At 41.3% G+C, this 144,179-nt stretch overlaps 4 protein-coding genes across 5 annotated transcripts in view; 2 read left to right on the top strand and 2 right to left on the bottom strand.

The window, feature by feature from the left end:
* Positions 1-28,250: 28,250 nt before the first annotated feature.
* On the bottom strand, positions 28,251-45,207 carry FRZB (frizzled related protein). The gene is made up of 6 exons (XM_084288804.1): positions 44,747-45,207; positions 38,905-38,952; positions 34,379-34,444; positions 31,309-31,513; positions 31,025-31,088; positions 28,251-29,385 (listed from the first exon to the last, which is right to left on the bottom strand). The coding sequence occupies exons 1-6, from the start codon at positions 45,198-45,200 to the stop codon at positions 29,275-29,277; spliced, it is 948 nt and encodes a 315-aa protein (XP_084144930.1). The 5' UTR covers positions 45,201-45,207; the 3' UTR covers positions 28,251-29,274.
* A 9,792-nt stretch (positions 45,208-54,999) lies between these two features.
* On the bottom strand, positions 55,000-114,376 carry NCKAP1 (NCK associated protein 1). The gene is made up of 31 exons (XM_084289135.1): positions 114,151-114,376; positions 103,108-103,218; positions 93,306-93,398; positions 93,047-93,103; positions 91,957-92,099; positions 91,780-91,870; positions 89,750-89,887; positions 88,931-88,979; positions 88,275-88,431; positions 87,577-87,633; positions 86,973-87,069; positions 86,644-86,750; positions 84,864-84,996; positions 81,993-82,074; positions 81,529-81,587; positions 80,576-80,721; positions 79,004-79,136; positions 77,546-77,665; positions 77,113-77,252; positions 75,828-75,959; positions 74,986-75,204; positions 74,498-74,628; positions 73,990-74,087; positions 70,248-70,341; positions 69,419-69,501; positions 68,886-68,966; positions 65,349-65,442; positions 63,623-63,739; positions 59,462-59,571; positions 56,674-56,763; positions 55,000-56,062 (listed from the first exon to the last, which is right to left on the bottom strand). The coding sequence occupies exons 1-31, from the start codon at positions 114,256-114,258 to the stop codon at positions 55,946-55,948; spliced, it is 3,387 nt and encodes a 1,128-aa protein (XP_084145261.1). The 5' UTR covers positions 114,259-114,376; the 3' UTR covers positions 55,000-55,945.
* A 16,894-nt stretch (positions 114,377-131,270) lies between these two features.
* Positions 131,271-137,563, top strand: DUSP19 (dual specificity phosphatase 19). Its single transcript, XM_084288796.1, has 4 exons — positions 131,271-131,561; positions 131,641-131,687; positions 132,859-133,011; positions 136,319-137,563. Exons 1-4 carry the CDS (start codon positions 131,342-131,344, stop codon positions 136,538-136,540), a joined length of 642 nt encoding a protein of 213 aa, XP_084144922.1. The 5' UTR covers positions 131,271-131,341; the 3' UTR covers positions 136,541-137,563.
* Positions 137,564-137,634: 71 nt separating this feature from the next.
* The window catches only part of NUP35 (nucleoporin 35), a 10,609-nt gene continuing 4,064 nt past the window's right edge, over positions 137,635-144,179 (top strand). Inside the window, exons 1-7 of one of the 2 annotated variants that reach the window (XM_084288637.1) lie at positions 137,635-137,733; positions 138,159-138,332; positions 140,082-140,209; positions 141,800-141,860; positions 142,459-142,600; positions 142,985-143,054; positions 143,144-143,272. In XM_084288637.1, the coding sequence (XP_084144763.1) occupies positions 137,715-137,733; positions 138,159-138,332; positions 140,082-140,209; positions 141,800-141,860; positions 142,459-142,600; positions 142,985-143,054; positions 143,144-143,272 (723 nt within the window). In that variant the 5' untranslated portion in view covers positions 137,635-137,714. The remainder of the gene's footprint in view (positions 137,734-138,158; positions 138,333-140,081; positions 140,210-141,799; positions 141,861-142,458; positions 142,601-142,984; positions 143,055-143,143; positions 143,273-144,179) is intronic. The other variant, XM_084288638.1, reaches the window with a different exon arrangement.

Genomic DNA, 144,179 nt, shown 5'->3' with positions numbered 1-144,179 from the left:
GGCACTCGTTTTCGTGACGCTGCAAGAACGCAGCCATGGTATTCTGTCTCAGAGCTCTACTAACCAAAGCAAACTGGCAGGGAAAAGCTGAAGGGCGTCAGCACTGCAGACAGAGATCAATACGCACACAACACGTAAGGGCAGCTCTGCAGCTTGCGTTGCCAGCACATGATGTAGCCTGGCTCCAGTAACGGGATTTAACTGGGAATCAGTCTTCCTACTGGGAGTTGTACGTCAGCAGCAAAGTAAATGGGGGGTGGCAGGGCAAATTTTCCTCCAAGTCTGCAAAATTTAAAAGGCATCCTGAAAAGAAACTTCACTTTTCATCCTAGAGACCTCTGCATTTGAGCCATGGGAACCTGCTTCCACTAATTAATGATTCATAAAAGAATTTATAGGAGGGGTGGGGAGGTGCCTGGTCAAGCCAAAGGCTGTACATCTCGCTATTTTTCCGACTAGGTTTGAACTGATTTCTGGAAAGCAGTGACAGAGCTGACTGTGTAAGCCAAGACAATTTCAGAAACACAAACAGGCTACAGCAGGTTGTTCTCTTCAGCAGACCTTATCCTTTCCCCCAAAAATTTTGTAGCCCTGTCAGAGGAGTAAGCAACTACTGACATTTCCACAGCACTGCAATAGGTGCCAGAAGCCAACTGCAGAGATCATTAGGGCTTTTGCTTGCAGAAGCCCCCAAGGAGTCCTTCTCTCATCTCATTTCCCCCTTTCAAGGACTTTTACTCCATAATTCCCCCCCCCAAACCCAGCCACAGCCTGCAGACACCCCAGCTACAGTGAAAGCAGAGCTGGTGGCAGCTCACTCCCCTGTAATCAGCACCGTGTAAGCTAGAAGCTAGCAGTCACGGGCACTAAAACCTCAGCATATGGGACTTGTAATGTTCCTGTGCGTCCTCTGATGAGCATCCTTTGGGTCTTGTCATATTTGAAGCGCTTCAGTGCCTGCTCTGCCGTGGCTTGGGATGTTTTTATAGAGCCTTGTAGCTAAGCAACAGTAACCTCGGCTGGGCAGCCTGAGCGATGTGGCGGGGTGATTTATCCTGCAGGAAACCCGTCCCCTCAACCAGGACCACTGCCCCAGCTAATCCTGACGACTGCCCGCATCTGAGCGTGCTGCTGGCTAAAGAAACTCAGGCTCTGAAAAGCCTCAGATGGGGAAAAAAAAAAAAAGGCAGTTAACAGGCAGTGCTGATGCTGGGGGTGCTGCTGAGGGGAGGACTGCTGCAACGGGAATAAAATGAGCTGTACCTCTGCACAACCAAGCACGTAGCAGCGACAGGTATTGAGTGCAGGAGGAAGGCAGTGCTTCCAAGCTGGGTTCATTAAGCACGCTGGGAAAACTTCTTCTGCCTTCAGCAGGCTTCAGATTAAGTCCTAAAGCTCAAAATCAGCAAGGGGGGCTGGGAGAGCAGGTCCACGCTCACCATGGCTGAGAAACAAACCCATGGAAGGGGCTCACCCCGAGGAATGATCTGCAGGGCTGGGAACCCCTGGCCTTCCATTTGCTGTGACAAGAGAAGTGGAAAAGCATCAGCAAGGCTAAAGAAATATGGATGGGAACGTTTTCTAAACACTCAAAATAGAGAGAAAAACCCTAATCTAACCACAGCTGGTCACAGCACTGCTGCACTGGACTTGGAGACTGAAAAGGCCTTCCTTTAGGAAGGGCAAACCAAAACCTCTGGTAACATAAACAAACATTTAACAGAAGGCTGTCTCTTCTGGGGGGTCAGCCTCTAATTCCCTCATTTAGTCCTGGGCACTAAAATCTCAGCCGGGGAAGCACCACCTTCACCACTGTCACAGCCACATGGTAAAGCCCCAGGCCTGAGCACAAACAATTTCAGCCCAAGCCGTGCTTCTTGCTCCAAGTCAGGCCGTAGTCAAGCTGTATAAAGACCTGCAAGCACTTTCTGGCCAAAAAAGCATGGAAATTAACTTTTTTTTCAGCTGAACAGAGCTCCAAGGTATGAATCAAGTGCCATTTGGCAGCATTCCTGTAGCAAAGTACATGCACCATCAAATATTACCACAGCCCTGATACATCCCAGCTGCTGCTGCCCAACCGACAGGCTAATGCACTTCTCTTCTAATGTCACCCTCTTTTTCTGAAGACATTTGCAAACATTCATGAATTAAGCCTCACAGCACTGTCACACCTTACAAAAGGGCTGGTCTTCAGGCACAGCAGCATGGTGGTTAAAAAACCAAGCTGCAACTGAGAGCATTGATTTCAAGGATGACCTTGGGTAAGTGGCTTTGTTTCCACCTGAGACAGGGTCACAGATCTTGTCCTCCAAATTAGTGAGGACAAATATGTTGATATGTGCCAAGTAGCCTGGCCCCATGTGCTGGGAGCTGCGTAAGTTTCAGGTTAAAAGTAATATTTCTGTCTCTTTTTCAGATGGAGGCAGGCAGACATTTTAGGGTTGGGCAGAAACTTGGTAGCAGATGCAGAACCACAGATTTCCAAACCAGTGCCATAAGATCCTGTACTTCACCACTCACTCGAATTCAGTTTTGCTCATCCTACCTCAGTTGAGAAATTCGTATTTTATTCTTGCTGTGGAATCACAAAAACTTCCCATTAGAGCTGCCTGAAGTTCAATTCTTGACTCCAAATTTAGGAACTAGCTTTATCATCAGTGACTCTGCAGCTCTCCCTGCTTTCCATCAGGATTTACACAGGATCTAACAGGGACATTAGCCTCAGGCTATTCTCTGCCTAGCGGGAAGCATCTTTATGAGGACACATGATTTGCAGAACTCACTGATAGAGGACTCTGTGAAGGTGAAGAGCCTAGATGGCTTCAAAGGAAGTACAGGGAAATTCAGGAGGGATGAAGGAGGGAGTTCAACATCTCACTCTCAGACATCTCTTAGCAGCCAATTGCTGTAAGGGGTGCTGAGAAGGACCTCTGCAAGCAACCTCTGCTTCTTAAACTCTTTCCCTAAGCATGCTGTGCTTTCCTTTTTACTGTCTGTCTGCTACAGAGCTGTTCAGTCTGAAACAGCTACAACAATTCTTTCGTTACCAGGGAGACCTTAAAAAAAAGTGATTTAAACAATGCATCAAATCGAGCTGTTTCTTAAAAAGTCTTTTCAACTAATAACCCCAGAGAAGAAATAAAGAGGCATTTTTGTTGTCAATGTGTAAAGCTCTTTCCTCATCTTGCAAAGCAAACTGACAGACATAAGGTATAGCATGATCTGATTTTAGAATTATCATATAAGACTCCAAATTTATTTTATTAAAGGGAGCTATAACTAAATTTTGATGCCATTAGATCATACAATTAAATGTTGGCTTGCTTGAAGGTCTTTGTATTTTGCCCCATATAAAAAGAACTATATTTACAAATGGAAGTCTTTTGAGATTTTCTCCTACTGGACGTTTAATAGCTACTGATAGATTTAGATGTTAAGGATCTATTTCATATTTATTTATTTATTTATTTATTTATTTAAATCTACAGAACTGAGTGGAAGAAAAGTTGCTGCTTGATATGGAGACCTACTAAATGTTTTCTACTCTGTGAGCTCCACAAGTTCTGAACTCCTCCAGGTAGGTGAAAAATAATTAACTTTATTGTCTCATGTAGAAAGGGAAAAAAAAATAAACAGAACTCTCCAGGTTTTCTTAGGAAATGAAAAGAACACAGAACATGAAACAGATTAACTATTATTGTCACATCATCATTAAAAAGCATTAATATTGCCTATCCAGCTAAAAAAAAAGTCTCAGTAGATCAATTATTTTTGGATCACAGAAGTTAGAGTTGAGCAGTACAACAACAGAGTTTTAGAGACAGAGGGCTTGGGACCCATCATAGGTTTGGAATTTGACAGTCACCATTTGAAAATTACTTTTTCCCTAACACCCAACGTACCAACCTAATATAACTTGATCCATCCAGCAGCAAGGAAAAACGCTCAACTCCAAAACTTTTGTAGAGAAGGTCTGGGCTGTTTTTTTTCTGTTCATTGCCAAAACACCTGTGGAAGCAAAGCACAGCATTATTAAAAAGCCGTTAGAGGTGATGTTTTACCCAGAATGGCTCAATATTTGAATATATATTAACATGTTTGTCAACACACTGACTCAATTATTCACCTTGGCTTTTAAAAATAAAAAAGCCCTATATACCTTGCTATTAATAGATATTGATAATAATACAGCAATAAGTCATAAGCTATTTAATTTGTAAGAGCTGGTTCACGCGTGGGATAGTTTCAGAGGGGACCATTAACCATTGTCATTACTTACGTATGAAAAGTTAAAGAGAAAAGCAAGAATATCCTGTAGCTTCCAGATATTAAAGATAAAAGCACCAGCTGCTGCCCTTTGTCTATGTCCTGGAGAAAGAGGGAAAAAAAGGTGAATATGAATATAAATTTACTCCAGGAAACAGTTATACATCTCCTTTATTACAGTTCATAGCAAGTCTTGAGTGACTTCTAATAATTGCAGGTAAGGAGGTGAATTTGATATTACAAAAAATCCTCATTATGCGTCCACGTTATCAATTCGCAGCTATCATGCAATTAGAACTTTTTTTTAAATGTTAGTCTATAAATGATATTACTGTAGCTCCAGACTCCAAGCGTGAACTGTTTGATATGTGCTGGGGAAGAAATGTAAGACTGAAAGCGTAACACAGGCATTAAGGGACCAGAATTTTTTAATAAAAACAGTAAAATAAGATCCATGCTAACGCTTGAATGGCAGATTCATTCTAGAAGGTACAGCTTCCACAGGGTTACAGTCTGGGCCAAATAAAGTGACCTATTCAACACAACTACTTGCTTGATCAGATTTATTTAGCCCTTCTGACTTTTCCATTAAATAGTATAACTGTCTCAGTGGTTGAGCTGTCTTAGAGAAGGCATAGCATATAGTTTAAGACTGCAGATTCAGGATATGAAAAATATCTGTGCAGCATAACTGTGTTGTAAACTGTTATGGTGCCTGAACTATTTCCCAAGCAGCTTGGACATCTGCACGAGGAAACAGCTGGAAGCCCTAATTTTACTGCCTGGTCAAAGCTAAGCCATCCCCAGTGTGCAAGCAGAGCCCCTCACTCCTTTAGACTGCCAGAGAGATTTCAGTTCTCATGGAAGTGCTGACAGACAGCACTCAGAGACAGTCTGACTCCTCAGAGAAGCTTTACCTTGAATTTTCCTTCATTAAATATATATGCACGCACAAATATTCTATACATATATACCAAAAAAAGGATCCTTCTCGAAAAGGTTATGCCAAGAAACTAGTGAAGTTGATGAAATGGCTCCTAGTGCCTTCCTCGGGCACTCATTCAAAATATTAATCTGATTACCACGATGGCTCGCGTTCAGCAAGGTTGTTCAGTACCTACCTAATGGAAAGCACATGAACAGCCCCATTATGATGATTCATGGATTCAAAAATAGAAATATGTTTAAATGCTCTGTTGAATGCTCAGGTTGAAATGAAATCAATACATGCCATGCTTCTTATTCATGAAATATTAAGGGAAGATCCATAATTTATTGCGCTCCATGTATGCAAATGTACTTAGCACTGATTATACTGTAATATACTGAGCTATGCATAATTTAAACTGTATAGCACATGGGGAAAAATCATTGTTAAACCCAGAACAGTGCACTTTTTGGTGAACCAGGGATTTATATTATTCTTAAATCTGTTCTCATGTGCTCAAAAGCCCTTTTCCAGAGGGAAAGAAAATCATAACTTCCTCTCAAACCCTGGGAGGGGACCAAAACCAGTGCGCAGCTCCTACAAGCTGTCAGCCAGCACAGAGGTCCTTTGCTGACCTCTGGTGACAGGCAGGGCCGCAGCCAGCACCCAAATCACTGCAAGAGCCTCCCAGACCATCCATGAGCAGCAAAGCTAAATATATATGTATATATTTCTAGCATTTAATGGTGCAGCTAGCTGGACAGGAAAAAAAATGAGCCCATCCTAGTAAAGCACATATTATTTATTGACTATTGCAGATAACCGTCGCTATTACTGGTTCTAAGCCCTTTTTCTGTTCTGCCAATGGCATCGTGGTAGCTGCGGGCCTTCCAGTAATATATTAAGGGACTTGCTGAGAGAAGCACTCAAGGGCAGACTTAGCTGTATTTATGGAAGGAAGCACACTTCTGCTCTGCAGCTCACGTCAGGGAGTGTGTAATTAACCTGCTTGGAGTCAGCGTGCATTTAAAAGCTTTGCTCAGCCAGGAGATGCAGGATGTAGTTAGCACCTGCCTCGTAGAGAGGACTTTGGAAGCTTTGCTTCATTTTATTGCAACGTGACCCTTCCCTGCCCACACCTGGACCAGACTCCTCCTCTGCTGGAGGAGGCTGCACTGCAATTCAGATGCCTCCGTGCCCTGCAAAGGGAATGAGCTCTAGGGATGATGTAAGTCAGTCAGCACAGCCAGATTTCCCAGCAGGGATGCTGCAATAAGACCAAAACCCCTGCTGCTTCTCACTCCCCTTCTGGATTGCTTTTGCTGAGAAGCAGCAAGTTCAGCAACACAACAGCTACTGAGTAGCAGCGGCTGGAAATAGCCTGAAACCTTGCTGCTTTCCCAGCCTGTGGATAAGGGCTAAGGGTCTCAGCACACCTCATTTCATTTGCTTAGATTCATCTGTTTCTTTACCTCTAAGCATGAGGGGAAAAAAAGTAAATAAAATCACCAGATGTGTTTACATATATATGTATGTATATAATTACTTCTGTAGTCAGCCACATTGTAAGAAGTCACTAACACGTCATAGTTTGCATTGCTCACCTCCAGCTGGCTCTACCCTTCCCGTCCCCTGAGCAAGCCAATAGTTCTCCAGTTTCTTTGCTGACCCCCCAACCCATTGCCCATTTTCTCCACGTACGCACCCAGAAAGCCCCACCAAACCCACTGACTTGCTGTGCTTGCAGACACACACAGCATTACAAAACACCCTACAAAATAAAAGCTATGAATCATTTCCCTCCCCCTACAAAGAAATAGTTTGTAAGTGTTGCTGAAAAGGTTACATTACTTCTCTAAAAACTACAATGCAACTACAAATACTTAGTGATAGATGGCGCTACATGAACATGAATTTTCTATTGAAATACCTTTACTGTTAAACATTACTTATATTTACAGTGAAGCGTGCCTAAGCAGCGTCAGCAGTTTATTATTTCTTATGCATGCATAAACGTTATATTAGAAATAAAAGTGAGGAAAACCATTTATTGAGATGTCAGATTTCACCCATATGTTTGGCAAGGAGAGGGCTGGTGTCATATTTGCAGGCACAGGTCAGGCAGTGTCACATCAGTCCCCTCCTGGATGTGCTGAACATCCTGTAGACTAACCTGGCTTGCTGATGAAGGTGTCCCAAACTGTAATGTGTGTGTAGCCTGCCCAACCCCAGGTCTAAGCGACTGTACCAAAGTGGTTGTGGGCAACGCAGTGGAGTCAATCTGATAGACCTAACTACATTTCTGGTTTTCTGGGTCCCAAATTACGCTGGCAGAGTGCGCTGTTTCTACTGAAGCCAACAGAAGAAAGTGTTTAAACTGAACTGGCAAGTGAATGGAAGTTTACCTCTGCTGTTTTTGCAATCTAAACACTGGTCCTGGTTGTTGCCTGCTTGCTGGCAAGGCAACCTCCTGCAGGAGAAGACATCAACAAGTGACAGAAGGGGGAGAACTGCATGAACAGAGTGAAGCACAGAGTGAGAAGTACACTGTAGCAATAGTCACATTGGGGAGAAGGATTTGCAGCTACAAAAAGCTCCCACTTCTCTTTCTAGAAGTACCAGTCTTTACTCTCAGTACGTATAGGGGGGAAAACGTTTCTACCAACTCATGACAACATCCTCTCTGCATCTCACACACCTACATTCATAGACTAGATGCTGAAACAGCAAGCATGGCAAGCAAAGCACATTTACTTTTATTTTCCCATTTTACTGCTAGCAAGACCAAGATCAGCGATTGCTCAAAACCAGCCTGGACCAGCTTACATTTGAGACTGTTCTGTGAAAGGCATCGCAGTAATGGCTAAGTAGTAAAAAAGCCTGTTAAGGAACAAGGGGGAAAAAAAATAATAAAAAAAAATAATCAAGGAAATGCCATGGTTGAGAGAAGAACAGAAAAAGCTAAGTCACAAGGTTTTGTAAAAGGTAATCACCTCGTACTGTGAGCACAGGAGAGCTTGAGAAGTTTTACTTGCCCCTCCACATTCATGGATTAAACCAACGCAGGCTTCTTTTCTCCACTAGCAATTTAGAGAAACCATAGCACACTAAGACAGCGTGAAAAGTTGGGAAGATCATTACCTGAAGCTGAAATCCAGAGGATGCAGAGCTGCAATGCCAGGACACATTTGGAGCAGTCGTCTTGTCACCTCTGAAGCAGATCTTCCGGTTGGTCTCAGCTCCTGCACATTGATTCACATTGCAGGGCAGCCTCAGAGCACCTAAACCAGATTCTTGTAGGATGAAATTAAACTGACTGGCCTAGTCCTACCACCACGGTGAGCTCAGACCCCAGGAGCAGACTAGAGCTAGTCCGAGTAAAGCCTGGAAAACACGCACAGTGCGCAGGGCAGGTCCTCAGCACCCACCACTGCTCCCTGCAGGGGCTCTGCCCTTCTGCCACCTCCTCTGTTTGCCTAAATGCAGCCCTTGCAGCTGGCCAAGAGGCTCCAGTCAGCAACACAAGGTACACCAGCACTGCAGCTGCTCTGGGAGGACAGACTCATGCTCTGGCCAAAGAAAAAGACAGTCACCCTGTCCAGTCTGTCTCACCATACATGGGTACCCAGAGCTTCTCTCTTTGCTTTTCCTTGGGATCAGCATCACGTAGTGACAGCTGATGAAGCCCAACTCCTCCTCCTCCTCCTAAACCACCATCCCCACCTCCTCACAGCATTAAACATGAATTGAGATGGGTCCTAGAGAGTTTTTCTTGCAGAATTGAAACAGATCATATCATCTTTGATATTAGCTGCATTATTAAATCTGGAGGATGTGAACCATATTTAATAACATGCTTGCTCCAAGCAAAGACAGTTAATTTCCCTTTATCAGCTCTTAGCCATCAAAATATTTATACCCTAGCTCTCAGTTTTGTATAGGCTAAACAATAATTAGAAAATTTAAGTAGCATCCAGGAAAGCTTCCTGTACTGTTCTGCATTTGCTTATTGAAGTTTGCAGGTCAAATAAAGTTGTTGTGTCCTCTACGAGAAGCCTGCTGTTTCCTAAAACACACTTAGTCTGTGGAAAGACTGAAGTAGGTAGAAATGATAACTGTGGGAGGAAAAGCCAGCTTCTACAGCCACTTGAAGTGGCTGTGAGCATCAGGTAAGACTTCTGAGACAAAGGGAGGGAAGGAAGAGCACTGATGATTCCCTTTTGTGCAATTATGTAAATCTTGTCTGGTGAGTGGTCAAATACTGTGGGAGACACAGCCTACAGCCAGGCACCCTCCATGGGCTGATCCCCCACCCTTCACAGAGCAGGAATCAAGCCACGAGTTGTGTCAGGAAGAGATGCACATCAACCTGGCAGGGTATCTGGTGCAGCTGATGTGTAAGGATGCTTTGAACCAGCCCTTCCAGCCTTGATAGCAAGAGAGCAGGAAAAAAGCCAGGTCCAGCCCGTATTTGAGACTCCTCATCTGTGGGGCTGCCTGGCACAGGCAGCCAACTTCCAGTTTCCAAGGGAAAAAAAGATCATGAAGCGCTTGAAAAACATCCTTGTTCAGGGCAACACCTGAGCTAATTCTTCCATCCCGTGGAGACTGAGGCATTTTCTGTGGCCTCCAACAGCCTTTGTGCAGGTGAAGTGGAGCAGTTACACGGCTGAGTGAGCCCATGCTACAGAGGAGGTGGAAAACCTTTTACAGAGCAGTCCGTCCAGAGAGAGTGTGTATTACAGTGAGAGCCACGGCTGCCTGCTCAAGCAGGAGTCGCTCACACACCTGTGTTTGGCTGTGAACATCCCCTGCTGATAGACCCTGCCACGTCTCCCTGCCCCACCATCCAAACTCTGTACCCCTCCTACAGGCTGGCATCAGTGCCCTCCACCCAGAGCCAATGCCGGTGTCATTTCCCCTGTAATCACTGCTGTTCACTCTCCCTTTCCCCACCTCCATGGGAAAAAGGAAGCGAGATTTTTACAAGCGAGGAGCAGAGAAACGAAGGCAAAGGCATGCAACACGCTGCTGAACCACGTCCTCGGTGTCACTTGGCAAGCCTGCACAGCTTACTGCCAATCACAAACACCCCGAGCTTCACGGACTCATTACAAGATTTTTAGGATGACAAATTCTACCTAGCTGATCACACTGTGCTGTTAGATCTTACTACACGTATCTATCCTTTTCCTAGAAGTTCACCCTATAAACCCTGCAGCCTGAGAGCAGGTAGCCTGCTGCTCTCATTTTGGGTTGTGTATCCACTTCCATTGGCTGGAAAAGATGGTGAAAAAATATTGTTTGTGCAAAATAATCAATATTACCAAGTACTCAGATAAAAATAGGGTTTGAGTATCTAAAAAGAAGATATTTTTAATGCAACTTCTCAGAAACTTTACCAGACTAATTAGAGCTTTATGAATAAACAAAAACAAATGAGGAGAGAAGTATTCTTTCTCAATATTTCAATTGAAAATAGAAGGAGCATCTGCTATTTCAGATTAAATAAGCAATCTTGCATGAGAACTAACAAGGTGGTTACCATTTACACACACAAATTTAAGCATCTATTGGATATAGATAAAGGCCAGCAGGGTTAGATGGACATCATCTTGTTGGACAACAGGAAAACCTAAGCTTTCAGAGGAAAGCAGGGAGATTTCCCAGGTCGTGAGAATAACATCAGGTAAATGGATCCACAGCCTAATGCAGAGAGAAGGGGCAGCTCGAAGTGAAAGAAATGGCTGAAGTGCTCTGACTGTAACAGTAGGCAAGAACTGTGGATCCATTTTTCTACAGCCAGGAGAACCATAAGTAATACAGACTTTTGGCACATTAGCACACAAGTGCAGGCAAACTATTTGAGCCACAATCATGTCTGTAGGGATACAGGAAAGATTCAAACTTCAGGCTACTACAGCAAAATTAAATAACAAGCTCTTCACACCTTGTCTCTGCTCCTATATCTGTCACCTGAAATTGTAGCTCAAGCTACCAGTTGCCGACTAAAGGATGTTTGTAACATTAACACCAGATTTTTAAAGTAAGTAAACAAACTTTCGCACAGTCACTCCAAGCCCAAGCCCTCTCCTGAAAAGAGTAGGACGTTCAAAACCCTCTCCCAAAAACTTAGGACGTGCCAAAACCTAACCCAAAAACAGTAGGATGTTCAAAGCCCTAACATTGGGACGCTCCAAACCAAACCCAAAAACTTAGGGTGCTCAAACCCCAAAATTAAGATGTTCCAAACCCTATCCTGAAAACATTAGGACGCTCAAAACCCTAGCCCAGATCATTAAGACGCTCAAAACCCAAACCCAAAAACTTAGGACGCTCCCATCAAAAAGTGCCCCCAACAGAAGCCTTTGGGGACACCTGAGCTTCCCTGGGGAGCCTTTACGCAGCCCCACAGGACACAGGGCTCTGTGCCTGACCTCCTTCCAAACAACCCTAAAAAGAACGATAGCCCTAACCCTAACCCTAGTTCCCGAGAACTACATCTCCCGGCATGCTCGGAAAACTACACCTCCCAGCATTCCCCGGACAGCCGGCACGGCCAATCACAGGCCGAGTGCTCGAGAACTACATTTCCCAGCACTCACTGTAACCCTGGCCCTTACAAAAAAGCCTCAAGCCCTAACCCTAAAAATCCTCGAAACCCCTACAGACCTAACCCAAACTATTCACCACACTAAACCCATGAAGACCTATGCCTAAAACACCTAACCCAAAAACTTAGGATGCTCAAACCCCAAACCCAGAAATTAAGATACTCAAATCCCAAACCCAACCCAAAACGTTAGGATGCTCAATGCCCTAACACAAAAACATTAGGACACTCCAAACCCTATCCCAAAAACTTAGGACACTGAAAACCCTAATGCAAATAACATTAGGAGGCCCAAGGCCCTAACGCAAAAAACTTAGGATGCTCAAAGCCCAAACCCAAAACAATAAGATGCTCCAATCCCTATCCCAAAAACAGTAGGACGCTCAAAGCCCAAACCCAAAAACAGTAGGACTCTTTAAAATCAAACCACAAAACTTAGGACGCTCCAAATCCTAACCCAGAAACAGTAGGATGCTCAAAGCCCTAACCCGAAAAGAGTAGGACGCTGAAAACCCAAACCAAAAAAACTTACGATGCTCCAAACCCTAACCCAACAATTTAGGACGCTCAAAGCCCCAACCCAACAATTTAGGACGCTCAAAGCCCCAAACCAGAACATTAAGATGCTCCAAACCCTATCCCAAAAACTTGTTTTTGTTTTTTTTTTTTTTTCTCCATGTATCTGTATCCTGCTCCAAGAGTGAAGTTGTTTCAGCAGCCTGATACAGAATTCATCTGGGAAATTCTGGAGGGAAGTATAAGATTGCAAGTGCTTCCCCCCTCCACCTCCCTTCCTTTCTCTTCAGTTCCTGTTATTTGTCTGCACAATTGTGTCTTAATTTATCTTAAAGGTATTAATAAGCCCATTGTACCTCCTATCTCTATGCAAATAGCTGGAATTCCAGAGAGTGGTCGTATCAAAAAATGCCACTTTCTTGCCTGGATAAATACCTGCAGTCCTTCAGCAACAGTGCAGCATCAAACTCCTCCTGCAGCATGCTATTTTGCAGCACCAAGAGGAATGTACAATAAAGCTCTACTAACTGCTGCCACCCGAGCCATCATACCCTTATCTCGGTCTGTATTTCAGGATAAAGCAGGAGGAACATTTGTGCTGCTTGTATAGCTTCCCAGTGCACTGAAGGGAATTGCTTACATTGAATGATAGCAATGGGCTGCGTTGCCCCACTGCTTGGAAAGATCAGTCCAGTTTCGTGTTTGCTTTGCCTTTTGGGGTGGGGCATATTCAATATTGCATTCACTTATCCACAAACGTATTTTACATCCACTACATGCTACAGATCCTGTTAAACTGCAGCATTAAGACCAGATGTAGGCTTCAGCAGGCCGCAGAAGATCATAGATAATCGCATCCATGTTAGATAAAAAGAAAACTGTTTTCACCTTGAGGGTAGTCAAATACCAGAGCAGACTGCAGACCTCCAGCAGTGGAGACAGCAAAACTCCAGTGGACAGACTCCTGAGCAAACTCTAAGGAGACTTAGGTGACCTCAGGCAGTCCTTTCAGATCTGAATTATACGTTTCAGACATTGGTAGAAGCTCCCAAAAGTCATGAGAGAAATTTTTGCAAGAATTACCCCATCGTAAACTGCTGGCAAATTCTTAACCTACCCCCTGCCCGTCAGGATTTGAAGAAGTGAAGATGTCTACATGACATCGTTGCACCCAGCATGACATGGTGTGGTACATAGAATATTTCTGGATACTAAAAACACGCACTGGCAAACAAGTGACCTCTTTTTCCAGAAAATCATTTACAAAATCCCTACTGTCCTGGTCAGCCAAATGCTGGTTTCTTTGTTTGTTTTCATTAGAAGGGTAAATAGGAAGTTGGTGAAGTTCTTCACATTCACTTCAAGTGTAGCTCCAATAGAAAATGTTTTGTGAAAATTCACATCACAGAGGACAGAGAAACATGGGAAAATTCAAAAATTTGGGTCTTTGTTCCAAGCGTACAGTCCTATACAAGCTTGGCAGGCTTGTGTACACCACTGTTCTTGGGGATATTAGAACGATCTCTCCCTTTTCCTGTACTTCCACAGTCTGAAATTAACCTCCATATTTCTTCTATGCATACCTGTGCCTCCTCAGCTGGTCTCCACCTTGGGAACTGGGGACAGAGAGATACTGTAATTCTGTAATTCAGCTGTGGTAAGCCTTCTAGCTCATCCCAGGTAAACAAGCCAAAATCATCCTAGATCTTCTCACACCCCTATGAGGACTGTTCCTTCACCTCTGTTTGGAGACCATCACCCGAACACTCTAAGGGAACTCAGAGGCTAAGCAAGCAGAAAAATCACAACTGCTTTATTTAGGAAGGCCCATGAACTGACCCATGTTGGGAGACAAAAGATATGTCATGCAGCAAGATGTCTTCAAATTTCTAAAGTCATCCTATTTGGGAACTCAAAAATGGATTTTCTGCACACCTTATAAGCTGCCGGTGGGTGCATATCTGCATTGCTGTCAAAAGAATGAAGGGAGTTAAGAACAAGAACATTTTTCACTTTGGAATTGCCCAATTTCCTGGGTCTTCTGACAAGTCCTTGGCTTCCAGTCAATTCCCAATCTTGCAGTGAAACCAAGAAAGTAAAATCAAAGAAGTTAACTCATATCTAACAAAAATGTAAACTTAAAAAAAAAAAAGCTAACTACATTTTCTAAATTTTGCTCATCTGTCCTACTAGACGCATAATCCACTTCAGAAAGGATATTTTGTGGTTTCCTCTGTAATATCAGTAATGTCAAAACGCTACAGCTTAGTAAGAGGCACTGCTAGTAGCCAGTACATTTCTTCAAGACTACACATTTCCTCCTGCCTCTTCTTTTAGTGGCACACAGCAAAACCAGGGAAAATCTCACCGTGGCACTGCTCACAGCACAGAGCCAACAGGACCAACGGGGCAAAGAGCACTCAACTTCGGCCTTTCTTCTCCTTTCTCTGCCACTTCCAAACACTGCGAGCCTGTCTGCCCGCTGGAATGTTACCGCTTAGATGACTCAAGCAAGATGATCTGGCCATATTCCCATAGATTTGGGGAAATAGTACCGCTCTGACATCTTCTTCAGAGAATGAATCACACATGTAAAAACAGGCAGCCATTCAGATGCGTAAAATGAAACACAAAGCGAGTCATTCTTGAAAGTTCAGGGAGAAAGGAAATTTGACTCCAAACTAAGCCTTTAATTTGTAGTGTAACCTACAGCCCTCCCCTCTTACAGAAAGGGCAGAGCTTTTAATGAGGTCATCTGGGAATGCATATTTAGCATATTTTTAATCCGTATGCCTAAGAGTAGATTTGTTTTCTTAACATGTGCAAAGAAAAACACCTGACATACTACAGCCACAAAGACTGACCTGTTTGCAAAACCACTTTGAGCCAGGAAGAATCTTGACACACATTGCACCAAGGCCCCAGCAATCTTTCAAAATAAAATTAAAAGATGCAAGATAAAGAGCATCATGTCAGCCTTCGGAAATGGTCATGCATTTCTGGTTTACGTGCTTATTTCTCCTCTGAAGAGATTGCAACGCATAATAAAAAGTTGCTTTGCATTCTTAACCTAAAAGTTACTTCATTTGTTTAAAAAGGTGCATTGCTTTTATGTATGCTGCCAGTGACCTTTGAGTAGGTAGGATTCCTAAATGTTTCTGGGATTTACAAATGGAGAAGCCTATCTACTTGCTGTGCATTTAAGAGTTGGAGTATTTCCATTATGACCAACTTTAATTACTTAAAATGTGAAAGTGACAACATTTGTTTGTGCCATAATAACAGGAGAAACATGAAGAAAAGCCATGGGTACAGATCTTAATTTGCTCACTCTCAGGAAAGACACTGTAAAGCTGGACAGCACAGCCCATTTGTACCAGATAATGACTTCCCATTGCTTTCCTTATGTGCACCTTCTAAAGTGGTCTCAAATACTGCACCTGACTTGTGCAGGCAGAACAACAATACCTGGACTACTGCTTAACAACTCCAGGTACGTTAGCACCAAACAGGAGGGAAATCTCAGACTAACCGTGAATATTTGAGGAACAAATGGGAGTGCATATAATAGAGTGATCAAGGAGGGGGGAAAACACCCAAAAACTCAACCCCCCTATTCCAAGAATATTGACAAGTTGCGAACAGAAGCAAGAGATAGAGGAGGAACATAGCAGAAGGATCTTTTACTTAGTTCATATGAAACTTACCTTATAACTGATGGCCTAAAAATTTCCTGTATATATCCTGAGACTTTAGGCATCCCTTGCAAAAGTGTAGGTAAAGCAGCTTTTGAAAGAGCCAAAAGGAAACCACTCTTCAGTGCTCTGCAGTTGAGCACGGTCAGGGCTCTCTGCATCTCCTTGGAAACATCTTCTGCTCCACTCGCTGGAAGAGACGCAAGTTGAAGCCTGGCTTGCCAACCTGCAGACCCTTATCCCAAGAAGAAGTTTGGCCCTGATACATGAACATCTTTTCCACCATGAGGAGAGGCAGCAGGGGAGCTGGCTGCATCCTTGGAGCTTTTCAAGAACCAACCAGACGAAGCTGCAATGAACCTGATCTGATGTTGTAACCCAGCCTAAGTGCAGGAAGCAATTGGACTTGAGGCCTCGGAAAGTCCCTCCTGCTGTCAACCCTTTACAATTCTGTAATTTTATGGTTGGATAACAAATATTTGTTAAGGGAGAAGCTGCTAGCACTGCTTTCCAAATGCAGGACAGTACAGAAAAGAACAAGAACCCAAATGAAAAATCCCCTTCCATTAAATTCAGCATATTCACAGTTTCTTAGCAGCAGTCATAAAAATAAGCATCTTCATGAAATTAGAGCAAAATCTTAAATTCAGATTCCCTGGCTCTGTTGCATATGCACAGATCATTTAACACCAAATACAGCTCTTGCAACAGAAAGTAAGAAATACAGAAATAAAATCTAAAAAAATGAGCAATAAATAAATAAATAAATAAGTAAGTAAGTAAGTTACTTGACTGCCAGCCAAACCTGCCAGCTTTCTACAAGGCCTGGCATTTATTTCTGAATAACTTTCAGGAACAATATTTGCAAGCTTGATAAAATGTTTACAACTCCTCTCACAGGGGACTTGCATTTTTACAGACCTTTGTCACAGATCAGAGTCAGGGAAACGCACAGTCCAAACACGCCACCAAAAAGCAAACAAACAGCAACTAATCAGTGGATTGCATTACAAAGTAAGACAATACCTTATGTGTAACTGCAATAGGCAAAGGCCAGCCACACCATGCCAGCTACATTTGAGCAAACTGCTCTAATTACTCCTTTTCTGTCCTACTCAGAGGGCCAGTAATTGGCCAAAGCTGGTAGCACTTAACATCACCCTGCTCCCAGCAGCTGGAGCCCTGGCTTCACTTTGGGCACAACTTTAATTAGCTGTGGTATTTTGGGTGTAATTACAGCTTAAAGTTGATTTCTCTCTTTTGCCTTTTGTTTGTTGCTATTGCTTTCTATAATTATTGACAGGAGTATTCTTGGTCTCTCCCTGTGAAAAGGGTAGAAATGGTAAAGCTCCCATATTAAAAGGGAAGACAGGTAACCTAGAGCAAGCCTAAGCTGCACAAAGATTTTTTGTGAGAAGCTTTATGGCATGGGAGCTGATGTAGAGTTTGCAGGTTAATGATGAGCAAGCTCAAGTTTTGCTGCTCGTAATTGTACAGTGTAAATCAGGCAAGTGCCCCAAAAAGGTCACTGGAGCTTGTCCCTTCCTTGGGGGATGATGCAAACCATATGCTCTTGTAGGACAGAAGGCTTGAGGTCCGGAATATAAGCCCAGAGCAAGCTCACAAACTGGTGAAATGCACAGTATGGGCCATCTAAACCCACAGGAAAAACACTGGTTTTAAAAAAAATCAAGCTCATAATTGTTAAGACAGGCTGGAAATATTGACAAATACCATTACAATGGCTCTATCATCATTGCAGAGATATGGGAAGCATTTCCCACTTTGAGTAATCTTTACCATTTGAATGAAATTCTTCAACTTGCCTTTAAAATATGCCAAACAAATTATAGCCTAACTACTTCCTTTGGGAAAGAACTGACTGTACCTAGCATCCCTGAGGACTTCTCCATCTGTGACTAAATATATCAGCATACAGGAAAACATCCTGCCTTGTTATTGCTTCTGCGTTTGTGGATGGGGCAGAAAATACCACTGCCTAAAATGAAGTTAAATGTTCATGCCTAAAATGAAGCTAAATGTTCATCCCATGCGTGGAACGAACAGATGAAGCCTTTTTGAATGAGTTACCTCTTCTGTGCCTTGTGGACAGCTGCGAGGAGTCCCGAGCTAACAGCACAAAGTTGGCACAAGTTAGCATTCCTCCTAAAGCCAAATTACTGCTACAATCAAAAACCTGGTTTAATTAACATAAATATTTTAGCAAAGTGCTGTCTTTCTATTTTAAATACGTTTAAACTAAATAAGCAAACTTTTTTCTTTGTAAAGCAAGCTGTCAAGTCAGAAATAGCACTGAGCATTGACAGTCCTAAATGGGCACCATCTGAAATCTGTAATTCCAGGAGAACATCAGTTGTTTGTCAAAAAGATAATCTCCAGTGAGAAAAGGTATCCAACTTACTGGCTTTTCAATATCATTCTCTCTTGTTACCCAATTTTACTTTATTCTGAGGCAATTTTCCCTGACAATGGTTTGTCACAGCCTTGTGAAAAGCTCGCTGCTTGAATATGCTACCATTTTGTTCCAAATTTTTCCCTAAAACTGGATGTAACTATCATAAAAACATAATAATGATTTTAAAAAATGTATTTTCTTTATGAAGAAATAAGTTAGCATACAACTTCCTCGTATACACGTAGTTCAGTTGCTGGTTAACTGGAGGTAACATCATACATGTATTGTCAGCTTCAGCTTCTATTTTTCACTTTGGGAGCCCGTTGCAATGACATTACTGCCTTTTGAGTCTGCACTGCCTCTTTTTGAGACTAGCAGCTTTATTGTGACAGCTCCTTCTTGTCATATACATCACGGTGAATTGAAAAAAATCACATTTTTGATGTGGTACATCTACTGCATGTAACATGCTCTTTGTCAGGATTCATCTGCTCTGCACTTCAAAATACCACCTTTAGATTTCCTTGCAGCTCCCTTCTTTATTTAAAGTGGCATTGAGCTAATATTTACGAACTTTTCCACTGAAAACAGAAACTCTTCCCTTGCAAACACTGCAAACTTTATATACCCACATATGTCTGAAAAAACCCGCGTGTGTATAGCTTAGAGCTTAGTCCACATTACTCCAATTTTATATTTGCTTTCATTCCGCTTAGCATCCAAAAAACCTCAAAGGAGGCCAACAAAAACCAGCAGCACTTGTATCAAGAGATTATGTTAGACCTTGAATTTATTCAGCCTTTCTGCAATGAAATGAGCCATTGTTGTCGCGGGCGATGCACAAGGCAAAGCAGCTTCACCAGTCCCCGCCACGGCACGTGGCAATGGAAGCCCTGTTTCCACTCACCGAGTGATAGCACAAAGCCACGTGTATTCACCCAGTATATATCCTTACCTTGGCTAAACAAGGAGTCAGAGATGGGATGCCCGAGGTGGGACATCAGCTTGGGCGGCAGAAGGCTGGCAAACCCTTAGCAAGTGATTTTCCAGTAGCGGTGCCAGTCATTGTCACAAGAATAACTGCGTGGTTTCTTCCCAGAAAATCTTGGGAAGATTGTCTTCTTGTCTTTTGTTGGCTCACAAGCTTGGCTTTCCCTGGATTCTGCTGCCTGCGGGGTTATGAAGTGATTTTCCTAGCTGCTTCTCTGGCAGCCCTGGCAGAAGCAGCAGGTAGCTTCCCAGCAAGTTTCTGTAGCTGAAAAGGGCAGTGTGAGGTGCCTGCTTTCCTTGGTTTGTTCCTCACTGCTCAGTGACCGTGCACAGGAAGCCTGCGAGGCTGAAATGGCTTGGCAGTAAGGGTCAGTAGTGACCTATAGATAGGGCTAACTAAAGGAAAATTAGAAAACGAGGTGTCTTTTTATCATTTATTGCGTTTATTGAAAAGTAAATAGTGGGAGAGAAAGGGACCTGGAACAGGAATTATAGGCTTCAGCTGCACTTTGAAAGCAGTTGGAAATGGGGCTGTTTCCCCCATATGGGTCACTTTTTGAAATTTCTGTTTGCTTTTAAGACTAGCACTGCCTCTCCTAATACACAAGTGTTGTCCTTAAATAATTGCAGAGTGAACAAGTCTCCATGCTCAGCCCCCTGCCGTGTTCCTGGGATGCCCTGGTCCTCCTGGTACTGTTCTCACCTGGTCCCCAGCTGCACGTGTTATGCAGCTCCACATATGAGCAGCCCTCATCTCAGCGCTGTCTTATCTGAGCTGAACGTAGCTGGGCTCAATATGGAGGAAGCAGCGATATGGGAGAAATTCCTCCGGGGTTTATTCAGTGTAACCGCCCTTCTGCCAAAAGCTGTTGCAAATCCTAAGCAAAGTCTGAGGCCGTGAGGCTTGGCCGTGCTGCTGGTGCTGATTATGTTGACTTACTGTTTGTCTCCCTGGAAAGGAGCAAGATATATTGAGACACTGGTGTAACAAATCCCTGCTTTATTAGGCTGCAACCCTGAGCTTTTATCCCACCCAGAGCTGGCTGCCGTTTATCTCAAAGTTGCCTGCACAGTGCATAACTCACCATAAATGATTTTGCCTTCTGAGCTACACGGTCACCTCCTCCCCAACCTTACTTCCTCAGCCCTAAAGTCCAGCAGCAGAGCTCTGCTAGTTGTTAACCCATGCCTTTCCCCAAAACAACCTTAAAACCCAATGCCTACCACACTCAGTATCATACGCACAATGATGCTGTGGCTGGTTTCAGGCATGCTGAAACGCCCTTTTTGTTACAGATAGTGAAGAAGAAACAACTTGAGGTTTTTAGTTTTTTGTCTCTCAAGCATCCCTGGAATAACTCATCGCCATATAATTCCTTCTTCAGTTTCTGACCAGACTGCATTGTTTCAAGTCATGTTTTTCTCCTATCTCCAAAAAAGTATAGACACCAGGAGTAAAGGACCCCTGATCTGACACATACACACTCGTCAGGGAGTTCCATGCCCACCTCTCTCACATCCTTGGCTCTGGTACTTTGAAGATCACCCACATTTCTCTCACTGAGAAATATTCACATCATACTCCTTAACTTACTGCAGAAGATGAGTCTTTCGATGCTTTACTTTTTTTTTTTTTTTTCTTTGTCAAAAGCTGAAGTCTATCATCGGGAGTGTGGAATGTGAGGGGAGATTAATCCAAACCACATAATTCACAACAGCATGAAACCCACCTACATCATTTTCGTTTATAGGTAGAAGTAGGTCCGTAGGTCACACAACCACCTTCCACATACCACCGAAGCGTATCATGTAACAAGACTCCTGATATGAAACAGTTTTGGAATCAGTCACAGTCCAAACAAACACTCTTAGAATATGATCAGATTAAGTTGTTTAAAGTAGGGGGCATGTGGAAGTCATCACAAGCTGACATCAGATGTAAATCAGGCCTCTGCTCTGAAGGGGCTGAACACAGGGTAGGTTGTAGTGTAAGCTCAGCAACTTTCCTGGACTATTTCCTGTTCTCAAATGTTTTAGCAAAATGCTTTTAAAAATGCGATAGAGATCCAGAAGGGTTTTACAAAGTGCTGTTAAATGATACCTATCATTTTACTAGCTGCTGGGGTGGCTACTTCAGAAAGCAGAATGCAAGTAGGGAAAAAAAACCTGCAGTGTTCTCTGTTGAGCAGGAATCAGACCTCAAACATACTTCAGATTCGACAAAGTATGTCCGAATGGAAAGCCTACCCGAAGCATGTCAGGAGACCCAAGAGGACCTTCAACATTTTGCAGAATCAGTTTTCCAGGGAAGCATGCCCTGGACAAGGAGGCATGTTTAGCTTCCTACAGACAGTCCAGGAGATCCATTACAGAAGATATCTGTGGATAACGGTACTAGAAGCAGCAGTTACCTTCTACAGGCATGCCCTGTGTGTCTGAGATGCCATAAGAGACATTCAGAAACATCTCAGAGGTAAAAATATAACTATAATAAACTAGTTTAAGGCGATTGGGAAAATAACAGCGATGACCTCGCCTACCATGTCTGATGCACCAGCAGACAATTCCTTTGACGCACCTTTGCAAAGTTTGCAGTGTGATGATCAGAAGAGTGAAAGCAGTGCACACAGACACTCAGCACACCGAAGGGAAGGCATTACTCACTGTTGCTGTCTGCTGGACAGGAGAGGAAGCTGCTGGACTCTTCCTCAGAGCCCCTGCTGACTTCCCCAGCCTGCAGAAGGGCCTGCTGCTGCCTCCCCACCCCGTTTGCTCCCCGCTCTGCACAGCACCACAGCTGCTGTCACCGGGCTGAGCAGCCCCACAAAGACTGGACCTGGTGGCCTTTGGTCAGGGCAGGGAGCATGAACTGAGAGCAGTGAAGGGGAAAGCTGGTTGTTAAATAGATTTTCCATGAACATGTTGGCAAAGGAACAAATACCCTGACATTTACCTTTTCCTCACAACCTTCCAGGAACAAAACACGCTAAAATGCAGCTGAATGCAAAGACAAGTCTCCTGGCTCTTTTGGAAACTCTCCTTGGCAAGTTTGTCAGCAACTGCCTGTACCATTCTGCTAGTGCGTGGAGGGTATGAATTAATTCCCCATGGCTGATCCAACCCTCTAACCCCGCACAAATGTCTGCACCGAAACCAAGAATTTCCTTGCTCCCAGGCAGGAAAGGTTAACTCCTTCCTTGCTGAAACTGCAGCCTTCAGACACACGCTGAATTTCAGAGCCATTCAGCCAGCAGGAGCACAAAGAAACTTCAAACAGTCTTCAGGGTCCGCATCCAGTTTGGTTTTTGGAATGAGGGAGTTCTTCAAACAAAATGCCACAGGTCTGGTAGCACTTGTAAAGCACTGTACAGCACTGGGGGAAGAGCAGGATTTCCTCTGTAATTTGAGGCAAGAGGGTGATTTACAGGCATGCCCAAGTGGTGTTTGGGATGAGCAATGAAGTCCAGCCTTCATTTATTGTCACTAAAAGGCCTGAAAGCACATGGCATCCCCATCAGCCTCATGCAGCTGATGCTCAGAGACTTCCCGTTATTTCTATTCATCTCATTCAAGGACCACTGGAGAAACACCACCCCAAACAAGCAGTGTCTGAGGAAGACAAACAAGCTCTCGTGGAGCTGAACATCTGGCCGACTGCAGAGGGATGGGGAGGCAGAGAACCCTACCTCCAAGCACATGGGCAGGCACAGAGTCGGGGCACAATCCTGCAAAACCTATTTCCCATTGGCTCCATCACGCATAGTCCACGGGAGCAAACCAGCAGGACTCACAAAGCATTATTTGCAAATGTAAATCAAGCTCCAGAGGCATCTAAATACTTAAAAAGACAAAGATTCAAATCGTTAGGAAGGACATCAAAAGCTAAAAAGAGTTTTAGCTGAAGGCAGTCAATCAGTGCTCTGGGAATTAGCAGAGTCTTTACAGTGGCTAAGAGAGGGTAACCAGGGGTTCGGCATGGAAATTCAAGGATTAAAGACCTTTGAGCTAACCTGTTCTCAGGATAATGACGACAGGAATGTGGGCATCAGCATTTGCTTACGCTTTGCTGTGTGGTTTTAAGCAGGGGCAGGCCAAAAAGCCCGACTGATCTTCAGGGCCATTTAAGGTAAAACGCACATCTTGGCTTTCCCAGTTGCTCCCAGAAATATCTGGAATGCACGAGAACATTTTGGGATCCAGCTGATAATGAGTGGTTTTCACAGCAGCCACGTGCTGCTGGATTGATGGGAATTTCTCTGCAGTAGGGCTGTCAGCCCAAGGAGCCTCCCTAGCGCTGCTCAGAGCTGGCCCTCCTTCCAGCTGCACACACATGCCGACATTGAGCAAGAATAAATGTGCTAAAGCCCACTGAAATTCAACTGGCAACCTCTTTAACATCTTTTTTCCTCCTGAAGTAGCGCGTTAGAGACAGCCATGCCGGATTTTTGCGCTCAGGAGGCTGGGCAATGTGGTGCTCAGGGTTTAGGAGTTTTAGGATTTTGGGGGGCTCTGCACACCACAGTGCTGATGGGTGCCCAACAGTCCTCCAGCTTTCCTCCTGAGCTGAAATATTCAGCACCGCATATTGCACAGCCTGAAATATTAAATAGCAGCTGGCTGGGGGCTGGGGTTTTGTCGTTGTTTGTTTGTTTGCTTTGCTCTGGTTTTCAACTTCAGTCATTTCCAGGGGCAAAGCTAGGGAAGAAAGCTTCACCCACCCACACAGGCAAGGAGAAGCCAGTCCTTCCACGCAGCAGCTCCAGCACATTCATCTCTGGGCGATTTGGGAGGGGAGGAATTTGACATTAAATCGTGAGTGTCAACAACGTACCAAGAGCTCTTTGACATTTCAATTCCATTCCCCAGATGGGTCTGGTTGTTAAATTCCCAGAAGATGGAGCACATTCCCCTGTAAGCGATACCCGCAGACCACCTTGAAACTGGATGCAAGCTGCAGGGAGGGAGCGGACGTCCCCGGTGCCCAAAAGTCGGCGGTGGGAGGTTGGCCGCAGCTGCAGGAACGGGGCTGCAGCAGACAATGAGCGGAAGAAAGGCAGATAAGCAGCCAGGAAACAGGCAGGAGAAAAATGTGAGGCAGCAGAAAAGGGAGAGCTGCAAGGAGAAGAGCAAGACCAGCATCCAGCAGTGAACAGGAGGGAAGCTTGTATTGGAAAGAAAGCCCTCAGGAAACGTTGGATGGGGTGGCTGAGCAAGGGTGCTGGGGGAAAGGCTCCACAAGGAAGGAAAATGCCGGCAAGGGGGAGCAGAGGGACTGGCATTCTCTCTGTGAAGTCTGCTGGGGGATGGAGGAGCCTGGTCAGCCCGTGCCATGGTGACCAACATCCAGTTAGACTCAGTCTGCAGCAAAAAAAACGGTGGTTGACTTGTGATGGCGTGATGCTGCCCTTAGTTACACATGCTCTTTATTTTATCCATGGGATCCCAATTTTTCTCTCCTTAGCGCTCACTTTCCCTCCACCAGCAGCTCCTAAAGCTGCTGAGCAGCCACCAGTTGCACAGTTTCAGCAGTGGGTCTCACAGGAGTGAATGGATTTGTCTTCCCTGAGAAATGTTCATCCCGTCTCCTCCACCTCCAGCTCCCCACCTTGAGACCGGCCATCGGGGAGGCTGACACGCTGTGTCTCATCACATAACACCTCACGTGCCATCCTTGGTAGCCACAGAGAGGCTGCCCATTAAAAAATACTGCTGTTTTAACCTGGCTTTGGGCTCATTTCCGAAGAGTGAAGGGAACCAGTGGTAGCCAGCACCTCTCGCGCAGCTGGATGTAAGCCCTCCCCAGCTGTAGTACCTCCCCAGCACACAGTGTTCATTCATCCTTACTATCCCCTTGCCTTACCTGCCCAATCTGCACCGCAAACCCCTCAGGGTGTTGATTTTGGCAGCACTCTCTGCACATTGTGCTGTCTGGCAAGCTGCTAACCGCACTGGCAGCTCCCAGGCTGGGGTCCCTGCAGTCAGCTGCTCCCTAGCCAGCCCCACATTTGTTCAGGGTTTAACGTGGTGCAGACGTATTTATTCCCAGCACTGATATTCCACTCTGCTAATACTCGTTCTCAGGTTTGATGCATCAGAATCTTTAAAAAACAAAACAAACCCCACCCCGATCCTAGTTAAGCCATATTACACAGTATTGCTCTTCGATGCCTTCCCCTCCCTTTGAAGACACTGATGCTTTCCCTTCCGCTTGAGTCCCGACCCCCCAGCACACACCCCGAGGATCCTGATTTGGCATTTTTCTCAGAACAAAGACTCTGCGAACAAGAGGCCTTTATTCTTCCTACTTCTGGCACTCTCTCTCCGCAGAGCTGTTAAAATGCACAGCGCTCTCGTTCGCACTAATTTGAAGGTTGTTTTCACCATACAGACGCTGCTTACTCCAGGAGGAACTGCACGTCAAAACAACCGTGCGTGGACTGAAAGGAAGGCATGTTATTGCCATGCTATTTCGAACATGCCCAGCACCTTCTGTGCAGATGTATTAACACCACGAGTGAACCCCTGCCAAAAACTTGACATGGCTTGTGAATAGCGACTGTGGTGTTTATTCCTCCTGCCTTCTCAGCTGCCGAGCTGTGATAGGAAAGGGTGCCTTCTGATAAGCAACATGTCAGGCTAATTATCCACAGGGATTGTAGGCTGCATATTTGCTCTCTGGAATAATATAACCCAGATGTGGGAAAGGCATGGTTTCAATCAATCCTTCTATACATCCCATGACACTTGGTCACATGTGCGTGCATAGGTATGTGCGGCACCCACTGAAACAACCGCATTGTACACAGCTAATAAGCTGGCTGTCACACTTTCTGTTGTTGGTGTTATTTGCACTCCTTTTATACAATTTTAGTGCTGCCTCCAAAAAAAAGCAAACAAAAATCTCTAAACGAGAAAGATTTTGCATTTTCAACTAAAATAACTAAAAGCTCATGGTCATTACAGAGCACTTTCCACAGCAACAGAGATTTTCACAACAGATTGATGACGACCCTCAAGTGATTTCACTGCAGGTGAAGATGGAGAATGAAGAGATACACACTGCCTCACTGCTGTTAGAGGAGCTTGGGGAAAAGAGGGAAAACAGCTTTCTCTCCAGCATCTGGACGGCCATTTGAAGGGACTCATCAGCAAAGCCCCTGCTTGGTGCAGCCCATGATGTGGCTGCCGTAGCAGGTATGAACAAGCCCCCCTTACCTCTTCGGCTGCTCTCCTAGCTGAGCAGGAGCGAGAGGTGACCAGCTGTCCTCACGAGCGTGCTGCAGAGAAACCAACCTGCTAGCACCTCCGCTCACCTTCAGAGGATGTCACGGTGCCCCCCTGTCCTCGCTGGAAATGCACAACAGCAGAGATGAACAGCATTAAAAATATCTGCCCCAGTTTGTGGTCATCGTGTTGTCGACTGCACAAAGACTGGGCACGAGTTCAAGCCGAGCAAATAAAGAAAGCAGTAAGGACTTGAAGCTGACTGCAAACCAGCTCTTCTCAATAACTGAAGTGGAGCTACTGCTTTCCTTCTCTTTGTCCCCAGAAGGCATTACTGTCCCTTTGTCCCCAGCTAGTGTGAGTAAAAGATGAAGAGAGAGTATCTTAGCTCCAGAGAGAAATGGAGCAGATGCTAGATGGGGAGGAGGACCTTTACAAACAATTTCATTGAGTTACATACTACCTGTTAGCAGACGCTGACTTTTTTGAGTGAAGTACTGGGGTATTGACGAGGGAGTAGCACTAGGCAAAGCTCAATAGAATTTGGGGACAAAACAAAAAAAAATAAATCATACCACAGAATCTAAAATACACGAGACATTAATCTCTAGTTGAGACTTAATTAAGCAGGGTGCAATACTACAAACTTAGTAGTTTTCTTCAGACAGCTCTGAGGATGGGGTTATGAGCACAGCAGCAAGCAGGACCACTCAGAAGTTTGGTTATCTTGGCATCTTGTGCAACAACCCTTCCTTCTACTATGAACTGCCTACTATTCACTGCATTAAAAAAAAGCCCAAAGCTCAATAAGTAAATATGATTGATAACATTGGCAAGGGGCCTCACAGCACTTGCTGCTTACTCAACTCTTGGCTCCTCTTGCTGCTGCAGTGATGATGTTGGTCCTGATGTACCTGCTGGACCCCACCACAGGCAGAGAGACATGCATGCTGACAGCATGGCTGGAAAAAAAAACAACAGGAGCCAAGCAACAGAGTAGATGAAGAAGAACAACGTCCAAAATAGACCAGAGCAAAGTTTCCAGATGTTGTTTTTTTGTTTAAATTCAGCTTTTCCTTTGAAATCCCTTCCACAGCTTCTGATCCAGCCTGCGCAGTATCTGGAGCAAACACTGAACCAGCTGGAGACTTAATGTCACTTCAAACCTTCACAACCAATCTCCTCCCTACACTACCCCTTTATTTAAAAGCAAAAAAAAAAAAAAAAAAAAATCAAAACAAAACAAAGCAAAAAGAAAACTCAACAGATTGCAAATTTTGCAGGACACAGGTCTATGTTTCAACTTGCCTGATATCCACACGGAGGGAAGACTTGCCCTGAGACCTTTGGTTATTAACTGGAATCTTAAAATAACATAATATTATAAACGTTCCCAAATACTTCTGGGTTTACTTGTTATCAGCACATTTTCAACCTAACAACTGCAGCACTTCTGTGTTAACAAGAGGCAGCCCGAATGCATTTAAGCGTGCTAGGGTGACCACAGAAAATACAAGCTGAGAACCCAACAGCCATTTGCATCTCGAGTAGTTCCCCTCTGTAACTACACATGGAGAGGACTTATTTTATTTACATCACTTTAATTTCTTTTGAGCAAGAGAGAATAGAAAAACAGAAGAACAGAGTGATAATTTCAAATACGTTGTTACTATCTGCAAAGAATTTTATAAAAGTACAAAAACAAAGGGGTTTTGGTTTTTATATTTTGAACAGCAATATAAAAATATGATGTTGGTTCAAAAGTCAGATAAGGTCCATGCTGAGAACTACAAGATTTTTATTGGACGTATTTTACTGAGCATTGAACACTTGCTTATGTAGGCACAGATTGAAGAATAAAACCACAAAATCCAAATGATAAAGTGCAGACCTGTACTGAGGAGCAGGCCTGGTAAGTCAGTCTATTCCTACAACTCAGCAGAGAGAAAGAAGAAGAGGAAAAAAAAAAAAAAAAAAAGAAACTGCCATTATAAGAGAAAAAGTGTATGATAAATTAAGTCCTGCGGTGGCACGACTGTGAGGTTTCCTACAAAGTCCAGGGAGTATTCAAATTTTATCTTCTTTTCCATTATTCTTCCAGAAGTGCCATGTGACTTGAACTGTGTCTAAATTAATACATATATGGCTATTTTGTTTCAGAAATAAAAATTATGCACTTACATCAACAAATTCCCCTCCCCAGCAAGGGGTTTCTGCAAACAGTGGCCATGGCTGTGACGAGGACCGGCCCAAGGAAGCCAGTGGGGGTTGTGATTTAAAGAAGGGTTGTGCCAAATCTCCTGCTTGCACCGGTTCTCCCCCAAAGAAGATTTGGGAGATAAAATGGCAACTTCAGCACGTCCTGACCTCTCCCCGCCTCGTAAGGGCAGTTTTTTAGTAACAGAAATATATATTTATATTTCCAGAGCTTGCACGCATCCAAAACCAAACCAAACCAAAAAGGCAGAAAACAAGAGGAAGAATAAAAACTAATATAAGCTAAAACATTATTTTGTAGTAAACAATAGAATATAACGTGCAATAGTGCAATTTCTCCTTTGCTGCTCCAACAGTGAAGTCTTGACAGATAGTCCACTGAATTTCGGCGTAGGGCGTTTCACTTCTAGCTGCGAGCTTGCCGGGGGTTGCTGGCCTTGCCGGGCTTGGGCGCTGCATCACTTTGTCCTGGCTCTCCTTTCCCCTTGCCGAGGTGGCGGAGCTTTTGATCCCAGCGCTGCGCATCAAAATGCAGATGAATTGCAGAGAGTTAGCAGAAGAAGGAGCTAAGCTTTATAAATATTGTAAGTAGGACAACTACGTGCATTTGCAAGCAACACTGACAAAAAAAAACTGTCATTGTTGCCCCTGCGATACCCCATGTTGGGCCCAAGGGGAGGAATGTGATGTTGTAAGTATTATTATTTCGAACGGAGAGGAGCATCCATTCCCTGGCCTGATTTTCTTGTATATTCTGTGAATGAAAGGGCCAATGCAAGGTACAACAGCTTCAGCAGAAAAGTGTTTCACCTTCTCATCAGCTTGTGCACCTCACTAAACACAGTCTGAAGTTATGAAGCCATCAATGCCCTAAATTCCTAATCAGTAATTTCTTGCCCTTTATACTTCAAATTATACAACTAGTTTCCTGATGCAAGCACCACTACTGTACCAGAAATCATTTCACATAGTGACACAAAAACCTTCGTAAGCCTTATCCACAGCTAATTTCTATCAGGAGCTACCAGAACTGGAAGTGTGGCAAGAACAAACAAGATTAAGAAATCACAGGACTGGAAAAAAAAATAAAAATGGAGCTTAGTTATTGCTTTTTTATATCTGTGGGCCTCTTCACTGCTGAGGCTCTAGAGCCATCACAAAAATGCTCTGCATATTGAAACCCGTGGTGGGCAGAAAAACATCTGAATTGAACTGAAACCAATCCTCAATACAAGGCAATCCCAGCTGTGCAAAAAGTGAGAAAATAAGTGAGAAAATAAGTGAGCTTCCAAGAAAGAAACCATAAATCACCCTGCCACCCCCAGGCTGGGACTAAGCAGAGATCAGCCCACAGCAGCAACGCGGTGTTTGCTCTGCGGCACTGCATCTTGGAAAGTTCTGCCAAATCAAACAGCAACTTGGAATAAGATCCCCATATCTTTTCCCTCATGTAATCTCTGTGGATGTACCAAATCTTGTATTTGTAATGAGAACAGTATTTTCCTGCCAGCCACCATTAAAACAGTTGAAGAAAGATTTCAGTGGAAGAGGAGCCTGGTTTGCACAGGCACAACCACTGTGGTAAGACAAAAGTTAAGAAACCATTTGAAAATAAGAACAATCTGTGTAAAATGACACTCCTAGCAATGACAAAATCGCCGATACTCTGCTGTGCATCAAAGCACAAAGGCCATGCTTCCAGGGCTTGGAAGGCATTAGAGTACTTTACAATTAGAAAACATTATAGAGTATATTCTCATATATCATTTGCCTTTGTTACTTCCAATTGGATACTGTGCATAAAATGCAAGACTTTCTTATTATGCACCTCCATCATCTAAGCCAGAGAGACAAATTTACAATATCTGCTAACCCCCATAATTTGTGAACTAGATTGCAAGAGTATTAAAATCTGAAAAGTATAATTCTGACTTAGTTTGGAAGACACTTGTAAAGCCTTCTCTTTTTCACTAGCCGTACGATCCCAATGAAGTGCATAGCGTTGCAGAAGGCACAGTTTGCCTACAGAGTTAAAACACTCACTCCTATTAATTAACTGGGCTCAGCATAGGCATTTTCTTTCTTAATTTTGACAAGCTTTGGTAGCTGTTTCATGGTATCTACAACATTTGGCTTCTGGTGAGCCATTTTCTTACCTTGACTTTTTTACCCAGTCGATCCTTCCATTTCTCAGCGATGGAGCCTTCCACCAAGAGTAACCTGCAGAAGGAGACAGTCCAACATCAGCAGGTACGCACTACCTGTACAACCCCAGAGCTCTGTGACCCCTGGCAGTCCCCCTAGTAGAGAAGATGATTATTATATTGGAAGGTGATCCAAAGAGTGACACCAAGTTTCTCTTTGCAGGTGACTCTATGCAAGCTCCAGGGGCAGGGAAACAAACAATAGAAAACACCTCGAGGGTAACGCCGCAAGTTACCTGGAGCGCTCCTCGTCTTCGTAGCCCATGATGATGTACTCTTCGTTCGCACTGAGCGGGGGGCACAGGCAGCCGGAGTTTGTGTAAAGGTTTACAGTGTCCTTTGGGATGTTCACAAGGGAAGATTTGAGAATCTCCTTGACTTCCACTACCGCAGTGACGTCGTGACATTTAGTCTTCACCTCCTTCACTTTCGCCCGAATGACTGGGAAGAAATGAGTAAAAAAGTATAGTTAACGGCAGTGGATAATGCAGGTCACCCGGGGTGGTTCTCAGTGACCTCTGGGATTAGACTTTTGTATGGGCCATTATCAGGAGCTTAGCTGGACTCAAGCAACCCCCCTGCCCCCATCTGTCCACTGCTTCCCCCTCCACCCAGAGGCTGCAGGTAGCTGGGTATATCTCAAAACATTGTGGGTCACAAATAGGAATTATGTTGGATTTCTGTCCTATGCAATTTGGGCTTTACTTTTAGCATCCCCTCCTCTTTTCTCTTTCCACTTCATGCATTTAATTCATTCCTTGTGTGCCCTTCTTCTCCCTTGTGCCACAACCACTCCTTCTTTGACTGCTTGGAGTACATGTGACCGAACTTAATTTGTCACTCTTGGCCTTTCACGAAATGTGCATATGCATGAAAACTTATTGTATCGCTATCTCTGCTGGATGACAGGCCCTTACCTTTTTGATTCTCTCTCCAGTGACCCAGCACCAATCTGCTCTGTTCTTTATGAACTCCAAACGCTCCTGATCTTGACCTGGTGACCCGCTTAATTGTTTCTTCCCCTGCCCTTTCTTTTTGCCTTAAGTTGCACAGGAGGGAAAGTTGCCTTTCAAAGACAACAGATTTTTGGGCCTCTCATGGTGACCAGTGAACTGATGCCACATGTAAATGCAAAGCAAATCCAGAGGTCACACTCTAGAGAATATCACATCTTTAACAGCTTGCAAATGAAAACCATTACAGATCTGAAAACTGTGGACTAGTACAACTCATCTCTTCGCATATATTGTCCACGAAGACAATCAGCCAGCACGTACTGCAGCCACATTAAAAACAATCAATCAATAACTGGTATGCATTTAACACAATTTATCTAGTGATCCTCTTTCTTAAGACCTCTTAAGAGTTTAAAACAAAATCCTACTTCAGTTTGGTGTTCTTTCCAATGCATTCTGAAACCTCTTTACTTCCACAGGTGAGAAAAGAGGGATACAATATGACTGAGAATACGAAGTGCTGAGGGGTCATCTCCGCCAGCTCGCACACAGCCATCTGCAGCACGCTCAGTGACCACCAAGTGCAAGTGTGTAATCCCACTACAGACCAGTCAGTCTGGAGCAATTCCCCAAACAAACCCCAAACAATGCAAAACTAGTCACCTCAAATACATCAGCAACGTCTGACTGAATGCACAGAATCACAGAATTTTCTAGGTTGGAAGAGACCTCAAGGTCATCGAGTCCAACCTCCAACCTAACGCTAACAGCCCTCCACTAAACCATATCCCTAAGCTCTACATCTAAACGTCTTTTGAAGACTTCCAGGGATGGTGACTCCACCACTTCCCTGGGCAGCCTGTTCCAGTGCCTCACAACCCTTTCAGCGAAGAAGTTCTTCCTAACATCTAACCTAAAACTCCCCTGGCTCAACTTAAGCCCATTCCCCCTCGTCCTGTCACCAGGCACGTGGGAGAACAGGCCAACCCCCACCTCGCTACAGCCTCCCTTGAGGTACCTAAAAAGAGCGATAAGGTCACCCCTGAGCCTCCTCTTCTCCAGGCTGAACAAGCCCAGCTCCCTCAGCCGCTCCTCGTAGGACTTGTTCTCCAGGCCCCTCACCAGCTTCGTCGCCCTTCTCTGCACCCTCTCAAGCACCTCCATGTCCTTCTTGTAGTGAGGGGCCCAAAACTGAACACAGTACTCGAGGTGCGGCCTCACCAGAGCTGAGTACAGGGGGACGATCACCTCCCTAGCCCTGCTGGCCACACTGTTCCTGATACAAGCCAGGATGCCGTTGGCCTTCTTGGCCACCTGAGCGCACTGCTGGCTCATATTCAGCCGACTATCCACCATCACTCCCAGGTCCTTCTCTGCCTGGCAGCTCTCCAACCATTCCTCTCCCAGCCTGTAGCTCTGCTTGGGGTTATTGTGCCCCAGGTGCAGGACTCGGCACTTGGCCTTGTTGAACTTCATGCAGTTGAAGCAGCAGTTACAAGCTTTTAGCTTTCCATAGGATTTATTTTTGAAAGGAAGCTTATATGGCAACAGTTGGATAAATGCATAATCTTAATAAATATTAAGCAATCGCTACCACTGAAATGAAGTGTTTAAGTTCAGTGAACTTCAGGCAGTTCACATGAGTAATAGGAGCAAGAACAGACCTGACTGTTCAGTTCCCCTCAGTGATACGTATTCATCAACCTCCTTGGCTTAATTTGGTTGAAACAAGCAGCATGAATAGAAGTAGCAGAGTGGACCTGTGATAGAAAACCAGGGCAACCTGGGCAACAGAGGACATAATACAGACACCGTGCACTTTTACAGGTGTTACTGCCAGTGTAACACAGCTAGAAAGATGTTAATTGAAGGCTTCAATGCACAAGAAGGCAAAAGCCTAGTATGTCTGTAAGATGCCAGGGTGAGTTTGCAGGCCTAAGAATTACCAAAAACATCCCTTCCTGTGCAAGCAGAACGCATCGGAGCTGTAAATACAAGAGGAGGTTCAAGCGCAGCAGCCCACAATGTCACTTCTGCCAAATGACTCTTTGCACTAAAGAAGTGCATGAACCCCGAATGCCCATGCTGACGCTGAATTAACTACCACGCAGTGTCAACAGAGACACTCTTGTACTACCCTATTAAGCTAATCCCCTTCATCCCTCTGCAAACACTCTCAGTTTTGAATTTGGAAATGTTTCAGGCCACATCTGTAATAAGTACTACTGGATTAACCATCAGTAATTGGGTCCATGGGCTATTGCTGTGAAATTCTTCCCAGCCCCATTTAATTCTCTTACTGTAGCCTTCTCCTACAGGGCTTGGGAGCTGGCCACGCGGCTGTCCTTACCGTAGTTGTAATTGTTGCGCAGATAGGTCTTCTGGGTAGCTTTAATAGGCTTGCATTTGCAGCGCTCTACAAAACAGAAACTTTTGTTTAGAAAGAAAACAGCATTTGGTCACTGACAATCTCCCCCAAACCCCACGGTCACACCTGACAAGTATCTCCCTGAATTTACTTAGTTAGTACAGAGAAGTTAAATGTTAAAAAGCACAGGGTACTTCTGCTGGAAGATGTTCTGAAAGTGAGCAGCAGAGGTTTCCAGAAGAAAATTGACAAGATGAAATTAAAAAAAAAAAAAAGAATAAAAACAAACAAAACAACAACAAAACCCTAGCCTCCAAAAAAAACCAACAAAACCCTCAACCGTTTTTTTTTCATGTATGTCCTACAGACAGTGCTTCATCTAAAATACAGATCCAGCTGAGAAATTAAGGGCTACATCCAGCACGGGGCTTTGACACATCCCAGGGCATAACTTTCAGGTCTCGTGTCAGCAGCAGAGTCCCTGGCCAAGAGGGCGCACCCAGCAGTGGTCAGGCAGGTTACTCATTCAGGACTTGCAGGAAACCCACCTGGCACTGGCACTATATTTCATCCTAAAGGTATAAGCCACGTAGCAGCAAGGGATAAAGGCAAGAAACCAGGCTCCTTCACCTCAGGGATGCTGTTTCCTCAGTTCCCAACTCATTTCGCTCGAAACAACCTAAGGAGGGGCAGTGCTGAATTCTCCCTTAAGAAATTATGAGGACTGAAAATTCCTGGAGTAACAAATGTCTGCGTAGGTGTAACTAAAACAAGGAGCTACTCATGAGCCTGTGTTATGGAGTGTGGGACTGAAAACTGAGAGAGCCAGAGGAGGGAATGGAGGCATTGACCAGCAGGCAGCAGGGCCAGCAGCTAAAAACCTCCGATTCAGGGCAACAACCACCTCATTGAGCACAGAGCTCAGCAGATGCCTGCAGCTTGCGCTTTCCAAGGAGGAAAGATCAGCAGTTTCTTGGCAACATCCCCTAGAACCCACTGTGGTTCCACCAGCACACTCGCTGTCTAAATTGGAAGGAGTAATGTGGAGAGGCTGCCACCAGCCTAAAACCTACACCGTGGGTCATCGGCCCTGGGTATAATGGGAGCTTGTGCCGTACGTGTGGGATTTGGACATGCCTAACAACAAATCTGGGCCACCCTCCTGCTTGGGCTCGCTGTATAACATTGGGATCCTGTACCTCAGGTTTAATTAAAGCAGGGAAATTACTAGCCCACCTCGCAGGATGGATGACCTTCAGAACACAAACTAACTGCTAGCGTGCAGTTAGTTTGGTGGCCTCTCACACTCAGACCCAGCCAGAAACGTCACCCATTTCCAACCGCAGGTCCCAGTATTACCCATATGTGGTCATCCAATGTAATGCACCAGTGGAAACAAAATCTCCTTTGGGAAAGAACAGGTGAGCTGTGAGCAGGACTCTGGTGTCCTCAGTCGTACTCTGTGTCCTAAATAGCACCCCTGCCTCCTGGCTGCATTTCACCCAGCACCTAAGTGAAAGAAGACTCAATACAGCCTATTTCTGTACAACACTGTTCTAAAATAATGATGCCGGGGATTTAGTTAAATCCACCACGAAGAGTTTGGGGAAGAACTTTTATTTTCTTTTTAAGACTTCTGCATTAAATACAAAGATGGTATCTTGCGGTTATGGACTTCTCGAGTTATTATTTATTTTGGATTGCAAGGATTTTTGTAGTTGAAAGTACCAAAAATCCAGGAAAGAGAAGAACATCGCACAAGAAGAGGATATTGTTTCCTTGAATTTCAAATGTCCTCAGGAATCTATATATAGGATCCTACAGACTTCAGCTTTTGTATGACTGTGTTAAAATAATATAAGCTGAGAAGGGAAGTGATTTTTGGCTTCTCTTCTGCCTGTGGGAGCTCATACATATTTTAGACTGAATTATGGCCCATTTTATAAGCTGCCTCAAGACAGGCCATACAAGAGGCTCCTACGACCCACACTCGCGCAGGCATCTCGGCATTAGCATCCAACACATTTTATACTCTTCTGCTCAGCAACACTTTGGTCTGTGGCACAGGTAGAAAAACATAGTCTAAATTACAGGACAAGGACATATAGCCTCACATTTCCCTCATTTTAAGGTAATACTGGATTGCCTTTTAACTTGATTATTTGTTTTAAATTTGAGGAGTGCCTTTGATTATTCTTGGTGTAGAACTTAGTGGATAGACCTGGCTGTGCTCTTCACAAAGGGTACCTTCCCGCTGTCCTCGTCCTTTACAAGTTTGTATTTCCGAGAACTTTACAAAATGACGCACTGTTTCTACTACTTAGAAATGCAGAGACTGGCACAGGGACACTTGCCAAGGTCAGCCAGCCGCAGAGCAAGAAGCAGCTCATCTCTCCCAACGCCTGGTACAGCGGCTTTCAGCGGGAGCGCGATGCGAGGATTAGAAAACACTCTTTTGATTGATGCATATTTCTTGTAAATCTGAGCCTTCCCAGAGCAGGGAACATCCTCAGAGGGTGGCTGCAAAAGAATTGTGTTAAAAATGCACTGTGTCTCGTGGTGCTAAGGGCAAGTCCCATTTGACATGATTCTCTCCTCCAAAGCCACCAGAAGAGCTCTGAAACTGCAAACCCAAACTCATTATAAACCAAGACAGGGAGCAGAGGCTCACATCAAGTTGGGGCTGAGATCTCAGCTGGCTTTGCCATTAAATATTCTTTTTTAATACAAGTCAACACAATACTAATGAATGCTCAGCATCTATACCATGGGAAACAGCTCCCTGTAAATACCCAAACCAATGGATTACAGGGGAAAAGATTCTCTGTTGTAGCTGCTATCTTCAAACTGCCATCTTACATACACGTGTGCGCACAACATAAACACGTGCTCAAACCTGGCAAATGCTTCCCTGATAAGTTAATGGAGAAAAAAGCCTGGAAAAAATGTCTAAATGACTGAAAAGCATCTCAGGAAGCCGACAGAAATCTAGCTTACTTCCAAGAGGCAAAAAAGCCAGCTGAAATGGATATAGCACATTGGACCACAATCTGCATTCCGACAATAAAAGCTAGCAATAAGAACATTGTCCTTCTCCTTCATCAGCTCCATGCATCTTTACCCTCTGTTTTGGATGTGAGTTTTCAAGCCTGCATCCCTAAAGGCAGGCAGTTCTGAAGATATTTTTGATATAAGGTGGCAGGAGATGAGTGCTGAAGTTAGCAAACCTTGGTATCTAACTGTACATTCCACAACCATATTTAGGTGCTTACATTAATAAACTGGACCTCGGCATGTACTGTAGCTGGTCAGCACCTCTGGAGAAGAAAAATTCCATGGGAATGGTAATAAAATTCAAGAAAACCTATAGTCATTGGCTTGCTTGAGCAACAAATGCACCTTTCTATAATCTGCTAGCTACTGAACTGGGCTTTGCTTTGCTTTGCACTGCCTGTGAATAGTGGCAGCACTCAAGGGATTTTGCTCAGTTCCAGCAAAAACAAAATGAAACAACAACAACAAAAAAAGCAACGGGGGAGCTGTTGGAATAAAAACAGCCTCAGAAGGTCTCATTCTCCATCTCCTCAGGTTAACGGGAGTTTTGCCATTATCTACAGAGAGGTCAGAATTTAATTTGCAAGTCAGAATGAACCACAACCCTGTTTTTACCCTCAGTGACTGAGAGAGCTAGCCTACTCACCAGTGCGCCACAAAGGGAATTAACATTAAGGAAAATAGGGCAGAAAGCACTGCATTTTTCCTTTTCGACTGAATCTCAAACAGCCTGCTTGAATCTAGCCTCTTTTGGCTAAAATGAATAAATAACAAAAGGAACATTACATCTCTAACTTCTTTCACTTTACTTCTGCAGCACGTTACTGTGAGCATCTGCAACTTCACTGCTTCTTTCCTTACAACTCACAGCAATGGTATTTATAGGTGTAAGGACGTTTCTTTTGGTACGTACAATCCAAACGTCCTACTGCGTCGCTTTGTGGTTTAAACACTTGGGATTTTCATCACTGCAGTAAGCACTTCTCAGTTAAATAAAAACTCATACTGGTATGCTAGTTAAAGCCTGCCAACGGCTACAGCATTATTTTCCTCCCTGCATTTTCAGTTATGCATGGAAAAACAACTGGAAGAGCTGAAGAAATAATGACATTTTTGGTGGGAGGGAGGAAAATTCATGTAATGATCATTCTCACTGTTCGAGACAGAACTCGTCGTGAGACCAGCATGGCCACCTTGACTTCATGGCAATTTTGCCCTGGCAAAAGCAGAAGAAACAAGAGCTGGAGGGCTGATTTGGCCAGAAGTACACAGGTTTACCAGCCCCAGATCTCACCTTCCCGTGATGGATACAGGTACCAGTCAAAAGCACAATCTACAGGATCTCAAGACAAAGCCAGGTATTTATGCATCACTTAGTACTGCTCTTACTTCATCAAGCATTAAAGGGACGTGCTTACGCAGCTCATTATACAGCTCTATAAAACCGTACTCACCGATGCCGGAGCCTCTACAGTTGCCATTATTAGAATCCATCGGGAAATCTGGCACAGATTCGTAAAATACAGAAAGAAACATTAGGATGTTTAATAGTGGATTATTTCAACAACCCCCCCCCCTTCAACGCTTTCTCTTTCTCTCATATTTAGTATATTAAAACTCAATGAATAATCGGATTGCAATGTTCCAGAGGCCAGCCTGTTCCTGCTAGAGTTGACATCAGTTCTTATCTACGCTTCATCCAAACACGGCACACAGCATTACGGGCTGAAGCAGATTAAATAGCCCATTTCCAGAGGTGCACAGACTGGCAGGTTCAGGACAAGGAGGGAAATTTATGGCAGGAATTTGCAGCATCTACAAAAAGCACACGTAGTGTTTGCATTTCATTAGATGATGAAGGAGAAATTACTTTTGGTTTGTTTTTTTTGGTTACTGAGGAAATCAAACCAACCACAATCGTATCATTGAAGCAAATGCCAAAACAAATGTTTCAGACCTTCCCCTTCCCCTCAATTTAAAAACATGCTGATTATTTGAAGGAGAGATAAAGAACAGGAGGAAAAAAAACAGGCCCTGTGCCAGACTTCCAAAAAACTGCTTTTGGATGCTCTTGTACATAGAATGGGCCTCGCATTGGTAAAATGCGTAATTTCAAATCTATTATTAAATTGCACAGTTCAATGGACTTACACACATACTTGGTCTTGAGAAACGAGTATGTTAATGCACACAACCTTGTGTAAGTCAAGCAAAAAGACACAAGAGAAACAAGACTGGGGAGAGAGGTAGCATACTTTATTAGAAGGACAAATAAAATGGGAAACAAATGAGCTTTCAGATCAAGCCCCCTTCTGTAAGCCTGCACACCCAAAAGTTTCCACAGGTTTTTCAGCTGTCGAAGCTGGTATCATACCAACATCATCTTTCTTAGATGCTTACGGTATCTTGGATACAACAACCTTGTTACTGCAATACAGAACAAGCGAACACACAGCCACGGAACGGCAGCTCCTCTCGTGGCTGCAATACAGCCTGGAGTGACACTTGGCATAGGTGAAGGATTTAGACGGATAGACTGAATTTTAAGGGCAGGGGCTGTTATTTAATCATAGATTATGTAAATACATAATTAAAATACCGGTTTATCTAGTATTAGTTATTTGATGTTCCAATTTGGCCATGCATTTAAAAACAAAACAAAACAAAAAAAAAACATACCTTAATGCATATTTATCTTTGTACTTTTCATCGCAACATGGAACTTCCCTTACATTAACAGAGATAGGCTAAAGGACTAGCAAGATGCAAGGAAATCTGAAAAACACGTAAATCACTTGCCTACTTAATGATTAACTTCCCAAAATTGGGACTTCAGAAGTAAGTACTCCTACTTACTATGAAATTTTTGACTTTTTGCTCCTAATTAGCAAAAGATTTAGCAAACAGTATTGAATGATTGCATAGATGCTCCTTTACGTCCAATACCTGGTTGCTACCTCAAATCAAATTTTCTTCCAAAAAAGCACCAAACTGCCATGGTACATTAGCTTATGGAACAAAAACAAGGTTTTAATGGTGTCAATTTGGTCTTCGGTAACCTTGTACTTCCATGGTAGCTGTAAGGCTTTTCCATGCTGCCTTCTAACAAGTCAAGTCATACACACTAATCCTTGCTTATGTGTTTCATTTGGATTAATCACTTGAATTTTAAAAAATAAGTTCCTATCATCAGGTAGTGTTGGAAAATTCCTTCTGGCGTGGTAACAGCATGACGAGTGCTTGAGCCTCCAGCCTGGTACTTTGCTGGCTGCTCCCACGGCAGACACAAGTCTGCACGACCTCCCAGCAGCAGCCTCGTGTTGGGTTTCCTTGGCCAAATTCCCTGCTTGCTTTTAGGGCTGGCAGGCTTTGCAAATGCCCTAGACAACTCCTTCTGGTGCTTCACGCGGCCCAGCAAGCTCCAATCTTGACAAGATTTCATTAATAACCATTTGACATGAGAATAAATCTGTTTGTTAGGGTACACTGCCTGAATTGAAACCACAGCTTATTGAATTTGAAATCGAACCTACAGCTGGATCCCGTTTGGTACCACTCCAGCATCAGCTGAAGGTCCAGTTCCCTCTGGTATTACAGCTGAATACAAGCCAGAGCCACGCACACTTGCCGTGGCCGAGGAACTCTCCTCAGAAGTAATGCTGATGCAGCGAGGGTGGTGAACACTCAAGGTGCCTACTATAAGCCTGCCACCACAAACACACACCAAACTGAATCTGCTTTCCACAAGACGTTCTCTTCCACTCCTGGGTACACAACTTAATTGCATTATTATTATTTTTACAGAACCAAATTCCAGCACACCACGACCTCAGCCCACTTCCTAATTCTGCACACGTTTGTTTGCCAGGCCACGTGCCCTACCCCAGGCCAGTGGCTATGGGTCTGTGAGGAGACAGCTGGCTGCGCGGTGGGCGAGTACCTCCGAAGGTGTGTTCAGAGCAGAGTGGCTGTTTGGGGAAACGGCTGCAGTTTCTGTGCTGTGCTCAGGCTGTGGTGCACGGTGGATTGTGCTCTGCAATTGTGGTCAGCGCACCGTGTCTGCCCGTGAACGGCAGAGGAGTAAGCAGGCACCTTCGTGTCACTTCGTGACTCATCTCCTGACTTTGGAGGGCTGGGCACAGGCGAGTACCAGCCTTAAGGTGACGCTAATCGTCCTCAGGGCACTTGTGTGTGTTGAGGGATGAGCAGTTTCTACTGAGGGAGAGAAGCGCAGGCTTGTGCAGGCAGCTGGAGACCTTCCCCACTCCATGGCACGTCTGGGTAAAGGCTTCCCGCTCCCCCATCTTCTCCACGGCCACCAACAGGTCAGGCTCTCCTCACCTGGTCCCTTCCCACCCACCAGGGAAGGGAGGATGATGAAGGCCTGGGCCAGCCTGAGCAGCAGCCACAGCACCCCATCCGTCGGACAGGTGGGGGGGAACTTCTCCGTCAGGCTCGTCCACGTGCTGCTTGGACCTCCAGTCGTCAGGCAGACACGAGAAATTAAAAAAGCTATTTTTAAAAAATAAACAGCTGACTTCCTATTGTTCCTCTTCTCTTCAGCGTGGAGCTCTTTGCCAAGTTTTGTCTTTGCAAAACAATCTTTTGAAAGAAATATCTGTCGGCGATGATTAGCAGAACTGCCAACGAGGAAATATTCTCCAGAGCCCCGATTCAAAGGCTTCCCACTAAATCTTGGTTAAGAGTGGGGGATAAAATCCAAACCGATTTTTTCCAATAAGCTGTTTTAATTAATCATTTTTCAGAGGAAAGCCATTAAAACACTAACAAAGAGAGAAGATAAAAGCCACTTGCATAGTAAGTGCGCAAGATAACAATTCTTGGACCACAGGTTTGGGTGAGTGCCTTGCGAAAAAGGAGCAATTTGGCAAAACTTACTTTTGAGCATACAACTCAAGCATCTTATCTAATTGCAAGAAAAGAAAAAGCACAAACAGCAGAAGTAATGTGAAGATCAGTCCCAGCTGAAACTGAATGCAGACCATGCGAGCCCCCAGGCCACAGGGCAGCTCCGTAGGCACACGAGGCTGCTGAGCCCCTCATCGCCCACTCCCACCAACACTGAGCCGGCAGGTTCAGAGCCATCACCAGGGCAAGGAGCAGAAGGTTTCCTCTCACTTCCACACCTGAGTTTGTGTTTGGAAACCACTCCTTTGGAAATGAAGGTCACAATGTGTGAAAAGCGAGCATGGGAAAGGGTTCTTTCTTTCGCTTCTGTTTGAAGCACACAGTGACCAATTCAGATACTGGGTGACTGTGATTTTATCTCGGTGTACAGGCAGATGCAGAGGACTCGGACTACGTGGAGAAACCACGGCTTCATTAAAGATCTGGCAACACGTCTCCATCAATTAAATAATCTTTCCTTTTCACTAATGTTTAAGAGGTTGTATTTCTAAAGGGATTTGGGACTCTAATCCCCTGTTTATGATGATCACCCAAAATGGTTCTGACGCTTATTGTACACGTTTATGATGTTTCCCTTTTCTCCAATATCTCACTGACGGCCTGATGTGCCTTCACTTTTACGTCTACTTTTAATCCAGGCCGCTCTTCTTCCAGGTCAAAGGGATGAAGTATGTGCAGGGATGAGCAGATGGTTTGGAGCAGCAGCGAGGCCACTTTGACTGATACAGAAACCCACAAGCATGTAAACCAGACACAGATCTCCTTGTGACAGGAGCAGGAGGACTCCTAGGGCAGCCTCCTAGGGCAGCAGCACGTGTGAGCTTCTTAGAAGTACCAAAACATTTAAGAAAATAAGATACAGTGAAATACGACTGCCTTTACCAAGGCACCACTCGCAATTGCCTACAGGGAAACATCAAGGACTGCAAAGTCACTCCTGCACCTACTGGAGAAGCTGGACGTTTCCCTATTTTCCTCAAGTATGGCCCACTGATACCATGACTTTAACACTTGCAGAGCCAGAAATTCAACCGATGGACCTGTTCCCTAGTACAGGCAGCACCCAGCTCCCCCTTTAAAGCAGGGACAAACACATCACTGGAGACAAGCACAGCGCGAGAGGCAGCAGCAGACGAGCACGCAGGCTGAGGTGTGTGTGCATCTGCATCAGCAATGAACATTTTGGAGACCAGCACAAGCCCAGGGGTTCCCCCAGCCCCTCTTAACTCTAAGGCTCAGCTGGAGGAAAGCTGTGCAGGCAAACAAAGCAATTCCACTATCCTTAGCAGCCTTCTCCATCACGGACATAGCAGTGGCTACCTGATCCCCGCCAGGCACGGGGAGCACAACCGATGAGGAGTCTTTCATCCCTTACAGTGATACCAACCAAAAAAAAGGAACAAGTGAACTTCACCTGATCTTCAACTTGGCATCAGCAACAGCAGAGCCAAGACCAACTGCTTCAGTGGTGAGAGGGAGTGTTAGCAAGGTGTGTCCTCGGTCAGAGGAGCCTTTTCACATCATGTATCACAGACCCTGCTTTGCAAAAGCCTCTGCTCTGATCACGGTAACCATCTGACCGTGCTGTCCTTCAGGCTGCCACCTTACCAGAAGGACCAGGCAAACACGTTAAAGTCCTCCCCAGTACTAACTCGGAGACCTTGGGAGGACAGGACAGTCACCTACCCTTACTTTGCAGGCAGCATACTCCTTTATAAAAGTGAGAAATCAAGATTTCACTTCCAAGGAATAAGAACACCATCCTCCTCAAGAAAAGACTGTTAAAAGTGGGTTTATGTTTCTGCCTGCTCTCATAGATGGGGTCTACAAGCAGCCTGAGGTCTGGGAGTGCTGAGGAGACACAGCAAGAGCAGGCGCCCTGCGTGCCAGCCGCGCGGCAGCTCGCTCTCCCTGTCTGCTACTTGGCTGCGCTCCTCTGTTCGGAGAATGAAACTTGGAAGTGTTCACCTCGCCTCTTCCCCGGACAGGAATCCTTCCTCCTGCTCTCTCAAGGAGCATTTTCATTCCCTCAAGAAGGATTCTTTCAGCCCGGTGCATAATGCATCGGTTCAGCGTTTTCAGCCCCGCAATGGGAATGTCAGCAGGTTCCCATTCGCTGAAAGGCAGTTTTCACGGACCCGGCACTGGGATCCCTCAAAGGGGTCATTGTGCTGCCGAGCTCCTCAGCAATAGGTAACTCGGGGGCACTTTCAGCAAAAACCTTCCTCCCTCCGGCTCTCACCGCGATCGCTTTCGGAGCCCGGCCGGCTCCGGACCCGTTCGCGAGGCCCCTTCCCGGGGGCACCCCGAGGGGCTGCAGCCCCGGGAGGCGGCGGAGGGGGGCCCGGGGGCTCGTCGGGCACTCACCGGCACCCTCGGCGGTGACGATGGCCTCGGGGGAGATGCAGACGCCGCGGTCGTAGAGGGGCAGCTCGTCGCAGGCCAGGCTCTCGGGCCAGGCGTGGCGGTAGCGGAGCAGGACGGGCTCGCAGCCGGCCCGGGCTCGCTCGCAGACGGCCCGGCAGGGCTTGATGGGCTCCTGCTGGAAGTCGATGGTGCAGATGGGCGCGTACATGGCGCAGAGGAAGAAGAGCAGGTCCGGGCTGCAGTTGGTGCCCAGCAGCCCCTCGAACTGCTCCATGGCCAGCACGGCGTTGGCCTGCGTGCTGTGGTGCAGGTGGTTGGGCATCTTGGTCACGTTCCAGGGCAGCGGCCGGCACAGCGGGATGCGCACCGGCTCGCAGGCCGCCGCCCGCCCCGCCGCCGCCCGGCCCAGCAGCAGCAGCGCGGCCAGGGCCAGCGCCCGCAGCCCCCGCCGCATGCCGCCCGCAGCACCGCCCCGCAGCACCGCCCCGAGCCCCGAGCCCCCAGCCCCGAGCCCCGAGCTCCGACGGCTGCGGGCCACCAGCGGCACCAGCGGCTCAGGGGCCGGGCGCCGCCGCCGCCGCCGCTCCCCGCTCGGCCCCGGGCCCGGCCCCGGCCGCGGGCCCGCCCCCGGGGCAGGGAGCAAACAAAGGAGCGGGGCCGGGCCCGGCAGGGATCCCCGTCCCCTCCGTGAGGGTGGAGGAGGGAGAGCGATCCCGCTGCGGTGTGCAGTGTGAAACCCGTGGGGTGGCCGGTGACAACGCCCGGCCTCGTGTGGCGGAGATCCTGCCCCAAAAGGGACCGCTCTGACAGCGGCGACCACGCGAGCAGGGTGCCGGACTGATGGGTTAGCACAAACTCCGTGATAAAAGCAGGTCCCGGGGGTGCTGGGGGGCTGTGAGGGTTTGGTTAAGACCCATGAACCTAAATAACAGCAGTAAGGGAACGGTACCACACCAAGTCAGTTCCTAGAATAAAGCAGTGCTCAGCTGGGCTGACTCAAATTTGCCCCCAAAATACCTCATAGGAGAAATCAAGAACAAAGCTCGTTACCGTATTGCACAAGAGCCATGCTAATCCACACCAAGTTGTCCTCATTACGCTCATATAAATCCATTCAAATTTGTAAAAAAACAGAAAAACAGTGGGGCTGTGGTGCCAGGAGGGCGGATTTCAGGGAGCAGGGGCTCGCTAACAGGGATGTGGGGGTGCCTGGGGGTGCCGGCGTCTGCGTTCGGGTACACACACAGAAGGGCTGCAGAGGACAGGAACGGGCACTGACAGCTTTGTTCCTGCACCAGAAGGGAGCAGCTAGCCCAGACGGCTGGGATTGATTTATTCCCTTGTTGGTTTTTCTTCCTCCCTTTCACAGGGTCTGTACGCCCCCTCCCCAAGCTTGTTTCTCCCTCACCGGAGGCAGACAAACAGCAACTGTTTGTTTAAGAAGCCAGGGTCAGCTTCCTGAGAGAGGCTGATGGCCCCTGTGCTGCTGAGGAGGGGACACGAGCACGGCTGCCTGCCTTGCACTACCTAAGGGTCTGTATCTTAAGGTGAAAGGAATACATCGAGGACCGGGAAAAAACACAAGACAGGTGCACCTTTTTTAGTCTTTTTCCCTGGTGTGTAACAACTACCTGCAGGGAGAGGCCAAGTGCCCTCAGTGCTGGCTATGTTTGAGTTTCGGACACCACAAAACGCATCTGTAGGGCAGGGAATAGCTTGCATTAGGCTGTAAGCACTGCGCCTTCCTCCCTTCTGCTCACACACTCCCCAGACACGGTATCTGCTCAGAAACCCAGCTGAGATGAGACAATACTTATTCAGAACAGGTTTTCACTTTCCTAAGCCTTTCCATAGCGACCTCAGGATTACCCACATTTTAATTTCCTTACGTACACTGCCTTGGAAAATAAAAACACAAAAACCCACCAAAACCCCCAAACCTACAATACTTCTTTACATGGCAGTTACTAAAACCATAAAGCCATTGACTTACAGAGTCATAAAAATGGGATTTATTGTACATTTCCTGCTCCAGCCAGGGTCTTGTTACAACTCCCTCAGGTAGACAAAACACAGGGGACTATTAAGTTATTTTAATAATCTCTCAAGCTTCTACGTGGATGACTTGAAAACAGAAAGGAAGAAGAAAAGGTTCTTTCAATGCAGCCTCTTCCAGACTTGTAATTTTTCAGGCTGTTTTTATGAGACAGCTCGTTATTAACTATCCTGTGCCCTCGGGGTCCGCGTGCGTCCCAGAGACCAATTTTTCACCTTCGTATTTGCTCACATTACCTGTCGTCTTGAAATCTTAGCAAAGGGCTGTTTGCCTAGCACTTTGCATCCCGTTCTATTCTCTCATTTCTATTTAATTCTGTTGAAGAAACACAGCCTACAGAAACACGCGTGTTATGTTTAAACCAGTATACGTGTGTGTATCTACCACTGAAGTCTCACTTTGGAGGGCGGATGTGTTTGGTGCTTATGACTTTCCTGGCTTTCGTGGCCATGTAGAGGCTTACACCTCCTTGCTAATGAAGTTTCCTACCTGCAGCGCTCTCTTCCCATCTGGGCGCTGGAAATTGCACGAGTTTTGCTGCAGAAAACCTGCAAGAAGTGTGTGCCTGATGAAGTGTTCAGCCACGCACGCCAGAGACTTGCAGCAGAAGACAGAAAGCTGAGCCTCATGACACGTCTTTCGGACGATCCTCCCATCTTGTTTCAAGTGCAGCGGTCTTTCAGGAGATACACTCTGCAAATTTAGGCATGGTAGATCTCAGCTGAAAGAGAAATGTTCCTGTTGGTTGTTCAGCTGGAATTACGTCCACAACTTGCCCCATCGCGGGGTGTGGCATGCAGTAGGTGCACACTGGAGGAAAGCAGAGGCTGGGACTCCTATCTTTTCTCCTGGGAGAGCACAGCTTAAATTCAGAGCATTAAATGCTATCTTTAATCTGTAGCCTCTCAAACCTGTGACCATTACACAAAGTCAAAACTCATGCCAGAGAGCATTTCATTGCTCCAAATTTTATAAAGTGACTGAAATGCCACGTGCACTGTAACTCTCCTTGTAAATAAGCCACCTCCAGCTTGTGTTGGCACTCAGAACCAGCGTTTTCACAATACAGAAGTGCTTTTTCTGACATGTACAGATCTCTTCCCATTTAAGAACTCACACAAAGATAATGTTTTTGCAGTTGCACATGTTTATGACTAAAAGTGTAAGAAAATAAGCCAAAAGTGTCAGATAGGTGCTTAAAGCTAAGAAACATCAGAAGAGCTGACTTTTCAGAGGCATCAAACTGAAGTTAACAGAAACTTTGTCCCCAGTTCCACAAGTGTGCCCTTCAGATAACAACACTGCAAGTACTGTGGGCTACCTTGTTTGCCTAAATATTTACAGAATCCATCTACGCTGCAGAAAACATGTAGAAAACAGCACGAGGGAGCTGGGCTGAACTCACACCCAAAACACAGTCGGCGGGGCAGCACCCGGGCTTGCAGATTTAAGATTAACAAAGTTTTTTGTTTGTTTTTAAGACTGCTGCTCAAGTATTTATGCGTATGTGCATTTAGTTGTGTTATTCTCATGCCCCAAATGCTGTACACTGTTATAATGATCGTGCTGATAACAAAAAATACATCCTTCCCTCCCACTGCGGCCATACTAAAGACACAACAGACTCCACTTAACCCTCTCAGAGTTATAATCACCTCCAGATGGGGTATTTAAGGCAAAAATTGCAAATCTCTGTAAGATCACATACATTATGAAGCGTTTCTATTCTGGCCTCTACAGGAACAACTTGAGCTGCCTAGCTTCAACGCCATAACCACTCCAAATTTAATTTTGTTAAACCATAAATTTGCTGCCTGAGATTTATAACCTCTCCGGTTGCACTGCCGCAGTCTGCCTCTGCTCCTGCTTACAGAGATTTATTAGCAGCGTGCAGCAGCATTAAGTACCGAATCACACCCACACCTAAAAATAAAACCTGCAAAAACAGTCCGGTTTTACAGCACCGGCACCGCATCGCCAGGTGCTGAAATGCAGACTTACCACTGATTTCAGTGGGAGCTGACTGGGTTTGACATGTTCTAGGATCAGGCTTTTCCTATAAATAGGAGCCGTGTGTATTTTACTCCTGTTTTTAGCAACTGCTAGCGGGATGACAAAGGGTCTGTAGTGGAGCCTCAGAAATTTTGGGAACAGAAACAGTGCCTTTCCTGAGTGCTCTCCCTCACACACCTGCGAGACGCACAGACAGCAAATGATCTAGAAAACAGAAAACCAGGAAATCTAATCCTGTACAAGTAACTGCATTTCAAGTCAACCACACTCGCAGACATTTTTAACTCTCCCAAGCAAAGATTTCCAGGTTCCCTGATGCCGATCTGTCACGCTGAGCCTCGATAGCAGGCTTTCTCCACCAGCCCCCTTACAGAGGTTAGGGGTGTGCCCGGCAGAGGATGCTCCGCAGATGTAGCTGCTTGATGCTTCCCTTTAGCTTCACAACCAACATTTATCAGACATTTCAGGCTTGCAGAAAGTCTAAAAAATTGTGCAAGTTATCAAGGCTGCTGTCACTCTGTGAGGGCACCCCCGTTTTCCTGCTTTATTTCTATTAAACGAAGTACAAAGGTAGAAAATAGGTATAGGCTCGTAAGAATCAGGGAAGAGCTGGTGATCTATAGGGTGGGGCTGAATGCAAATGCTGGGACTTAAGCGAGGCCCATACACACACAGTAACTTCTGGGGTTATTTTGGGAACTCTGGGACTTTCAGATCATCATTCTTAATCCCACAACGACTTCGGTGGTGGCAGATTAAGAATCACACCCAGGGAGCTATTGAAATGTTTATCTCCTTGCTCCCTGGTGGTATTATTTAACCAAACATAAGGCAAGTGAAACAATGGGATGACAGTGTTGGTAACTAAAATGTTTTAAAGCTGCTTTACTTCTCCACTCAATGAACTTCCACAGCTCAAACACTGCCAAGGGAAAGAGTTAGTGGCACTCTTCCAGACAGTATTTATAGTTTTTAAACGCAGGCCATTTTGTTATCCTCACCTAGTATTACTTTCACGAGGTCCATAAAACAAACCTCCCAATGAGCTTTTTGTCAGCCTCGTTTTTCACACATTTCTAGACTGTTGCTACAAGAACGCTGTGCTTTTTCCCTCCCTGAAGCCACAGGCTTGTTTACTAAATTTGGAAACACAAATCCCTTTAGAGCAGTATAACTCACAACCAAAGATAGAAACATTTGGCTAATTTCAATGGATAGGAATAGATTGGATTAAGGCTTTGTGACTTAGGAAAGCTCACGCTCAACCTGCTCACTAATTACACCTACAGTGACCCAGTACCCTGTCTGTGGGGTGCTCTGCCTCTCCGCTGGAACCACTGCAATACGAATTTGGAGAAACGTATCTTCCACCACCACTGGATTTTTTTTATTGGCAGCTTTCCTTTGGGAGAAGACAGCAGCGCTTCTGTCTGCTTCGCAGACAACACTGCTGGGAGCTACCCAGCCCCTCACCGCCCCAGCCCACTTGTCTCAAAGAGCCTGCGGGTGGATTTACACTGCTCCCACATGGTTTTCCATGCCTTGGATTTCATCCCCCCTGCCTTCCAGGGGCTCACTGAACGCTCAACAGCTCATAGACCTAAAAGCTGCGCTGCAGGCACCTCGATGCTATGCCAGAGGCTAGATCCTTACTCACTCTTCCCTGTTCCCAACACCTGCCTGCAAAATAACAAGACTGACGTGCTACTTGTTTTTTTGCTGCTTGGATCTTCTGCAGTCACTGAGATTTTGAGAAACTCCAAGGTGATGTTGATTGGAAAAGATCCTTCCTGAAAGGCATCTGAGGCCTCGGGCAGCTGTGCCTGTGCCAAGGGTCAGCCGGGTCCCACAGTCCACGGGCCCATGTCCATCTCCACCAGCTGAAGAGATTTAACATCAAGAGAACCGACTCCATGCACTTCTCTGGAAATGACTGCCACCAGCTTCAACTGGCGTCAGTGTTATCATTTATTAGCCATGCTATTTTAATACTGTAAGTATTACTTTAAGTATTACTATAAGTATTAAAATATGCTATTCCAGGGTAATCATTACACTTTTCCTCTGAACTTTCATTAGGGAACAGCTTACTTAGCACTCAAACAAAAATCCCTATGAAAGCAGTAGTGCAATGATTTCCCTAGCTTAATTTAAAGCAAGTGTCACAGGCTCAGACAATGCTAAGAACTGCTCCTTAGCATCTCATCTCTAAGGACTTCGCTATCCAAGGCAATAAACCCCTGAGACAAACCCTTTTGCTTACCTGACCCCACTGTAGTGCTATCGCTAAGCATCACTCCTGCTGTGTTCCCCTTTAAACGCATGCATGGAACTAAATCCAAGCAGCAGTCTTTATGGTTTCACTGTAACAGAAACAGGAGAGATGTTCCGATCCGGTTTTGCTGGCTTGGGCTTTCCAAACACACGCTCACATCAAGATGCCTCACAGTTGTACACTTTGAGGCATCCTTTATTTACACGCGATCCTATGCTTGGACACATTTGCTGCTTTGTCTGTGTGGAGTGGCAAACAGATGCCATCCCTGTTGAGGCTTTTAATGCAATTGTGGAGTCTGCGAGATATGATCTGGATTTAAGCTTGAAGTGCCAGAATGAAGCCTTCACTTCGGAAACGGACTCGGAGTTCTTGAGCAGCACTGTCTCTGACCTTCAAGCACTCTGATCACTGCTTTCAGCTCCCCTCTTACCTCCCTTTTCTTTTTACTCCTCCTCTTTCATATATCCCAAGACACATTTACAGGGCATTCTAACTTTCATTCTTTCCTCCACGTGGCTCTGCAAGGAACGGATTTGGTTTTGTTACTGTTGTGTCCTTGCTATTAAAGAGATTACCATTTAGGTTTAGTTTAGAAATAATACTGCTTTTACTAAACATGAGACTTCTGCTCTCTGCACTGGCTGCCCATTTGGGTTTACTTCACATTTAGCCAAACTCCAAGCCCACGCAACAACTATAGAGGGAAGGGCAGGGAGGGGAAAGCAGAAAACTTGGCTGACACCCTGTGACAATGCCTTCCTCATCTCCTGGTGGCAATGTCAAGTGACCAGCAAAAAGATAGGAAATTACATTGTTAATGGACAAGGAACAAGACTTACTAGCATCGGGCTTTCAAGCACTCGGCTCTAATAGCTTTGCAACTCTCATCTGTACTCACATGTGTCAGTATTACTATTTTTATTTAAAAACCTTTATTATTTGTGAGAAAACACTTCTTTCAAGATAACTACAATCATCAGTGAGGTAAATATCCTGAACGTCAACAGGAGAAACTATTCCAATCCCCGTGCTGTAATGCTGGACAAAACATATGCTTTTGATTCAGAATTTAGTACATTTTCAATTAATGAATTGTGTAAGACACACTGACACTATACCCAGACAGCAGGGTCATTTTAACCTCCTAGCACTAGAAACAGCATGACTAATAGCTAATTAGACACGGTTTTGGACACAGGCCTGGGGGGTGGTGGTGGTACATTTTGTTATGCGTTAGTACGAATGTCTACAGACTTTATAACTCAAAAAAAAAAAAGCAAAAGCACACAAGAAGTGCTCGTTTTCTAGCAAAAAAAAAAACAACCAAACAAAAAAAAACATTTGTAATTTCAGTGGGAGAATTTAATTATCGTAAAAAATGATTCAAAATGTGTACTTTAAGAAAAAAATAGGCAGAACTTGAACATTTTTGAAAACTGGTTAATTGACAATCCTGAAAGCAGTGGCTCCCATTCACAAAACCAATCAAATGTGAGTAGCTGTCGTTTAAACTCCCCTGCTTTGCACAGCAAGCCGTGTCACTGTTTCAGGACTAGCCAGAAGTATTCAAGTGAAAGCAGCTTCCCTGTATTTATTCAATCCTTAATTTATCAGCCAATACAACTAAAGTAAATTTCTACAGTACCCAAAATGCACTATGGGATTAAAAGATGCTTGAATTTCTATGTTAAAACAATTTGAAGAAAAAAATAATTGATTCAACAGAATAACTTGCTACATCTATCAGCCTAGCTTTGAGCGTGGTTCAGCTGAGAGTGATTCACCTCAAAATGTTACAGCATTAGTGCAGACATAACTGTACTTACAGGATGTGGAAGTTACTGGTGAGTCACCCCGCACTCCCCCTTCAGTATGTGAATCCCTGCTGAATCCCTGGGACTGGGGAAACATTTGGCAAAAACACAGTTCATCAACAAGAGATGTTCATTGGCTTGTGGTTGAGAATTCTGGAATCTGGAATAAATAAGCTATGAAGTCCTACACCAAGCCTATGACGACCAGCTGAAGGCTCCTGTCTTTCCTCAAATCACCACCTGATTTCAACATTTTCTGGGGAGAATGCCACTCCAGTGCATCAGAAGTATAGCCTGAGTGTCAGTTGGACTACTGATTCCTTTTCCCCTCTAGAAAAGGGCCTGCTAAAAAGGTTTACCAGTAGCCATTATTTTTGGTGGTAATCTTTTACCCTGATGGACACTTCAACTGAAAAATAGTTTTCTGGGCAGAAACAGGACATTCTTCTTCCATGCTCTTTCCTGTGTGAGGCAGAGCCCTCCCCTACAAGTTACACACCTGATCCAAACCGGCTCCACGTGGGACCAGCTCAGCCACCGTGCTTCATGCTCCAGAACTACAAGCACTTGTGCTTATCAATTGCCATCTGAAGCGACTCAATATACAACACCAACAGACAAGCTTGTGAAGCTGTGGACATGGTGTTGCTGGCTCCAGAGGAAATACTCCTCCTCCAACTTCTTCTCCAACGATCTCGGTGCAGACTGACTACTGTTTACGGAGTGCATAGACACAGGCTGCCTCGAGGAAACCAGAATGATACCAGAAGTAAGAGCAATACGGTAAGAACAAAGCAAGAACAACCCTTGCCCCTGAAAGACAAAACAAAATCCAAACAAACAAACAAACAAACAAAAACCAACCAACAACACTCACCACTCCACAACCCAAACCTCTCATGGCTGAGTCCAAACCTTGGGTTTGGTTCTGAGCTTGCTTTTAGTCCTCTTAGGAAGGATAGTTAAAAAGACATCTGGCGTTTGTGTGCCGGACAGCACAGCACAAACATAGAAGGGCTCCTAGAGAAACTACCAAGTCCAAAAAGGTCAGGACAATCTCACTGGAGTGCTTTGGACGTAGCTTCCTGCAGAGATGCTGTACTTGTTATCTACTTGTTAGAGATCAGCTATGTTCTAGGATTAGTTCAGTAACACCTTGCGACAGTGGAAAGCTGATACGGATCAGAGGTAAACAACCAAAATACAATTCATTTGAACTTTAAAAGATAAAAGACAAAAAAGGTTACTTCTTAAACCACAAGTGACATGAGTTTTTCATTGGTCAGTCTTGCAAATAGGCATTACTTCTTCCACAAAAGGCTACTTACAATCAAATCTTAAATAAGACATCTGAATGTATTAGACCTTAAATATAGAACAAAACTATGAAGTCTCACATGTGACCTATCCTCTTTATGAACAAACTTATTTGTCACGTTACTAAACTATTAATTTTAAAAACAGCTCCATGGTTCTAAGACAAAAAGCATAATTAGGAAAAAAACAGATGTACTGCCTTGCTTCCTTAGGACAATTTTATTCCAGTACTTTTTTCCTCCGGACAGAGGAAGCTATTGTAACTGAGCTCACAACAGCTCTTTCATAATAGAAAAAGTTACCAGCGTGCACGTAAGTTGCATTGAGAAGAGGGGCTCTGTACAATGCCCAGAGCCCGTGCCACCGAGAGCCACGCAGCTCTCTCCCGCTGCGGCTTAGAGAGCCCAGCCAGCTGCCCAGCTTTCGGGCTACACGAGCCAATGCCGGCCCACACGCCAACTTGCACAATCGATTAAAAACAGGCCTTTTGTCCATCTGTCTAGGTGATGCTACAGTTTTAGCAACACTCTCCCGTTTTATGGTTATTTCGGGTTTTATACTTCAACAATTCACTCGTTTCTACGGGTATAACTGGCGTCGCTACGTACTGCATACATGCTTTTCTTCTTTTGTTACATACAAGTACGATTCAAAGGATAATGGCACTGAACTGACTCTTTTTACACTGGTTTTAATTCCTTCTTCCACTTTTTACAAGATTCAGCATCACAGAAGCCAAAAGGTGAAGGATTAAAAGAAATCTTCACATAAAAGCTCCAAGGATTGATATTTAATGAACTGTGAGATGTAAATCAATGCACAGCAGCACAGTTTAAGCTTAAAATACTAGGATAACATTTATATTAAAAATAATTCACCTACAGATAATACAGTCTAGTGTTTATTGTATGTTATGGAAGGTACACTTGAATTTCAAAAATTTAAAACATATAAAAAGTGGTTAGGGGCTAACATTTTATCAACATGTGATAAAGGTGTAAGAATGTTTATTATACAGCAGGGTACAATGGTAGTGTTAATGCCAACAGGGCACCACAGAAGTTAGTTTAAAAAAAATTTCCACTATGCTTTATACAAACAACATCACTTGCTGTTGTTTAAGAGTATCAGGAGAGGACTGCTGTCCTACGGATAAGCAGTCCTATAACATTTTATGTTAGATAGTGTCATAGTACATAGATTGGTGAATGTTTCAAAATAAAACTAGAAATGCTGTAATTACTTCACAGAAATGCACATCCAATATTTGTTTTCAATAAGAACAATAGGTACAAGATTATAACTCTCCCTATATGAAATAATTTACACACAGATGAAAGCTACACTATCTAAAATAATCACTAAATACATTTTTCTTCTGGGAAATAAACAAGCAATTTTTGTTTTGCATGATCAATATCAAAAACATATAGCAGAAGTAGTATTTCTTTAAACATAACTGATGCTCTAAAATAAAAAAGAAAAGGAAGAAATGAGAAAAAAAAAAGATTTTTCCATGAATGTGCAACCTAAAATCAACCAAGCTTATATTGTAGTACAACCATATTAAGAAACCACTGATCAGAAATACAACTTTATGGAAAAAGTTTATAATCCACAAAACTGTTCATCAGGCCATAAAGTAAAATAGCTCCACAGTTTACAGATAAAACTGAGGCCACATAGATGCGTGCTATGTCTTATCTCCAGTAAGTAGATACTTAGGCAGAGGATGTGACACTTTGTTTGTAGACAGCATGGTATGCGTTTCTCAGCAAGACATAAGGGAAACAAGACTCCAAGAGATCCATTGTCAGGAATGGAGACTCCTGCACAATCTGAAAAACACCAGAAACACAAGGTTTTGCAGAACACCTTCAACTGGTTGCTGCTGATAATCTCTTCAGCGTAAGGATTTCTGGTCTGCACCACACCACCACTGACATTTTTCACAGCAAAAAGAAATAATACAAAGTTTGGGGACAGACGGGAGAGAAACAGACCACTATAGATTCACTGCTCCTCAAAGCTAGTCGCATGTATACGTAAAACCATGCATCATTCTTTCTATTTTCACAATATACAGAGTATTAAAAGAAAAACCTCCCAGCAAAGAGGCTTCCACCCCCAATACTCTGAACAGCACTTCTTTAATGCGAAGTTTTATTTTAATATTGTATATACTAAATCAACAATGCAAATTACCTGAACAATGTGATACAATGCTCTAGGCAACAAAAGACAATGGTAAAACGTGTCAGTGCTGGGAGAACAAAAAAGATTAATTCCTGACACTAGAATGCCAACAAGAATGACATGAAGCGTTATCTCTGCTGGTTGATGAACTACAACAACAAACGCGACTACGTGACTGTTGAAGCCACTTGTTGAACAATGCGATGTGGAGACTATTTCTTAAGTTAATAACATAAAATAGACAAAAGCTTACCATGTCTAACAGTAGGTAAACAGACTCTCTGTTCCTTGTAGTAGTTTTGTCCGTCTCCTGGCCAATCTTCAGTAGACTAGACGATGCAAGCTACATACATTGAGTATTTCAAAGCAATAAGAAAAAAACAAAACCACAACACTGATCAGCTTCAGCTACTTTACTATACACACGCACACACACCCACACCCCTCTAAATACATAGATAACCTATCTGATAGCACTGCACCTTACTAGCAACTACAAAGGAAAATAAACCTGAGGGCACTAACCATCACTGGGTTTCACTCTCATGGAGACATTTCTGTTTACTTCTAGAGTGTTTAATAAGCAGTTTGTGCTATTTTAATACAATAAAAGCCCATTCGTTTATTGTGAAGAACTTGTATTCAAAGTAGATAAGCTGACTGTAATCAAGTTTACTGAAGTCAATTACACATCCCACGGAACAAGACCTCACTTGTTAAAAAAATTAATCACTTTCCCAATATGCTTATAGACTTGCTACATTAAAAAGGGCAGAGTTTTCACTATTTGAAGTTATACCATTTTGTAGCAGAATGAAAAGCTGTTTCACTTTCAAAGCTGAACGTTTAATTGAAGAAATGTCACCCTGACTGTAAATGAATCATGTTTTTTTTAAACCATAAGCACCTCACTTTACTAGTGTTTTTTTTTTTTTTTTTTTTTTTTTTTAAAAAAAAGATATCCTAGAAACTAGATATTCTAGAAACTTATACATAGACTTAGCTACAAACAAGCTCAGGATTACGCAATACTATAAAATAAGTGATCTCCAGATGATTTTGTAAACCATGTTTTCATGCCTTACAGAAACATGGAGGAAAAAAAAAAAACACACCTCTTTTCAACTTTCAGATGTACAATCTTTTATGCACTCATACCAAGCAACAGCAGTATTGCTGAACCACGTTTATCAGAAATGGTTTTAAATTCAAAATAGTAACTTGAACATCTAACTTAGCATTCCTCTTGAACCAAAATCTGTAGCATAAAGTGAATATGCTTGCTTCAAAAGAATCTTAGCACATACTCATCAGTACTAAATAACCTAGGAAGTTTTTTTTTCTCCATTTAACTAACTTTGACAGGAAAGCAGATCACCTCCAGCAGCACATTTTCTTCTAGAGAGATGTTTTCCTTTCGGACTAACAGCAAGTGGTACATAAAAGTTGTCATAAAAGATAGATTAACAAAATATCTGAACCATCAAGTCATGGTCTGTGCAGCAAAAGCAATGGTCTGAAACCAGTTCATGAACACTGAAAAACCTCATACCAGAAGTGTTTTTATCACATGAAACTATACTGGTTTCCTTCACTTGTCAAATGTAGGCAACTTGACACGACCATCTCTCTTTCATCTTTTACAGCCAACAGTTGCTTTACACAAGGTCAATGGCTAAAGGTTTTTTCAGTTTAACAAAATGCAATGAACTTCCAGGAGAGAAAGATCCTTTGAAGGAAAAAAAAATGAAAACTGCTTCTGTCATCTTGGTACAGGAAGCTACCATTACCCAAACCTTGTAACTCTGTAAGGCACCAAAAATAAGAGGTGGGGGAATATTTTGTCTCAGTCCGAGGACAAGCACCCAAAACCAAGAATCACTCAAAATCAGGCTTTTTAGAAAAATTGAAGTGAATCTGCCATTTCAGCCCTTAGTTTCAAGTAGCGGGCAATAAACTTTACAAATTCTATTTCTGGTTAAGAAGCACACCAAAATGAATTTAAAATACATCTCCAGCACCTCAGGGCTTCTGGCTCTTTTCTAAGCAGCACTAAAGATTTCAGAAGCTTTGATCTTCAACCTACACTAAAGCGTAACAAATTCCTCTCCCCAAATATCCTTGTAACGTGCAGCTACCAGACAGCTACTGTGTAAGGAGGGCTGACACGTCAAAAGGTTCAATGCGAAAAGCCACTCTGGAGTTACCTTCCATGAAAAGGTAAAATAAACTAAAAAGAGTCCAATACATCACGGGAAAAGCCTGCTAGACAGAATCCTGACTTTATCTCACTTTATCTTAGCTCATTTCTTTTGGCAGTCCCAGACTACTCAATGCAAAAGATCGTACGTGCTAAAATACTAATAAACAAAGGGTTATATTGAAAAAAAATTATGGCACTAGTAGTCATGTGCTACTGTTACTTTCTATCACCGAACACAACTGACTACTGCTACAGGACTATTCCTAGATTTAATTTATGTACACACTGCTATTAACAATGTGTTTTGTGGTATTTTTTTGTGCACCACAACCAACCTTTTATGAAATCAGTTGCATTACATCCCAAATTACAGTTTCAACTTCTACGTGAATTTGGAAATGCTTCCTGAAGTCAACAGGTATTTTTCTTGTTAAGATATGACTTTAAACTGATTTCTAGACTTGAAAAAATTAACAGACATCTGATTTCTTGCCAATCAAAATCAAGACTGCATTATACAACAATCTCGATTTCTCTGCAATCTGTAACTGCACAGAAACAGGTAACATTGCAGTATGAAATAGTATTGCTACTGGAAAAATCGTTGTTTATCCGTATCCATCCACGCTAGTCTAAATCTTTACAGTATGTCCTTGCGATTAAGATCACTCATGGCTGATTACTGCAGTCAAGGCAACACTTGGAATCACAAACACATCAACACTTTAATGACAGATCTATGAAAACTGAACTACGTATCAGACGGACTGGGGGGCAGTGGGGAGCCAGAGTTCCCTCTGTTTAAAGAAGCTATCTTTAGGAATTAAATCATACATACAGCCAAAAATTCTTTTAGACGGTCTTCAATGCTTCCCTTGTGGATGGTAAATAAAGCTGCAGCAATCTGGTTGATAGCTTTTGCCAAGCAATGAATGTTGTTGCAATGCCCTAAACAAAAACATATACAAATTACGTCAGCATTGTGTTTGAAAATGACAGTGTTTTGGAAAATGTTACCAAAGAGTAAACAGACTTGTCACAATGGAAGATCAACTGCTAGCGCCTTACACAACAGCAGCCAAGCACTCATTCACACTGAACTTGGGATTGGGAGAGCAACCATAAGTACGGATCTCCCCTCCAAATGCTGTAACAGTCAGAACAACCTGACAAAGATCCTCGTGGCTTTTAGAAGGAAAGAAAAATATATTGGGAGTTTATTTGGTTATTACAGAATTTGAGAGCGAACAAAGACTTGTTCTACAGGAACAAAACTGGTGAACAGAACAAGGAGCAATGGCTTTAAACTGAGAGAGGGTAGATTTAGATCAGAAATTATTTTCTCAGGGGGTGGTGAGGCACTGGCACAGGCTGTCCAGAGAAGCTGTGGATGCCCCATCCCTGGAGGTGTTCAGGGCCAGGCTGGTTGGGGCTTTGGGCAGCCTGGTCTGGTGGAAGTTGTCCCTGCTCATGGCAGAGGGGTGGAATGAGATGGACTTTAATGTCCCTTCCAACCCAAACCATTCTATGATTCTGTGAATTACTGACTCCTGTATATAACACCTTGCCAAAATTCACCTAAGCTTCAGAGAACTGGAAGGTGATTAGATGACACCAGCTTTCAAAGGGAGCTACAACTGAAAAGCAAGAAGAACTGCTCATCAGTCAGCCTGCTACCTCTTCGAGGCAACTTAGTCAAGTCTGCCACTTTAAAACAAAATTCATACATACCTAAACAAATACCTTGGGAAAGTGCTAGAGCCTGAAAAGGAAGAGGTCTTTGAAGGCGTTAAAAAGCATGGATGCGTGCAAATAATGCCGACAGGTTATTCTTACCAGCCCACTTTCTGACCATTGCTGAGGGCTAACCTCATTATTTTATTCAGTCATTTATCATAACTCCAAGATCGTGCTCAAATAGTGAGGTCAGCTAGACCCTGCGTGGTTCCCCCCTCCCTGCATATTACTGTACTCATTTACAAGGCGTTTAACTTGGTGTTTTATTATCCATTTTACTCAGTGTCAGGTTATCTATGTGCAGCTCCTCACTCCTCTAACATCCTTAAGAACTTCGCAGACACAAAAACTCTCACCTCACCCTTCACCACCCTTTCCAGGTGGACTATGAATAGGCTGACCTGTAGGTCCCAGCAAAGATCCCCATGGTTCTCCCCCTGGAGGCCCTCTTACCCGTCTGGGCAAGAGCCAATACTCCTACTCTGTCTCCTATTTTTTAATTAAATAGGCTGTGTAAATATGGTAATCAAGAAATGGATAATCACTTTGGATCAGTCAAGAACACATGCTCTGCTTAATAATGCTGATTTAAATTTATATTACTTTCTCAAGTGACTTGACTTCTGTGATGAAGAGACTACAAAAAGCATCAGGAAGGGGAATTGAACCAACAAACTGTGGTCTTGCAATCTGTGGCAGGTTTCAGGTATTCAGAAAAGGCTGTCTCTTGTAGACCAGTATTCTTGTCTAGCCTCTAGACAACAAACTAGCATTCTAGTCTGAATTTAGCATTTGACTAAATTCGGATATCTCACTGGGAACAAAAACAACGGTCTGTTAGAGCCTGAGCCTTTATCTGGAGCTAGTGGAAGAAACAGCCTTGATCTTGAAGAAGGCAGAGAGAACACAGACATTGCTAAAGCTGTCCAAGAACTGCCTGTAATTGGGAGGCATGTCTTGCCAGAGCAGAAAGCTGAAACTCCTTCAAATCTGTGGCTTCTTGATGGTAAAAAAAAAAAAAAAAAAAAAAAATATTCATGATTTGGCCAGAGAATTTACTTCATAAAAAGCTGCATTTATTAAGTTCCCATTTGGCAAATAGTATCTATATTTGAAGTGTATAAAGCCAGATGTTCTACAATACGGGGCAGAACAAGAAAATATTATTATGCAAGGAAGGCAGGACTGACAAGGTCTATTCTGTTTGCTCAGTTATTTTTGTAGAGTGAACATATTTATATAGTTCTTTTGCCAGACTATTTTTCTCTTAATAAAAAAGAGTCTACTCAGTAAAGAATTACATAATACAGGGACCACATCTCATAAAATCAGTGCCAACTCCTAATACAGGCTTATTTGAGTTCTAGATGTAATTTCTCTCCAGTCGCAGTTTTATGAGATCTTATTAACTTAAGAAACCACTTATGAAACAGGCTTTGCCTGACTTCGCAGTAAGAGTTACCAAATATAAATTAAATTATAGAAACTGGAATATTTAAGCTACATCATATAAAATAGATACAAGATAACTTTATCTACTGTTTAAGTCTGCTTGCAACCTACAGACTAAGATGGTCCTTAGTAGAGAGGGAAATTCAAACAAAACAAAACCACACAAGCTCCAACCTTCTGGGGAAAGCACACGGGCAGTCACATCTAGCTGGCCTGACCTGGTTCCCTAGAAATATGTTTTTAGAGGGCTGGGTGTTTCTCACAGACTTCTTTTACAAATAAATATTAAGAAAATATAATCATAATAAAAATTTTAATACTGTCCCTTTGGCAAATAGTATAAGCTTTGAGACTAATATGTAAGATACTCTTGGAGGAAAAACTGGTATCAAAAGGTGCTTCCAGCTGATTTCTTTTACAAAACTCCAAACAAGAAATATTTAAGAGATGTGGTCTTAAGCATGCATAAGTGAGTTCATTTGGATGAAGTTAAGAAAACTGCCCTAGCTGTGCTTTAACGAGCAAGTTTCTCCCTGTCCCTACTGACCATTTCATAGTCCTTCTTGCCTGTATTTTGAGTTTTTCCTTTAGCCATCATGACTTTGAAAACACACACAGAGCGGCAGAAATACTGAGTGGAAAGAACTTTGCAGGACACAAATTGTTCTCCCTGTTCATCAGAACAATCTGTTAACTTCAAAATTCTTGACCTATCAAATCACTATTCAGGTTCAACTCACAGCATCAGAAATTTATTCAACTTCTTCATAATGGGCAAAAGGCTACACTGCTTAAAATGAAACTTGAGTTAACAAAAACCTGATCTTCGAATTGAAAAAAATGTTCCCTATCAAGAAAGATAATTTACACATATAATTACAAAATCTTTAACCCCATTTAAAACCCCAACCTTGGGTGAGGAGTGGTCTCAAAAAAAAAAAAAAAAAAAAAAAAAAGCGATTTCCATACCACAAAATGATAGAAGGCTTTCAGAATTTTTGCTCTTTTTCTGTTATTCTATATTTTCAGAAGTCACTTTAGACACTGCGTGAGTTACACTTTGTCCTGATTTAAAGTAAAGTGACTTAAAAAAATAGGAAAAAAAAACACCTTCCCACTGTATCCGGTAAATGGGTGCAGAACAAATATGGTCTTTTATGCAAGCCATGCTACACACCACAACAGAACTAGTTCGAACAGCTAAAAGGTGACTTTTGTATGTACTGGAACAGATTTGTCAGTCATCCTTTTTCAACTTAGATTTGTCTGAAAGAGCCTTTTTTTTGGTGAATTACATGCAAAGAATTTCCTTGAGGCAAAGCTTTCTCTCTCTTTCCTTTCCAGTTGAACTATTCTGTGGGATACAATTCTGTCCATAGCTCATACCTCACAGATCCCGTCTTCAAAACGTTATGCTTAGTAATATGAACAGCACATTAAATACCTCATATGAGTATCACAAAGCCAATAAAACTATTGCTAAATCATCTGTACTGTTGCACTAATTAACAGAGAATTTATGCTCTACCAATTCCACATATTAGTCCAAGATTGCCCCCTACAGTATCTGAACTGCTCTCAAAATCTCAAGTAAGAGACTCACACTTCTTATAGAAAGTTCTCTCAAACAAGAGTTAAGTAAATGCTTTTCAAAGTACCTTTCAAAAGACCTTTTCTGGATTGGGGATAGCTGAGCTTTAAATTTTCTTCACTGCAAAATTTAAGTAAATATTTACAGCAAAAGCACTCAAGAAACTCCCAGGACTACTATGAAGAAAGCATTCATAGCAAACAGCGGACTCTACATTACCTTCAATGGCAGGGCTATACTGAGACATCACGTTGCTAGCCAAAGTTGGCAAGGACACTGCCACGAAGACCATGAGAAGGCAAGCGATTTTATATTCTTCTTCTGGACTAATGTTTTCTGAAAACAAAAATAATAAAAGCTCTTTAATTCAAAAATCATCTCAAAATATGTATTTTCAGCTGTAGGTTGTTTAGAGTATAAAGCGTTTGACCAAACTGAAATTTAAAACCAAAACCAACAAAATCAGTGGTAATATTGTGAAGGAAAGAATCCTATCGCAGTTCTGCCAGAAGACACGGGGTGGAGCTTCAAAATGTCCAGTTTGTTATCTACAAAGATGAAGACTGCTGCCAGCCTGTCACTTCTAACTATTTAGTTACGAAGATTTTAATATGTTGAGTAGTTCTCATGTAGTAGTTTTAATGCTGGTGTAAATCCAGTTACCACTCTTAGAAGAGAGCTCCTCCAGCACTCTTCCATTGGCAAATGCGCAGAAGGCGGTGAGGTGCACTCATCACTATTTGCACTAGAAGGATGTTCCTTTCAAAAACATCATTGCCACCCCACCTCAGCGTTCAGTTTAGCTTAAAAAAGTCAATGGTTGGTAAAATACAGAACCTAAATCTCTACACACTGATTTACTAGAAGTAGAACACAAACAACAAAGAAGGCAAGAACCGAAATACAAGATCCAAACCAATCATGAAAACACAAACATTCCCTGGCCTCTTCACACAGCTGAAATATTTCAAGGCAGAACAATGAAAACAATCTATTTAAAATGCCATTTCTGAAACTCGCTGTCTTCCAAAGATATACCTATGTATTTAACACATATGGTACATATAAACAAACACACATTTATATTTTAAGGTATATGACTATAGTGTGCTCGACACATTTAAGTTTTAATGCTAAATTACCCTTTGTGAGTTATTTCTTTTTTCTCCTCCCAAACAGCTTTTAAAGTAAAAAAAAAAAAATCAGGTTGACATTTAAAATAGTCACAATCTGATTAGAATGTTAACTATCCATTACACATGGGAACAAAAGCAGTAAAGTGCTCAGTAAGGAAGACAGGGAACAAAGCTGAAGACTGCCAGAAAGCACTTAAGGATCTTAATTCATGCCTTCCAAACTGCCAGTGTAAACAAAATTGAAAAGCTTCAACAGTGATGCTTTAAAGTGAGAGGAAGCACTCCACATGTGAGGACATCAGCATGCTTGTTTTACATGTTCCCCCCTTGTAAGCTGCATGTTAGCACTTGTATATTAAACCAGTAATAATGTTGTGAAATTCACAACTTCAGCTGGCATTTACCTTCTAGTGCCTACTTAACATGACACAGACTTGTTACAGGTCTATAAGAGGACACTGATTACATCTGTAGTGTTCACAATCAAGTCCTACTTTCATTGTCCCCAAATTACTGAAGTTCTTAACCATTAGCCATTAAACTCCTTCAGCATCTATCCATTACTCTTCTCTAGGTCAAGAAGATAATTCGTATGCGGTTGAAAAGATTCTCAGATAACATCTGTGCATTCTAGGCAGCAGGCACAAAATATTCATGCTATGTCATTTACCAAGTTCATCAAAGGAATAAAAAAGGACCCAAACATACAAGTCTCCTAGCTCTCTAAACACCTCAGTGCCTCAGAGCACTTCTTTTACTTCTCCTGTGATTTTTTCCCCACTTAGATCTTTTAAATTGTAATTTCTTACCTGACTTTTGGGAAGACAGTGCTACGACCAAGGCAGGATCAATCTCACAAGGCAATCCAGCAGCTGATGACAGTTCGTATACATTCATTGCCACCTGAGGACCAGAAGAAAGATAATTACAAAGAAGACAACACTGAATGGTTTTGTGTAAACATGATGAAGCAGTTATGCTGACGTGCTTAAGATGTTTATATTAGTTTGAAGCATTAAGGGACTTTCAGCTTAGCTAAATCAAGATAAAGAGCCTCGGCATTATTTTATTTTATTTTTTTTTGCCTCTAACCTACACTGAACAGCTCGGTCGGTACTTTGTGTGCTGGATTATCATTTCTTTTTGTCAAGCCAAACAAAGCTTGTATACTTTCCTACATCACCTCCAAAGCAAACATCCCGACTTCCAATTAGCTGTTTTCTGCCTTTCTTTCCTGCTCAAAAAACGAACAGATTTGCTCTACCAGATCTATCAACTAACATCTACAAACACAGCATTTTTAGACAGAAGCCAAAGCTCATAATTTGATGAAATACTAGAGTAAGGCAGAAAAGAAATCTTACAACATTCAAATTTGATACAGATTCTGTGTCCAGAGATTCCAAGTGCCAGGATCACTTACAGCCTAATTCTTAACAGTTGGAGGAACTAAAAACACCTTGAAATGTAGTCCATTTTCAAGCATGCCTCAGGCTGTACTTTATATTGTCGCTTACAACTCTGTATTTCTTCCTTCCCTAATTTAGGCTTTGAATAAAGTATCTGAAGCTGTAGCTCAGACCGAATCTCTCCAAAAGCAGGTCTCTACCAAGTACAAAGGACCATGAGAAATGCCGATGAAGTGCCTTACTGACATTAACAGCTGAGAAGTTTTACACCTCTCCCATAAATTCTCACAAAGAGTTGGTCAGCTGCAGGCAGGGGATATTGTGCAGACTGTATTTACTCATTTTGCCCAGCCTGGACACCTGAGGGCTAGTTCTGACATGAAAATACACTGCTTTGTTCACATGGTGCTCTGCTGCCAGCAGGACATAAGGTAACTTGAGTACAGAGCTGCATTAAAAGAGTTACCAACATCTGAATAGCAGCTAGCTCACAACAAAACCATTAAGGAATACAAAGTGGATCAAGAATAGGCCTGTCTCTAAAAGCCTATATAGACATCCCAACAGCTTAACACTAAGAATAACAAAATAAAGGGAGAACAAATCCTCATTTTACTAGCCATCCCAAATCATAAATTTCAGGGATACCAAAACAAGAATCACGTTTCATATCAAGTATGTATTTCATTAACAGATTTAGAGCTATTTATGCTTTATCACAAATTCATCATACAGGATATTATTGTGTTACTATACTCTAAAATATGTGATTGTTCTAATCCACTGTACAAAGACTTGTGAGATCCGTACACAACTAGACCAGGGAGAAAGTTCAAACAAGGAACTGCTGATTTTCTACAGGGCTTAATTGTTAGCAGGCTTGTAGCTCTGGCTGCACCAACAAGCTGTTTTCAACACAAAGCTCTGGCAGAGTTATGAGGTAGCACATGCCAGAGTTCCCAGTATTCCCAGTAGGCACTATGGATAAGACTACACAGGTTTGGCTCCTTCTCCACGCACAGTCCTCCAACATTATCCTTGCAAGCCTGTACTCTCAAACAAGGCTACATGGCATCATGCCACACCACAAGATGTGATACCTACGCTGATATCATACAAACACCATACTGGTGGACTGAACTATAGCTCTTGTATCATTTTAGACACTTTGAACTGGAAGAAATGCACACAAAATAGGTTTATCTAAGAATCATAGTGAAAACAGGCAGGGCCCAGAAAAGGCCAGCAGCCAACTATCATATAAAGCAGGGGTGACCAGGTGGTGCTGTGTGGCGTATGAGCCAGGGAGAAGTCCTCAAAATGGTTTCATTTAGCAGTAGGCATTCTTTTTGACATCTAATTGTTCCAATGACTGCAAGTCACACCAGTGACTTCCAGAACAGAAGCAGCAAGTACTATACGTATGCTTCAATGTATCTGCTGGCACAAATGAGTTCAGTGATGTCTTCAGAAATCCATTCAGATGTTCAACATGATCTAGAATCACCAACTTTAAAACGTCAATAATAAAAAGATTATCTTCAAGTATTTATTACTGTTGCAGCCTTTATCCTATACTATTTTTCAGTACTTCTTTGATATCAGGGGTCATAAGATGCCTTTGTAAAAGATTAGGCACAAGAAAGCAGTGAACTTTCCTTCTCATCTCTTCCACATGCTTGATTCCCCAAGTTCAATAAACATAATACTGTTGCAAAGAAACTAACTGATAACTGATGTAGTGAGAATTTTTCTCTAAAAAAGGCTTTTCTTGAGAAGTGCAAAGGCAACTTGCATCATTTTCATATAATTACCATAAGCCAGCATCCTGGAAGTTCATTTTCCATAGCATTTCCACAGAATTTCTATTGTGGTATAAATTTCAGTCTTTTGTGGGACATAAAACATTTATGTCCAGTTTACCAGCATTAGAAGTTTCAGAAGGCACATGAAATTTTAGTAAGTTATATTCTTCACACAACCTCGACATTTTCAGACTGCGTAACTGTGCCTTGTCAAATGATGATGATCACTGCAGTGGACTATGAATTTTTTTTGTCATCAGTATATATATGCACACCTGTATTTTTTGTTTTGTTTAGAGGAGAAGGGTTTATTTATTTTATACATTCCAATAAACAACAAAACTTTTTCTTTTTTTTGCACAAAGAATAAATGGCAAAACATAACTTTCACGTTCAGGCATAACACATTCCAGCCCTTAAAAACCAAACTTGACTCAAGAGGAGTTTTCTAAAAATTGCTTCTGTCAAAATGAAGAGTTGCGCGAAGTATGGCTGCTACACACTTTCTGCATCACCACAATACCTTTAAGAAGGCTTGCAGCCCTTCATGGGCTCCAAGTGGGAAGGAGAAGGTGAAAACCAAGCTAAGCTGCAGCTACTGTGTATCCAAAATGAACAGTCATGTAATATACTAAGAAGGATTTTGGAATGGAAGCATACTACCATTCAGAATCAAGGCATGTAATCTGTGTTGCTAGCTTTTTTCAAACATGTCAGAGACTAGGTTCAGAAGAATTTTCAATTCAATGTGAAAATCCATGCCAAGACCTCCAAACACACAGAGTCCTTGGAAAGTTTAGTTTTACTAGTTGCACTGCTCATACTGTGAAGACACAGCATTCTTGTCCTTATTGCTTAGTCATATTTTAACAATTGATAAATTTTGTTCTTAATTCTTTCCATGAAATTTCTCAAATGTGATCACAGGCAAGTAGGGACTCGTGCTCATCCCATCAGATTTTTTCCCAGAACATCAGTAGGCTGCAGAAGCACAATTACTTAGCTCTTTGGAAAAAAACATGTTTTTTTCTTCAACGTTTATCATTTAAGTAAGGGGCATGAAAGTCTTGCCCCCTAGGTATTTTCAGTCACCTCCACAAATGACTCCACCACTCGTTGGGCCCAACATTACCTTCATGTCAGTCTCTCTTGGAATGTGATCTTTGAAGTCCTCGATGGAACTTACAAGGAAAGGAATGTGGTAGGATAAGACCTACAAGAGACAATTGCAGAAAATGAGAAAACAATACTTTCATGGTAAAGATCAGTTAGACACCACCGTTATTTTACTGCATTCATTTTTGATGAGCTATTTTATGCATATTATTTTATGGATTTAAGACATTAAAGTCCAGTAAACCCAAAAATCGAGCAGTTGGTGAACAAGCAGAAAGCAAGCTTTTAAAGCTTACTAAACGCTAAAAACACTGAGAGATGCTTGAACTAAAACCTGAATGGTTTAATGTAGTATTTCTCTAAGCAGTACTCAAGAAGTAGACCTTTTTTCTCCCACAACTTGCAATTCAATGTTCACTTATGACAGAGTATTTTACCCACGTGCCAACCTTTTACGTAGCATCATTTCTGAGCACTGAAGTTTCAAATACCTTATTATTAGATAAAATTTAATGAAAATTATTTGGAATATATTCAGTTATTTCTTACATCTCTAAGTGCTTCCTGTGCCAGCGACCGAAAAGACAAGATTACACCAATAATCGTCATTCTCTTCAAAACACTGTCAACAGCTGCAGGGAAACAAGAACAATAGTTATCAAGAACCTCTTTATGAGTACAAGCTGATTTTTTTTTTTTTAAAAGAAAAAAACACTTAACAAAATACTGAAAGACACATGGTACTGAAAAGCACAGGCATTCCTTAATACAGCCAAAATAAACATGTGCTTAAGCAGGTTTTTAAATCTGATCTGATGATGGGATTTCCAGTAGAAGACATTTCCTGTTAACCACTTCATGGAATGACCCCGTTACACACAGTTGACAGTATTCAATGCTATCACTAGTTCTGCATTTTCTTGAGGCCGAAATGTTCCACTCTAATAGTAATTTGTTAAAAAAATACTATTTATGTTAACTATATTGCAAAATTTCTTTCAATAAATGCAGTAATTAATTCACTGTGAAGGAATCAGAAGCATGCATCAAAAAGACCCATGCTTCCTATTTTATAGCTACATGTTCGTCTAGATAATTGTTGTTATGGCTATACATTATCAGCCTTGAAGGAAAAAACAATGCTAAAAGCTCCACACTGCTGTACTGTCTGCACTGAAACCTTGTTTTTGTCTGTACATGAGAAGACTGGAAAAGTTTTGAAAAGGTGCATCAGTTTATGAGTTCACATACAGTAACCAGCATACATTTTGCTGCTTCTGTAAGCTTTGTACAGCAACATTAATTTTTCTTGCATTCTTTACGAAGATAAGGATAAAAACAACTCTGTACCAATAGTAGCACCCTGCTAATTACCCACATGATAATCTTTTAAAGAGTGCTGCCATCTGGTCTGGTTTGTCAAAGCTGGTCCTCATTTGTGTTAGAACTTCAACATTCTCCACCACAAGTTTCTAAGGAGAAGCAATGATTCAGGTCAGTTACAGATTCAGACACGTTAGCAGGATAAATGCTTGATTTCAGTTTGGCAGAGAATGAACTGAGCTCATGGAATACAGACATACCCCCAGTGCATTCTAAATGGAACTACAGCATCAAAATTACCCTCAGGACCTGCTCTACACAAAAGCAAGCTCTGAATCAAAAAGCAGAAGATCAGATAACCCTTGAAACATTTTTATATTCAGAAAAATGTACTTAAAGGAATGACCCTCAGTAAAACTAAGCAGTAACTCCTCATGTTATTTCGCTTTTTATAAGAAAAATAAGCTTGCGTTAACAAAAAGGCAGATTCCAAAAGCAATTCCTTCTCGTGGGTTGCTCCTTTCACTGGATATAAATTTAAGACTGGCCTGACGTCAGGACTACAAATTTAACGATGGAAAAATTGAAAAATGGAATAAAGAATGCAAGAGTCAAATCATTTAATCTTGGTGAAGTTTACTTGGAATTTTCTTCCATTACAACACAAAATAAAAGCATAAATAAAATTTGTCACAACTCCCATGTATGCATATTATAGGATTTAGGTAAAAGTAATAACGTCCCTGTAACTGTTCTCCAAATATATAAAGATTCATATTTAAATTACTAAAATTGCATAATCAGATCTATAAAACGTTAAATCCAAAAAGCATTTCTTGCTAGCTGAGAAACTTATGCTTTGCCAAGTAGCATTTTTAAACTCTCTTCAGGCAAGAAATAGGTACTTTCTTCTTAAAAACAATGTTTTTGCAGTTTGACTACCAACTGCTCCATTTCGGAAATGGAAAATATGATTCTCTCTCTTTTTATGGAGGAAAACCAGCAGCTAAAGAAGTTTAGAAAACTTATGTGGTGTGTGCTTCTGAAGATTAAGTGAAGAAAACTTTTCCCTACTGTTGAAGAGAACATAATTCAGTGCTTTGTGTACTAAACAGTATCAAGGTAGGAAAAAAAAAAAAAAGGACAGAAACAGAAAACAGTATATTCTGGACTGGGGGCAGTCTTTCAAAGTGACTAATTTTATTTTTCAGGTGGATTCATCCTGACCCAGCTCAATTACTTAGCAGCAGAACCAAAAGAGTGACCAGGAAAGCTAAAATTCATCAGACGTGCAGGTCATTATAGGCCTGGAGCTTAACTGAAGATATACCATGTATAACCTAAAAAAAGAAACACACAGGAACTTACTGCTAGGGATCCGACAATAATTGACCTTTGACAGTTCTGCTACCTACTTTTATAGCTTTATCTTATTCAACCCATGCTGAAAACAGGGCAAAACAGCAACTGGCAAGCAGTGAAATTAAGTTTTAAATACTCCTGTGACCACAGGAAGAGAATAAACAAGATGACTTAAACCATAATGCTGCTATGAAATAAACTGTGGTCTCTGTTTACTCACACCCAGTCAAGTAGCCCATGCAAAAGCCCATGCAGAGACCTCTCAGATAACAGTACATTGTGTCATGGCTGTGCTATTTCCATAATCTCTAGTCTATCCATAATTCATCGAAGTCTGCCCATTTTCACTCTTATTTTAAATGAGAAGCAAAGAAAGAAAGATACTACAAAAGATCCAGCAAAACAAACACTTCCAAGAATTTGCACGTGTGTGCACATAGAAAAAAATGAATTTCTCTGCTGAAAGCCAAAGCCAACAGACAGATCGATCACTGGTCTGCACTGAAATCAAGATGGGCAATTTTGAACCAACTGATGTATCAGAACTTGGCAGATGTGTGACATTTGAATTTCAATCCTTTAACGCTCCAGAATGCAAGATTGAAGGCAATAGCCCACACACTGTTATTGAGTCAAGCTTTCAGCTTCACAAAAATAACCAGCATATTGGTTTAAGATTTAAAAGGGACAGGCTGGATTACAGTTCAAACGGTTAGTTATATGAGGCAATATCCAACATCCCCCTCCTTCAGATACAAAACCAACACCTGGTCCCACTGTGGGAAGCAAAGCAAGCATTTTGAACCTTACTCTCTTAATAAATTCCCCATTCTATCCTCTTGGTGTTTCCTTTCCCCCAAACACAGATGTTTCTCCATGCTCTCTGCAAAGCCAACTGCATCTGAGCCAAAGAGATGAACATTTTATTGCTTTATTGTTCTCCTCCAAATATGTGGTCATGTGCACGTGGATCTACCTTATGTTCTGCTTATCCTTAGCAGCATCAGAAAACAAGTGTCGGAGAATTTAAAGTTGGCTTTTTAAAAAGCATATACGGAGCTACAATAACAAACATGTTGGTTTTAAGGAAGTATGACAACCCAAGAGTAAGCTGAGAAAGCAGCTCCCAGAGAACATCTGTCCATTGGCTTTGTGTTTTACTTGAAACGTGACAGATGTCACTGTGCATAGCCAGGACCTATTTAATTTAACCTTCAAAATTACAGCATTCTTAACTAGCAAGCCTCATCCTAAAACTCAGCAACCGGAAGGGGCACAAAGAATCAACTGCCCTGTCCAGCTCTGTGTTGGTCACTTGGGTCAGGGTTGCACCTGGTGAAGAAGCACCCTCTCTCTTCAAGGTGTGCCAACAAAAGGCTTCAAATCTTTTAGGGCATCATATGTCCTAGCATCTCAGCAGCACTAGCATTCACAATGCTTACAGAGAACAAGATCTTAGAAAATATAACATGGGATGTATTAGAAAGACACAAGGCCAGGCTGGATGGGGCTTTGAGCAACCTGGTCTAGAGGGAGGTGTCCATGCCCACGGCAGGAGGGTTGGGACTAGAAGATCTTTAAGGTCCCTTCCAACCCAAACCATTCTATGGTTCTATGACACATGCTTCTAAAGGCCTGGTGTGCTAATAATAGTAATAAATAGTTGAAGAAACAGTGAAAGTTCCTTATATCCATAAGGACTGAATGTGCCTCTTTAAAAAAGCAACACACACAAATGGAAACAAAAAATATTTCCTGCAATTATTGGTTAAATAAATTCAAGATGAGATGTAGTAACTTGGAAATGACTCTAGAAGAGTAAGTCATGAAAAACAAATACATGCCTATTAGGGGCATTTTTATAGTATGACTATCATGGGCAAGTAGTATATGCTATTGAGTTTATTAAAGCATCTTTCCAGAAAGACTTAATTACACAGGCATCACATGCTTCCCTGTCAATCCACAGTAACATACATAATAAAGAAAGTAAGTCCTTGAAGATGCCTGCAGGTTTGTCTAAGACACAAGAGTTTTTCATACTGAGTTTTGGAAGTCAACAGAGATGGCGAGGCTCTCTGGAAGCATCAGGAGTTCTTAAAAAGCATTTCTCTTCCCACTTATGAGAGAGAAAGAGACTTGTCTCAACTCAAGGCATCTAGCAAAAATAAATAGACTGCATAAAATCCTGACCGTTCACCTATTGAAGAGTGTGGTATACACTTGTAATGTGTGGACAAGAGTACTACAAAGTAATGGTAAAATTCACAGCTTTATTAGTTTGTGTGATGCAGTCACTTCATAAGGATGACATGCAGAAACGTAGCTATTAAATATCCTAAAGGAAGCTGAAACAGAGAACTCCCTCTCCTTCTTCCCACCCAGCCTTGGTTACCTTAAAATCCCCTTCTTCCCACCCAAACTTCCTTGGTTACCTTAAGCTCAGCAACCTGCGATGAAATGTGCCACATCAGACTTTCACTTAGGAACTTCATGCCATATGGTCCCAGAAGTTCTGAAAGGGCTCTCATTTCTGAGAAATAAAACAAACTGTTCTACTTCAAACGTTCCTTATGCAGTTATGTGATGTTCATCATCTATCTAGCAATAGCGTTTTAATTACAAAACTATTTTATGTCTAAAAACAATTTTAGATAGTAGAACTTGTAACAAAACTGAAGCAACAGTCACCACACATCATACTCCCATTGCTGTAGCTCAAACACCCAGGTCTTTAACTTTTTTTTTTTAAACTAAAAAAATAGGAAAAACAAGCTCTCTCAAGGCACAGAGGCAATAGGAATAAAAAGAAACTGAAATACTACCGAAAATTAACAAGTGCTGTCTATAATATAACAGCTTAAGAGTTGCTCTAGTTCCAATTATTCAAGCAGATGATAACTATCTTTCAAACATTCAACAGAAACATTAAACGAAGTTTACCTGATATGTCGGAGTATTCTTCAGCATTAAATGTTAACTCATTTTCTGTAGGCAAATTCACAAAAGCCTTCATGGCTGGAAAATAGGCTATGTGACCATTGCTGACTTGTCTTAGCAGAGTTTCCAAATACCTTATCAGAAAGGGAATAAGTTTTAGATAAAGACATTCACAGATACCTCTATACAAATGAAATGCCCTTGTGTGATAAAGAGACAGCAAAGCCTGTAGACTTCAGTTTTACTTTCATAGTTCTAGTGAATACCTGTACCTTCTGCTACATCTCCCCTGAGAAAGACTGAATTTCACAACAGGCAAACTTCAAAATGCTTTTTTAGCAGGTACCGGGAGAAGTAAACTTGAGAAGTCTGGAACTTAAGAAAATTCTGAACACCTAAACCACATACAATTCCAGTTCCCCAATTCCAGCTTTTTATTTAAATAAAAGTAATATAAAGAGCTTGTAACAAGTATTCATATAATTACTTACCAATTTGTGTACAGACTGGTAATGGTTGGCTCACCATGACTATCTAAATGCTGGGTTTGCTGAAGCAGAACATTGTTAAATACTCGTGTGATGTCAATCTGTACATAGTTTTCTATTGACTGGAGGACTGTCATATAGGCTCTTACGCTGGTTAACAGCTCTGAAGGCTTTGCGATCTCTTGTGTTGCTTGATTATACATAGTCATTCCAACAATTGACCTTTTAAAACCAAAAAATAGGAGTTACATGCATTTCTCAGTGAAATTAAACAAGGATGCAGCTATTAAAATCATCAGTGATTATCAATTTCATATTTATGATTACGATATTATTCAAAGCTTTTAGAATTCTTCCTTAATCTGCAAGTATGAAGCTCTAAATCATGGCTACACTACATCAGCACTTTTAAAATAAGATTTTTTTGGAAAAAAAAAATCTAGACAAAAATCTTGGTTGCTGTCACAGTTCTAGTTTCAAATGAGTTCTAGACTCAAACACCTGAAACAAAGCCAGAAACTGTGCAAAAGACCTGTGGCAAGAGAGTCGCTATAAATGCCTAAAAAACAAAAGTATCACCAGTGCCTACAGAACACACAGGACTAAGAACACAGAATCAGGCTGTTAAGGAGGTGATACTAATTTCCATATATTTTAAACAACTTACACCTATTTATGTCTGCACATGTAAACTTCATTGTAACATCTGTAAGAATTTGACCTAAGAGTTTTGCCGTCTACCTTTAAAAATGGATCTTATATAGTAAGCACACAATACTCCTAATGTCAAACCAGCAAGGATTTATCTTGTTTATGAGTACAACTATCTTTACAATATTTCTTACTTGGTAAAGCGGATTTCCAGGTGAGATGTTAAATATTCTCTTGGGGTAAATGTGTGTTCCCAAACCACCATGTTTGGTACGTAATTGATTGAGAAACAGAGCTCAGAAAGTGCAGTGTGCAGTTTGTCCAGGCTTTATGAACAGTTAACAAAAAATAACAACAAAAAAATTAATTTAACATTAGAATATATTCTTGTGGAAAGCATACACTGAATGGAAGATACCTTGAGACCACCCACAGCTCTAACTTCCCGTTCATCAGCTTTATCTGCTTTCATCAGACACACAACTCTAGCTTATCACATCGAAAAATCAACATTTTGGCTAAGAACAGAAACCTACAAATGTATTGGTCTGCATTATGCACAGTGATGTGATGTATATGTTTTTATATATAGCTATACACAAACAATTTCCCTCTAAATGTCTGTTAAGGTGGTTCCTTCTTAACTGAATTTAGTAACAGAAGTAATGCTTGCTACTAACCAGCACTAAATATAGGGAAAACGAATCTTAACTTATTTTCCCTCAACTTCTCTAGTCAATTCTAGTTTTCTGATGTTTGACTGTTGCAACTCTAACAAAGAGACTTCCTTTTCAGCACTGTGCATTTAGTAGCTCCCAGCCACAACACCGAACATTTATTGTCTCATTTTCGCAGCTTCCTTCCTCCTCTTACTTCTGTTGCTCTACCAACTTGTCCTGTCATCCTTCCCAAGAATCATCTACCTTGCTGTTTTTCCTCTCCTGTTACCTCTTACACCTCAAACTGGACTTATTCATCTTTCCCTTTCTTTTTGAGGTTGGTCTTATTTTGTTTTGTTTCTGGTTTGCTCTGATGCAGGCACAAAAGCCTCATTTCTGCTCCAGGAGATGAAGGCAGCAAGCTATATTTCAGCAGCAACAACTTCCAGCCCACCCCATACGTTATCCTGATCACAATGTTAAGCAAAGCAGAATTAAGATGCCATCTACGCCTTCAACTCCCACTTCCTCAATTGATATGACTATGCAGGAAACCTAACAACAGCACGTGGACCCTTTCTGCTCAAAAAAAAGGAAAGAGCCTATGTGATTAATAAATGAGATGTACATTCCTATTGCTCTAAATACATTATTTCAGGCTCTGTTCAAGCTATAGAAGGACCATATGCTCACAAGCTAGAAACTTGCCATATTTACAGTCAACCTTACTGAAATAATACAAGCAAGAAGTATTTAACATGTAAAAAACACAAGTTTTGACTTGGGATTCATGGTGAAAGGTACAGAAGAGGCAGCTTACTTTGTCACAACCAATCTGTTTTTTCTCATGCTTTCTACTCCTGGTTTCTCCCTTTCAGGTTCTCCTTTCTTTCCGGTCTGTTTTTTTGACTTCTTGTTCACTGCTTGACTGATGGTTTTGGCACAATGCTTTGGCAGCAACTAGTAGAGGGAAAGAAATCCCACCCCCAAATTAAAATACAACTTCTTTGCAGCCGCAAGATACAAAATAAGCTTATATGTAGGTGGAGACTTCATCACACAAGTAACACCTCCTTTGACTACTAACTATACCATTTAATATAAAAGTCTTCCTCGAGCCACTTTCCACTTCATGAACAGAAAACAGTCTGAAGTCAGGGGCAAAAAGGGGAAGGGGAAACAAGCATAATTCCAAAGGTCAAACTACCTAGAAAATCTCAAATGAGAATTAAAACAGGCAGAACAACACTCACCTGATCACTCAGCGTACATTGTTCTGTGCAAATATCTGTGATAAGATTTCGAGCTTGCTTAGCCATTTCATCCAGGAACATGTTACATAAGGAAAGACTACGATCTCCAATATGATGTCGCTGTTAAAAACAGAAATAAGCAAGTCTGTTTTTCAGTTTCTTTAGTCCTATGCTATTCACAAAATGCATACACAGTTCTGTAGATAACAGTTCACTAAATCACAGACCCAGGGTAACAAAAAATATTAATTAGTCCTTAGTAACTTCAACGTCTTTCATTAACCGTGGGTTTTTGTTGGTGTTGTTGCAGGGAACCTGAACTGTGAAATCTTCAGTCACTGACACAGCATATTAAAAAAAACACACAACATCTTTGTTGCAAGAAAAATCCTCTAAAAGGAGGCAGAAAATTCTAAAAGGAGGTTTTCATCTTCCAATTTTGTAATAAATCTAAAGTGTCCAACACTCACGGTTTCTGTGAATCTCCTCTTAGATTCAGTACTGGTACAAATTAAGGAAGAGAAAGAGTATGCAACTCATGTTACAGCAAAAGCAGTGCCATTCATACCCCTGAAAGTCGATGAAGCCCTGCTTCATATGTTTCTGGACTCAGTTCCTTTGTTACTGTATCTGCACAAGTCCAGCATTCTGTCTTAATGAAATCCTTCTTTCACCACTTATGTGTACTTCGTAACAGCTACACTACCACATATTGTACACAGTGCAGTGAATATTATTTTTCCAAAATTACAGTAGCTACAAGTTGGAAGTCTTACATTGAATTCAAAGTTCTGTTGGCTGTGGCAAAATATGCTTGCTACAGCTGAATTCTCAGTAACTAGCACACAGTGGACTTTGGCTACAAGATTCCTTACTGTTACTAGAATGGTTCTGAAAGACATCTCTTGTCCTGAAGGTACGTTTTCCTGGAAACTTTTTAGTGGTTCTCTAATATAAATAAACTTTGCAGCTGTTTAAAGCAAAGCGTACGGGGAAAATAATGATATAGACGTATATGGAAATGACTCTTAGCAGAAGAGGATTTAATTTTTAACTACAAAAAACCCACACTGTGCGTAGTAGATATTTTTCATCCAATTATTTCAGATTAGCACTCAAGAATGAAAAGACACTTTCACAAGCACTAGAGAACATTGGCAAAGTCAACCTCTGGAGTAATTCCAAAGTCAATGGACATACAGGCAATGTACTAAAAGATCTATTTCATTACAACATCAAAATATAAAGAATTTACCAAAGTAACAAAAATGCCACAATTTGTTTGTGGCAGCATTTTGAGATCTATGGACAAAGAATCACGTAGTAAGGTGCTCACTTGTTTTACTTCCCTGAATCTTATACTGGTGTAACAAACACCTTCTTGCAGCATTCAGCACTAGTTCTCTTTATTTTAGATGAGAGCGGAAAATATCTAAAGATGATGTATTTAAAAATTACCTCTTCTGGGCATAGCTCATGGGTGCAGCTCATAAAATGAGTACAAAGCAGTGGGAATGCAATTGAGTATCTTGATTGAGAGGGAAGCTCCAAACACTGCTGAAACATCTTCTCAAAAGCACGACTATAAAAACTGACCAAAAATAGACAATTTAATGTAACACACGCATAACTTTGCTGCAAATGAAGTCTAGTTCATACAAATCAACTATGCTAAATTAATGCCAGATCTGTAATTATAGCTTATCTGATACCAAAAAAACACATCATGCTTTCAAGTAAACTTGTTTTCCACATGCAATACTAATGCATTCTGTTTACATCTCTTAATCATATCATCTTTGTTCTGATGTTTGACACACAGCCGTTGCAAAAAATGTACAGTTTTAGCAAGTATTATTACAGAATCTGCAGTTGACCCCAGATCAGTTAATTGACTGCTTGAAGAATCTGTCAGACCTTCAGAAACACCTTTATTAAATTCTGATGGTAACAACACTTAAACAACTCGTGTTCCATGGTTGCTTCAAATAGTCTTCAGAAAAAAAAAATATCTTAAAACACATGCAAAAGAAATAAATTACATCGAAGTCTCTTTTCAACATAAACTTGACCACCATATAAAGACTGGCCTTTCACCTTAAAATCTAGCCCCTATAAATCATTGTGTACGCTTCTCCACCGGAAACTGAAAAACAAGAACCTAAAATAGGACCGAGGAAATTTCTCAAAGAACAGTATTCTCACACTGGGACTTCCGATGATTTATTTCAACGACTGCTTATTTATCTGCTGATACTGCAAACACTTAATTATTTCAGCTTAAACAGCCGCAGAAAGATTCCTATCAACCTGCTTCCTGATCCTGTTTTCACAGACTTTTTCCAAGAGTTAAACGTTTTTGCTTTATTTTTTCCAAAGCAACTAATGCCAACAAACCAAACAAAAAATAAAGCCTACTATGAAAAATCGCTGTATGGAAGCGGCAATGCAAAGCTAGGTCTTCCTGTTTGGAAACAGGGGAAGAAAGAGAAGGGAATCAACTGTTTTTCTTTTCTGCTGCAGGAACTCTGTGGATCTTTTACAACTACACTAGAAGTAGTAGTAAAAAATTTCATTTCTTGCTTAAACAACGTAATTGTCTACGGCTTTAACTTCAGCTGGGGACATGAGCTGCAGAGACGTAAGAGAACTTTAACTGCTGGAAGAGAACTCTTATTTTAATTGTTGCTTTGAGGGATTTATACTTCATCGTGAAGCTCTGAAGAATCAGTAGTTAACAATGGGAGAAAAAAAAATTTAAATTCTTTACATTAGAAAAAATTATACACATATATTATACACATATTGATCGGTATACTTTGCAAGAAGACTAGTATGAAAGAAAGTAAATACATAAATAAAATAAAACCCCAAACCCTAGAACAGCAACTCTTTCAAAGAAAAATTGCTGTTAACCAGATTGTAATTGATTCTCCACTAGATCATTTTCCTACAATTTGGTATTTAAAAGCTACACGTGCAAGGACAAACAATAAACTAAAAGCTTCTACTGTCAGGTTAGTAACTTACCAAAATATAGAAAGATCTGATGTTTCAACCAACATCTCCACCAAAGAATCTACCATTTTTGTGTGGAAAATGATTGTGTTCATCATTTTTCCTAGCTCTCTGTGGTCTGCAAGACTAAGTGAGGCTTTAGAAACACTGGTGTAGGCCTGGAAAAAACAGAAGAAAAAAAAATCTACTGTTGTAGAGTATCTACTGTTGCTTTTTTGCAAATTCCATCAGTATTGCCAAACATAAAGGGTAAGTACTGCTTAAGCTGTGCACAGAACAATTGTTTTTAAAGACTCGGCAAAGACTTACGTTATCTTTCCACTATAACCTAAGAAAAGCCAACTGCCTTTCAATGAAGTCACCAAATGTCTTAAGTACAACAGCAATGCAGAAATAAACTGCAGAACAAATGCACTGACAAAACACGTACGCACACTAGTGGAATCAAGTTCACTGAAGCCACTCCCTGCTCCTTTTAATAATCAGGTTTGGGTATGCAAGAAGACAACTGCATATTTTAAAAATATATAAAGAACATGTCTAATATTGGGACAATTAGTTTACAGTCTAAACAGTACTCCCCCTTGTTAAGTTAACTGAAGGCACTATTACTGCAACACACCGCAGTGATCTCCATGAACATTATCTTCCCCTGGCTGGGAAGGCTGAATCATACTCTGTACAGTGCCAATAAACTGCTCATCCTCAACACATTCCACTTCCAAACTGTTATAAATCCTTCAAAGACTTTTTTGCAAAAAGCATGCAATGCAAAGGCAAAAACAAAGTTACATCAAATTATTTGCTTAAGTATTTGTTTGATTTTAAATGCCAAGAAGTTCTCCTTTTACAGCCTGTGATCCACTTGCAGTGTGAGAGTAATCTAGAAGAGCAGTAAGTTATTACCAGCTTTAAACCAAAATGTGCATTAACTTAAATGTCAAGCAGATATTCAGACATCTTACCTGCAATCTAAACCAATCTAATCTCATTCCTCTGAAGTCAAATACCTCTCCATCTTCAACTGTATCAGGGAAAAATACAGAACATAAAGCCTTTAGGGAAGCAACTACAATTCAGAAATACTAAATCAGATCTTCTAAAAAAAAAAAATAAATCAAAAACAAAACCCACCAAAGTACTTGAAAACTTAAAGCGCTTGCTTTTACCTAAGAATTTCAAACCAGCACAACCATGCTAATAGGAATTTAAATAGCTAGACAAAATATGTATAATATACTTTCTAAATTAAAAGGTATGAATTATTTCAAAATAGCATCCTTCAAAAACATTATCTGTACAGACCTGCCCAGGAAAAGGGACAGAGAACAAGAAGCAGATATCATAACAGAAGAGAAACAGGGGAATTAATACAGTTTATGCAAGTTATCTGCTGCCACTAATCCCAAGTTCATTTGAACAGACTTACCTTGCTTCACACTTAGTGAAGTCATAGTGTTTACAAAAGAGGACATGATGATTGATTCATCCTCTGGGCACACTGAAAGATTCTAAAATAAATATTGTTACTATTAGTATTTCAAACTTAATTTTTGAAAAAATGTCAAATCCCACAACCAGTTTATCAGCTGCAGTCTGAAAAATACTTTATATAGTTCACAAAAAGTAACTTTATCAATGGATTATCGCAAGTAGTACTATTTCACAACTTTTAGTTTTTAATTCATTGGTTGATGAAAAACACCTAAAAAAAGGCTGCTTCCAAACCAACATAGACTCAGAAGTGAAAAATCTGTCAGTAAACATGCCCACACATTTTCAGGCTGCAGTCATTTACAGAATGGTCACACAACATGTTTTTGTTATACAACAGACACCAAACATTTGTCTGACCTCTCCAGGCATCTGATCTGTCTGCACAGAAAATTTAGCCACGGCAAAATGTAACAGAGCCGACATCAGCATCACTTTGCTTCCCACAGAACCATCTAAAACCAGATTTCTACTAACACTGAATTAAATGATTTCTAACACCTGAGAGATAGCTCCCCCAAAAGTCCTACAAAAAAGCAATAGTTCACGAAGAAGCAGTTTCAGCAACTGCTAAGATCACATTTCTGTTGAATGGAAGATTCATGGAATTACAGATAAGATTGCCATTTTTAACCTAAAGGCTGAAAAAATCCTAATTATCATTTGCTTCTGTCTACTCTTGTATTTTATACTTTTTATGAGTTAACTAAAATGCAAGCCACTTTCTTTTTTCCCCTCATTTCAGTTTGACTTTGAGAATCATCCTACAAATAACACAATATTTGTGCCATTTGTATAAGTTTTAGAATTCTTTCACTAAATCTAGAAAACCATCTTAGGAATTGATGACAAATCTCAAAAATATTTCATTTTGTTATCAACAGAACTGCTAACATGTAAGTATATAGTTACGAGCAAAAAAAAGAAATACAGTTGTTTTGGCATTAAAAGTAAAATGAAGGATTCATTTATATTTAATAGTTTAAACAGCTGGGATAGAAACTGGTATTTAAACTGTTTCAATAGTTTGTTATGTAACAAACATGAACAGCAGAGTGAAAATAAACGAACAGCAGAGTATATAAGTTCTACCTTCTGGTCATCGATGTACTACTGTTTAATGCATCGGACTGATTTCTGAAAACAACATAAAAGCTTAAAATTCAATAGAAGCTCTTCCAGTTTGAGGAGCTCAAGATTTCACAAAATTTGGGCTCCACCTAGCGGCCACTAGGGAATCAAATCAAAACAGTGCAGAAGTCCTGTCATTTCCTTGTCAGTGTAGACAAGAAAAATTATTTCTGCACTGCTCCTTCAGCAGCAGTATCTATTTATCTGGATTACATCAAATCAGTCCTGAAAATTCAGTTAATGAACACAAATAATTTCTACTGCCTTTACATTAGGAACATTTTCTGCTTAGCAGTAGGTGCTACTCAGTAAGAGTAATAGACACTTGCAGCTCTGGCTGCAAACCTACACGGAACAAGAGAGGATGGTCTTCCATGAAAAACCCACCACTCTCTTCTCTGTAAGAACATCTCCCTGCTCTTACAGAGCCATACTCTGTGATGTTTTGAACAACCTGGGATGTCAAATCCGTTGAGTTTAAAACTGTTCTCTTCCACTTCTGTTTAACTTCTCTTTTTGCACAAGTTCATGACTTCCACATTCAACCTTACCTACTATATAAAAGACAACGTCCCTGTCACTCTCTAGAGTAGGAGGCTTTTTCTGACATGACACCCTGTCAAAGTTGATCAAGTCTGCCACTACCTTCATAGTGGTATTTCATGTCTGAACTCTCCTCGCAAATGTCTGTGTTTCTCATGGCCATATACAGGCCTAAGTTAACTGCAAGTATAATTCACTTCCAGAGAATTTAAATCAAAATAGTCACTGAAGACACCTACATCTACTTGACTTCCTATTTAGGCTTAAGAATGTCAAACTACTTCAGGTTTTTGTTTTTGTTTTTTTCTTTTTCTTTTTTTTCCTGGCAGCATACAAGAATACAGACTCTCAACCATTAGCTTAGATAACCAATTCTGTCATTTGGTTTCTAAATGGTGCTGGCATGATACAGTACTGATCCCAAGTATTTAAATTGCTTCTTAAACACAGTGATGCTAAATAAGGGAAATCATCCATTTGCAGAGTATGTTAAAACAGGATACCGTGGGATTCTAGTTTCTCTCTTCGGCATCATTTGTTAAATGACACAGGCCATGTTTTCTCCATCATGTCAGAAAGCAACATCTTGAAAGAGCATTAAGGGTACTATTCAGGCAGCACTGCTGCTTGCAAAAAAATTCAGAGAAGAAACATCTTACATAAAAGAATCGCGCTAATCAAGATCAGCTTGGTGCTCCTGCAAGTGCAATTACTTTTTCTTTTTTATTCTCGAAAGCAAGGCAATGCAAAACTGTAACACATTTAAGAATAAAGCAAACAATCATAGGAATTCCTGAAAATGTTAAAAGGAACCTCAGACCCCCAAGAGAAGCCTTTCATTAAATTCTTGCCAATCTCTATATCCTGATGTTAAAATAAATCATAGTTCACTCCTTGAGGAGAAAGGTAGTTTAATTGTCTCTGACGAGAACATTACTTAATAACATTTAAGTATTCATATGGCAGCCAAAAGCACAACTCTATATCCCACAATTAAACAGCAAGCTCGGTTAGTTTTGCCTTATTCCATTAGCATTCACTAAAATGCACAAAACCAGAACACATTTCATACATTTTGGACAAAAAGCCCTCCTTAAAGCCTGCAGAACCCCAAACCATTGTCTTGCCGTACCTGAACAAGCTCATTTAAGACCACTGCATCAAAGCCAGAGAGATACTGCACGTAGTATCTCTGCATCACTGGTCCATATTTCCGCACGTGTGCCCTGAGCTCCTCCATGTAAAATATTAGCTCAGCTATGTGCCTAGCCAAGAAAAAACAAAGAAGAACTTAAAAATAGGAAACATAAAATATGGAAAATAATTTCCGTCAATGGAATGTTTCCCATGGAAATTCCCTCCTGTATTTTGCTTCTATTATTAATACATAACCCTTGTATTAAAATACTTGCTCACATTATAAAATAAGCTTACATAAGAAACTTTCATCTGCAAAGTAAAATACATTCAACAGGAGATAAATTAACAGGACCCCCTCGTGGTAATCCTCCAAGGTTTGTACAACCCACGTATTTTCTGAAGAAGCCCTTTTGTAATGCTCAATTTGAATAAGTGTATTTCCTCATGAAGCAGTTAAATCCAAAAAACAGAACTGTAATAATTGCTTTTCTGAGCTCATGTTAGTAGGTCTTTATTCAAAAAAAAAAAAAAAGACTTTTCAAGATGGTAAAATTTCCCCCTCTAGTGAAAGCACTGTACAGAGGACTACTTCATACCACCTGCTGGGCAGACATTAAATAAACTAAAAATAGTTTAACACAGAGCAATTTTCTATGAGTAACTATCAATATTCTAACGCCTGCAATGCAACTTAAACTGAAAGCTTAAAATGCAGTTATTAGACTGATAGCTTGTTGGATTAAATCCCATCCTGCCTGAGCAACAATCAGATGGCTTGACAAACTTCTCCAACATGCATTTTCTTTTGGCAGAAAAACTTTGTTCACATTTCACCTATTTAAACAAGACCAAGAAGAATACAGCCTTCAGAAGACCAAGGAGGCACAGTGCTAGAATTTTATGATGATTTTTAAACCCAGGGTTATGACTCATGACATGACATGACGTTAACAGTGAGTTTTTGATCCCCAGGTTTTAAGTAAAACTGAGCAACTGTAATGGATGCTGACCACCCACACTTCGATCCAAGAGTATCACCAGGGAAGGTGTATAACAATACAGATGGCTTTTACAGTAGAAGATGTACACAAAAAGATTTCTGTAACATTTCAGCAAGATAGTGTATTTATCTGTGGTATCTCTATCCCTAGCACTTAGTCCACTGAAGGGAACTCAACATTTTTCTGTTCCAGCTCTAGAAATAGCCTTGTGATTGACTGTCACTTGTCACATGAATACTCTTTAAGATTTCTTTCCCATGATTGAACTGATGTGCTCTATTATCTTGAGAGCAACTCAAGAACATCCAGTACTCTTCTGCCTACCCACATTTCTAAGGTTTCTTAATCCCATTTCTCATTTTTGACCTGTTTATGAGGATGCTAATGCTGTATTACATGAATAAATCTTACCCGATTTTAAAGACAGTTCTGCTGCAATAAAGGAGACATTTACAAACAAATCTTTTTGACAGTTTCCTTCCTAACTCATCATTCATTTGTTAAATGCAAATAAAACTTCCATGAGATCATTTTTATTTTAGAAATAAACTCTCTGCAGAAAATCAATTTTCACCAATGGGCTCCAGTTTCTAACACAATAAATACCCTAGCTTTCTGTTTTTGATGGAAACATTTAAGATTGTAAAGATTTTCTGGATAGTCCCAATTCTTTTTATCTATTATTTCCTGCTATTTCTTGCCGTCAAATGCATTTCCTCTATGAAGTTCACATGAATATTTAAGGTATCACACTAAAAATTGTTAACGTACTTATCTATGAAATCATCTGCACTCTTCTTCGGCATATTGTCTGCATGACGAAGAAGCCAAATAATTTCATCACGAGCAAAGGATAATGCCATAAATACAAAAAGTGCCTGAAAAAAAATCATAAGATATATATAAGAGTTGGACACGTTGTGCACACTAAGCAACAACCAGTCTCTACAACTAAACAATCTTAAAACCTAAGCAGGTTTTATCTTAGAGTAGGGGTTTTGGGTGGGTTTTGCCCTCCCTCAGAGGAACTGAATGGCACAGTATCACTGATGAACAAACTGTACCATTGCCTAAAGATGAAACTCAAGGACTGTAATTACCTTGGGGCCCAGCAGGCCTGGCTGATCAGACAGGACAGTAGCCAGTTCTTTGAGTGCAGAACGTAAAAACTTGCGCCTCTCTCTATGCATTGAACCCCTACATCAAAAGAATAAACCAAAACATCATCGAATGTGCTAATCACAGTCGTTTAATTTTTTCCCAGACATTTAAGGCCGAGTGTAGGTAGCTCACATCATACTAACTTCAAAAGTTTAGTATTTCAAAGGACATGGTTCATACGAAATTGGCAACTCCATCATCCATGCTGTATATTCCTGAAGTAAGGTTAAACTTAAAAAACTAGTCCTCTGTCTCTGGTCTGTGCTTTGCATTTGACTTCACTAAAACTTTCCTATTTAATTAGCATTCACATTAAGTAATTAGACAAGAAAAAAATGGAAAATACATTTATGCTTTCTCTCTGACAATCTGACAAATAATCTAAGACTTGGGAAGTTAAATCAATAGTGGTATACCATTAGGCAAATCCAGAACAATCAGTGTATGGCCTCATTTGAAAACGCACAATTAGGTCAAGATTCAGCAAGTCCTGTTTATACATTCTTTATAACTTCTTTGAGAAGAAAAATACTAAAAACTTACGCATGTGAAACTGCAGCTTCTTTACACTCTCTGATGTCATTAATACGTTTGTTGTAGCTGCAAGTAAATAAATAACCCAATGTGGTTAAAAGTATCAGTAGCACAATTCAGCAAGAGTTGGGACTTGGGAGGAGCTGCATTTCCATAGCTAGCAGGATACAGCAAAAAGCTCACCCTCAGAACAGCTCGGGCAAGACTTCTTTTCCCTGGATCAGATAAATGCTAAAACCAGATACCCAGGCCAAAACCTCTCTACTGAAGTGCTCATGGATTTCTCCGGTAGAGAGATCTCGACTTCATTTTTGCCTGAGTTTTCTTATGATGTATGGCAGGAATTGTGACAAATGCTTGCAACTTTTCAAGCAAACCTTGCATTCACAACATAATTTCTCTTCCCTAGATTACGGTTTGTGGGCAAGATCATTAATTTTAAACATTTGCCATTTTAGAGACTGATTCACCAACATTTCTCAGAACTAAGATTTAAAAAAAAAAAAGTGTGATGGTTATGAATCAGGCTCCTCAAAAATATGCATTAAAGAAACAGTCAAGACACTAAGCAAAAATGTTTTGGTATTGATTATCTGCAAGTGGATCTTACATGAAGCGCAATTAACATTTTCAGGACAGTTCTTAAAGAAATGATACATATACCTATTTAACAGATAATCTGAAAGGAGAAAAAAAAGAAAACTTACCCTCGTATGTTTACAAACAGGTCTTCTGCAGCTTTGTGAATATGAAATACTTCATCTCTAAACAAAGCCAAGCAAGAGCTGCTTTGAAGTGCAAGTTTCCAAAGGTTCAAAGCTGTAGCATCACTATTTAGGACTCCATGGCACAAAATAAATCCAACTTCAGAAGTTCACAATCACCGTGTGTCACAAACAAGACGCACAGAGACAGTAAGAGAACAGTGAGATTATTATGCTTTTTCTTTTAAATTGTTTAATTAGCTTACTGAAACTCTGTATGGATAACATAATTATCCATCCATATATGTGTACAACTGAAAATACCCCACATTATGCTGTAGTAGAGAAATTGTTATATTTTTGCAGTATAAGTAACAAGTAATTCATTACAAGAATACAACTCAACTATTTTCATCATAATTACAAAAGCCACCATTTTTTAGTTTAAGTCTCGAATAAATTTATGACGAACTCCATTCCAGAATAAGCTGAATTCTAGCTTCACTGTAGAAAAAGTATGATACATAAACCCAAGGTTTAATCAAGTTCTCCAGAATCCGTTTTGAATCCAACAGTTTTTGTATGGTACAGGAAAACAAGCTGCTTTTCAAATTTATTTTTTAATACAACCATGAGCTGTTTCAGAAAATTTTACTCACAAATAATCCATTTTTCCATTGCATCCAGAGAGAGATATTCACATGGCATCTGTCAGAAAAAAACAGTAATTTGTAGCAAACTAATTATATGCAAAACAATACATTTCATGAGAAGTACTTTTTAGAAAAAGAGACAAAGTCTTAAATGCTGATGAATCACAAAAGACTGCTTCTGATTACTAACAAGTCATTGTTTCATCCCTTTAGAAACTAAGAACTTGAACATGAAATGAGATTCCATAGCCTCCTATACCATGAACAGAACTTGGACTTGATAATTCTTGTGGGTCCCTTCCAACTCAGATATTCTATGATTCTATGAAATGTTTTGTTTCAACCAACACTGTATTTAAGAATATTTAAGAACACAAGGCTTCTGATGTATTACAATCACAACCTGACAGTTCTTTATTCTTGATTATCTCCCCTCCCCCAAAAAGATAAACCTTCATATCCCAAACGAGACAGCAAATGTAAGTAGTTAATTTTTAAAGGATGTTTCAGTTCTGATTTTCAGTCTTTTGGCCCCAAATCACCTAGAGTACACAGGATACCTTCACTCCACACTGCAGGAGTAACTTCCTTTCATCAGATTATCAGATACTAGAAATGAAGGCATGGGTTTATACACCAGAAGCTTTAATTAATGCAAAAAATCTTTCCCCTGTATAAAAGGATGCAGCTCTACCAACAAACCAATTAATTTCCCTTTTTCAAAAGTCATGTAAAGGTTAGCGAACAGAAAATGAAACATCCCTACACTGTTTCACAGAAAACATCGCTTAACTTTATCATATAAACCAAATTAAAAGGCCATACTGTGTCAGATTGTGCAGGATTAAGCATTGTACTAGGTGCACTGATGAGGCTCAGTAGTTGTGCGTTTCTCCACTGGTCAGCTGAGAGATTTCTTCGAGGATAGACCATCTGGAGTGAAATCAGAGCATCTGAAAGGGACTGAAAAGGAGATAGACGAAGGAGGTTGGTTAGAAGCTATGGAATGTATTAGCACAAAAGTCTTAATTCACTAAACGATCAGAAATTGAAACTGATGCAAATCACTACATGCTAAAACTGAAGTTCAAAAACTGGCATATTCCAAGCACAAAAGAAGTTAAATACTATTTGTTCATTACTTATTCAAGCATCCTAATTGTGTTATTCCCTTCTCTGCCACTTCATTTATTATGTCCTTCCCACCTTGCAAGCAAACTGCAATGGTTTTGAGCAGACACTACAGGAGAATCTTCATAACAGATTGAGCATATCCAATAAAGTGCGGTCCCACGCTTTTTCCCTGTCTTCTGTGTCAATCCTAATGCTTGCGTGAGCCTATGGGGAGCCAGGTCGAAGCAATAAACCAGCAGATTAAGATCACTCAGGGAAAAGAAAAGTTCTCTGCTGGAGCTAATATAGAGGGATAAATGGCATGGCTACTGCAAAACTGTGGGATGATAGAAGGACAACTTACGTGCACTCTTCCATGACAACTTAACCAAGTATGCACTTCTGCAGCATGCTGCCTGAAGGGATCTCTGACCCCAATTTATACCTCTAGTAGAGAATCAGCAGAAGTGCAGAAATTGGCCTGGAAAATGGCTTTACAAAACATTTCAAGGGAAAGGACTGGTCCATTATTAAAGGCAAATGCACAAACAAAGATGATACCAAAAAGCAGAGCATCTTTGCTACAATGCGCATGAGCAAAGATTACCTGGAAATCAGATCTTTAGCAACTTAAGTCTTAACGAGACAGGAATCATGTACAGGAAAGTGTAAAAAAAGTAGAGTTACTGATTACTGATTATTTAGACAAATGACAAATATTTAAAACCAGTTCAGAGCACTTAGAGAAGCAGCTGAAAAATTCTCTGAACTTCTACTGACTATCTTCAAAAGTTTAAGGAAACGCATCAAATCTCAAGAGGACTACAACCAGTACCCAGATTTCAAAACATGAAGACAAAACTTTAAAACTTTAGGCAGTTACTTAGGATTTAGCTTCAAGTCATGCCAAAAATTCCAAAATAAGGTGTTAGGCAAACAATCTGCAAGCACCTAGAGAACAACACCTGCCATTCTGGGTTGGTCAGTACTGATCACATCAAACAAATCTAGTTTCCTTGGACAGGGCAGCACGCCTAGTGAACATGTGGGAAGTGATAAACAAGATATACATTGACTTTGGCAAGGCTTCCATCACTTTTCCAAAGGTATTCTCAGAAGAAAACATGGTCTAGATAAATCACCAGAGAACTGGTACACAAGCAGTTGTGTACGAATACTAGTTTAAAAACATTTGTACAAAAGAGGCTAAAGGCTCGTTTAACTTCGCAGGGTCAAGTGAGCAGGACACACAATGCCAGCTTTTGCATGCAGGAGATATTATTAAAGAGGCAGTGGTGATCAGCCATTCCCAGGATGCCCAATTTAAAGGCATTCCAAAGAAAAAACCCTCAGGTTACTAAACAGAAAGAGACACTCAACTAGGATAGTAAGCCAGAAAAGAATAGTTTCTTAGAAACATTACAAATCTCCTTCATTTCAAGCTACAAAGCAAACCAAAACACAGAACCAGCCACAGCAGATGAACCACAACTGATTTTTAAGCAATTTTTACTCCTTAGTGAATAAACAGGAATCTTACCAATGGGTCCTAGCATTCCCATATTTCTATAGTTTTCATTTAATAGGGTATCAATCCTCAGCCCCATCCAGTATAAGAGCTCCTGTAAAATTTTACCTAGTAGTCTTGGACAAAAACTCCTGTGTATTTACTTATTATTTTTTTTTAATCTCTGCTTGTCTCAATTAAGATTACTGTGTTCCTGTGAAAAGTGGTTACATACTTTACTGTGAGGTACAAATTCCTCCATCATTTTCTTTAAAGGATTTTCATAGTCCACAATCATCTGGCCAAGGCGTGGATATTCTCTGTCACTAAAAGCAACAACAAATAATTCACTCAGGTGTAGTTATTTATTATGTGTTTTTATAAATACATTTCCTACACAGCAGATATTTACCTTGCTCCATGTGTCATTTCATGAGCATAGTTATACAATCCAATGATAGCCTTCCTTTCTTCAATCCGAGACAGCAGTATCATTAGAGTCGTGTAGGTTATAATCAAATCTAGGTAGTTCTTCGTTAAATCAAAGTTTACAGTCTAGAGATTTAAAAAAATATATCATTTTGAAACTCTTAGAAATCAGCATAAAACTTTCCTCATCTCTCCACCCATTTTCAGCCTTCTAAAAATACAACGGACTGTCTTGACCAGTACTTTTGTTCTGTTTGCATATAGACTTTGTATGATCTTAATTTATTCATCCAAATCCCCAGAACTGCTTGTATTTGTGAAAGCAAGCATGCAAATAAATCTTTTCAGGCCCAAGCATCACAGCTGACAGACAGAAAAGCTTTTCTTGGGTGTTACTAAGCACTCAACAAGTGTTGAACTGTATTTTAATAAGACTCTCTGAACTGTTCTGTATTAAGACTCCAATGTAAAAAGCCAGCACATACACACTGACCTGTGACAATCATTGTGTAGGATATGTGCCTGCTCCTCTTTTGTATTATGAAACTAAGTCAGCCAAAATTAAGAATAACTAAAACTAACAAGGTGGCATTATGAACAATAGGAAAGAAAGCTGAAACCAAAAGGAAAAGGTGTTTGAGTATTTTATTTTAAATATAACAGTCAGGTGTGTGTTCTTGCTTTAGCCAACAGAAGTGATGCCCACAAACCATCCAAAAAAATACTAGGGGAACACTTATTATTCTTGTTTTTGAGCCTCACATGACTTAAGCATACAGACTGCAGTAAATCTCTAAGAATTAACTAGCAGAAGCAACAGCGCAAAAAATACAGTCTGCATTTTGCTGTTACTACTGTCCATAATGAGCCTGTTTAGAAGTACTCAGGAGATTTCACACTATTCATGAAAGTTAGAGATGCAAACATTATGATACTTGTATTTCTCTTGTTGTTATAACAGGAGATGTCATGTTTCTTGAGCTAAAATAAACAAGTCTTTTTAACTGTCCATGCAGAACTTGGATCAGAAACATTTTTAAGTGGCTTTTGAAAATTTAAACCCAGAAACTTACAATATCAAAGAAGACTTGGCAAGCATCAATAGTGTTCAGCAGCTCACAAACATGGTCCTTGAAAAACAAAACAGATCATTTTAGTTTAAAGAGATTTAAGTAAATCACTTAACTATGTTTAGTGACCAAGACTATGTTGATTTAAAAAAAAACAAAAAAAAACAAAAAAACATAACTATGAGTTCAAATGTTTCACTATGAAGTATTCATTCACAAATAAAAACCAGAAGCTTGATGTGACATATGTGCTGTACCTTACCTTAAATTCCATTACATCAACAAACGTGAAGTAGTATAACGCCAGGTTCTTCAAAATCTCTGATTTTTCTTTTTGTAGCTGAGCAAGCTGTTGCTAGAAGAGAAATAGAAACACGTTTACAGTTCTGAGATCTTGAGAAGACAGTTGAAAAATAATACCTGAGAGATGCAGATTAACCACCAGGTCATATCAATAAATCTTAACATAGTTTTCTAAGCCTGAGGTTCTGTGTGTCTCTTAAATGCACACAAACTTCTCAAAACGGATCATTTAATAGCTGCTGACTATACTCTGAAGATAAAAATCAAATTAGTATACATTAGTACCAAAGTAATATTGTTTAGCTCAACTAGAGACGAAAATGGATAGTTAGGAAAACAGTGTTATCGTGTGTAAAATTAGCAAAAGCAGAACAGTACGTGAGCACAAATCAGTATGATAAAAAAATAATGACGTTACTCAAGGTGGGAAAAAGGTGGCAGGTTACAAATCTTACTACAGAAAAACATTATGCTTTTAAAGTCTGAACTTACCAAAAAGAATATCCAGGCAAAGCCACGTTAAGCATGCAAAATAAAATGTAGATACAAACATAAAATACAGTAACGGTTCTTTGACCAGTTCCATATAACACAATAATACATTCAAACAAAAGCAACAAAATAAAACAAAAAAGAAGCAAAACACTAGCATTAGACACTGGTGGATAAAATGGAAGAGGCAAATGTGAATACAAAGGCGTAAAATAGTCCACATGGATTATTATTTTAAATCTGACAAAGAAATCTCCTTTTAATTTCCTTTTTTTCTCCCCATTATTTTCTTGCAGCCAGACTGCTCACTTAAATGATTACAATACTAATTACTCTCTTGATATGCGAATTGAAGTGAATTAAAGCAATCTTGTAACACTTAATATGAAAAATTGCCCTAAGTATCTGTAACATTTTAAATTAAAGACTGGTCAAGTTAAACAGGGTTGTATTCTGAGCAAGAGCAATCATTTATTAAAAAAAATTGTTCTGTTTTCAAGATTGAATAAAATGAAATGCATTCCTTTTGTGACTTCTCCTGATACTCGCATCTACTAGGAAATAGGTTATCACCATTCAAACGGCAGCGGTACAAGATCTGCTTTCAAACAGGCCTTTGAGCTCTACTTTGACACTTGGTATGAATTTGCTACCAACTTCACACTTTAGCTGCCTTAAGCTCAGAAAATGAAGCATCCATAATCACTGGATGTAGAGGAAAGAGGACGTTGTACTTCCAGGGCTGCTTCATGAGTCCACGGTCAGTACACGACCAAAGTGAACTACCTGACATGTTTGGGTTTAGTCTGCAGCCTAACCCAAGATGCTTAAAAAAATTATTGCAAATAATCTGCATCTAAAATACTACGAAAAGTAGGGTTTATTTCTGTGTAACTAACACAAGTGTGAACCCACATGAATTTGAGGAGTCATTTTATGACTTCAGTACCAGACTGCAGGGTACTGTTCAGAAATTAGCGTGCCTCAGTGCAGAGAGGAAAAAAAAAAGTGAGGAAAAAAAGTCTCATTGCAAGTGCATATGTGGCTTAACGCCTTTTTCCTAGAGCAATCCTAACTCAGCCCAAGGAAGGGGCCATGCTAAGATGAGCCCATCAGGGCAGTAGGGTGCTGTATAGGGCACCCAGATAGTGTGGTTAGGACAAGACTGCTTTGAGGCCGCAGTGCCCGAAGTGGGGAGTGAAGGCACTGCAGGAGGCAGTGCTGGAAAGCGCAGTTACAGGAGCAGTAAGTTATTTTCAGAAATTATCTGAAGTTGTTCATTAAATAGAAGTATATCAGGAGGCATTCATTACACTCCCCCATAAATTAAGGCATTGCTGCTGTGTGCTGTTAGCTAGTTACCTTCCCAGTTATCTTCCCAAAAATATTTAAACAAAACTACAGCATCCTTACAGAGCGAAGCTCGTTGAGCTTTGAGACTTAAGAAGGTAGGAGCAAGCTTTTCTTTGCAGTATAAAAATCCAAATAAAACCATATGTCAACTGCAACCTGTTGGGTAAGGATGGTGCACAAAGTTCAACTCATACAGCACAGACCCAGTGGTGAGATTTAAAAGTGGTTTACAGCATGCAGTGTCTTGGATGCTTATTTGCATTTTTATCGCTCAGGAATGCGGGTGTAGCTCTTTCCACACCCACTGCAACAAAACTTTCCATTACCAATTCCCTAACAGCTGTTTAGATGCATTGGGTGCTATATGGTTCTGTGTTTGGTTTGAGGCTGTTTTCCTCTGCTTTAATTCTCATTTATCAGCAAACACTTTTGATTGCAATATGCAGCGGAAGTTTTAAAATAGGATGAGCTGAAGAAGTAACTCCTAAAACATTACTATCACCTCAAGATTGTTTTAACTACAGATAACCTTGCTTTGGTGACTGGTCAGATGTAAGGGTTTTACTTATTCTTGCGGAATTGGAAGTACAAAACCTACCCAAAAGGGTAACAATGCTTTCTTGAAAAAGGTTAGATTTAAGACATATGAAAAGCTGTAGAAATTTGAGTACTAGAGCAAGATCAGAAACTAGTTATATGAACTCATTTCTGCTGACAAAATACCACCTCTCCAGTCACATTGGAATATTATTTAAAAATTGGGATTTTGAATACCAGAGACTGCAGCTGGTGAAGCACCTTATCTGCAGAAAAGGAACTGATCTTTACCAGTTGTCTTGTGTTTTTCCTTCTTCATCTTACCCCCCAAGTCTTTACAGAACTGATTGTGTTCACGGAGAAAGTATACCAAAAGAAGTAAACAAATCAGGAATTGCAGCATCACTTAATGCTTGTATGAATGCTCAGAGACAAGAGCAACAACACAGATGTTGGCATATTAGTGACATCAATAAATACAAATTTAATATGAATACACAGGAAAAATATGACAACTGGAAAGGTTGTTCAGAGAGCTGTGTGTGGAAAAACAGGATAACTATCCTTCTGTAACTCCTTTATATTTATTTGACTGGTAAAAGCAGCATGTGAACAAATGTGTTATTCCATGATCCAGGAGTAGATGATAGGGAAGGGAATTCTCTGCTTCTTACATCATTGACATTTTTCCTGCATTAAACACTATTTGTTTTCCATAAACCAACACCACGGATACTACGTTCCCCTCAGAGAACACACCACCACCTTCATCTTCCCAGCTGACATGTATGTCCCAAAAAGCACTATTACAAATTCCTGCTGTTAAAATTTGGGGGATACAGGGAAAATAATGTCTGCCAGTATTCTTCCAGTCATTTATTTTATTCAATATGCCTGCCACTTCATATGCAGACTTCTAAGATTCAATTATTGGAACAAAATTCTGCATCGACAAAAGCCATAGCAGAACGATGAGGAGAAAGAAGGAGGATCTAACTAAATGAAGAAAAAGTTTTAAATTCTGTCAATTAACTGCAGAATGATGGACGTGTCCTTGATTTTATGATCTCCAATTAAAAGCAGGCTCTAAAGTGGCAGGCTGCAGATAAAGATGTAACAGAATATTTAACATGTTTACTAACTAATGCATTTGTACGCTATGATCCACTTTTTGTTTGTTCTCATGCTTCTAGCACTAAAGCCGCTCTTCTGAAAAGGAAATAACCACCCGTGACCCTTCACAACTGCTACTGTCCCTAGGTTGGTCACATTATCAATAACAACTGTTAATGTACTTCGGGGGCAGTGACATCCCACTTCAGAAACCAACCAACCAGTCAGTCTTAAGGGACGGTTCCCCCATTCCCTCGATTTTTAAGTAATTCCTACAGTAAGCTCAATATGTATTACTGCATCACCCAAAGCATGGGTGCAGGTCTTGATGTCCCTGTGCCAACTGTTTGTGGAATAAAGTGCTCTGCCATGATGCTGTACAGATAAACGTTCGGGACAGAAGTCTAGCTACTGGCATACTTGTATTTATAGCATGAAATCACGGAGGAACTCTTCATTCAAAATGCATGAAAACTAATTTTGAAATGCCATTTCAGTAACACTGAATAACTAATACAGTGTTTAGGTACTAATGAGCTTGTGGTGCTTTTTTTTGTTGCTTTCTTTTTAATGGCCAAGCTGTTAAGTTCTCAATCATCAAATCAAAATAAGATTTTGATGTGAATGGATGAAGCAAACAGAGTCAGTGTTACACACATTTGTTCTTTTGCAAGTACTGCATATGCTATTAAGCAAGAGCCACATTACAAGTTTGGCTTACCTTGGCAAGTGACTCATAAGGACTGATTTCACTTACAGCAGTATAATACAATGATTTATTGCAAATAGTGATAAAACAAAAATGTGTTTAGACACTGTTCTATCTCAAATTCACACACAATCAAGGGTTAAGCCCTCTTAGCACTGATGTTTGTTCATGGCTTACAATTCACAAGGAAAATAAATTACTTTAAAATGTTCACCAAAAAGAACTGTCATAAAGAGAAGTTAACATTTCACATAGCTGGTTGGGATTGCTAATGAAAATAATAAAAATGTTCACTTTCAAAAGACTTAGTTTGAAAATTACTACCTAATATCCTCCGATTCTGTGAAAGCCTAAGCCACTTTAACTTGTGAAGTCATGTGAGAATTGAAGACATCAGCCATACTGCTGCATACAAAACTAAAACAGAAGGTAGGAGTGTAGCAGAGCAAGGGATTAGCAGAAATTCATATTTGAATGATTCTTAGGAAACATATAGATACAATTTTAATTGTTGCAGAGAACATACAGTATCTTCCGAAATAGTATCATCACAACCACCAGCAGAAAACACTACGGCTAGTGCAAAGCTGGAGAGAAAGCAGTTGTTACTCAGATTGCTTCAGTCACACAGGGCATCTCCTGTAAGCTAAATGATCACCTTGAGGAGCTCAGGGAAGCCCATCTCCCTGTGCTGCCTCCAGCACTGCAGGTTCCTCGAGCAGCACAGGAGCTGAACAAGCAGCCATGCAAGGAGAGCACAGCATCCTCTTACCCAGAAAGGGTTTTAGTCTTCCTGGCCAGGAAGCTGGGTAGCTTTGTGGTGGCATACAGGGACTTGTTTTTTAATTGCTTAGACAACAAGGTGTCTGGAAAAAAAAATAAGTCTCCCAGGCAAGAAATCCAGCACTCCAGAAAGCTGGAGAAATAGATTTGATCTTGAGTTTACTGACTAGGGGGATTTAAGTTGATTTAAGTCTTAATTTAAGACTTTTGAAAAAACAGCTGCCATAGGTGTTAATACCTTACCATTTCCTGGAAAGTAAATGATTATTTTTTCATGAAGAAGTATTACTAATACATGAGGCAGCAAAGTCAAGACCTACAAACTCCCTTGGATGAGAAACTACTCCAGGATTATCTTCATTAGCACTGTGCAAACGACAATACTAAGATCTTCATTAAAAACAAGCAAGCAAGCCCTGCTTATTGGCACTGTACTTGCAGGGCATGAAAGGAGTAATTCTAAAATTAAAGTTCAAAAAATGTTTTTTATTTGTATTAAGTGTTTTGAAATGGAAAAGATATTGGAAGAACCTATCAGAAGTTAATATGAAGGTTGGTTATAAAGCCCACAATTAAACAATTTAATTACATAAGAAAACATTTACTAAAGGCATGCATCAATGTCATCTAGTAAGCGTCAGCCAAGGAGGGCAGCCACCCCGTGCCCGCAGCACCGCTCCCACAGGCTGTGCAACCGGGTCACTCCAAAGTGAAAGTGGGAAAGGGACAGCCAGCAGCCCAGGCATACCTTTCGGGATCGAAAAGGAAGAAGCCAAAACACCAAGGAACAGTAAATAAAAACAGAGTGAACTAACTGACATGGACAGACCCTAACCTAGGCAGGCCAGCAGCGGTCTCACCGCTTGCACTGTGTTCTCATCTGATCTCATTTCCTGCCCCCACTGGCACAAAGCAGCAGATACAGTTGGGTCGGTCAGCTGGGAGGTATTCCCCTATCTCAAGAATCTGAGTGGGCAGTCAGCACAAAACCCATCTGAGGAGATAAGCACAGTACTGGGAATGTAGCTGCTAGCAAATCAAGATTAACAGGAGCTGGAAAGCACGGACATTCCCCCCACTAGGCACTCCCTGGGAGGAAGGTCTCACTGCTCTGCTGGCTGTGAAGCAGTGACTAAGGCTCAACATCACCAGAAGACGTTTCAAAATATAGGAAGGCAAATTGCTCAGGAGCAATGTGAGTAGAACAACATATGTTCAGGAAAAAATGCAGAAATCCTCACTATTTCCCGTATGTGCTGTTTTGGAAAGCAGAAAGCAGGCTAGCTTTATTACATAAAACAGAGCTTTACATATGCAGACAGCAGATTTTCACTTCCTACCCACAATCTACAGAAAATCTACGTCTTTTCTCCCTCCATCTCCACTAACTGATTGTGAAGTGCTTTATTCCTGCTTTGCAATGTAATTAAATGTTAGCACTGGCTAAGAAGAGAGTCATTTTTACGTCCTCCTACACTTTTGGGAAGACTGGGATGTTCTCTTCTGATTTGTCTGCAGTGTGCACTTAGCCCATACACCCTGTAAGAGGATACATCCTAAAAACACTTGAGAAACATCAGACCGCTTCCACGTCCCTTACTGGGGAACTTTTCTTCTGAAGCCAACTGAAGAAATTCAGTACAAATAAACTTCCCTGTGCCAGCTGTAACACAACCAGCTCGCTGATCTGACCCAGAATGGTGGACCTGCAAAGCTTTGGGAGGGCTTCTCCAGTTTAGAAGACTTCTCGGAAACAAACCTACCTTAAGTCAATTTAAAGTAAGTATCAATACCAGGATTTCCCAAAGACAGAAAGCAGGTATTTTTTTTTTTTATTGTTATCTGGTTTCCTTTTCAAACACCACTCTGAAGTGCTCCAGCTTCTCTTTGTCAATCCTTCGGACCACTGTTTACACAATAGCATGTTCCATACACTGTAAAGCAACGCTACCTTGCTGGCCAACAGCCGTAACAGTTGATTTAAGAGCTCAGTCTTCAAACTACCCATTTACAAGGTTATATGGCTCAAGACAGTGATTGGAGAATAAAGGCCAAGTGTAAGATCACTGGGACTGCCCTCTGACAGAAGGAGAGAGAGAGAGTTATGAACTGACGAGCTCCACAATTATCTATAATCAATCTTTTGGAAGTCAGACTACTCCACTTCATTTTCCAGCCCAGTCAGCAAGGATTCACTGGATGCTTCATTTTTATTTGAACTGCTCAAACGTTCACTCTTGTTGCAAAATTGAAGCTGCTGCAGCGATTGTTAGGCATGAGTCTAGTCTGACTCAGCAAGCCAAACACTGAAGGTGGATCACAACCAGAAGCCATGGATTCTACCAATAAAAATGTAAAAGCTATCCATGGTAAATGTAACAGAACCACTGGTTACACAGGAATAAAATGCACACATTTCAAGATCAGGCACCCATTTAATTCCAGTGCAGACTGCTCATACCCCTCAATAAAACACGTTCTTCACCTCTGACACACACAGTACTATCTATACATGATGGAACGTGAGTAAAACAATCTAACAGCTAAGATTAGGTTAAAAAAAAATCCAAAGAGCAAGCACTGATGATTCTCTATCTGAACGCAAGCTTGTTTGTTTGGCAACATTACCTACTGACGTATCAGTAGGCATTACGAACTGTGCAGATGCACAATGCTAAGCAATGGCAACTGCTGCAACTTAATGTAGAAAATCCAAAAATCATCCTTGAAAGGCTGTCCTGGAGTTTTCATTACAAGGACACAGCCTATGATTTCTCAACTATTTCCCCTCTAATTATCCTCAATAATATGAACTGATGCTTCCCTGTTCCAATAAACTTTTTGCCCTTTTGAATCCATGAGCATGTTTCCCTGCTGAAGGAACTTACTGGTCTGCTTTCCTAATTTGTAGTGAGCTGGATTTTGGCCAGTGGGAGAAAGGAGACAAAGAGCAAGGAGGGAAGCTCAGCCTCTTCCTGACTCGGAGCTAGATGCTTACGCCTTTTTGAACCTAAGCTTTATGAACAAATGCTTATCTCACATCAAACTTGTGAACCTTCCCTGCAACGTGGCACAGCTTTTGCCTCAGTAGGTAGCTCTTATGGATAAAGGTTTCTTTTGGAAGACACAATGCTCCACAGAAAAACGTGTAAATAACTTAAAAGCAAACTCCTGTCCGCTGAGACCACAGGGAGGGAAAGCCCCCAGCTTCCTATTGCTGCAAGACAAAATCCAAGGTTTAAACTGTGCTCAAAGATGCAGTGTAGGCTTCCGATAACTTTGCTTAATAACACTGCTTTTCTTAAATACAGGCATGGCTGCCTCATGGTAAATAAGGCAAGGCAATGAGGAAACATTATGAGTATGTCCTATTTTAAAAAATGGAACTGTTAAAATACCTCGAATTAGCTTTGCTCAACTTCCATAAACTTCAGCGTAACAAATCCTTCAATATCATTATTTAAGCTCTAAGTTCATAGTGAACAACTGGAAGACACTCAGAGCATAGACATTATTGCATTGAACAAGTTCTTATGTACATAATAACCTTTTGTTTTTAATAGGTCTGCCACAGAAGTTTAGAGAACACAGAAGGACCTACAGAATGTGGCTTGAAGTATTTACTGTTCACATAAATTTGATAAAGAACTGGCTGCATTTGTTAGCAATACAACCATATTCACTATAAAGACAAGGAATATTAAACAGTACAAAACATAAGTAAGTTCTAAATGAGAAAGCACATTGTCAATGAAACAGTTCCACCATAAGGGAGAGTTTTTCTGATTTTATGTGTTGGCATTACTGGAGACATTGCATGGGAGTTCTGGAAGGTATTGTAAAAGAAACTAATTATTCCCACTGCTGCTACCACTACCATTCTGCAGAAACCAGAATGCTCAAAGCAAGCCTAAACATCTCAAGCATACATGCAAGTAACTGCATGCAGGGAACATGCAAACCCCAGCACCTACCTCCACTTTCCACCTTTTGAAAGAAATATAAGCAGTTTAAAAAAAAATAACTTTCCCTTTGCTTTCAAATTGAAACAGAGAAACTAATGTTCATCACCTGCCAAAAGACACCTGTAACCTGTAATCTAATTACTTTATTTATCCCCAAAAGACTACAAAGTCACATTCAGCAATACTGGATCACTCAGAAGGGTGAAGTATGATTTCCTCTTGCAACTGAACTCACCACATCTGAGAGGAAATAATTATATTTCCTCGGGATCCGTGTTTTTGTACTTTGCAAGGTTCCTCCTACGTTCTTTATTCCCATGGAGACTGCCCCCACAGGCAAGAACACCTGTGTGGTACATTTTCCCATTTTTCAGTCAGTCGGCTTTTACTGATCTGCTGGTGAGGTCTCATCACAAAATATTATGCAACTTCCAATTTCCATGATCATAATGTCACCAACAATTTCTGCTATCAAAGTAAGGCAGGACATAAATTTAGATTTTTGTGTAGGATTATTTCCCATTGATAATTCTTTGGAATTGAACAAAGAGTAAGTAAAAAGAAAACCCTAATCAAAAAGACAATGGAATTACAGTATTATATTCTAACTTTGGAGTTAATTCGTTCTATAGTATCTTGTCAGACATCCAAATCAGCAACTGTTGGACATTTGAATCAACAACTGTATTCCAAGTATGACTGTCGGTGTCAGATGTTTTCAAAGAACACACAAAACCTCTAAGATCCAAGCAACATATGTTGAACAGTACCAAAAAGAATAGGATTTGTATAGCCATTTAGTTACTTACATTGTTGTTGCGTGTTTCTACTGCTGGAAACTTCCTGACTATGAATTTGACAGCAGATTCCAGGTTTTTGTCAATAAGATAGGATGGTTTGGCTTTGGGGTCACCACATGCCTATAAGAAAATACAATACAAAATGAAGTAAAAATACACAATCATCCATCTGAAGTAAAGTGATAGTTGTAAATCTGAAGACAAACTAGAAAGATTTTGTTTTGTTCTGTTTTAAGTGAGCAGGTGATAATGAGAGGCAAAGTGCAGGGACTGTCACAGCTGAAATATGCAATGGGAAACAGTACAGAGATGCTCTTCTACTGAAAAAGATGCATGGAAGTATCAAAGCAGTTAGTGCAGAACAGCAGTGAGGGAAAAAAACTCAATCCTAAAAGAAAGAAAAAAAAAACGTTTTCTTTTTACTGCTATTCCTGGTTTGAGGTAGTGTTGTATTCATTCATCTGGAGTTAATAAACTGTTAGAAAATTCAATCATTTCATCATCTGTGGAGGACTATCCTTTGTGAAACAAAACTAAAAAGCCCCACCACCAGTCTGCATTTAATTTTTCTTTAAATTGTTAACTGCAAGAGAGCTTTCCATCCCATAATAAAACCACCGGTAGTTGCCTAAAATGCCCTATTTCCTTAAAGTAGGAACTAATGTTTTGCTCATTCCCTTTATTCCTACAGAAGCATAAGCTGTGCTTTAAAAGCAGCACTCGAGAAATTTCATTAAATTTCGATTTGAACAGAAGTCACAACTAAATGTCAAGTCTTTTAAAGAGCCTACAAGGACATATCCGAAGAACAGGTTCAGTGAACAAGCAACTGATGAAGAACCTACTTTTGCCAGCTGCAGTGCATGCTGTCAGACACTCTATTTATTCTCAACTACCCTAACAAGCCATGCTGTTTGCTTCAGTTGGGAGAAACATACTTAAAAGCAGCATTATTAACCTAACAAAATTGGTGCTCAAATTGTATTTTCTCTCAAACGTGTGTTCAGCTTTATAGTCCTCAGAGGGATTTGCAAAGAAGTTCAGTGTCTCATGCAAAACTAAATTACATGCTAGGCGTTTCTACGCAACATAGTGAACTCAAATGGCAGCTCATTTAAACTTTCCACATCGATTTCTATGGCTGAGTTGCAGACCGTAGAGACAGAAGTCATGGAGTATGAGACCGATTCTGAAAGCGGGCAAGCGGGCAAAGGGAAGGTGAAAAGCTTTGCAAACCTTCCAAACTTGTCCTTGCTGGGAAAGCATTGTAATAAAAAGAGAGAAAAATTACATATAAACAAATGACTCTTAAACTCTAAAATACGTTACACTTAAGTGAACTAATACACTATTACCTACATCCGAGAGAACATTCAGACCGTCTGTTACTATAGACTGCACACTTTCTACTGGATAGCGATTATTTTGGTACTCACAAACACATTTACATGTACTTATTAGTTACTATTGCACAACGCTCTGAGTATATGCTGAAACATGTAACTGCTAACAGTACTTCCAAACTTAAGTTCAGGTAGGGAGAGAAAAAAGGAGTTAAACATCACATGCATCTACAGGGGGAAAAAGGAGAGAAACTCAGTGAAGTTTTACATACCTGAAAAAGAAACGGTAGCCAAGAAAAAAAAAACAAAAAACAAAAGAGTCATTATTTTAAGTTTCTAAAACTCCTGCCTGCAGTACATGACCATTAAAATATATGCTAATGTTCTACTCTAATACCCAAATTCTCACATTTGCTATTTTTTTCCCGCCAAAAATACTAAATTTTTGTTAGAAGTTACATCCATAACACTCCAAGAGGAATTTATAACAAATTCAGCAATGTTCATCATTGACTAGATATGAAATAGTTGCTCCCACGTTCTTACAAGAGCAAACAATTTGTGCCAAGGGACTTTTCTATACACACTTTAAAGTCTCGACACAGTTTCTAAAGTAAAGATTATACTATAAATAGGTCGCAAAAATTAAACAACTCGCTCTTCAATAAAGTCTTAATTAATTAGACGTCATGGGTTTCTCAAAAGCTGTGTCAGATGAATGCAATTCACCAGCTTTGCCACACACTATGTAACTCTCTGCCAAAAGAAGTATTACAAAGAAAAGAGCTTAGCAGACAACATATACCTGTGTTCCCATTTGAATGTGCTTGCTCTCATATAGGAGATGAAAAACGTTCATCTTGCCATCGCTGACTTCCTAAACTTTTCAGCCAGAATTCCAACATTACTTCTACACACACTATTTCTTATTCCTTCCTAGCAGCAGATGTGCTTTCCTCCTATAAATCAAAGGTTCACTACTCTAGAAATGACATCCTGTCCAGGCCCTTGCACGCAGATTATTCACACGGAAACAAGTATCTGAAAATACTGACACCCAACATCCTCAACAAGGTTTCAGGAACTCGGTTCTTTGTAATGACCAATATTATCCAGACCCTAAGTGACAACCCCCTAAATACATCCGAATATGTGAGACAGCTTTTTTCCCTTTCCATCCTGTGTTTGCTAGCATCACACTTAGAGCAACCGTAGTTCTTCCTCCAGTACTCAGCTATGCAAGATTAACCCACAGAGCAGAAAGCAGCCTTCTGCCAGACAGCAGGCTGCAGTATTGTTTGCCCCAGCTGCACCTGCAGGAAGCTGGGCGAGCCTACCCACGCGGGCTGTTCCAGCAGCTCAGCCCACTTCTAACACCTCTGCTTACTTCTTTGATTACCAGCTTTTTTTCATCCATACATTTTCCATCCATGCTGTTACCTGCATTCAATACGGCTTGTGAAGTCTGTATAAGCCAAACCTTTCCTAAACTGCATACAGACCTACAAGGCTCATGCTCAGGACAGTTCGCTCCAGAAGGCAGAAGGGCATGAAAAGGCAATCCCCTGTCCTAGAGGACGGACTTTTCTGCACGAGCACGGAAGTGTGGTAAGGCGCCTAACCACAGATTTGCACTGTCGAAAGAATAAGGACATTGAGGGCAGTGGTCGTGGGTAGAATGCAGATAAGAAAGGTGGGTTTTGCTTTTATTAACACAAACCCCTTGTCAATGTTGCAATAGGCAGGCACGCTGTGGTGTGACACACAAAAATCACTTTGCCACACGCAGATCTCCAGCAGTACAGCAGGAATACTGCACCGACACTCAACGCTCATTCTCTGTCAGCCTCAGAAATCACTTCTTCCCCCACGTGGGCTGCAATAACTTTTTTTTTTTTCCATTTCTTATCTTTTTTAAAAGCAACAGAATGGCTACATGTCGGAGCATTAAAAAGAAATCCAGGAGTTGAGATGGTCTTGGTGGTGCAACATTCACGGCTTACAGCTCCCAGAAGCTCTGGGATTCCAGCCCCGAAATACTGCATGCTCAGAATCTCCCCGCAGCCATCTCCAAATCCTTTTGTACATTATTCAACAGCTGCCAAGCAGTTATGGTAAAAAAAAAAAAAAAGAAAAAAAAAAAAGACAATGCAAAGCTACCATTAAGACTGATCTACATATTTATTTATTTATTTATTTTTTAAAAAAAGGACTCAGACACTGGATTTCTATCAAATTAGGATATTATTATTCCTCTCTCAGGAATGCAAGGTATTATTATTATTAAACAGCATTGGGGATATTCGGGTTCTTCTATGCAATTGTCACTTGGAAAACGAAGACCACCACAAAGCTTCACTTTCTAGATGGCCCTCTCTAAGAGGCACCCTACAAGGAAGCACCCACCAACAAAAGCATGCCTAAGTTCTCCATTTAAGGTAAGCAGTCCCTAAAGAATGGCCCAGAATCCAGTACAGCTGCCCATGGACCACAGCACACCTACTTTAAGAGGCATCCCAAAGAGATCTTTTGCCCCAATAGAGTTAGAGTTACCACTGCAAAAACCAAAGCCTAACATTTCACTTCCTTGTTGAGGACAGAGGGTGCTGGACAAGGGTGATAAAAGATCCAGCAATAAAATTCTTATACGAAGCAAGCTGGTATCACACAAATTAGGCTTACGTTCAGGCAATCGGCCAAAGCCAGGGGCATGGCACAGCGTACGGGTACAAAATTGCATTGCAAAAAAAAATGAGCTTTGTTCCTGCCTTTTTTGCACAGACCTGTGACATGTGCTCACATAAGAGCATAGGAGACACACCTGAGTTACACCATGAATAAAAAAGGCCTAAGCTCCTGTCATGTGCAAATCGCTTTTATACCTTTCTTTTTAGTGCTAAGGCCAATCTATTCCAAATAATTAGCAGGGTTGTTGCCCCACCCCCCCAAAAAAAAAAAAAAAAAAGAGAAGCAGGGCAGCAAAGAGCTATCATTTGAATTGGTATTTGCTATTTTTCATCCTCCAAGCTGTCAGCATCAGAAGACAATCATAGAACAAGTTGTATTTTGCAGCAGTTGAACATGGTTTTGTTACTTTAAGAGAACTCGATTTGAGTGTAACTGCAGACTTGAGGTAGAATACTCCTGAGCACAGTTCTTTCCCCTGGTGGCAACAGACACCGAAGGAATCTTAGTCAGCAAATCACCCCACCTCCAATTTTCATTTATGAGTGAATCTGCATTAAAAAACGCTGCAAATTTTACCAGCAAATAGATGGAATTTCTGTGACAGCAAGAAAAAAAGACAGCCTCCCATCCCCAAGCTAATAACTTTCATTAGAAAACAGAAATACACTAAGATTTCTAGCATTAAAAAAGGAAAAACTCCTGTGTGAACCATTTACAGCTTACTACAGCACATTCCCTTGACACACAGGAAAGGCATGTGCAGTAAAACCATTCTCCCCTTGTACTAGCTGCTGACATTAAAGACTTTACCCTAAAATTTATCTGTAAGCTTGAATGCCTGGTTTGTGGCCCTGCATCCTACAAAATTATACTAACACATGGCAAAGAAGTATTCAGAGACGGGTTCATCAAAAAATGTTGTTTCTGCAAGCTGGGACGTATTATTTATTCTCCATTTCTGTCATGCATTTAAAAGTAATGAGATTACCACCCGACAATCTCTAATTTTGAAAAAGCCAAACTATTGAGCACAGAGAGGTGAATAATCGATGAAGAGCTGCTTTGAATGCTGAACACATTACGAAACAGTTCACACTACGTTTGCTTTAACATTGCTGATGAATCCTGCCACAGACACTTTGTTGTATTTTAGGTTTTGTGGAAGCCTGAGTTTAATAATACACAGGCTTGTCCCAGATAAGCCTTGTGAATGAAGCCTTGTCCCTTTTAACAGCTATGAAAGAAGATGTGAAAATTAACTGGTCACACAGAGACAAATTATTATAGTTTATTTTGATGGCTAAAACTTAACTGTCCTAATCTAGTATCACTTGGGTAATCCTGTACCAAGTAAATTCAGTTACTGGCGTTTGCAGTTACATAAATGGTGCTCATACAAAATGCGAACCTATTCTGTACATTTCCTCTGTGCTGCTCCTGTGATCCAACTAGGATCTGGAATACAGGGGAAAGGCTCCACTTACCTCATTTCAGGACATATATATGGGCCTTGAACTTACCCAAAACATGGCTCAAAGTTATTATAAATGTAATGGCTCTTTCATTTTCACACACAAAGGTTCACAGTTTGAAGGATACTGCACTTTCACCCCACAGCATATACTTCAATTTGAATCCTGGTATCTCTGTACTCAGAGATCCAACCCACTGGCTCACATGAAGCCAGAAGAAACCAGGCTAGAAGAGACCTCAAAGAATTGCCTACCCTACTTTCCTGTTCCAATGCAGGATCAGCTGTACCTCTGTTGCTCCTGGGAGATACCTGCTACATCTTTACTTACAGGTCTCCAATGGACTATATTCCAAAACATCCTCAGACAGCCTTGGCCATTATTTAACTAACTCGATCATCAAGAAGTTCTAAAATGTAATCTGCACTTTTCTTGCTACAATTTAATCCAGAGAACTTCATTGAGAGAACTGACTTGGACAGGTTATTTCCCTTCTCCTTCCAGAAGTGTTAAGTACTTAAAAATCTGCAGTAATCATGATCTACTTTTCAAAAAAATCCCCCCCTTTTTTGTTTGTTTGTTTTTTAAGGGATCAGATTGTCTGCATCTCTGATCATCCTTGTTCTTCTTTGCACTTTCTGCATTTTGTCCACATCTCTCTTGAAGAGCATGTTGAATCACATACTTCAGAGCGTGTTGAATCACATACTTTTCAGATGAGTCTCCATGCATGCCACATACCTACTCATACATTTCCAGAATCTCCCCTTATTTTTTGCAATTCAGCCTACTTGGCTGAAGTTTGCCCGAACTTCTCCCAACTATTTTCTGCAGGCTTACTGCCTCATTACTCCTCATCTTCCATTTTACATTTCAGTAAGCACAAAATAAGTTACAATCACACTTGCTCAGCCACCTCCAAAATTCGTTAGAGCATACCTATGATTTGGTAGGCTGGAACTGAATTCTAATGACATTTTTCATTACTTCTGCAGCTCCTGCCAGTTTCCTACCTGCAAAGTTAATGAGCAGGCTGGCTTCATCACCTAGGCTGTTAACGCAGAGCCTGGCTGGAGCAGAGCTAGGGGACAGCCCAGCGAGGCCTGCTGGACTGCAGTCCGACGAGGGGATCTCCGCAACCACTCCCTAATATGGTTGCCCGTCTGCTTTCATTATTCCAATTTCACCCGGGCTCTGTTTCCTTAGATTGTTCTTACGAACAATCAGATGAGGTAATGTCAGTGGCCTCGCTAAGGTCAATGTGTAAAATACCTACCCAGTTAGTTGTCCTTACTGGAGCAACCTGCCACCTCACCGATGAAAGAAATACACTTGGTTTGGCACTGTCTGTACATGATAAACTCATATCTTCTTCTGTTCGTAGCACCTGTTTCAATAAGCACTTGGGTCTATTAATCAACTACAGGGCAGGTGAGATGCAAAGAAAAAAAATTAAGAGAAGTTTCACTGCCACAAAACGTCCCTTAAATGTAATTTATCAAGTAAGACTCTAAAAAGGAAAACAAGACAATGGGCACGTCTGGTCCATTTGGACTCTAGAGCAGGAATTAAGAACTGTCAGCTGCATCTCCTTTGCAGACCATCTTAAAAACCTCCTGCAACTACAACCGGATTTTCTTTTGTGTCAGCACAATGCAGGGCAAATGAACAGCAGCTGGGGGGGACGGTGGGCAGGTAACATTCATATTCCTAAACAAAGAAAGAATGCAAGGTGACTGGGGGCATCTATAAGTGATGCAAGAGGATAAGCCCCTCTGGATTTCTTTCTGTATATTTGAGAAGAGTCAATTAGGTATTTTTATATTGTATTAAGAAGTATCATTGCTTCCTTACAAAGTCCTAGAATGGCTCAGGCTGAAAGGGACCTTAAAGCCCATCTGGTTCCAACTCCCTGCCACGGGCAGGACACCAACTAGGTCAGGTTGCTCAGGGCCTCATCTAACCTGGCCTTGAACACCTCCAGGGATGGGGCATCCACGGCTTCACTGGGCAGCCTGTGCCAGGGCCTCACCATGCTCCAAGCGAAGAATTTCCTCCTAAACTCTAATCTAAATCTCCCCTCTTTTACTGTAAAACCATTCCCCCTTGTCCTGTCATTATCTGAACGAGCAAAAAGTTTTTCTCAATCTTCTTTATAACCCCCTTAAGTATTGAAAAGCTGCAGTGAGGTCTCCACGGAGCCTTCTCTTCTTAGGCTGAGAGAGCTGGGGCTGTTCAGCCTGTTCGTCATAGGAGAGACTGAATTTTACATCTGAAAAAAACCTGTGACATGATACCACCAGTTTGTTTTTGCTTCCTGACCAAAGCAATTAGCTTTTTTGCTTCACCAGGATCGATCATGCTTGAGGCTTTCTCCTCGTACTAGCAGCCGGGCAGGACCATTCCTCTACGATTACAGATGCAATTGGACCAACACACGCTGCCATCTCAACCTCCACGGAACCGCTAGTATCTGTCGCACTAAGAACAACACTGCCCCACCCAAGTCACTTCCTGAAGCCTGAAGACAATCTGTTCCTTCCGACACCAACCGCACGGTCCAGAACAAGATTGTCAGTGAGCTTCCCCTTTAAGCTCGAAGATCTGCACTCCCGCACAGAGCCCGGTGTCAAAGAAGTGATCTAGCCCTACACCCTTCTGGACTTCAGAGCTCTGCAGACTGGAAATTTCTCCATGCTCTGCCACCTATCACTTAAGAGGCTCTTCTACTATGTTTTGGTTTAGAATGGTAAAGATAAGGGCAATTAAAGCCCTTGCAAATATTTTTTCTCTTCTTTACCTGTTAGTTAGGTTTGGTTTTGCAGTTTGTATCTAGGAGTCTGTTGTAGAGTCCCATTTTGCAGATGCTATGTGATCGTGAGAGTTGTGACTCTTGTACTAATGACTTTTTTCTTAAGAAAAAAAAAATGCACAGAAGTTAAAACCTGTATTATAAATAACAGAACAACACTGCTAGCAAAGCAATTAACACTAAGTAACAGACTCATCATTTTTGATTAACATATACTGTAAATAATTCAAAACCGTAACTTTTATCCTGAACAGTTCACAGTAGCGTGACATCCTGCTGACATTCATCACAATCACACTCTCTTGATTTGCTCTAAGTCTGTGGCTCAGGTATCTTAACACGAAATCTCTTATTGCAAATACTTTCTGTTATCCACATAGTTTATAAACAAGCAAACCCTGACTCATAGAAAATAAGATTATTTCTCTGCAACCACTCTTGAACAACACGCTCACTTCACGGTACTGGCAGCGTTACACAAAGCCTACCAACATGGTCTGTCTGCTCTGACAGGTAACAACAAAATTCAAGCTTCACCCGAGGCAGGATGGCACAAAAAACAACTGAGTGTGATTTACAGGCATTTAGTTGAGGGCTCAACAGCACGAGTGATAATACAACTGTTAGCCTGTATAAATAAAGATTTTATATACTTTAAAAACAGAAGGAGCAAAACAGGAGAGAAATTGCAAAAATACCATTTTCAAATTCAGGACCAATACTGGTCCCAGTACAAAGGGCAGCTAAAGACCAGCAAAGTGTCATCCTTAAAAAAAAATAAATAAAAAAAATCCACCTCCATGCAGGTCAAGCAGGAATTTAGTCTCATCATCCACTATTACTTCAGCAACTCTACATCTCATATTTTCCATGCCACTCTCAAAGAGGCAGAAAGTCATGCCTTCAGACACTCTGTCTTAAGAACAAACTGAACTATTTCAGAAGACAACAACAGCACAGGAGGTCAGCAAACAGGAAACGATGAGCAATCAACAGTTATAAGCAAAATGAGATTTGAATTCTTTATAGGAAAAGGAAGTATAAATATCAAGTTTCTAACTGCTTTTAACAATTTCTGTAATTCCCCGGGAAGAAAAATTTTCCAGCAGTCAAGAAAATTCACAACCCTTTAAAATCTCTGCTCCCTAGACAGCATCTACAGCAATCTGTAAGGCTTCACCTCTCACTTCCTCTTACTAAAAAGAGTCTTAACCATTTCCTTTAACCACAATACCACATATTGTGTAGTTCTCTACTAACTTGAGTTTCGATATTGTCTTCTGTGGAGAAACTACGGAAACCTTAACCAGCAGTTTTGAAATCAACTGCTTTCAAAAAGGGTAAAAGTGGGGAAAAAAAGAGGAAAAGAAGAAAGTGCTGCAGGAAGCTAGCTACGCTGAAGCTGGTCTCCCAAGAAATAAAACAATTACCAATCTCAAGACTTCTAGGTCTCACCACTAGAGCCAGCCAGCTAGCACTGTCATGCAGTGTTTACTGCAGCTCAAGAAAATAACTACTTGGATCTCAAACCACCATTTGAATACGCAGTGCTGTATGTGGGGCAGCTCCAGATTTGCCAAGCTGTACGTCCCGCAGTAACTGAGCTGCTTGGACGTGCCTCCCATCTGCGTATGCAAGACCCAAGCAGTTTTGGACTCGGTTCATGGCATTTGCAGGAAAAACTGCTGTCACCTCCAGTGCTGACGCTCCCACACTGAGAGCCCTTCCACTCGCATCACTTCACCGACACTGGCAGAGCTTCCATATGGACAAACCTGTGCAGGGCTCTGTCAGTCAAACACGGCAGCAAAAACCTGCCTGTGGGCACCGGACCAGGCACCGTAAGCGCTCCCAAACCAGTAATCAAACAGAGCCTGCACTTACAGTTTTCCAAACACAGCTATATGTCACTGGGTCTGCCTTCTCCTGCCTCTTTTCCAGCCTTCTTCTCACAAAGCACAGCCACGCCGGCCGAGGGCCTCGCTCAGGCAAAATTCCACTGGGCTGGGCTTTTTTTTCAGCTGACATTTCTCTCGGAGCACAACAAATACACACAAGAGCGACTTCAACATTTTGATGTTTCTCCCCATGAATAGGGAATCGTTACCATTAATAAGTCGCTGCAGTCGTCCAACATGAAAAACTGCAAGCTACGAGGAACCTCATTTCTATTCCTGGAAGGTATCAGTTCGCAATATTTTACTGGGAACAGCTGATTTATGCCAGCGCGGATCTGCAGAAACACCTCAGCGCCCCAAACTGAAGGGATCGCTTTGGGTTAGCGCTGAGTTGGGAACAGCACAACCCTACTTCATCTCATGGTACCACCAGCTGGAGTCTGACCATCCCGCTGCTTGGGGCTCCCCAGGCCGGGGGGCAGCCTGTGCCCAGCTCGGGGCCTGCCCCGAGGCCCATTTGGCTCTGGAGTTTCCTTCGCCCCCCCGGCGGGGCCGCACTCTCCGCACCCGCAGCCCCCGCCCGCCGCAGCCGCCGCCGCCACGGGGCCCGGGGCCGGGCCTAGGCCCCGCGCCGCCGCCTGGGGGGCTCCGGGCCCTGCGCTCCGGGGCTGCCCAGCGCCGGGGCACCGCGCCCGGGCCTCGCCTCCCCTCCCTGCCCTGCCCTGCCCCAGGCTAGGCCGCGCCGCCGCCCCCTCCTCCTCCTCCTCCTTCCTCATCCTCTTCTTCCTCCTCCTCCTCCTCGTCCTCCTTCCCCTCCCCCCCGGCGGGGCCCCCCGCACCTTCTTGATGTTGTAGAGGCGGGTGAGCATGCCGACGCCCCGGTCGTTGAGGATGGTCAGCTTCTCCGCCAGCTTCTGCTGGCTCGGCTGCAGCACCGAGCGCGACATCGCTGCTGCTGCTGCTGCTGCTCCCGGTCCTGCTGCTCTGCCCCTGCCCGCAGCGCCGACACCGCTCCCAGCCCCGCCGTGGCGCGGCCGCCGGCCCGGCGCTGCTGCTGCCGCCGCCTCCTCCTCTTCCTCTTCCTCCTCTCCTTCCTCCTCCTCCTCCTCCTCCTCCTCCTCTCCCCGGCCTCGCTCGCTGCCTCTCTCGTCACGCGGCGCCGCTCTCGGCCGCCCCCTGCGGCCCGGCGGCGGAGGCGCTGCGAGAGGCGCCCCCTGCCCGCCCCCCGAGCTCGTGGGGTTTGGTGTCAGGGCCGTGGGGCCGCGTTTGTGTCACAGCTCCATGTCGCACCTCAGGGCAGTGCAGAATGTTCTCCAGAGCTCCTAATGAGCGGTGCTTCACCGCCCTTAGCCACCCGAAAGCCAGCGCTGAGGCGCAGGAGGGTGTTGTGTGCCGGGCGCTGTCCCAGTTGCAACTCCTACGCTCTGTGTGGTCCCACACAAGTGCACCTGCGAGGCACCTGCAGGCAGGGACGAAGTGCAACAAATCACACTGGAAAAATCCTCCAGGATCATCTGGTCCAACCCCCACCCTACCACCAATGTCAGCCACGAGACCATGTCCCTAAGCGCCACATCCAACCTTTTCTTGAACACCCCCAGGGACGGTGACGCCACCACCTCCCTGGGCAACCCATCCCAGTGCCTGACTGCTCTTTCTGAGAGGAAATGTCTCCTAAATTCCAACCTAAACCTCCCCCAGTGCACCTTGAGGCCATTCCCTCCAGTCCTATCACCAGTTACCTGTGAGAAGAGGCTGAACCCCAGCTCCCCACACATTCCTTTAGGAAGTTTATCAGTAAGGTCTCCCCTGAGCCTCCTCTTCTCCAGACCAAACCCCCCCAGCTCCCTCAGCCGCTCCTCACAGGACTTGTGCTCCAGGCCCTTCACCAGCTTCATAGCCCTTCTCTGGACGTGCTCCAGGGCCTCCATGTCCTTCTGATACTGAAGGGCTCAAAACTGAACGCAGCATGGCCATCCCCAGACCCAGCCAGCCCACACGTTGGCAGCTCTCTGAAATGGGGGAGGCTCGGGCCCTTTCTCTGAGCCATGGCTCTTGATTGCCACGTAGCAAATTCATAGAGATGCCATTTCACCAATTAGATGAGTCACATCCCGACTATTTTTACTCTCGAAGCCATGAGAGTTAAAAGCATATATTTGAAGTACGAGTGAGGTTCCCATGCTGTGAATGCCAGTGAGAGGCCTCCGTGGGACCTACCCCTCACTGCCAGCCCTGCTGATGCCGGCTCTGAGACCGTGCTCTGCTGAGCAGCCAGCGCAGCCAGCTGGCACGAAGGGCTCCCTAACCTAGTTTATGGGAGAGAAGCTTAAGAATTAACCTTCTAATCTAATTTTTTAAAATAATTGCACCACCATCTGTGCTTTATATCTATATATATGTTAATACTTGTGTTTAATTTTCAGTTTGTATTTTTACGTTATAAATCAGAATCAGATTACCTCAGTCTTTCAGCAGTTTTAAACAAATAGATTTTATAAAGCATAGAAATGAACGCGAGAAGCCTAAATGTAATTAAATTGTTGCTGACCTTCTTTTTAGCAGTTACAAGATAATTTATGATTCAGAATGAAACCAGGAAGCAAGAACTTAGAGTTCCAATCTTAAGCCTGCTATTGACTCATTTTTTGGCCTTTATCAGATAATTTTCTGTCCCAGCTTTGTGTCCAAGAGTTGGGAATACCTAGCAACAATGCTGTACTGATTAATTGGGTTAGACCTGACCTTTCAGTACTGGGGCCTATTGAAAACATCACAAGCATTCAAATCAGTCTTCAAATAAAGCATAAAATGCCCTGTAATGTCAAAATGTTTAATGAAATATCTGTAGTAATATTTTTGCTGAAGGATTCTTCCTTCTATTCTGAATTCATTAAAAAAATATATATATATATTACTATTTCTAGTTACAATAAAGATGTTTCCCATGTAGTTGCACTGCAAAATAAGAAATACTATTGCTGAGTGCATTTTTCTTTCCTCATCTGCAGCTAAAACAAGTAGCAGCCAATTTTTAATTCTGTATTCAATTATTTCTGAGCCATATTCAGTCTTCTGGTAGTTTCAAAAAATAACAGTCACAGAATATGTCATTTATATATAGCCTAGCAAGTAGAATGACAGTAACATCGTGACAGTTCATTGTGAGTTTTTGGGTGTCATATTAAATCATCTGTGCTCTAATATCCCAACCTTTCTCTCTCTGAAATGAGTAGAAAAGCTATGGGTTACGATGGAGACCAGGTCACTTGGTTTTGATAAGGTTTGTGCTTACAGAGCTTGCTGGAGAGCTTTCAAGCTCCCTGTAACTACTAACATAGTTTTCAACATGAAAGCAATCACAATTGCTCTCCATGCTGCAAAGATAACAACAGGCTGAGGCAGAGAAGGAAATAATGACTGACTCTTTCTCCTTTGTACTAATGGCAGAGCATCCTGGTTTTAAACTCCCACGCTATTCATGAGGCTATTTACAAAATCCTATTATAGAGAGCACCCCTGGTTGCTATAATTTTTAATGCAAATGATGCTGAGTTAGCTGCATTACTTGAAAACATACTGTATATCAGAATAGGGAAGGGATCAGCACCAGCAAGCAACAATCTCTCATACTTACACGGAAATTTTACTATCTTGTAGCTGTACATACCTATGATTAAATTACTACTGTAACATGGTTTGTTGGACTTTTACTGATTTTCTATTGATATTTAAGCAGATACTTTAAAATGAAAAAGCGTCTCTTTAAGTGAAGCCTGACCAAGTAGACCAGGTCTTTTCAAGTACATACTGTCCTTTACAACCCTCAGCAAAACAAGTTTTTTTTCAGCAAAGGTATCAGAGGTATCAGCAAGGTGCTGAGACCTGATTAGAAGCAGGAGGTGTGTCTAAACTCTGCTCAGAGGAAGATGTGAAAGGCAAGTTCAGAACTCAGTGACAGAAGATGTTACTGCCCACGCAGACGCAAGATGTTGCTGATCACATAATTGGCAGCATCTTGCTAATCAGTGTCAGGACTGGTGTCAAGTTTGGAACTACAAAGCATGCATTTTTCCCTTTTGCTTCTAAACACTCCGCTGCTTATTAGAGGGAGAAAATGTGCACATTTCTTAGGGACCACAGGATGTAACTGAAAAGTTACATTTCACAGAAACTGCATCATAAAGAAAAACAGCTCAGAAACCTTCGCTATATGCGAATGGAGAAATCACAGCTACAGAAAGCAGATGTTACCGAGATCAAACTTAGTTAATGTGATTATATACACTTAAGCAGTCAAAAGAAATTTGTCATTGCTTTTAGTGGCTGTGCATATTGTCATACCACTTTTGCTGGAACTTAATGTAGAAGCTGCTGGCCTAGGTATAGGTTTTCAGCAGGAGGATCTATTGCTTATTGGATTATAAAAACATGTCTGCATCGTACAATCTGGGTTCACCAGTCTAGCAACAAGCATAACAATAAAGTGGAAATACAAGCTTTGTCAGTAACAGCATAGCTCTTACAGGTGTGGCAAAATTAAATGAAGGGAAGGGGGAAAAAAAAAGGCTTTACACAATTATTTTTAAAACACAACTATTTGCTTGACATTTGATTAATGATTAACATTCAAATGGCTTTCTATATTACAAAATGACAAATTTAGGGTGTTTCAAATAACATTTTAGATTTGTTTTGGGCTCAGCTCTGGTCCTTTTAAAGCCAACCTTCAGTTCAGTCCAGTGTTTAACAGTGCAATTCACTATGGGGCTTTCAGACAGTAATGAAAATGTTGTCTGAGAACTTTAGAAAGAGAATCGCCACAAGCCAAGTAGCTCCACATGCAGCAACTCCAGCTGGTGTTTTGCAAAGTATGTAAATTGTATGCATACTCTTCTAGCACTGCAACTTTAAAATATGCAATGGGCAATTCATTACTGCGGAGCAGACAGGATTGTCCTTGGTTCTTGCCACTTTTCCAACTTATATTTCTCTCTATATTTCCTTACCTGTCTGCACTTTATTCCTGATTAAACTTCTGACTTGGGGACTATTCATGACTCCATGAACACCGTGAAATGGCGGCCATAAGGAACTGATGGCAAGTGATCTAGCACAGTCCACTGCAAGGCTTCTGCCAATTTGGCCAACAGAACTCAAGGAGCAATTCTTACATAGACTCATTTTGTTCAGTATTTCCTTTTCAAACAGAAATCAGAACAAAGCCAAACTGTTATTTGAACTGGCTGACTAGAATTTTTAAACGATCACCAGTGTACTCCCAATTATTTAGTTTATGTCATAGTATTTATTGGTTAGTAATAGCAAATATTTATTGCATAGTTAATCTTGCACTAAAAGGCAAACAGGATGAAAACTGTACCATACAAAGTCTATAACATTCTTTAGATCACCTGTAAAAATAATAAATAGCATGGAACAAATGCTATTGAACAGGCTTTTGTGCAGAGGGGCAACAGGTTCAAAAGACCTATCATCCTCACTAAATCAAGCTGACACAGATTTGTTATATTTCAATCTACGGTTTCCTTAATGAATCTCAACCTTTTTCATTACTTAAACTGTCAGGAAGCTACCATGTCTGCAATTTTCCATGTCCTCTTTTTTCTTCTCTTGAGAAGTATTTGGACATTATTTTAATTTATTCTGCCATTAACATCTGAGCATTGTCTGCTCCTTGCTCAGTTTTGTGCACATCTCAGTAAGTCCTAATAGCTGAGCTGGTATGTGACATACAGCAGTTGCTCAGGATACGCTGGGAGTTTGAATTCTAAAGAAAATGACTTAAACATTGGATGTGGAGGACACGAAAGGTGTGCAAAGCTGGTTTGAAACAGGTGAAGAATACTGTAACAGCTGTTATCTAATGAAGAAACCTGCCGGTTTGAGAATGCATGAGCCCTTCTGCTCATACTGGAAGGACAAGTATAATGAGCCTACTCCAGAACATCTAGTCCTACACTATGCCAATGAGCCTTAATCAGTAGAGAAGCAGGTTGTTATCAACGTCTGAGAGAGCGTTCTCAGCGTGTCCCAGGTCCTTGATACACCAGTAATAATTGGCAAATCAATGTCAGCCTGGTGCCTACAGAAGTCTCCGACAGCAGGAAGAAAGTTGTTATCTGTGAGCTACCAGTATGGCTAAACAGAAGGAACTTAGAAAGTTTTGGTGGGCTAGGATTTGGCTTGTTTCAGCATGAAGCGCTGGCCACTTTAGAACAAAGGTGGGATCAAAGTGCTAGCTTAGATCTAATTGTATGGTTTCAGAGCTAGGGTTACAGCTGGCTCTTGCAGAACCCATTGAACAAATGGATTAAAGACTTTTCTCTCTGACTATCAAGTAAAGCCCAGGAAGCCTGTCAGAATGAGTCACCCAACTAAATTAAAGCCCTAATCTGACATGGGCGTAGACCTTAAGTTAGGTTTCTAGGCAGAGGTTACATCACCAGGTTTAAATACACCCTGGTAAGGACTGAAATCAGAAAGGGCACTGGATTAGGAGTCTACCTAGAGCAGAAAGCAGATTTATTTGCAGTTTCCTTATAGGCTGAGAAGTAAAGATGAACCATCAGCAATCTCTGAAGTGTCTGTGCAGCTACCAAATAGAGACAATGCCTAATGTGCCTGCAAATCTTTACCATAAAGATGAGTTAGCCTACATTAACTGGTCACTGACTAGAGTAAGTCGCAAGTGATCAGTGTGCAAGGAACGATCTCCATCCCCTTTGAAACTGGGATGTGGTCAGAAAGTAATGGGTTGCTGCTGGAACACATCTGCCAGCAAACAGGACCCATCAAGGTGGTCCTGCACACAAAATCTTTGGGGCTCCTGCTGGCCCCACAGACTTTTTCCAGTATCTTGCTCTACCTACAGAGCCTTCTCTGGTAGGCACATAGAAACTCACGTGCTCTGACCTACTTTCTTCAGACTGTGTCCTAGACAAATGGGGTAGCACCAGGGACTAACGTGTGGCTGCAGTTATAACTGTACAAAAATAACCTCTTATGGGTTTCTTTGTCTCACCCCTTCCCCCAAGAGAATGCTGGGGAATAGCATATATACCTTTAAATACAATAGCTTTTATGGTCTATCCAAAGATTGAGAAAAAAAAAAGTGATATATTAAACTTTACATTTAGGGGTGGAAAATTTTAGTCAGGGAACAGCCAAAGAAGGAAGGCTTATCCCTCGCTGTTGCTAGGAATCATGTCTACCGACAAGTGGGGACCTTGAATACCAGCTATAGTAAAAATCAAGCTAAAAAGTTTTAGGTTTGAATATAACAGCACAATCCAACAGTAGATTTTTATAGTAAAAAAAAAAAAAAAAAGCGTGTGGAGAGAAGAAAACTAGTGGGGGGTGACACCAGCATCACCCAAATTGTCACACCCATGAGCTAGCATCAAGCTGGGAAAAAAAAAAATTGAAAAAACTACTACAGTTATCCTCTACATCTCCATCTGTAATGTTTTCTTGATTTGACAAAAATATGAATCACTTGAGGGTATAGAAAACATAACACTTGTTTCACACAACACAGAAATATACAACTCAAAACAGAAGTGGAAGCAATATTGTGATAGATATGACAAAAGTGTATCTCTAGTATGCAGTGTGAATCCATATGTGTGGAGAAGGGCAGCTCGACAGGATAGGGCTGTGAACACTAAGGAGTGCTCATGCTTCAAATAATTTTAGCTCAGATCTAAAGTTCAGTGATTATTAAGATCGCTACGATAAAATTACGTGATCATCACTTCAAATTCGGATCACTTGAAACACAGATGGAATGAACTGGCATCTTAATATTTGCTGTTCAAACAGGCTAGTTTGTTGAATTCCTTGAAATAAGATGCAGAAGATGTTGCTTATAGGGAAACCAGGTATGATAACTTTACTACAGGGAACATAAGTACTTCAAAAGTACTTATTTCCTAATGCTTTGATTCTCTAGGGAAACACTGCATGATTGCTTTCACTGAAGTAGAGGACTAGATATCAAAGAATCTGGTTGTGTAGGTTACTTAAACAACTAATTTGTGTATTTTTATTTTATTTTTTTTTCAGTTTATGTGATAAGAGTGATCAGGCAGAATGTGAAACAATACAAACAATTTTAAGGAAGTATAAAAAATGATCATTAAGATCTATACCAACTATTTCTACTGGATCTCCTTAGATAGACTATTTGTACTGCATTTAGAATATTTCACATACATTTCTTCTTTGGTGATAAAAATTTCAGGATTTGTCACATTTTGTTTGATTTTTTTAGTTATTTTTTTAAACATAAGTTCCCCTGAATACCTTTAAACATGTCTGAAAAAAAAAAAGTTTGGCTTACAGGTATAACTCACCTCTATGTATCTTCCAGATTTTTGTTTTTGCTTTTTTAATATTTCATGACATTGATAACAGAACTGTTAATGGTCTAGTATGCACTACTCACAAACAAGTATTATCTCTAATCAATAAAAATCCTGTCCTTTTATAGATAGTGCCAGCATCACAAATAGCTTCTTGTTGAGGTTCAACTTTTTGAATTATGTTTCCGTAATAAGGGATGTCATTAGCACACCAGCAGCAGAGATTTCATCTACTTGAATTAATGAAGCTCATTGTTTAGGGTTGGACAGAAAACAGCTATTCAATCTTTGGAAAAATTGGGAAGTTTTGAAATTAAGGCAAAGCCAAGAACTCTAAATGCTACTCACAAAAAAAAAAAAAAAAAAAAAAAAAGCCAGTGACTGGTACTTAAAATATTAAACAGCCTTTTTGGTAGGATGCTTGTCCTGCCAACCAAATCTGAATGGATTTCTTTCACATTCAAGAACAATGTAATTCAGTGATTCTTTTGGTGATTTTGAAAATGTGGTTAAAAGATGTGGGGGAAACAGGAAGAAAGGGAAAAGCTCATCATGACTTGCTCTGACAAGACAGTCCCAAAGGTAAGAACCATTCGTAATTAAGATGTTATCAACGTAGTACATTAATTTAAATGTATCCCTATGGAATTCAAAATTTGTAATTTTCTACCATAAGTCTAAGTCTAAATGATTTACATGTGTTTTTTGTTTTGTTTTGTTTTGTTTTCCAAAGTAAATCAGAAAATATTGCTATCTCATCTAGAATGTAAAAAAAAATCGACTTTATTTATTTATTTATTTATTTATTTATTTATTATGAGCAAACATAATGGAAGCCTTTTGTTACTTTTCTGTCATGACTGAATAAGATAAAGTTAGGAGTAACTTTTGAATTGAAGCAAAATGATTCTGTACTTTTTCTTTTCTGAAAAGAAAAAAGAAGGCAGTTTTTTTTTTTTTTTTTTTTTTTTTTTTTTAAAGGAACCTTTCAACCTGTCTGCTTATTAAAGAATAAAAGGAAAATATTAAATACGCTGTAGGAGACCTCTTAGGTCAATCTGGGTCATTCTTTGACAGTGCAGTATAGCAAAATATATATTCATATGTTTTTTTTTTCAGATTGTGTGCACGTGTGTATTCCAGAATCTAGCCTCTTTTTCTAGAAGTGTCTTTCCTTTAAGTTATCACTTCTCTTAGCTTCTTTGAAGCCATGGTTTTCAAATAGTTTCAGCTATCACCAAAATATTGATAGATACATCTATCTCAGTCCCCATAATGAAAATAAATCCCAGCAGCATTACTTTCTTTGCTGACACAAGTAATACCACGTTACAAACTTAGTTATGATGTTTTTTTATCCCATAAACAGTATTGACTAGAAGGGCTTTACTCCATCATCTGTGATTTCTATTCCCTTAGAGTTCACGGATATAATCTCTGGGGTAAGGGGGCTTATGTAATTAAAATATTACGTGAATTTATGAAAATGTTCAGCTTTGTAATGTTAATCATATTCATTTTCATTATTCACTTGACAAGGAAGAAGATTGGAACATGTGAACTTCCTCAGATCCTAAGTCCATCCATCCTCAGTGTCCTGTATCTAACCTGTGGCTAAAGAACGGCGCCCTGGGGAAGCGTGAGAACAAAGTGCATTATCTGTGCTTCTGCAGAATATACTCACAGATTCCCAGCAATTTGTGGCTCTGGGACTTTGTGAGCCAGAGACACCATCTTGCATGTAATAGCTGTTGATCTGCTCTTATCTGAATGCGTCCATCACTTTCTGAACCCATGCAGACTTTTGCAATTCTGTTGTAAAGGCTCACTTAGCTTAATTTGTGTGCAGGAATTTGAAGGAATAACGTAGGCCTACTCCTGCCTGAACATATTTGTATTTTGAGAGGGAAAGACAAATTAGATTTCTCCTTGTTAGTGTGACAGAAGTTATTAGGAAGCTCTGCTCTGGCAGGATCAAGCTATAGATGTAGAATGAGATAGGGCACAGATAGCTTTGTTTTCCTTCCCTGCCTGCAGGGAGCTTCTTCCCACACATGAACATACAAGCACAATGCAATATTAGCAGTATGTTATGGCAAGAAAAGGGTATGCTGGGAAAACATGTTCTCTGATTTTATTTATTTTTTTAACAGGAAGTAAGATGCTATAGTCATGTATGTTCCATTTCACCTTAACCCCCACTTACAGAAGACATATCTTCACGGTGAAGAGTGGGAACAGGTCCTACTTCCACGTCTGACAAAGCTAATCTACAAAATAATCCTCTTACTACATTTGGTTTTTGATCCTGGCGTCAAATACAACCAGAAGCTGTAATGATTTCCCTCTTGAGCTCTGAAGCTAGAAAAACTTGTAATGCATCCTTGTACAAATCTGAATATTTTATTATGCCTATGGAACTACACGTAAGCAAAACCTACACATAAGATGCTACAACAGTTGTGAAATTAACTTTGATTTGATCTTCTTTAATTTCAAGTTTCCAGGCTGTAGGCTTGGCCTTTGCTGCAAGAGAAAGTTTGGGGAACTTTTGTTCTTAAGTAACTGTTGTGTCTTTAAATGACCACTGAAATAAAACTGTACTGAAACAAGGTTAGGAGAAAGATTAATTGCTTTTATGCAGAAGCAGGCTGCTAGAACCTGAGGTGCAGCCTAGACATTGCTCTTTTGAGTGTTCTGGTAGAACAACGAATTGCGAATGGTCTAATGATCAGCTATTGAAAAATTATACATATATATATCTGACTGGAGAAGGAAAACTATGATATGGTTTTCAAAGGACTTGAAAACATTGCAGAAGTTCACCGATGTTAACATTATTTCTCCTGAAAAGCTCGTTTTTTCTCTTCTCTTGGTGAAAGCCCCGAACCCTGCATGTTCTTTTCAGGCCTTACTGCAAAATTATCTTTTATAAAGTCACTGTTTCTTAAGTGAAGGCATTCTTAAAATACAGTAACACAAGCAGCAGAGAACAACTGCCCTAGTGACTGACAGTCTGTGCTAACTGTATAGTCAGCCATCACTCATTTGTGGAGCAGGGAGTATGGATGGAAAGCATTTTGTATGTGGACATTTCTGTTAAAGTAACTCATGTTTTTGTAGTCTCCCCTTTCCCTGCTACCTAACAGACTGCCTCTTCCCCTGAGAAACTATGTGTCACTACTAATGAGCTCGCACAGCCCCTGTATCTCTGTATATTTCTTTGTCTATCTTAGCTCACAAATGACTGCACTGAAGCAAGATGAAGAGCTTCTGAAAAACAGAAACTCGAGTGCAAATGGGAATGGAATTCAGATTCTACTTATTTTATACAGAAATTAGTTGTGCCAGAGCTTCCTCACACCAACACGTCCCCAGGGATATGGCTTAAACTTTTCAGCTCTGGAGTCTACCCTGTTCCCCAGTGCTCATTATTCAGCACAATTTCTGACACATTATAAAAATACACATCTTTAGATCAGTGAATCAGCCTGCTCATTTGCATGGATTGCTCACAAAGTGTGGTGAGAGCAGAGAGGAATGCCTTGATAAGTGTTTGTAGGGCCATGCCTGGTTATAGGCACAGCTTTGCTTCTGGGGGAAATTCCCTGCAGCAATAGGAGAAGATATCCAACTGGGAACACCATTGGTTCAGGCTAGTGTTATAGGAACCAGCAAACAGTACTGCTTGAATAAATACTATAAACCGCCTACCTCCAGTCCATAGACAGAAGGTAGCGTTCGGAGCAGGTCAACAGATCTGCCAAGATTATTAGGAACAAAGGCCCCTGGTTGTCTGCAGTTTTCTGTGGCATGGACTGGGCTTTCATATGTGCATTTTTGGAGCCAGATCACCAGCTTGGCACCCTGGGTGACAAACAGCTCAAAGATTTGAGGAGTTGGCTGCCTTTCCCAGACTGACCAATATCTATCCTCTGTTTTCACCTAAAAAAAAAAAAAAAAAAAAAAAAAAAAAAGAGAGATATGTAAGTAAAGCTGGTCAACAATGACATAGCATATTCCAGAAGCATAGTTTTAACATATGTTTTGATTTATACACGTATGTTAAAGGGAATAAGAAAAGGGGATATCTGAAGCACATGTGTGCTTCAGATATATATTACTCCCTACAGTTTGAAACCCTCTGTAGCAGTAAATAAGCACCACAGATACGCAGAACCAAAGCACAAAGAAGTTTCAAGAAGGCTCCCACTACTTCTGGTCTCAGCCCATTCCCAAGCACAGGTAACTGGGCATTGTTTGGCCAATGGCATCTAGTGCTTCTAATGCATTACAAACAGAGCCAGATATCTGGAAACAAACACACTGAAGCTTAACTCACTGACAAGCAGGTCACCGTATGTGTAACTGCAGCAGTAGGGAACATGCAGGAATGCCCTGGTAATTTCTGCTAAATTTCTGCACAGAGCCTTCAGCACAGTTTGGCTACCCATAACTTTCCCTCTTTAGATCAACTACTATGGCAATATTTAAATACCATATACTTACCAACCCACCCCTGCCCTTACCCCTTCTTCCTATGTTCCTAGGGGAAAAAACAAAAGAAAGAAAGAAAGAAAGAAAGAAAGAAGGAAGGAAGGAAAGAAGGAAGGAAGGAAGGAAGGAAGGAAGGAAGGAAGGAAGGAAGGAAGGAAGGAAGGAAGGAAGGAAGGAAGGAAGGAAGGAAGGAAGGAAGGAAGGAAGGAAAGAAACAACAACCAACCAACCCAACCCAAAACAAAACAAAACAAAACACCCACTATCACAGAATCATAGAATGGCTCGGGTTGGAAGGTACCTTAAAGATCATCCAGTTCCAACCCCCCTGCCATGATCAGGAACACCACCCACCACTAGATCAGGTTGCCCAGGGCCTCCTCCAGCCTGGCCTTGAACACCTTCAGGGATGGGGCATCCAAAGTTTCTCTTGGGCAGCCTGTGCCAGGGCCTCACCACCCTCTGAGTGAAGAATTTCTTCCTAAAATCTAATCTAAATCTACCCTCTGTTAGTTTAAAACCATTCCCCCTTGTCCTGTCATTACCTGCCTTAGCAAAATGGGGACAGGTCATTCTCCAATAACATCACTGATGCTTTGTTGGTACCCTGTTTTCTTCCAGAAAATTCTTTTCATGCCTGCTTTGCCTCATGCCTTTTTCATGGATGTAGATACACCTCTAGTCATGACAAGTCTTAAGAAAGAAAACAAATGGATGAGAACAAATGAGCAGTCATCTCAGTTAAAACCTCTCTACATGAGGGATATGGTATGGGATGCAGACATGTACCAAAACAAACAACTCCAAAGGGAAATGTGATTTTTTTTTTTTTCTAGAAGGAAAAAAAGCATTTACTCTGTCATCCACTAGACACCCACCCTCCCATGTGTCATCTTGTCCTTCTGCTTCGGGTGTGAACAATCCTGACCTTGTTACTCCAAACTGCTACTTTCTTCTGCGATAGGAAGGGCAGCAAGAGCAGGCACTGTGACCTGACAACTTTGCAAAGCTGAAACTGAGACTCTGCACCAGATTCGGGCCTCTGCACTGTGTGAGGCACACCATCCTGGAGTGTATGAAGCAGGGAAGTCATTGCTAGAAGTGCTGGTGTGTGCAGTGGCACAAATGGTGGGGAAATTCCTATTATGCCAGGGGGCTACTGCTGCTCAGGTTAGTATGGACATGAGCTGCCTGTCCCAAGAGGTCACTGTACCACTGAGTGCTTTGTCAAGTGTCCAACAAATACAGAGCAATTTAAGCTATTCTGTGCACTTGTTTCATATATCCTTTTAAAATATGGTCATCCCCAAGCAGCACAATGCATTTCAGAAAAGGCTTACAGAACTTCATACAATAGCATTATCATTTCCCCCCTATCTACTTCAATTATATCTTGATGCATTCTACGGTCACGCTTGCCTTTCTCATCACCACAGTGCAGTCATGACTCACAGTCACCCCATGACCAACTGGTACACACAGTTATTTTCAACTTCTCATTTATTTTCTGCTATTAAAGTTCCAGAGTGCAACAGAAGCTTGTATTATTAGTTAGATAGGAGCTATCTAACTAACTAACTAACTATACATGTATATATATTTTTTTTTGGGAGGAGGGTGTCTCATTTCTCTTACAACAGTCCTCAAAGTCATCTGGTTACCTCAGTTTGAAATAACTAGCATACTAATTATGGTTTGATTCTCTGCTTCAGTTAAGTTATTGATATATGCAATCTATGTTCAAATTTTGGTGCATTTTGCAATCAAGTTCAACTCTCTGCCGTACACATTCTTTAGAGTACATGACTGGTTTCTCAAAGTCAGCTATCTGGAATCTCTGATTATCATTTCAGATAGAAGCTGGCTCTTTTGCATGGATGAGTAAGAGCAGTATCTAGGCCAAAATGAATAGTGGAAGGAAATGAATACAACAGAGAGATGATACATATTGTCATATGGGCTTTCTGAATGTGTACAAGCTGTTTTCTGTAACAGTTGATAACTACTAGAGCAGGTTCTGTTGAATTTCTTGACAGAAAACAGAAGAACCGTGAACTTAAAGACAACTTCAAACTCTGCTGCATATGCATTGGTAGGTAGCTTATTCAAAAACTGAAGATTCAGCAATACCATTAATGCAGTTAAGTAGAGACAGTATCCAACTCCTGACATATCTTTAGAGAATTCTTTTATCTTCAGAAAAGCATGCAAGAAAAGAATGGACTGAGATCCCAATTTTAAACTCCAATCTCACAATCAGCTTTCCTTTCATCTTGCAATGCAGAGCATGAACAACTTGACAGCAGCATGTAAATGCCTGCATGGCAAAAAATTGTTTGTCAATATTCAGTCTCTACCTAATGCTTACAATGTTGACACACTTATAATTAATATACGAGTTCCTTATTAAATATTTGCTTTTCACATAGATAAAAATAGTGCAGATTTTATGTCCAGTAGTGACGCCTGGTGGCTAAGGTAGTTATAGCAATGACAACCATTCCTGGCAGAAGATCACGAAATCATAGAATCATTAAGGTCAGTAAAGACCTCCAGGATCACCTCACCCTACTACCAATGTCACCCAATAAACCACGTCCCTAAGCACCACATCCAAACTTTCCTTGAACACCCCGAGGGACGGTGATGCCACCACCTCCCTGGGCAACCCATTCCAAGGCCTGAGTGCTCTTTCTGAGATGAAACGTCTCCTAATTTCCAGCCTAAACCTCTCCTGGTGCAACTTGAAGCCATTCCATCTAGCCCTATCACTAGTTATCTGAGGGAAGAGGCTGACCGCCAGCTCCCCGCTACCTTTCAGGTAGTGGCAGAGAGCAATAAGGTCTCCCCTAAGCCTCTTCTTCTCCAGACCAAACACCCCTAGTACCCTCAGCTGCCCCTCACAGGACTTCTGTTCCAGGCCGTTCACCAGCTTCACAGCCCTTCTCTGGACAGGCTCCAGGGCCTCGATGTCCTTCTGGTAGTGAGGGGCCCAAAACTGAACAAAGTACTCAAGGTGCGGCCTCACCAGAGCAGAGTATGAGGGGATGATCACCTTTTTTGCCCTGCTGGTTACACTATTCCTGATATAGGCCAGGATGCCGTTTGCCTTCTTGGCCACCTGGGCACACTGCTGGCTCATGTTCAGGTGAGCATTGACCAACACCCCCAGGTCCTTTTCCTGTGCACAGCTTTCCAGCCACTCTACCCCAAGTCTGTAGCATTGCATGGGGTTGTTGTGACCAACATGCATGACCCGGCACTTAGCCACATTGAACCTCATCCCCTTGGCCTCTGCCCATTGAGCCAACCTGTCCAGGTCCCTCTGCAGAGCCTTCTTACCCTCTGGCAGATAGACACTTCCAACCAGCTTGGTGTCATCTGCAAATTTGCTGAGGGTGCACTCAATTCCCTCATCCAAATGATCAATAAATATGTTAAAGAGGATAGGCCCCAACAACAACCCCTGGGGAACAAAAGTTGTGAATGAGAGTGAGGTACTTTGGAATGAGATACTTTGGAATCAGCTCCTTTTCTGTACCCACACATATTGCAGACTCTTCCTCAGATGTCAAGGAACAATATACAAATGTATTATTAAATTTTAATCATAAACATCTTACAGTTCTGTCACAGTTTGGTCTTGCAGACTCTTACACAACATACCCCATACTTGTATGGAGCAGAAGTCAATTATAAGACACATCCTAGAGCCCTGCTACTCCAGCGGCAGGTTCCTGAGTTTAGATTGCAAGGAGATTTTGCTGAGGCCTTGCCAAAATTCCTGACATAAGAGGCTCTCTGCATTCTTGTGGGATACCCCACAGTTGTTGTTCTTTCACCACTTCTCAAGGGCAGCTGTAGCAAGCCAATGCAACTTAAATATAGCCATGAACTACTGTATAATTCCTGGCCTAACCCACAGCCCCCATTGCTTACAGCTGATCTATTTCATCAAAATTAATCAGTAGACCTTGCTAAAAAATGAATGATCTTCTATCTCATTGTTTGAACTGCTGTAAGCCACAGACCACTTTCAGAGAGACTACTAAATACAGATCTATTGTGCAGAACATTACAAAACCTCCTGCTTGTATTTTGAGTGTAAATTTAGTTGTAGAAAATGATTGCTGAAAGCTATGTTTAGTCCTGGAGCCTTCTGTTTGGCACCTGTGTTACCTTTGTCTCTTCGCTGCCTTCCTGTCCCCATCCTAACTCTTTTCCTTAGTTTTATCTCTCAGTTTTCACTGTTGCTTTTCCTGACAGTAGCATTCTGCCTTTCTCAGATGAACTTAATTTTACGTCTAATTCTTGTGATAAGATTGCCTCTGTAGTCCCTAGAAATAACTTTATACTGTTGCAGCTCCTAACACTACTTTATACTTCTTGAATTGACTAGGCATTTGTAGACCTCCTTATGTGGAACTAAATTGCCTGTAGTTGGTTCTATACTAGGGAACTATCAGAAGGATCTTTCCAGTCATATCCTGTCAGCACAAGGACAGTTATGGATATGTTAACATCAGAGGGGATGCACTGTAGTAATTTATGCAACTTTATCCTATTAACTGACAAGGAGGATTTAAAAAACAAAACAAAACAAAACAAAAAAATGAGGTGAATTTTGGGTGCAATTTAAGTTAACGGCAATACCATGTAACTTTATGAATAAAAATGTCACACATAACGCAATATTTAGCGTTATTTATAACTATATTTAGTGTTATATGTCATGGGGGAGTTTTAGGTTGGATGTTAGGAAGAACTTCTTTCCCAAAAGGGTTGTTAGACATTGGAACGAGCTGCCCAGGGAAGTGGTGGAGTCACCATCCCTGGAAGTCTTCAAAAGACGTTTAGATGTAGAGCTTAGGGATATGGTTTAGTGGGGACTGTTAGCGTTAGGTCAGAGGTTGGACTCGATGATCTTGAGATCTCTTCCAACATAGAAATTCTGTGTCTGTGCCTGTGTATATGACATATGACATTCCCTCAGCGGGGCCGGGCGGGGCCGGGCGGGCGGTAATGGCGGCCACAGGGGCGGCGCGACCGTGAGCCCAGGCACCGCCCCGGGGCCGGGCCGGGCCGGGCTGTGCGGCGGGCTGCCGGTGCCGGTGCCGGTGCCGGTGTCGGTGCCGGTGCCGGTGCCATGCACTCCCTCGCCCAGGAGATCCGGAGCTTCTCCAGGGCCAAGCTGCGGCAGCAGCGCACGCGGGTGACGACGCTGACGGGCAGGCGGCTGGTGGAGACGTGGCGCGGCGCCTGCCTGCAGGTGGCCGAGGAGGAGGAGGCGCTGCCGGGCGGCGGCTTCGTGCGGGACCTGAGCTGCGACCTGCAGGTCGGCGCCGTGCGGCCCTGGCTGCTGCTGGGTGAGTGCGGGGCGAGGGGCGGCCGCCGAGGGGCCTGAGGCGAGCGGCGGCGGCGGCAACGGGCTCGCTGTCTTCGCAGGCTCGCAGGACGCCGCGCACGATCTGGAGACGCTCAGCAAGCACAAGGTAACGGGGGGGGGGGGCTGTTCTCCAGCTGGAAACGCCGAGGTGGCCTCGGGGAACTGCGAGTTACTGGCCCTTGTAAAAAAAACCTCGGGGCTTCGCAAGAGGCTGGGGTGTTCCCCTGGTGACAAGCGAATTCCTCATTGCCCTGTGTGTTTGTGTTTGGGATGCTGAGCAGACTCCTGCCAAGTGCAGGTGTGGGTTACTTGGAGATCCTCCTGCTCCAGCAAACAGCGTGGGGAACTCAGCACAAACATTGGGCTGATGGGTTAGGGCAGGCTTTAAATTTGGGGTATCCTTGGGTGATCTGTGCCTTCCCTTTGCTTTCTGTTTTACCATCCACCTGTGGACTGACATGTCTCTTCTCTGCTGAAAATTCTGCCTTCAGTCTCTGGATTTGGGTGAGCACAGATCTTTTCATTTCCTCTCGTTTGTGATGAGAGGGAAAGGAAAACTCTTCAAGCGCATGGCTTGTAGCAGGAGGTTTAAAGCCCACTGACCAGATTGTCTGACAGCAGGTCTTCCTTGCTGTGGTACTAGATGTTGAGGTGTTAACAGTTATCTGTGACTATTGAGATATTTATGGTCACTTGAAATTTCTTGACATTTCCCCGCAATATGTTGACTGTCACATTCAGTGTACCTAAAAACTTTTTTTTTTTACAAATTGATATTTATTCTTTTCCTGTTGGACAGTGTGTCTGTACTGTAAAACAGAACTTCTGTTCCATCCTGAGTTGTTTAAACTGCAGTGCTGAATCACATGACTCCCACTTGTAAACTGAAATGGATCTTGGATACCCACACAGACATTAAATAAATGAAAGCTAAGTCTTGAAATAGCTTCAGTAGGTATGAAGACTTGAAATACCTCTGTTGCCTGGATGATAATTGACAGCTTGTTTCAGTTAAAGTGAAATTTAGCACAATATACGTACATATATATATATATATATAGTATGTTGTGCTATATTTTAACTCACAGTAAAACTTGTAGAAAAGCACGTCATAGGCGGCATATGTACGTAAAACTGATCAATGCGATTAGACATCTGCAGATTGTAACTTACACAAAGAATTATTTACCATTGTTACTGCTCATTTTGCTTGCTGTCTTTAGAAAATGCCCTTTTTTTCCTATTTTTTTTTCCTTTTTTTTTTTTTTTTAACTTAGGTTACGCATATTCTAAATGTGGCATATGGAGTCCAGAATGCCTTCGTTAATGACTTTATATACAAGACCATTCCTATTCTGGACATCCCAGAAACTGATATCACCTCCTATTTCCCAGAATGTTTTGAGTTTATTGAGAAGGCCAAAAACCAGGTACAGTATATCAATAACTAATGGTATTAGTTATTTATTTCTCTATTTAAAATATAAAGCAGCTTATGTCAAAAATCATGCATCCACATACAGTTATGTACCAAGACTGTCAGGGAATGCGTTAATAGGCTTGGAGCCAACCAATGATTTTAACTGCTGAAAAAAAAAGACATAGCATAGGAAATAGCATGATGGGACTGCATTTGGGGTTGTTTGGCAGCCCTGCATATAACTGAGACTATCCCTGACTCTTACTTGTTATATTTGGGTTTACTGTATAATTTATAACAACCATTGTTTGTTATAAACACAATGATGTGACAACCAGATGTTATTGTACCTTATTTTACTATAGCTACCATATTCATTACTTACATAGCTTGAGATAAAAGAAGATAATCTTGCCCCAGCTTGCTTTGTGTCACACAATGTTCTTTCCTCTCATATATCATTTATAAGCTATGTGATACACATTGTCACTTAATGACCAATTCAAAGTTTCTTGTTACGGTTTCCACTTCATTTCTAAACGAGACTTGCCATTCATAACTGCATGGTGTTGCTTTCTGCTTCTGCTATTTATATTCCAGTTACTATTTTGTAAACTACGTGGTTTTCCTGATTTATTTTACAGAAATATCAGTAGTTTTGCAATGGAAAAGTTACTCAAAAGATCAGGTAGTTAATGGAATAGATGTTCTGCAAGGTCAGTTCATGAAGCATATGATAGCAGTGTGGGGGCAAATCTCCAGATGTTTTTGAATCACTTTATTTGCTTTGTCAAGCTGGTGTTAAAAGTCCTTATGATAAAGTGTATCACGAAGGGCTATTTTGTGTAAGTAATTACAAAGAGATACTACTGTTTCATCTCCTTAAGTGGCAGAGGGAGAGACCCTTCACTGATGAGAAAACATGCTATATAAGAAATTATTACTAAAACATTGTTAACAATAAAGTAGTGTGAGAGCATTTAAATTAGAGAATGTAAATAAAGCATGCACTGTTCAGCAAGTTGCTGACAGCTGGTACTTGTAACAGGATCGAGTCTTCTAAAACTGTTAACTGCTTGAGTCTGTAGACATCACGGTACAAATTCTGATACTGATCAGAGCTCACCTCTTCCTCTAGGCTGCAAATTGGCAGGCGGATTTTCCATGACATGGTGACCTGTGTCAAATCATATGGCTCATATATAATGCAAAATTAGTCAAGAATGATGTGCCAAATTCAACTTCATATAAATAAGCAACAGGGTTTAGCAAGGAAAAATGAATGTGCTCAGTATTATATTTGATTTAATGTGATTGCCTGTGTTTTCAAGTCTACTCTGTGGATATCATTATATATAGTTTTTGGCAATGTATTACAAAGTAGGCATAAATAAAAACTTTAAAGCAATGTGAATGTGGAAAATAAAGCATGAACTCTACAAAGAAAAAAAAAAAAGGATAACTTTCACTGCTTATTTTTTATCTTCAGTGCCACTGTTAAATATTAATCTCAATTATGGTAGGTTTGCCTGGAAAAAAAATCAGTAAAATAATATTTTTCTGAGTAAAATCACTAAAAACCGATTAAATCAGTAAACACTACTCCGGATCTACTGTGGTTAAGCTGCAGTAATTTCTTCATTAGCTGTAGCATAACAGCAATTTTAATGGTTTATTTTTGTAAAGGAGACAGTGGATTATGGGTTGCCAGTGACAATTCCTAAGTGAGGGGAGGTACATGTAGAAGTCTGCCTTCTACTGTGCTACAATCTGTGATTAGGAAACACACCCCTATGAATGTGAGCAAGTGAATGAAGGTTGCAGTTTCCAGCAGGTGATGCGAAGGGGATGTGATTTCCATTGTGAAAAAAGAGTGGGTTTGTGATTCATTTTGCTGGGATATGCAAGCTTAGATTCAGTTCCTAGCTCCGCCATAATCTTATTGTGTTAACTTGAGCAAATCATTCCTTGCCTCTCAGCTTAGCATTTCATCAACAAGGATAATACAACTCATACTCCTTTGTCTTATTTTTTTAAATTGGAAGACTTTTGGAGCAGGAACCATTTTCTGCTCTGTGTGTACATGAATACATCAGGTAATTGGAACTCCCAGCTTTGTGACTTAAATCATAAAGTTCTTGCAGCCCTGTTGGCTACAACATCTTTTTTCTTCCTCTGGGCAACATGTCCATTGAATAATTTGTGCATGTGAAGGACAGACAGAGCAGGCTGTTTATGTCTAGAAGATATTTGCATAGCCTCAAATACGTTTGTTTGTATGGTGTTTTAATATCTTCATTCAGAATATGGAGATGCTCATGATTTTGTTGTTGAAAAGTCGTGTTTGGCAAACAGTTCAGGCCAAGCCTTTGCCAGGCCATAGACTGGCACACAACCATGACAAGGTCACAGAGCCTGGACACTGGAAATGTGTCTGAAGCCACTCTAAATTATCTAGATGTCTTTGTGCTCTGTATTTTGTAATGGAACTTGCAGCATCTTTGTAGAGTCATTCAGGTGTCTTAAAGATTGTGCAAGAAATTTTTAAGTAGGCTAATACTAATTCTGTATGTAATACAGGCTAAGCCTGATTTTAACCACCAGGAGAAACATTTGTGAATTGACAAGAAGCTCAGTAGCACTGGATTTTGCACCTTAGTCCCCAGGCAAGGGGCCATAGTTGAAGCAGCTGTACCAACCACTACAATTGTATCAGCAGTGCGATGGTGAGGTAGAGATTTGTTGCAAATCACACGATATCTTTTCTGATTTCTCTATTCCTATGCATGATCCTGCTTACCCAGAATCTTCACTGAAGAACTCCAGAGTATGCAAGAAGCATGTGACTGAAACTACAGGATGTTCTAATATCTGCCTCTGTGCCTAGCTGTTTGCTGCCTTTCTGTATTTTTAACCTGGTAACAAGATAAAGTTCCTTTCCATATTGCAAATAAAATAAATTTTAAAATTAGCACCCAAGTAGATCAAGGATCCCAGATATCTGTGATTTGGTTTTTATGTAAGGGGGCAGTTGGAAGGTATTGGGGAAAGGGACACAGGAATGTTTTTCAGTTCTGAAACATTAGTTAAATCTGAAATATTTGGTAATTATAAAGTAGCCTTGATTACAAAAATACTCAGTTTTGGGCTCATATATCTGTTTTTGGAGTTATTTGTGTGTATATATTTGCTTTGAGCTCAGCAAGGAACTTTTAATAAATTTGAGTAGACTGTAGATAAAGTTCCTTTGCTACAATGTTTCTTGTTTTTATCTACTCAACAAATATCCCAATTAATGTTTCATTTGTTTCTTGAAGGATGGTGTGGTGCTGGTCCACTGTAATGCAGGAGTCTCTCGTGCAGCAGCAATAGTCATCGGTTTTCTGATGAATTCAGAAAGACTGAATTTTGCTAGTGCCTATTCCTTGGTGAAAAATGCAAGGCCGGCTGTTTGTCCAAATCCTGGCTTCATGGAGCAGCTTCACAAGTACGAAGAACAGAATATAAAGGCAAATGGAAGCATAGACGATCACGACTGATCAAAAGGGCAAAGTGAAACAATCTGTTCTGACTATACAGTACCAGATGCTGGTTGTACTTTAATCTCTCGTTTTGCAGTCCCCTTTCACAGGTGCATTTTGAAGTCTTTATTTTTATTTATTTATTTTTTTTCTCCCCGGTGTTCACCATTCTGTCCCCATTTTTCATCATCTAGTCTAAAGGCCATATGGTACTACACTGATTTGAGAGATGATCTAACCCAAGAGCAAGCTCTTCCTAGAGCAAGGATAAAAGATAATTTTTCTTTGCAATAGTAGAATAAAGAGACTTTTTTTTTTAACTGAACCATCTGAGAATGCAGGCAGTAGAGAATGGAAATAAAATCTTCACTGAGATAATAAAGTTGCCCTATCTGCTTTAATGCTAAACCAAATCTTTATCCATCCTAGCTGATTGTAAAATCTAGATAACAAGATGTTCATATAATAAATTACCTTCCTATTGGATCTTAAATTGGTAGTGCAACTAAAAAGGAATTTATTACTTTTTGTGGGCTAGCCAGCCATTAAATATTTTTAGAAATCAAAACAGATGGTCTTTTGATGGAAGCAAAAAGGTGTAGGATGCTTTAATGCTTCATTTCTTTCTACTATTTCCCATCGAGCAGTGACTTGAAGTGCACTAATATGATACTTGTGAAGCGGTGGGAACCAAGCTATCATTTTTTTTTTTGGTAGTTACTTCAGCGGAGATATGAAGAACATTTTTATCTCCCTGATGCTGCCTCGTCTTTGCATTCATTCCTCCACTCCTGTCCCCTCACTCTCTTGCACATCATAGGTAAGGAACAGACACCATAGGATAGACAGCACTGCTTTATTTTTCTTCATACCATCCTGACAGTTCTGAGGCTGGGAAAAGTGTCTTAAGTTGATATGTATGGAAAACAAAACAAAACACAAAACACCACCACAGAATCTGTTTAAAAAAAAAAAAAAATGTTATTAACAGCTGTATTTTTGCTCTAAGCGGTTGGATATGTTGGTACGCAATAAAACGAGAAGAAAAAAACACTGCGTGTGGCTTCTCTGTCACCGTCCCTCAGGCGGGAGGCGGGCCCGGCACAAGATGGCGGCGGGAAGTGACGGCGGGAGGAAGGGCCGGCCCGTTTGAAAGCGCTGCCGCCGCCGGCCCTTTCCCGCCGCCTCCGCCATGGAGCCGCCGCCCGCAGGTGAGCCGCGGGGCTGTCCGCGACCCTCTTGGCTCCTTCTCCTTCTCCCCCCGTCCGCAGGGAGCCCCCGGGGGGCCGCGAGCCCGGCCGCGGCGGCTGGGCTGAGGGGAAGCGGCGAGGGGGGCGCGGTGGGCCCGGGCCAGGCGGCGTGGGAGGCCGGGCTGGTCAGGGTTCCCCCCGTGTAGCAAACACCCCTAACGCGAGGCGCCCCCACGGCGATATTTGTTAGGAACAGGGGCTCGGCGCGGCGTTTCTTGCTGTTTTTAAAAAGGAAAGGCCGAGATAACTTATGTTCCAAGCAGGCGAAGTTGCAGCGTCTGACTCGCGATATATTCTTCTGTTTTAAATCGACCCGCTGCCGAAGCAGCGCGGTGGCGCGGGGCGTTTGAGGCGCCGGGTGTTTCTGACCCTCGTTTGCGTTGCAGCAGGAGCGGAGCCGATGGCTCTGGGCTCCCCCACGTCGCCCAAGCCAGGAGCCAGCGCGCAGTTCCTGCCCGGGTTCCTGATGGGCGACCTGCCGGCGCCGGTGACCCCGCAGCCCCGCGCCCTGAGCGGCCCTGCTGTCGGCGTGATGGAAATGAGATCTCCCCTGCTTGCAGGTCAGCACTCAGGACATGCCGAGAGTTCATCCCGAAAGAAAAAAACGTGGTTCATCTTATTGCTCAGCGTGGCTGCTGCAGGCTTTATAATCTGCTTAACGCTGAGTTCATGCACGTTCAATGAAGTTTGTCAAAGTAGACTTAATCTTAATAAATGCTTTAAACATAGCAGCTTTGGTACCAGAAACAGTTGCTTTTACAGGGAAGGTAACATGAGCCTTGCCTAACATAAAATCACTTTCTATATCTCTTTACACATTGACTGTATGTAGAGCTATCAGTGTTTTCTTTGCTTGCAGCAGAGAGATGTGTTTGCGAACTTCTGGAGGCAGCTGGTTTATTTACAGTGAATTCTAGAAAGCCTTTATTTGTTTTTCAGACTTACAAAACTGGAAAGAGAAAAATTAAGATATACTCCTTAATTAGTGTATAGTTTAATTTTACGGGTTGGAGTAGTGACATTTCCCAGCAGTAGATGCAGAAGATTTTTTTTTTTTTTTTTTTTTTAACCTGTGCTTCAGGAATGATGACATTACATGCCAGTTTCATAGAAGAATGAAGCAATAGTTGTACCTCCTTTCTTTTTCGTATCATGGATGGTCTTGGCTTTAGTAATGAATTATTTGGCCTAATATAGATACAAGGTGGCATTTGTGTGGTATCTGTTTTGGAAGAAAGTAAATGTGAAAGTACTCCAAGATAATCTTTCTCTTTTAGTTTCATGGTGGGAGTGGTTGTCTGTTGTTTTCCTGCTGTTTGTTTTTTTTTTTTCTCCTTAAATACAAGCTTCTTAGGAAACTTTGGCATATGATTATTTCACGTGAATTTGGCCTAATAATTTTTTAAAGGGATTATTACAGCCACAGAGTTTCAGTTACAGAAAAGAAGAAATGAATAAGACACTAACCAAAATGAGTGGTTAAGTACATGCTTTGAACTTAGGCCTTGAGGGTGGAGTACTTTATTAATGCAGTGTAGCAGCTCTTGAGTGTATTACACTGTTGAGAGGGTATTGAAGCTCAGAGTTAAGGATTGAAAAGTACTTCTGAAAAGCTTAAGTGACACGTTTTTTTCCGTAAGTAAAAGCTGTTTGTTCAAACCACTTTTTCTGCAGTAAAGCCACACAAAGTATTCAAAGGTGTATATAAAAATATTTCAATCAGTGAAAAAAGGGAGATCAGTTTATTTCATCCTGTCCAAGTGCAAAGTAGTTCTTGTTTTCAAGAGCTTACGCTTTTCTTTCTAATGAAGTTTCATATTAAATAAAGGAGTTTGGACAGCGGGGTTGTGATGGCATGTGCGATGTTTGTGCGCTTCTTTGTATGATTCTTTAGCATGTAGTATGCCCCTGAAGTCTTAAACATGGTTTTTGCTACAAGACATTAGTCTTTGAAACAGTGAAGCTCTATCTCTAATCTGCCTCAAAATAGAAAAATACCAGCAGTTCCGAGCATGGCTACAAAGAGCAAGTGCGTGTAAGTAGTGAATGTATCGAGTTTAATCAGGTGTATTTGGTATCCAGAGATCTGCAAGTTTTAAATGCTATTTCTGTAAAGAGACCTCATGGTAAATAGGAGGTATTCTTGCACAGAACATTCAAACCTGAACAGTTTGGTCAGCTGGTCTTAACCCCTAGTGAAAGAATCAAGTCTGTCATGACTAAATTTCTGTTGAACTTCCAAGAGCAATTAGCCCTAGACTGAAATTACAAGTTTTCTCATGTTTTTCATTTTATCCTTTTAATTGCAGGTGGCTCTCCCCCACAGCCAGTAGTCCCCACGCACAAAGACAAAAGTGGTGCTCCACCAGTTAGAAGCATATATGATGACTTATCTAGTCCTGGGCTTGGATCGACACCGCTAACCTCAAGAAGACCAGTAAGTGTTTTAAGTACTGCCTTTTCCTTAGCAGATGTGAGATAGCTCCATGATTGCATCTCTCAGGGTACAGAGGAACAGGCACACAAAATAACTCAATTAAGTAACAGCATGATCTGAAGACTCACCAGACACTTCACTACAATGGTTTATATAACTGAGAATTTAGAGAAGTGAAGTAATAAGCTATCTCCTGTCGTTAAGGTTTTTTGATAGACTGCAGAGAAAGAAAAACAGGAATCGTTCTTCTGTTGTGCTTTGTATGTGACAAATGCGAACTTGTTACAGCTTTTCACCTTCCTGTTAATTTATTAAGCTGCTGATTGCCAGAAAGGTCCAAATATGTGTTCTTTTCCTTTTAGTAGGCAACAGAGGCAATGCTACCGAGGTAGAAGGAAATTTATGTTGAGTAAAATATCTGATCAAGATTTGGGTGAGGCGGTGGGATTAACTTTAAAAAAGCAGCAGTAAAAATTCTAGAAGGTTATGCTAATAATAAGTTCCTCTGCTTACCTCAACTGAGCAGTCAAGCGTTAGTGGGTTAGCGTCAGTGAACATGCATCTGTTGATGCAGGGAGAAGGCCTTTCACTGATTGAGTAGACATTTCATTGAATTTTGCCTTCTGAAAGGTTTATTCTGAATGTTTTCCAAAGAGGGAAAGAGTCCTTTACTGTGTTAAAGGACTAGATAACTTCAAAAAAAATAATGAGAATGCACGCGGCTGGGCTCACAGTTCATTTGAACTTCTTTTTAAGATATGCCATGATTGCAGATAAAAAATATGCTAAAATTGTTTCAGATATTGAAATTCTTTTTTTTTTTTTTTTTAAACAAACAAAAGAACAGCATACCAAACTACTAGCAATTAGAACTTGACACTAAATAATTTAGAGGGAAAGTAGTGATGACCATAATTGTTTTGAGCTGTTTAGAAGGTGAAAAACAGATGTTGGTGGTTTATGATACTGGCATCCTTTCCATCAGGATGCACTTAGTGTGAATTGCTGGCTGATAGCAGTGGTGAAATGCCCATTTTGGGAAAGATGAAGTAGAAGATTTCTGAGTATTGATACCAAAAGTTACCAAGCTTCACAAAGTACATGTGATTGGTGTTAGGTGAAGGGTTTGTTACCCAAATTTTCCAATGCTTAGAGCTTGACCTAAATTTAAGTAAGCCTTTTTTTCTCATATAACAGCAGTGCTTTCTTGTTAGATAAAATACTCTAGATGCTTTCAATCCTGTTGCTTGCCTTATGTGGAGTAGTTTGGTCTGCATTCCTGTACACCCTAATACTTAACTCTTGATAAGAGGCTTAAATTTAACTGTATATTTTAAGGCTTACTAATCAGTTGGAAACTCCAGAATGTAATAGTCGAGGCCTACTGGGTGCTGGAATGTAAAAGGTGTCAAATAGCTTCTTTAGGAACCTTGTGTTAAATGTAATGTCTGCTATTACTCATAAGTTACTCCTAACTTGAGGCAGGCTCAGTATTCCCGCCTGACGCTTAGGTTGCCTTAAGAAGATCTCTTCTGATCTGAAAAGTGTACCAGTAAGAATGATTTGTTACCTTCTGTGTTTTTAATGCAGGCCAGCTTTTCCCTAACACAGAGCCCGCTGGTTGGAAATATGCCATCAACCCCTGGAACAGGTAGATGTTCTGTTAAAATTGGCAATTTACGTTCTTAATTCATTCCTTAGTAGGCAAAAATCATTGATGTCCAAACTACACCAACTCCTTGCTAAGTTGCAAAGGACCTGCATCTGTTCTTTTAACTAGCTTTTCAGATTGTGTGTGGGTAGGAAATACTTTTCCATTCAGGCTGGCTGACTTTCAGTCAACTTTACTTACTCCTTATATAGAATCTTCCCGAAGTGAGCACAGACGTGTTTATACTTGAGTTAAACTGCAGAGATTGATGACTGGCCTTCCATCTTCATATTTTCTGTATGAACCCATAGGTTCTTGCTAAACTGAACTCTGGGTGCACTGTTCTTATTTGATACCTGTGTTCATCTGCTGCTGTTTAGGGGTTAAGGAGGAAGCTAGGGAACTAGCCACAAAACTTAGTAGTATCTTGTCAGTTATGAAGTTTGGATTAACTTACTGTCTGTCTGCAAATAAACCTCTACCAAACCTCTTCCGTGTACAAGTGAAACGCTTAATACTGAATTTAATTCTTTTAGTAGAGGCTTTTAAGCTGTCTTGCAAAAATAATTTGCTAAACAGCACCGTTTCAATTTAACAGCTTCAAGTGTGTTCAGTCCTGCAAGTATTGGACAGCCCAGGAAGACTACTCTATCTCCTGCTCAGCTAGATCCTTTTTATACTCAGGGTGATTCCCTAACTTCAGAAGATCAACTTGATGACACATGGGTAACTGTATTTGGGTAAGTTAATGCCTCAAATATTAGGAGCATCATGGGCGAAGTCTTGGCAATGTGGCAATGTATGGAAACAAGCAGTGCTTGGATGTCGTTGCTATCTGGCATTCCTGGGTTATGCAGGAAATACAGCTGTGGTTAAAGCCAGCAGTTGTACATATGTTAACTTAAACTGCATTATTATTATTTTCAGTTGAAAAGGCACCATTCTACAATTTTGTGTGGCAAAGTAAAATTGCCTAGAAGATAGCATTACATAAGTTATTGCTTCTAAAACAGTATTAACATATTGGTCTGTTCTGGATTTCTTAAAGCCCTTCACAGAGTTGCATTTTAGCACCAAAAATCCTGAACAACTCGTAATTTTGGAGAATTTTTCCTGTCTTTCAGGTTTCCTCAAGCATCTGCTTCATACATTCTTCTACAGTTTGCTCAATATGGAAACATACTAAAGCACGTGGTAGGTCTTCCGAAACTTATTTCTGGAATCACTGTCTCATTGTTTAAAAAGACTAAATTTCACAATTTTTTTCATTTAATCGCATGTAGATGTCCAACACAGGAAATTGGATGCATATTCGATATCAGTCTAAGCTTCAAGCCCGAAAAGCCTTAAGCAAAGATGGAAGAATTTTTGGTGAATCTATCATGATTGGTGTCAAACCTTGTATAGATAAAGTAAGTTAACTACTGCTCTCATTTAAATGTAAGGCACTCAGCTTTTGGAGTTCCTCTTTATTTCCTCCACTCCCTTTATTTTATTTTTTTTTGTTTGAATAACAAAGCAGCATGTAGTTGTTACATAGTCTATTATACCTTACGTGAATTTTTCTTACTTAGTCAACAAAATGACCTGCTGAGAAAGATCGTTATGGGAAATCTGTGATGGATGGAAGCTATAATACATGGAGTTGTGTTGCTGTGTAAGATAAAGTGAAACCATAACATAGAGACAAGTGAGGGACTGCGGTAGATGTGTGAGGGTGGATTAAGACTGCTATTGCTCCCAGTTGTCGCCTGAATCTTCTGACTCCTATTTATGTGACTACTTGCCTGATGCTGACTCTTTAGTTTATCTTACTACATTAGGCAGAAAACTTGTGAGCAACACGGTTCTAATCCTATTTTTCTTTTGTCTAGTCTAAGGATAAGTGATGCAAAGAATTAACGTAAGTTTTCAGTTGTAAACCTTCTGAGAAGAAAGTCCTAGAAATTGAGCTTGAAATTACTTGATCTCTTATCAGATTGAAGCATTCCTTACATTGATTAAAATTCAGAGACAAACATAGTTCAATGCCCCTTTCTTCCATGGGCTTCTAATGGTAGGGGTTTGGTTCTCTCTCCTTATTTAATATTTTGCTTTCCAGTTTGTATCACTGACTGTATTTCCTATAAACTGAAACTCTACACGTGATGATTTGGGACATTTGTCAGATATCTGATCTCTTCCTTGTTTTTGAATTCTTATTGCTTCTTGTGTATGGTGTCTGCTTTAAAATACAAACAATCTGTACTGTGGAGGCAAGAGAATTCTGAGGACTAAGCCATTGAGGGCTTGACATTAGCCTGTAAGACTTCTCCTTGC

The sequence above is a fragment of the Netta rufina genome (genome assembly GCF_964035555.1).
Source record: "Netta rufina genome assembly, chromosome: 6".
Taxonomy (NCBI): domain Eukaryota; kingdom Metazoa; phylum Chordata; class Aves; order Anseriformes; family Anatidae; genus Netta; species Netta rufina.
The sequence above is the reverse complement of the archived record's forward strand: the minus strand, read 5'-3'. Positions and strand labels throughout refer to the sequence as shown.

Bases quoted from the DNA above. Each gene is read 5' to 3' on its own strand.
- FRZB (XM_084288804.1), bottom strand. From the start codon at position 45,200: ATGCGGCGGGGGCTGCGGGCGCTGGCCCTGGCCGCGCTGCTGCTGCTG. The intron at 34,445-38,904 runs GTGAGTACGGTT...TCTGTTTTGTAG, and splicing joins CTGTAGAGGCTCCGGCATCG to AGCGCTGCAAATGCAAGCCT. The intron at 31,514-34,378 runs GTAAGGACAGCC...ATTTCTTCCCAG, and splicing joins GCGCAACAATTACAACTACG to TCATTCGGGCGAAAGTGAAG.
- NCKAP1 (XM_084289135.1), bottom strand. From the start codon at position 114,258: ATGTCGCGCTCGGTGCTGCAGCCGAGCCAGCAGAAGCTGGCGGAGAAG. The intron at 81,588-81,992 runs GTAAGTCTGTTC...TCCCTGATACAG, and splicing joins TTCACTAAGTGTGAAGCAAG to TTGAAGATGGAGAGGTATTT. The intron at 56,764-59,461 runs GTATGTATGATT...CAATGTATGTAG, and splicing joins GTCTAAAAGAATTTTTGGCT to CTTGCATCGTCTAGTCTACT.
- DUSP19 (XM_084288796.1), top strand. From the start codon at position 131,342: ATGCACTCCCTCGCCCAGGAGATCCGGAGCTTCTCCAGGGCCAAGCTG. The intron at 131,562-131,640 runs GTGAGTGCGGGG...CTGTCTTCGCAG, and splicing joins GCGGCCCTGGCTGCTGCTGG to GCTCGCAGGACGCCGCGCAC. The intron at 131,688-132,858 runs GTAACGGGGGGG...TTTTTAACTTAG, and splicing joins AGACGCTCAGCAAGCACAAG to GTTACGCATATTCTAAATGT.